At 39.2% G+C, this 110,213-nt stretch overlaps 3 protein-coding genes and 2 pseudogenes across 5 annotated transcripts; 2 read left to right on the top strand and 3 right to left on the bottom strand.

Annotated features, from left to right (window-relative positions):
* Nucleotides 1–11,887: 11,887 nt before the first annotated feature.
* Nucleotides 11,888–39,526, bottom strand: LOC144368638 (autophagy-related protein 16-1-like; annotated as a pseudogene).
* Nucleotides 37,494–60,845, bottom strand: LOC144368639 (uncharacterized). The gene is made up of 9 exons (XM_078027806.1): nucleotides 60,644–60,845; nucleotides 52,229–52,296; nucleotides 51,012–51,255; nucleotides 50,200–50,248; nucleotides 49,194–49,360; nucleotides 47,775–47,885; nucleotides 39,470–40,796; nucleotides 38,334–38,472; nucleotides 37,494–38,045 (listed from the first exon to the last, which is right to left on the bottom strand). The coding sequence occupies exons 1-7, from the start codon at nucleotides 60,843–60,845 to the stop codon at nucleotides 40,465–40,467; spliced, it is 1,173 nt and encodes a 390-aa protein (XP_077883932.1). The 3' UTR covers nucleotides 37,494–38,045; nucleotides 38,334–38,472; nucleotides 39,470–40,464.
* A 4,044-nt stretch (nucleotides 60,846–64,889) lies between these two features.
* On the bottom strand, nucleotides 64,890–78,501 carry LOC144367764 (uncharacterized). 3 transcript variants are annotated; one of them, XM_078024925.1, is made up of 5 exons: nucleotides 78,161–78,501; nucleotides 69,022–69,201; nucleotides 67,876–67,940; nucleotides 66,714–66,798; nucleotides 64,890–65,278 (listed from the first exon to the last, which is right to left on the bottom strand). In XM_078024925.1, exons 3-5 carry the CDS (start codon nucleotides 67,930–67,932, stop codon nucleotides 65,076–65,078), a joined length of 345 nt encoding a protein of 114 aa, XP_077881051.1. In that variant the 5' UTR covers nucleotides 67,933–67,940; nucleotides 69,022–69,201; nucleotides 78,161–78,501; the 3' UTR covers nucleotides 64,890–65,075. The 3 variants fall into 3 exon arrangements, with proteins under 3 accessions (XP_077881051.1, XP_077881050.1, XP_077881049.1); XM_078024924.1 differs by having other exon boundaries at nucleotides 67,735–67,940; XM_078024923.1 differs by lacking the exons at nucleotides 69,022–69,201; nucleotides 78,161–78,501 and having other exon boundaries at nucleotides 67,735–68,031.
* A 17,400-nt stretch (nucleotides 78,502–95,901) lies between these two features.
* LOC144368640 (dual specificity protein phosphatase 4 pseudogene) lies at nucleotides 95,902–96,647 on the top strand (annotated as a pseudogene).
* Nucleotides 96,648–101,544: 4,897 nt separating this feature from the next.
* LOC144368296 (zinc finger protein 639) lies at nucleotides 101,545–103,582 on the top strand. Its single transcript, XM_078027111.1, has one exon. The coding sequence runs from the start codon at nucleotides 102,061–102,063 to the stop codon at nucleotides 103,516–103,518; it is 1,458 nt and encodes a 485-aa protein (XP_077883237.1). The 5' UTR covers nucleotides 101,545–102,060; the 3' UTR covers nucleotides 103,519–103,582.
* The last annotated feature ends 6,631 nt before the right edge of the window (nucleotides 103,583–110,213 follow it).

Consider the following 110,213-nt stretch of genomic DNA (forward strand, 5'->3'; position numbering starts at 1 on the left):
CCTGCCCAAATGTCCTGTCAGGGATGCTCTGTTTTTTTCCCAGGATGTAACAACATCCCCTCCTGAGAGAATCCTTTCCCACCTATCTATACCTCATGACTTTCCACTATGAAACCACTTTTTTCTCATGGATGTCTGCTATGGGTGACCTCTTCATTAGGAACAGATGTCTTGATCCACTTGCCCACACCCTGTGCTGTCACACAAAACCCCATTGGGGGCACTACCATCTATGGTTAAAACTGCTGACATTCTCCCTCCCACTACTTTCCTTTCTTTAGGGAAATACTGAAATCCTAACTCCAAGTCTTTAATAAGAGGGTAAGAACAATAATATGCTTAAGTAATATGTCAGCGATATTATGTTTAAACCTTCCTCTACTGAAAGTGCAGGAAAGTATGAACATCACTAGTTCTGACACAAGATCCTTTTAACTTCTGCTTAAATTAGAGCAGAAATGTTTAAAGTACAAGTGAATACTTCCAACTTCTGCAAGCCTTCTGAATCCCCTTTGAGCTCATGTTTGCTTGGTGGGCATCAACTATGTGGATCAGCTCCAAATTCAAGGCTCTAGATATAGGGCAGGCCCCCATACTTGTATCATCTCCCTCTTAGAATTGATGCTTCCAAGTTACATCATCCTCTCTGAGTCTACCCAGCTCTACTCCTCGGTCAGATGCACAAATTCAGTGCAGAGGATGTTTCTCTCCTAGTGGCCAGTGCTCAGCTCAGGCTGCTCCTTCAGAGGTTGGGTGATGTTAGGCATTCCTGAACTGTACTTATTCTTTTTCCAAACTCTTTGATTTCCACCTGCTTATCTGTTACCTTCTCCATTTTTTATTATTCACAACTTCCAAATATGCTGACATTTTTATTCTACCTGCTCCCTCAGTTCTGGATTCTCAGGGAGTGGACTTAGCTCAGGATCCTGGGAAGGACACATGATTAGTGCCCAAGGAACATCTGAGCTGAAGTCCCTAGGCCACATTTAACACAGTTCTCAGTTCTGATGGAAAATGTCAGTTGAGAAAGAACACAGGGGTCTGTGGGAGGCACACAGTATCTGTGTTCATATAGAGGAACCTCAATCCTCCAAACGCAAGGAAGTGAATTCCGCCAATATCTGTAGAAAACTTGGAAAATAATCTGAACTCTACATGAACTGTAGCCAGATCAAACCTGGGCTTCAGCCTCAGAAGACACTAATCAGAGAATCCACACACTTCATTCCATATTTCCACAATTTTTAAACCTTTTTTTGCTAATTTAGCACTACATACCAAAGGAAAACTAGTATAGATTTCTATCTTTACTTTCCCCTAAGCTTTTATTTCCAGACATACACATGCTAATCATTGTAAGAGAAAAAACATAAATAAAATCAAATAACTACAGTAAAAATTTCTAACCACCTTCATGTGATGGCTCTGGAACTCTAGCAAAAGAGAAACGAAACGAAGGGGTTTGAAGTGACTTGATGGCCATTTAAGTCACCAGCCAAATTTCTGAAGGAATAAAGAGGATAAAATATTTAGCTCCACATCATCTTATCTGCAAATTCATCATCTTCCTCTTCTTCTTATGGCAGAAATTTTTAGCATCTTCTTCATCTAAGATCACCAGAAAAGATTTTACACCAAGTACCTTTAACCAGTGTAGGTAAACAAAATTGAGGACAACAATAAACTGCCAACTTCTATCACATTAAAAATTACAGTGCAAACCTTTGTCTATTTGGTGAATTATGCAATGATCCATTCTATAAAGTCAAAAAAAAAAAGAAAAAAGAATTCAATGATATTAGATATCCAAATATTTTTCTTGCTAGGTCCAGTATTGGTGACCAAAGACAGGGAATAATGACAAATGCACTCAGGAGATTGGGAGGAGGAGACCAATTGGATGCTGCTGATAGTTACATAATTCTTTTTTAAAAAAATTTTATTTAATTATTTTTATATCTGATAATGTATGAATTATAAATTTCCATTGATTCACCTAATATAAATAATTTTTAAAAAGAAAATTCAGATTTTTTTCCTCCAACATAGAAATAGTTTGGATGACATCACTTATTCTCACAATAAGAAAAGTCTAAAACCCTGAACAAACTAAAAATCTCTAGTTCTTATCTTGAATTGAGGTCCCAGGACAGCTTGTCATATCCAAACTAAAAAAAACCTAACACATGGAATCACAGCACACCAGGAATAGAAGCTGCTGGAGCCAGCAACTGGTAGAATATTTAATTGGTAATCCACGTATTGCTAGATTTTGGGACTGCCTCCCTTGAAGTTAATTATTCTCAGGGCTGATATTTGGGAGGACCCCAGGTCTTTGTATATTTACCTACAAAAAACTCTTATTCATCTTTTTGTTAGTTACCATGAGCTAAGAGAAAAAAACTAAGGGTAGGAAAGATTTCTTCTGGACCATGGTATTAGAGGTTTCAGTCCATGGTCAGCTGGCTCCAATGCTTTGATCCTCAGGTGAGACAGAACAGCATGGTGGAAAGGTGTGGTGAAGGAAAACTTCTCAATTCATGGCAGCTGGGAAGGAGAGACAGAGAAAGGTGCAGGGGACAAGAAATACTATTGCAGGCTGGCCCCTAGTCAGCTAATTATGCCTTACATCTTCCACCACCTCCCAGTGATCACCATTCAGCCATCAATGAATTCTCCACTCAGAGCACTCATGATCCAATCCCATCTTAGAAGCCACACCTATGAATATTGCTACATTGAGTATGATGCTTTGTGGGATATTCCAGATAGAAACTATAACATCACCCAACCAGGTTCTCATAATGAAGAACAGAAAAACACTAAGATGACTGACACTACCAACTTTAGAACTTACCATACAGCTAATTTAACCAAAACAGTGTGAAATTGGTGAATAAAGAAAAAAAACAAGAGAATGAACAATGAAAAAGAATACAGAGTTCAGAAAACAGGACTCACTCATATAAGTTGACTGATCTTTGACAAAGTTTAAAAGCAATTTAAAAGATAAATAATAGTATTCAATAAATGGTGCTGGTACCAATAGATATCCACATGAAAAAAGAAAATCTTGACAGAGATCTTACACCTTTCATAATGGATCACTGATGCAAATGTGAGATGTGGAGCTATAAAATTCTTAGCTATGGTGTGGATGTGGTTTGACTATGTCCCCAAAAATTCATGTGGTGGCTCCTTGCTCCCCACTGTAACAGTACTGAGGTGAGGGCGGCTTTAATAGATGATTAGATCAGGGGAACCACACTCAGCAGGAATTTTTGTAGTTTCTCCAAGGATGACAGGACTAGCCCAGTTCCTATGAGATTAGCTTGTTATAAAGAGAGGCGCCTCTTCTGTCTCCTGCTTCTTCTCTCGCTTTATGGTATCTCTAGCACATGCTTCCACTCTGTGCTGCCATCTGCCATGTTGTGATACAGCATAGCCTCTAGTCAGACGTGCTTGCCCATCTCTTATCCAGAACTCTGAACCAAAATAAAACTTTTTCCTTAAAAGTACCCAGACTCAAGTAATTTATTAAAGGACTACACCCCCAAGAGGTAACATGAGAAAATCTTAGCAACCTTTGGTTTTGTGCTGACTTAAATACAAAACCAAAACACAATCCAGAAGAGAAAATTATTGGTAAGCTAAACTTCATTGAAAAAAAAAAACTTCTTGTCTATGAAAAGTAATGTTAAGAAAATGAACAAACCATTCACAGATGTAGAAAAAATGTTGGCAAAATACAGATTTGGTGGAGGATTGGTATCTTAAATATACAAAACTTACTAAAATTCAAAAATATTAATGCAAGCAATCCAATTTAAAATGTGTGAAAGATCTGGACACCTCACCAAATAATATAGATGATGTCAAATAAGCATTTAAAGGATGTTCAAAATTATGTTTCACTTTGGCATTGAAAATTAATGACAATGCCAAATATGTCAAAAAAAAGTGGATCATTAGATCAGTCAGTCATTGCTAGTAGAAATGAAAATGATTGTCACTTTGGAAGTTAATTAAGTAAATTTTTCACACAAAAAAAGTTTTTTCTCAGCAAGAGAAACAGTAAAAGAGGTAAATAGAGAGCCTACATCCTGGGAACAAATTTTTACCCCTCACACCTCAGACAGAGCCCTAATATCCAGAATGTACAAAGAACTCAAAAAATTAAACAATAAGATAACAAATAATCCAATCAACAAATGGGCCAAGGACCTGAACAGACACTTCTCAGAGGAGGACATACAATCAATCCACAAGCACATGAGAAAATGCTCAACATCTCTAGCAATCAGAGAAATGCAAATCAAAACCACCCTAAGATACCATTTCACTCCTGTAAGATTGGCAGCCATTATGAAGTCAAACAACAATAAGTGTTGGCGAGGATGTGGGGAAAAGGGCACACTTGTTCACTGCTGGTGGGACTGCAAAATGGTGAGGCCAATTTGGAAAGCAGTATGGAGATTCCTGGGAAAGCTGGGAATGGATCCACCATTTGACCCAGCTATTGCCCTTCTTGGACTATTCCCTGAGGACCTTAAAAGAGCACACTATACGGATACGGCCACATCAATGATTATAGCAGCACAATTCACAATAGCTAGACTGTGGAACCAACCTAGATGCCCTTCAATAGATGAGTGGATAAAAAAATTGTGGCAGCTATACACAATGGAGTATTATGCAGCACTAAGAAACGACAAAATCATAGAATTTGCAGGGAAATGGATGGCATTAGAGCAGATTATGCTAAGTGAAGCTAGCCAAGCCCTAAAAAACAAATGTCAAATGTCTTCTTTGATATAAAGAGAGCCACTAAGAATAGAACAGGAAGGAAGAGCATGAGGAAAAGACTAACAGTAAACTAAGACGAATGGGGGGAGAGAAAGGAAGAGAGAAGGGAAAACATATGGAAATGGTAGGAGACCTTCAGTGATACACAAAATAATAAGAGGTTATGAGGGGCAAGGGGGTGGGGGGAAAAAAGGGGAGAGAATTGAACAACAGCAGAGGAGGTAGAGAGGGATGTTGGGAGGGGAGGGGAGGGGAGGGGGGATAGTAGGGGATAGGAAAGGTAGCAGAATACAACGGTCACTAATATGCCATTATGTAAAAATGTGAGTATGTAACAGAAGTGAGTCTGTATTATGTATTTTGGGAGTTCAAAACCCAATTGAGTCGAATGTATGAAAGATGATATGTCTTGAGCTCTGTAATGTTTTGAACAACCAATAAAAAAAAAAAAAAAAACCTAAATGTAGTCTTACCATATAATCCAGTAATTGCAGCCCTAGAGACTTATCAAACTAAGGTGAAAACTCATATTTATTTATTTTTGGTATCAAGGATTGAACTCAGGGGCACTTGACCACTGAGCCACATCCTCAGCCCCATTTTGTAGTTTATTTAGGGACAGGGTCTCACTGAGTTGCTTAGCACCTCATTGTTACTGAGGCTGTCTTTGAACCCACAATCCTCCTGCCTCAGCCTCCAGACTGCTGGAAATACAGGCATGCACCAACCCCTCAGCTTGCCACATATTTATTCTTAACTGACAAAAACTAGAAGTACTAAGATGCCCTTCACTATGTGATGGATGATCAAACTGTGGTGAACACCTAGAATAAATGAGTATTAACTAATAAAATGAAGTGAGCTATGGAGCCATGAAAAGACATGGAGGAACTTAAAATATATAATTTGAGAACAAATAATCCAGTCTGAAAATCAACAACTAGAGGACATTCAGGAAAAGCCAAAAGTATAGAAAGAGGAAAAAGATCAGCAGTTGCTAAGGAGAGGCAAGTTGGAGGATGAACTGGTAAAGCACAGGAATGAATGTGTTCAGTGGTGAAACTATTCTGTATGATGTTGTAATGGGGTTAGTGACATCCTACATTTGTCAAAACCCATAGGACTGTATAACACAAAAAAAAATCTAATTGAAACTATAAACTTTAGTTAATAAAGATCAATATTGGTTATCAGTATCAATATTGGTTAATTAATTGTAACAAATGTACTGTATTAAGAAAAGATATTGAGCAAAGGTGCTGCCGTTCCTGCCTGCTGCTGGCTGGGGCTATAAGGGTCTGTGGGGCTGGTGGCAGGTAGCTGGGACAACAAAATTCAGAACTTAATTCAAGTATTTATAGCCACTTGAAATTTTCACAATGTTTTTAAGAACATACATTGGAGAAAGGACAGTGTGTTCAATAAGCATAACTGGGATAAATAGACATACATATGCAAAAGAATTAATCTCCATCTCTGACTCTCACAACATACACACAAAAAATTGAAGGACTAGGGATATAGCCTAATGATAAAATTCTTGAGGCCCTGGATCCCATTCACAAAGCAGGAAAAAAAATATCAACAGGACCAAGGTTGAAAATATAAGACCACAAAATGTGAAATTACTAAAAGATAAAAAAATAAGAAATATTTCAACACACTGGGACACTTTCAGAGACCGCAAAAGCACAGGCAATAAGAACAAAATAGAAAAATCATATTAAACCCTCATTGCTATACAAAATTTCATATAAGAGGTTGTGAGGGGAATGGGAAAATAAACAAGGAGAGAAATGAATTACAGTAGATGGGGTAGAGAGAGAAGATGGGAGGGGAGGGGAGGGGGGATAGTAGGGGATAGGAAAGGTAGCAGAATACAACAATTACTAATTGGGCATTATGTAAAATTGTGGATGTGTAACCGACGTGATTCTGCAATCTGCATTTGGGGTAAAATTGGGAGTTCATAACCCACTTCAATCTAATGTATGAAATATGATATGTCAAGAGCTTTGTAATGTTGTGAACAACCAATAAAAAAAAATCCCAATAGAATTTAGGGAGTGGGATGTTAGGCAGGGAGAATTTGTGAAAAATTAACAACGATTATCAGGCTCATTTGGAAAAAGTTAGATGAAAGTGGATTTTAAAAAATAAGTAAATGCCTTGCCTGGTGAAAATATAAAGCTCATTATTAAGCTATTTAATAATCTTTGCTTTTTGTGCTTTATGTATTTTGCTTTTGTATATATAAGGTAATTTTATAAGACTTTAAGGAAGAAAATAAATCTCACAGTGTAAAAAAAAAAAAACAAAAACAAAGAAGCTTCTGTCCATCAGAGGAAACAATCAACAGAGTAAATATTCTACAGATATGGAGAAAATTTTTGAAACTTCTCATCTGAAAAGGTGTTTACATCCAGAATACATTTAAAAAACTGAAAATTTTCAATGGAGCATAAAACAAAAATTCTGATTTTAAAAATGGTCAAAAGATCCGAAATTTCTCAAATAAAGATATACAAATTGTCACCAAATATTTGCAATAATTAGCATCACTAATCATCAGGGAAAGGCAAATTAAAATTACATAGTTTTACTCCAGTTAGAATGGCTATTGTGAAAAAAGAAAAGCCCAAATATATTAAATATTGGTGAGAATGAGGCTGGGAAACAAAAAGGCAGTCAGTGTAGATAATAAATAATTGGGTCCAATGAGGACTCCTTCAAAAGGAAAGAAAATTAATAACTCCAGAAAATTAATTCTAATACCTTCCCCTTCCTCCTTCAACTGTTGCTAAGGTAACCTGCCCCCCCCCCCAGACTATTCCTCCCTTCCAGGGGCTTTTAATGAATGTCCCCTGGGCCATTCCCTTCCTTTACCACCCAGGATCACACCACCTTTTTGACCCAACTTTTGGTCCTGTAGGCAAGATAAGGGGAGAAGGAGGAAATGAGAACAAAGCCAATCTAAAAAGTATAAAACGGGCAGGATACACCCCCCCACACACACACACTTCTTTGGATACCAGCTCTGGATCCCTATCTCTGCAGAGAAGTCAGCTTCTCTTCTATCCTTTAAGTAAAACTTGTTCTCTAAGCTTGCCTCCATGTTTTTCAGGTGTTCAATTTTCACATCTGAGGAAACAATTCAGCCCTCATTGATTCTCATCACCTGTTGTATCAAGAATGTCAAGAATGTGAATCTTATATACAGTGTTGGTGGGAACAAAAATTATTAGAGTCATTATTGAGACTACTATATGATCCAGCAATCTCACTAAGTTGTATAAATCAAAAGGAAATGAAGCCAGGTATGGTGGAGTACAGATGAAATCCCAGCAGCACCTGAGGCTCAGTCAGGAGGTCCTTGAGTTCACAACCAACCTCAGCAACCTACAAAGGCCCTAAGCAACTTAGCGAGACTGAGTCTCAAAATAAAAAATAAAAAGGATTGGGGACATGGCTCAGTGGTTAAGTGCCCCTGGGTTCAAACCTCAGGAAAAAAAAATAGGAATTTATTATATCAAAGAGATAGCAGAGGGAGGGGGGATAGTAGGGGATAGGAAAGGTAGCAGAATACAACAGTCATTAATATGGTATTATGTAAAAATGTGGATGTGTAACCGATGTGATTCTGCAACTTGTATTTGGGGTAAAAAATGGGAGTTCATAACCTACTTGAATCAAATGTATGGAAGATGATATGTCATGAGCTTTGTAATGTTTTGAACAACCAATAAAAAAAACTAAAAAAAAAAAAGAGATAGCAGAACACTCATGTTTACTGTGGGAGTAGTCACATGAGACAAAAGATGGTATCAACTTAGGTGCTCATCCATCAATGAATTAAGATAAAAATATTGTAAATATACTCAAGAAAATCATATGCAGCCATAAAGGACGAACCCAGCCAAATTCCATCTTAAGATTAGGATCTCTTTCATCACCAAGTCATGAGAAGTTCATTTCTGTTCTACTGTAAATTACTGACATTTCTAAACTTGTTTGGAGTTCCTGCCCATGCTCTGAACTCAACCATACCTGGCTCTCCTTGACCGTTAAATAATAATGCTCTCTAAAACCTTAGTGGCACCTCACAAATTCTGGCTCCCCATGACCAGATAACTACCCTCTCTGAAACCTAAGTGATGCCTCATAAATTCTGATGTTGGGATCTGAATTTACTCCCTACCTTGAAATATCATGCCATGTAGATCATTAATCTTCTATCTGCCCTTGTATTACGTTTTCCACAACACTGTTAGCTGTTAAGTCCCCAAAACATCCCCCTTTGTAACTTTTTGTGCTATATAAACCTTTGCTTCCCTGAGAGCTAGGCTGTTCTGTAGCCTGGCTTTGGGTGAGACAGCCACTGGCCAGCTCTCTTTGCGTAGACAATATAAGCTTGCTTTAATTTGGTTTAAAATTGGAATCAGTGCTGTCTTTTCTTTGCATCATGATTTAACAATAAATGAGGAATAAAATTGTATCATTTGCAGCAATGTTGATGAACTGGAGGACTTTTAGTTAAATAAACCAGGATCTGAGAGATAAATACTGGTTATTTTAAAAGTTGATTCTAGAAGTAAAGAGGTCCAAGCAGCTAGGAAGGATGGAGGAGGAGGGGATAGTGAGAGATCTACAATGAGCACCAGAACACCCAGGAGGAGGGGAAATGGTTCCAATGTTAAGCAGCTTGATTGCTTGCTTGCTTGCTTTTATCTCTTTTCTTAAATAATGAGATCTATATCTGCTAATACACAGGGAAAGACTACAATTTACAAAAATTAAACACTGAAAACATATTTTCTTGTCACCTATTAAGGCACAGAGCTCATTTTCAACATAAAGATAAAATGACAATAGCTTTTAAAACTTTCCTCAAAAGGCATTTTTGGCTGGATCTACTGGATCTCAGACTAAACATCACCTAATTCATCTGTGCTCCTGGTTAGAAAAATTACTTTCTAAGGATTGATATTTGAGTTGTCCAGAAATCACTATTATCAAGTTTCCAACCTGACAGCATAGAGATAAAAAAAAAAATTGCAGGCTGCTACAATTGTCCCATGGCTAGAGCCCCTCACCATTTATTACTTTGTCTTTAAATTCTGCCAGTGAGTTCCTCTGTATTTCAAAGCCAAAGGCATTCTTGCAAATACTTAAAACACCTGAGTGTTTAAGTATTTAAACAAAGGCTGAGGACAATATCTCCCTATTTGGAGTCATTCAGGACTGACCTCTACCTGGAATCTGGAGTTTCTTCTTTTCCTTACCTGGAAGATATCCTTCTCTTTTTTCCCCATCAAATCTGCTCTAGCTGAAACAAAGGCAAGCCCCCTCACCAGCCTCACCCTACCCTCCATCTTCCTTTTGGACAGACTCCCATTGTCCAATAGTTCCTCTTCTGTCCCCAGTTATGGGCACTTCTAGCCACTTGTTAAATTCACTTATTGATTCTGGCACTTCAGGCTTTTCCTATTAGGTATAAAATCACCTGTAGGCTGTTTATAGGACTTTTTATCAGATTGAGGTGTTATCCTTCTAGTCATCATTTGTTTATCACTTAGAACATGTATGGTATTGAATTTTGTGAAGTTCTAGTTTTGCATCTATTTAGAGGGTGAATAATTTTGTGAATGTGATTAACAACAATATTTAAAATTCAATTGTTAGTAATATAGTATTCCTGAGATATCACCTACTTGGTCACAAGGTATTATTCTTTTAATTTTTTTGAAAAGTATATAACAGAATTTTTTTTTAAGTTACATCAAGTTCTATTGGGCCACAATGTAATTAAATAAATAAAAGATGTGCCCTGGCTATGAATTTCCACTCCCTTCAACACAAGTTCTTTAAATGGCAGACCAAAAAAGAAGATGCAAGCAGGGAAAAGATGAAAAATGGAGACGATGTCCCTGCCAGAGTAAAGATGCCTCATCCCTTTCTCATTTTCTGGCACTCATGACCCTCATGTCCAGAGAACAAGTGTGGAAGAAAAAAGTGCAAATGAAAATGTGATAAAAACAGTGTTCTGGACACCCAGACACAGAATTAAAGTCTTACACAGGTCAACTGATAAGGATAAATGTTTCCCCAGCCTTCATCACAGCCCAACAGGGGATCACAACAGCACTATGCTCCTTGACTGGGCTTCTTGCACTGAACTCCAAGGTCGGGGCATGCAGGACTGGAGAGAGTCAGTGGCTGGAATCACCACCACCAGCTCTGGAGAAAATACATCAGAGGCCTCAAATCCTTTATCACCAGTAAGAATGTGGCAAGTACCCACCTTCCAGGCATTTGAAAAGTGATACAGGAGCTATTATCAACTCTGCCACAACCCACCTCACTGGAAAAGGTTGACACATGTCCTTGCATGTCTCAGAAAGATTTTTAACCAAATTGATATTCATTTCTTCACCAAGAAGCAGATATGTAGAAGATCTGGAGGGAGTCAAAGTTCTGAAGACCACTCAAGAGACCTCAAGTTTCAGCAATAATGAGATCATGAGAGCCCTGTGACCACCCCAGGACCTGTGTTTGGAGTTTCCTCTAATCTAATGCTTAGAGCAAGTCCACTGGGCCAAGAACCTTCAGGTGAGGGGCTGTGCATCCATCAGAACAGGATGAGAGCAGCACAGCTGGGGACCTACCCAGACCTGTGGGCGTCACTGGCACTGTCATCCACTGAGGAGACCCAGAGGAGACCCCGTGCTCCCCAATGAGGTATGGAAGATCAGAACTACTAGTGTTTCCCACACCAACTGAGGCAAGAGCCTGAACCTTGGCCAGGTGACTTGCAGGGTCAGGCTGTTTCAGTATTTTTTCCTCCAGGCTCTTAGAGAGCTTAGTCAAAATTCTCAGAAATCCTGTCCAAAGGAAGGCCACCATGTTGCATGACTTGGGCTCTTCTCTGGAAGGACTTGTGTGAATCCCTGCACCTCTCCTAAAGGTCATCAAGTCCATGCCCTCAGCACAGCTTTGCTGCTTTTGTCCACACTGACAATATGCACATTGGAGGGAGACCACACCACAGTGTTGATGGAGGAGCTCCAGAAGAGCACTGGAGTCAAGACTGCAAACCAGACCCAGTGCATTCCAAGTCCAGCTGCACCCACCCAAGCAGGGACTACTTGACAGCAAAAGAATTCTGGAGAACTTCTCCATGCACTATAAGTCTAGCTCCCTTAGCAGTCGGGCCTCACTGAATTCAGCCTAAGGGAGCAGCTGTGCTGTTTTTGAAAGAATCTCTTTCCCCCGTGAACACAATCCAGACATAAGAGGGAGTAGAGAGAGCCCTTGGCCAAGCCTGCTGCCACCATAACTGCCATCTATAGTCAGACCTGCACTTGAATCCAGGCGCACTGAACCTCTGCTTGAGGGCATTTGTCTGAGAATCAATGATTTTCAGCAGGTCATCATGGGAAGCGCTCAGAAATTCAGTCCTTTCTGGGTCTAGATCCAAGGCAAAGATTTTCCCCAACAGCTCCATTTCTCAAGCCACGCTCTCTGATGGAATGTCCCAGAAATGACTTTTCTTGTCAAAATGCCCACTCATCACACATTGCTCTGTGCAAACAACATCATTGCAACTGAATCCTGCAAATGCTGTCTTTATGCTTTCTTGCATAGGTCCCAGAGTTTGAGAGTCAGGTCATGACTTCCTGAGATATCCATGCATTGTCCAGCAGGAAATCAGCAGGGAACACTTTCCCACTATGTCCTGTGAGCATGTGCCATAATCAATAATAATCCACAGTCCAGATTCAGCTTGCAAAATAATTTGAAGTTGTAAGCCCCAGCACTATCAAATGTTATGTATAACTAAAAAGAAGCAGTAAAAAGTAAAAAAAAAAAAAAAAAGTAAAAAATTAAAAATTCAATGCTTGTAATTCCACCATTATTACCAGATAGGTAGGCTTTGAACTCACATTTGTCTCTAAATCCTTCCCATAACTTAGCACTTCCATCCCATGGTCAGTAACCCTGAACCTGGGCTGAACTGCACAGCATTAACTTCCCCACCGTGTGCATCAAAGACACATAGGCAATAGTTGGTACCCTCATATGTTTACCAGAACCAAGATGAGTGCCCACATTGTCTTGGGGGATTGGAAAGGGAGAGACAGAGCATCTCCCAAAGATCTTAGTGATAGAATCCAGAAGGCCTCCAGCAGGCTGTGAGGGTCACTTAGCAGCTGCTCTACTGATAGCTTGCACAGGGGAGATCTCCTCTGTGTGCTCTGTCCCATCCACAATGACTTCAGTGTCATCATCCTATTCAATGGGCAGCGGTTCCTTTGTGGCTTTGGCAAGCTCTTTCTGCAGCCAGGCTTGCTGTCTCCTGGAGTCCTTTTCCTTCTCTGCATTGAGGCAGCTGGCTTCCTGGGCCTTGTTGGCCATCTGCCTAGTGACTGGCTCCTGGTTCTCTGCAGTAGTTGTCCTCAGTTTCTCCTCCATGGCAGTAGAAGTGCCCTGCAGGGCATCATATTTGTCCTTCAGGGTCTGGTTGGACATGTCAACATTCCATGTGCCACTGTGTCCAGGAACTGCAGGATTATCTCCCCAAAGACTCTCTCTGCAGCTGGTCCCAGCGCCTCAGCTCCGCCACAAGGTGGCGCATCAGCTGGAAATGCAGGCAACACTGAGGCCTGAAAAAGTGGCATGCTGCCACAGTGCCTCAGGGACTCCTAGCCCAGTGGAAGTCGGCAACCACAGTCTGTGGCATAAGGTGACCAAAGGACGCGGGAAGGACAGTAGCCCCAGAGATCAGCTCCACACACAGGCGCTCCCCCAATACCATGTCCATTTTGTTATATTTTGAGATTTACTTTCCTAATATTTGGTGGTGTTTATTATGTCTCTGTTCATGAAGGATATTAGTTTTGTCATTTTATTATCTCAAAATGTCCTTGTGATGATTGAGGTCCTTGCTCAGCAGTAGAATCCTTGATTAGGGTTCACAGGCCCTGGGTTTAATCACCAGCACTGAAGAAGTAATACTAGTTTATATATAAGTTTTAATAAAACATTTAAGTGTTGTTTGGGTATTTTGTGACCAGGATCCTTCTGACCTCATAAGATGGGTTTGGCTGTATTGTATATCCAGGGAATGCTATCAGAAAAACTTTGTATAAGATTAGTATTATTTCTTAAATATTTTACATAATCACCAATGAAGTAATATTTTTAGAGTACATTTGATACGTTTTTAAGAATTTAGTTACTATCATACGTATATAGCTGTTCAGATTTTTCACTTTTTGCTGGTATGAATTTTGATTATTTGTTCTTCAAGTTTTTTAAAAAATCTGTGTTGTCATTGTTTTAATCTATGTTGTCTTTGTTTTTTATACAATAGATCCTTACAGAAAGATACACAATACTACGTTATTGTAGTATGTTAGGATCTGTTGAGATGCCTGTTGTATTTGATATTGCTTATTGCACTTCTCTCTCTTGCTTGGTCTTGCTCTCAGCTTTTTGAAGAATCATTTTCTTTTCTTGTTTTTCTTTATGGTGTCATCATTTTCTATTTTATTTTTCCTCCTATCTTTATTATTTCTCTTCATTCATTTACTTTGGCTTAATTCCTTTCTTTATTGTAGCTTCTCAAGGTGGGAGCTCAAGACTTCATTGATTTTATCCCTGTGTCTTTTTCTAATGTAAGCAGGTGGAAGTAGAAATGCTCTTTTAAGAACTTCTTCAACTACCTGCTATTGCTGTCGCTTGGTTGAATCTCAAGCTATCCATCAGCTCAAAATAATTTCCAATTTCCCTTGTAATTATTTTCTTTAACCCACATGTATTTTTAAAAGAAATACATTACTCAATTCCAAAAGGTTTGGTTATCTTTCAGATATTTACATTGTTGACACATAATTCTGTTGTCAAATAATATACTCTGAAAAAAATTCTTAAGAAAATCTTGAGACTCACTTTATGATTGTATGAGTTAAGTTGCCAACACTGTGACAAAATACCTAAGATAAACAACTTAAAAGAAGAAAAGATGTGTTTAAGCAAAATGTTTTGAAATGGATTCTTAGCCCCTTTCCTTTGACCTGTAGTGAAGCCAAACACTTTGGTCCGAGTCATGTGGTGGAGCAAAGGTGTCCACATCATGGTGTGTGGGAAGTGAGAGAGCAGAAGAGGTCCAAATCCTTATTGCCCCCTTCCAGGACATGCCTCCAATGACTTTACTTCCTCAAAATAGGTCCCAGTTCCCAAAGTTTCCACCACTCCTAATAGTGCCATCAGTGAGGGACCAAACATTCAGCACTTAAGTATGTGTGGAAAATACAAGATTAAAACTATAACCACGATGTACCTTACAGTTTACTTTGGTGAATGTTCCATGTAATCCTGAAATGAATAAGTCTTTAATATCTGCTGGATATAATACTCTTTAAATCTTTGTGGTATTTAAATAATTTATAGCCATACACTTTTTTTTTTCTTTTCTTGTACTTGTTCTACCATTTACAGACAACAAATGTTTATAACTCTATATAGTGATGGTAGATTTCCTTTAGTTCTTGTCATTTTTTCTCCATTTTTGAAGCTCTTATGCATGCACATTTATGAATTTCATGCACATTTATGAATTTCATGTTTTCTTAAAATATCAACTCCTGGGCTGGGTTGTGGCTCAGTGGTAGCTGTATGACTAGCATGTGTGAGTCACTGGGTCCACTCCTCAGCACCACATAAAAATAAATAAATAAAATAAATGTCTATCAACAACTAAAGAAAATTTTTTTAACAATATCAATTTATTTATAATTATGAAAGATCACCTTTTGTTCTGGTAATATTCCTTGTCTGGAAATCTATTTTAAAGGATCTTGTATTTTGTGCCCTGTCAACTCAGCTTAATTGGAACTAAGTTCCACAGAATTTCCTTTGTTGTGCACTTCTCAGAATTGGCCCAAAAAGAAATTAGTTAAAAGAGAAATGTACAACTAGAGAAATGAAAAGTTGTGATGCAACTGTGTACAATGAATCAAAGTGCATTCTGATGTCATATATACCTAATTAATTAATTATAAAATAAATGTGTATGAGAGTAAGTCTACATTATAATTTTAGAACTCTTCTGGTTTAATGTGGTGATGAAGAGATGGAGAGGAACTGGTGGGTGACAGCTTTCCCTTGCTCTCCTCCATTTGCATGGAGCTCTTCTTCGTGACTGCTGCCAGCATAGACCTGCAGTGGCAGGAGACCCATACCCAGATATCTGGATGCAGAACCACAAGGAATAAGTCCCTATGTGAGTCCAGCACTTCTTTCTTTGAGGTCACACTTGAGTTAACTGACATATCAGCTCTATGCATTACCTTCATTACCTTTTCAGTGGTTCTTCTGACTCTCCAACTCCACAGTTCAGATCCTCTCTCCCACAATTCTTCCTCTAATTTTTGAAAATTTTATTCTCTGAGAAAGTAAACAATGTTAAATTATAACTGGTATTTATGGAAAAAGAAGGAAAACACACATTAGTATTATCAGGAATGGCAATGGGATATCATTAAAGATCCTAAAAATATCAAGAGCATAATATGGGAATATTGTAACATTATGAACTACCCTATACATATGAATTCAAATGTGATTCATTTCTGGAAAACCCCAAGCTACTAAACTAACTCAGAATGAAACAAAAAACCTGAATAGTGCTCTATTATTAAAACCATATTAATAATAAAAAGTAATCTTGAGGTCCATATTGATTAACTGGGTAATTCTGTTAACAATTAAAGAAAAAAAATTACAAGAGCTACAGAATTTTTTTCAAAAGATGGAAAAGGAGGAAATACTTCATGATTCATTTTGTGAAGCCAGCATGACCTTAATACAAAAGAGATCCCTGCCTTCTAAACAAAACCAAAGAACCCCAAAACCTATTGATCAATAACCCTCATGAACATACATGCAAGTTTGTAATAAAGTATTAACAAATTAATTCCAGCAATGTACAAAATGAGCAATACAATAAAGTGGGTGTGATTTTTTTTTCTAATGTGAATTCAACTGCTTTAAGGTAGACGCCAATAACTGATGAGACAATTTTTTTTTCTGCCTGTGTAAAGATTAGTATTTGACTCAGGACTGGAAAAGAAGATCCATCTTCACTGATGTGGGCACACATTATTCAATTCATTCATGGTCCTATAAAAATAAAGATAGAGGGCTGAGCATGATGGCTCACACCTGTACTCCCAATTCTTGAGAGGCTGAGGCAAAAGAATCTCAAGTTCAAGGCCAGCCTGGAAAACTCAGTGAGACCCTGTCACAAAATAAAATAAAAATGGCTGCAATGTACCTCGGTGGCAGATTGCTTGCCTAGTATGTAAAAGGCTCTGGGGGCAATCTCCAATACTGCAAAGAATAACAACAGCAATAATAATCAAGATGGGGGGAATAACTAATTCTAATAACTAACTTTGAATCTGGGTGTGCAAGCTTGGGACTTCCTGTCCCCAGTGACTCTGAGGGCTCCATGCTTGCTGGCACTGGAGGTCTCCACCTCGTGGCCAGTGAGCCTCATGACCCTGCAAGACCCCCTCTGTCCTCAGGTGACCCTAAGCCGCTGACCACCAAATCCTTCGGCAGGACACCTGCTTCTATTTGGACCTATTGTCCTATTTCCGTACAAGTAGAAAATACTTGAAATAGGAAAAGGTGCTCCTAGGCTCAGAGGTGGGATGATCAGACTCAGTTTCCAGTCCTGGGTTCAAGCGGTTGGGAGCAGTTCAGTCAGTTACTTAGATTCTAAACTGTCACCCACGTTTGACCTGAAGAACCGCGCGCTTCCGAGTGTCTATTGAGGCCAGTAGGGGGCGCAGGTGCCCAGGGTCTTGCGCCTCAGTGTAGGGCATCCCAGCGGAGTTCGTCCTGGGAGAAGGCGAGAGGAGCCTGAGCAGCTCAGGGGCGCCCCCAGCATCGCAGGGTTGCTCCTTGCTTCTGCCAGGCTCTGCTCTGTGGAGGCGCCTTGGAGACCATGAAAAGTTATTGCGATTTCCTCCTCTTCACGGAGAAAGTTAGAAGAGGACTTGAAAGGAGCTTCTTGTCTAGTTAAAATGTTCCCCACCTGGCCCCTAGACAGGCTTTTCTTTGATTTTTTTTTTTTTTTAATTTCCATGGAAAATGGTTGCTTTTTTGAGAGACGCACTTGGGAGCATCTGAAAAGAAAGAGTTGGGAGCCTTGGACGGTCGTGTAGGGAGGGGATAGCAACAGAAAGGAAAAAGAAGAGGGTCTGCCAGCAAGGAGCCAAGAGGGTAGTTTTCAGTTGCTGGGTTTGGTTTTTCTGTTTTTAGTGGGGTCGGGTAGGGAGAGTATTGGGGATTGAACTCAGGGGCACTCGACCACCAAGCCATGTCCTCAGCCCCATTTCGTATTTTATTTAGAGACAGGGTCTCTCTCAGTTGCTGAGGCTGGCTTTGAACTCCTGATCCTTCTGCCTCAGCCTCCCCAGTTGCTGGGATTATAGGCAGGAGCCACCACTCCTGGCAGTTGCTGGGTTTGAAACACCAGATTTGCCCAATATATATGTTTGTCTTGTTTATGGAACATCAAAAAGCTTAAACTGAGCCAAAAATAGAAAATGTACCCCCTCACACAGCTGTGAAGGTAGGAAGCCTGCAGTGTCCTATTCTGCCAACCCAGAGGGTCTCTCCTCTCCATATTGCATCTATTAGTATCCTGTGAAGACACTGCCCTTTGGTTTCATTGTCCAGCTGCCTCCACTATCCACTACCAGCTGTGGTTCCAGGGTTGGAAATTGATCCACAGTTGTCCACTGAGTTGTCTTGCTTGCCTAGGCTAAGTGGACACCCTTCCTGGAATCACATATCCAGTGTCCTCTGGGGGTAGTGAGCCAACCTCAGGACTACTGATTGATCATGACTTCTATCAAAGTACAGGCAGTAATTAGCAGGCTCTTAAGCTTTCTGCAAGAGTGGGACGATGCTGGCAAAGATGCTGACAAAGGAATCACATCCTCAGCAATTTCATTCAAACAGACCAAGGCAAGACTTCCCCTGAATTGAAGCAGGAGTTTTCCCAAGGATCCAGCTTGTTCCTTGTAAGCTTGATCCTACCTAAGAAACAGGTAGCCTTTGCTGAGTGGTGGAAACAATAGAAAATTTCAAAAGAAAAAGAGAACAGCTTTAAGGGAGCTTTTCTCTTGATATTCTCTAATATTTTACAACAGGACATTTGATGGTTAAAAAAAATATGTATATAAAAAAAAATTTTAAAAAAATGTATATCCCCAAAGTCAAGAACTCCACTGACTTCCTATCTTCCCAACCTGTAAGTGTGTCCCCAGTCTGACCTCTGTCTCTTTTTTTCTCCTATCAGAGTTGAAGTTCTTAGGACCAATTCTCATTTGTTCAACATTTGAATCCCTTCCCATCTCCTCAAGGACTTTATTTTTTCTCTCCTGTAGTTTTCCCTTTTGCCTCATCGCCAGCTTTTTTCATCAGTATTTTGTATGCTGGAATCTCTTTTGCCTTAAAATTAAAATTAAAATTAAACCCATGCCTCAAATGTAAATTGCACCAGACCCTTCCCTTCATAGTGAAGCTTGTTGAAAAGGCTATTACTTTCCCTGTCTCCACATCCTCTCCTGGTTCTTCCTCTGCCTACTGCAGTCTAATTCCCATTGCCCCAACTCCACTGATGCTGGTCTTGTCAAGATTACCAATGGTTTTCTAATTGCGGAGCCCAGTGACTACATCCTCATTCCTTATATATGACCCGAGTGGCATTTGTCAATCAAACTTTCCCACTTCTGAAAGCACTCTTCCCTGTGTTTCTGTGATGCCAAGTCTCTTTGTTCCTCATTTTTTTCTTCTTTAAGGGAATACTTTCCCTTAAATGTAGTTGTTCCTTGAGACTCCATCTATTTTACCTCTTCTCTGCTCACACTATCAAATTCTCCCTAAGTGGTCTCATGCGTTTTCATGATAATTTCCTTCTGGAATCTGGGCTCCATATTTATATACCCAGCTACTCTCTCCACTCATGCCTCAGGATGACTCTCATATTTCTGGCTTGGGAAACGAGGTGAATGGGAAGAGAACATAAAAAAGAAGCAAGTTTAGGTGTAGTTAAGTTTGATTTGGGACATGCTGAGTTTGAGGTTCCTGTGTTCAGGAGCCGTGTAGGCAGAGCAGGACTGAAAGCAGATTTGGACATCTTTGAGGTGGTTTGTATTATGGAAAGATCTGGGGATATTCTTGGTCTGCCTGTGGATTCATCTCAGATCATTTCATTTGTTTTGTTTTGTTTGGCAGGACAAAGGATTGAACCCAGGGTCACCGTACCACTGAGATATAACCCAAGTCCTTTGTATTTTTTTTGTTTTGAGAAAAGGTCTCATTAAATTGCCAGAGCTTGCCCTCAGACTTTTAATCCTCCTGCCTCAGTCTTTCTAATAACTGACTTATAGGTGTACACCACTACACCCAAGTCAGACCCTTTTATTATAGAGTTTTCTCCTTGCCTGAACCCCCTCCCCTTCTGAAAACTCCCTCCTTATTTGACTAAGTCCTACTCCCATATTCAGACCTCAATTTAAACATCAGTTTTTAGAAAGCCCTTCACTGAGGCCCAGACTACTTGAGAACCTGAGGTTCCCATTACCTGTACTCACAGCCCTCCCTCTGCCTGATAGTCATAACATTTGATTGTTACTACCTGGTCAATATCTCTTTCACCCCCACTGAGAGACAAGAAGCTGCATCTGTCTCCTTCATTGTTCAGCTCTGCATTTCTATTATCTAGGAGGGCTGGCACTGGTTTGCTGAATAAAGGAGTGAATGAACCAGAGAGTCTGCAGCTGGGCAGGACTGAAGGCTTAATTAAACAGAGCTGTTTTTTTTCTTCCATTTAAGTCACTGATAAAATTATTAAACAGCCTGGTGTGGTGGCACATAACTGTAATCCCAGCTGTGGGTGTGCTGGGGTGGTAAGATCACAAGTTTTGGGCCACCTGGGCAGCTTGGCAGGACCTTGTCTTAAAATGGAAAGTAGGGGCTGCTGGAGATGTGGGGATGGAGCTCTGTGGTAGAATGCTTGCTTGGCAAGCATGAGACCCTGGATTTGATACCCGGCTCCACCATAATAAACTTTTTTAAAAATAAAAAGGGCTGAAGATATAACTCAGTGAGAAAGGGCACCTACTTTTTTAAAAAAGTATTAATCAGATTCAGACCTAGAACACAGACCAAAGGGAATATGTCTCTAGGTTCACCCTAATGTTGTCCTTTGGTGTGCATAAAAGAGGTTTAAAATAAAGGTTGAGGTTGGGGACATAGCTCCATGGTAGAGTGCTTACCTAACATCACGAAACCCTGGGTTTTAATCCGGCCCAGCAAAAAATTTAAAATTACAAGTACAAATTACTAGTCTACCTCCCTACACCCACCCCACCCCTAGGGTTCTGATTTAACAGATTAAGTATAGGGCCCTGACCTTTTTTTCTAACAAGTGCTCCCAATAACTCTGATGCTATGGTTCACAGATCATGCTTTGAGAAATGTCAGTACCTGTCATCTGGCTTCTCAACCCTCAAGTCATGACACTTAAGCTCACCGTGGTTACCAGCAACCTCTGTGCAGCCAAATCTAGACTTCCAGTTTTCTTTTCTTGTCTTAATTAACATTTTCCATTTGAACACAGGGTGAGATATGTGAGGAAGGATCTCAGGTGCAGATTCAGATCCTGTTTTTATGTAAAATGTTGATATTTGGTTCATCATGAATTTTATATTAATTTGATTATTTTAAATGTTGCATTGAAATATGATTTTATTGCTGAGGGTTTTTTTTTTGGTGCCCTTTACAAGGATGATTTACCACTGAGCTATATCTCCACCCCTTTTTTGGGGGGGTCTTGCTGGGTTGCAAGGACAAGCCTCAGGCTTACAGTTCTCCTACCTCAACTGCCCAAGTCACTGGGATTATAGGTATGTGCCATTGTACACAACTTTTGTTCCCCTTTAAATTTTAGATCCAAGGCAAGTGCTGGGCCTCCCTCACCTCATCTAGTCCAGCCTCATGGCCACTGCCCCTTCTCAGCTCTCTTCTTCTTGTCCTTCTTCTATTGCTATTTCTCTGCCTCAGCTGCAGAACTTCCTCCCACTCATTAAATGTTAGTGTTTCCAAGGATTCTGTGTTCAGCCCACTTCCTTTCTTACTCAGTCATTGCACTTGTGCTAGGCATCACCATTCTTCCCCATACCTCAGGCACTAGTAATAGTGCCTTACATTTAGTGGACATTCAGCTAATGCTTATGCAATGACTGGATGAACCAGGCCTTGAATGTACTGTTGTAGATTCCATTTCTATAGCCAGAATTTTATTTTCTAACTTTGGGAGGTGGGGGGAATACTGAGGATTGAGTCCAGGAGGGCCACATTCCCAGCCCTTTGCTTATTTATTTTGTGGTTTGGGACAGGTCTCCTTGGGTTGCAGGGGCCTCCTAGGTTGCTGAAGCTGGCTTTGAACTTGTGGTCCTCCAGCCTCAGCCTCCTAGGCTGTGGTATTGTAGCATGCACCACCATGCCCAACTCATAATTTCCTAACATTTGTGATCCTGTCATATAACAGAAAAAACAGACCAGCTGAATTGATAGTGTTTTGAATTAAAGATCCCATGTCTCCTCCCCAGCCCTGCAGTTATAGTGAATTTTGGAGGGAAACAAATCAATACAGCATCATTAACTTTTGCAAAACTGACTACCAAATGAGCCTAAACCTTTTTTTGTTAATCTTGAACTTCCAGGATAGATCAGTGACAACTAAGGATTTATATATTATAAAAACAAAATTAATAGGGTGGCACATACCTGTGGTCCTGGTGGCTCAGGAGGCTCAGGCAGGAGGATCGAAAATTCAGAGCCAGCTCAGTGGCTTGGTGGGACCCTCAGCAAATTAGGGACATAAATAAATAAATGGATATTAGAAAGGGTTGGGGGTGTTTCTCAGTGATGGAGAACCCCCGAGGTCAATCCTCCTCAGTACTGCCAAAATCAGTAAAAATGAAAAATTACCATTATTAAAAGTTACCATTTATTGAGTTGTTTTTCATTTTTCTAGGCACTGATACAAATATTTATCTCATTTGAGCATAACATCATCCTGGTAGGTGACATTTATTATAGGTAATAAAAAATTAACCTTGGAAAGATTGAGTAATTTACTAGTAAATAGCAGAGATAAGGCTTGGAATGGGTCTGTCTGACCCAAAGCCCATAGGCCATCCATTGTACTCCAGGGTCTCCCACTAGGTAGGCAGTGCAAACCCACAACTCCACCTGCAACACCATACAGGGAGACCACCCACGTCAGCAGCCTCGCCTACTTCCTGTGTCTACAGGGAGAAAGGCCCACCAGGAAGAACCTGGGCTAGCCTGCTCAGGTTCAAATCCCAGTTACACTAGTTCCCTTTGGTAACTTCATGTTACTACTCACGGAGTAAATGGAAATACTGACAGTGCACACTGAAGAGCTATAGTGAGGATTATATGAGACAATGTGAGCAATGCAGTTAGCACAGTGCCTGGTACTTATTATCTACTGCTGATACTGTGGCAACCTTCTAGAACTAAATGATGGAAATAATAGACCCAAAATATGTATAGCAAGTGACTATGAAAAGAAGACCAGTCTAGTACAGAGAGAAAAGATGGTGACAAATGTTGGTTGGCCTAGCTGGTCACTGAAGAAAAGGAGAATGCACTGAGTCAGGAACAGGGCAGAGAGTGGGGGAACAGGGAGGGGATAAGGTAGGGATAAAGAGACTTCCATGTGGCTGATAACCCGTTTGCCAGCTATGGTGGCAACATGCAGGGGAGCCTAGCTCTAGAGCAAATGCTGTTTTTGCAGTAAAGAGCCTTTCCTAATGAACCAATCTGTGTTTACTTCTATTGGCATCCTGGGAACCAGGGTGCAGCAGAGACAATTCCACTCATTCCCCCACCCATCCCCCAAGAAAGCATCATTACCTCCAACTCATTACATGAGCTTTTATCAGTCTTGGAAGCTCTCAGTCATCCTCCATGAGCTGTAATCATTTCAGCTAATTTCTTAAAGTGTTCAAAGAGCCTGTGATATGTTATGAGCCTAGTAATTTTGACTGGTTCCCTTTCTATTGTGGCTTTATTTCATACCTTTTATCCAAGCTGACACATTCTCTGGGTGCTATATGAGACTTTTTGCAAAGGCTGATTTTTAAAAATAAACATTAAATATTAAGGTTGTTTTAAATCAGGTTTAATTTTTCTACCATCTCCTGTTATTCTTATTAGGAAGCCATGCAGTTCTTCATAAGGACAGTAACCTCCAGTGTAAAACTTTGAGCAAGTACACAATTGGGAATTAATGATGAAGTTGAAGTCTAGGAATGGGGCCCAAAACAATGAACTATACTGAGACGCAAGAATGAAATGATCATGGCTTAGAGAGACTTGAGAAATTGACCCTCAGCTTTTTCCATGCACCTTTGATTGATGCAAGCATCCTTGCTCCCTAGGGAACCTGGGAGAAACATGGTGGCTAAACTACCCTGGAGGAACTTCCTGGACAACAAGGAATGACCCAGCACCTATCCTCTGTGTATTGCCCTTTCCCCTTTAGCTGGTGGCTCCTCTCAGAGTAAAGGGTGCACTCCAGCTGCTTTGATATCCTGGGCCTGAGGGGTTACCCATAATCAGGCACAGGATCTATTTCTCTAGGAAAAACCACCCTGAAAAGCATTATTTGACTTGTGGTTCAGCTATATCACTTTACCTATGTTTAGAAAAGTTTTTCAGGTCCATTGGCATCTTCTTATCAGCTGTGGACAAAAAATTCCAGTCTCTCGTGTTATCCCGGGCATTCATACCACATGGGATTCTAGGTATCTGTAGGTGCCCCCTAATCTTCAAGATGGGCCCAGATGTAGTGTCCTCCAGAAGTCTGCTCCAATTGCTCCTCCATCCCATGTTCCTCATTGGCCCTTTACTAGTTAGTATCCTTTTGATTGAGAATTACAGAAAAGTAATTCCTGCTACACTCAGGAAGAAGAGATTTATTGGCTTGCCTGACTGAACCACCCAGAGGTGGAAATACATATTTCAGACCTGAATAGACCCAGGGGTTCAAACACTATCATTAGTGTATTTGGTCCCACCCTCCCTCTTTCCACTTAAGGTCTCCATCTGTCCTCTATATTCAGAAGACTCTGTGAGCTGGGGTTCCCAGGAGCTCCAGACACGCACCTTATAACCCAGCTATGCTGAAAAGAAACCAATCTTTTACATGGGTCCCAAGAACATTCTGGCTTTTGAGCCTCATTGGATCAGCTTAGGTCACATGCCTGACCCCAGACCAATTTCTATAGCCAGAAGGATGACATACCTGTCACCTGTTTACCCCACTAAAATCACATGACCAAGAATGGAGGAAGCATGAGTCCCCAAGGGACAATCAAGGTGCTATTACCAGCAGAAGGGGAAACAGAGGCTGGAAAGCCCCAAATAAAGAGATGTCCACTTCCTGCTAGAAGGAAGAATATCCAAAGTATCATACCACTTTACCTATGGACGTTTCTGGGATAGGAGGCAAAATATGTGAGGAAAGGAACTTAGACTCCCTTAGGAGGTCAGTGTCAAGGAATTTGTCAAATGTTTTATTTCAACTCTTCTACTCCCTGGACAGTAATTGGTATCTGAGAGAATTTCTTGATGTCAGAGGTGTCCTAAAATTGTTAGAAATACTTGTACTGGAGAAAATCAAGGAAGAGGGCAAGAAGGAACCCACCAGCTTCTTCAGCTTATTTCAAACTCAGGAAGTTTGGAAAGCTATGGTGGCTACTGTGTGTGATGAGGTGTCCAGGCTCCCAAGGAGCCTGGGTGGAATGGTGGCAATACCTGCCACTCTATTTTGTGATTTCCAGCCTCTGTTTCCCCTTCTTCTGGTAATAGCACCTTGATTGTCCCTTGGGGACTCATGCTTCCTCCACTCTTGGTCATGTGAATTTAGTGGGGTAAGCAGGTGACAGGTTCATCATAGGACTGATGCACAAGCAAGCATTTCATACATGGCTCAATTAGCTTCTGTCCATATCACCACCAGAAGACCAGACAAGATTTGTTTTCTAGCTGGGCACAGTGGTGCACATCTGCAATCCCAGCAGCTCAGGAGGTTAAGACAGGAGTGATCACTAGTTCAAAGTCGGCCTCAGCAACTAAGCAACACTCTGTCTCTAAATAAAAATACAAAAAAGGGAAACTGAAAGAAAATGTATGTAACTTCCAAAAACTATTTGTGTTTTTAAGAGTTCTGGTTTGAGAAACTTAATAGGTAAATGATCACTGATGATATTGACAAATATTTTTAATTGTAACATTTCTAGTATGAAATTAGTTTTTATGTTTAGCTCAAAATAAATGCATCACACATTGCCAGAATTAAAACTAAAGTTGAACACTTAGAGAAAAGGGTGGAAACATATTGTTTCCATCTCTTGGGAAACCAATAAGGCAAGTGCTGTAATTTGGCTTGTTTTAAAAAAAAATAGGACTAGTCTAAGCAAACAAAACAAACCAAAAACCTCTCCCTCACTTTCCCTCTACTGTCAGATGTATCTGTCAAGACTGTGCCTGGCTAGATAGAACCCTCAAACCCTCCAATGCAACATTAAACATAAAAGGGATTTGAAAAATTGAGAAAAACCTTTTAACCTGTTCATGTAAAAACCCTTTCTAAGGAGATTTAGTAAAGGTAACATCCATTGGCAGCTTAGTTGAGGTTTCTGCTGGGTGTGTTGGTGCATGAGCACACAGTTAATTCAAATTAGAGTCACAGGGTGAAACTCACATCTCTGTTTACCACAGAGATGTCTTAAAGTTGAATTTCAGTTTCAGTAGATACTTCTTATTTATCTAAGCAATATCAAAGACAATGTATTCATTGTATAGCAGGCAGGTGTCGATAACACCTGATGAGATCCCAGTAATTTATACTCTCCAGAGTAATTCTAGCCAAAGGATCAGGGATAGTTTTGCCCAAATCTTTTGACACTCTGCTTGCCCTTAGGTAATTGGTTGATATGTGAAGCATGCTTCAGTTCATACATGTTCCCCAGGACAACTTCTTCCAACAGGATTTAACCTATCTTGTCTCCCTGAGATGTGCGGAAATAGTAGGTACTCTTTGAGACCATATCAGCAAAAAATATCCCTTTGCCAAACATGTAGCCTGTCACAGGTGCTTCAGGCAGGGCTATGCCTAGACAGGGAAACAGAATCCCAGCAAAGTTAGTGGTCCTGCACCTGTGCCACAGCAACCTTTGATTGTGAAGCTTTTTAAAGGGTTTGTACTGTTGGCTCTCCCCTTTGCACTCTACCTTAGAGATATCCAAACTTCCAGGTCATAGGCATTGTGCATGTTTGCCTGTGTCCTAACATACTCTGCTTCTTCACAGTCTTTGTCAACTACCTTAATGTCACTTTTGAGCTTCTTATAGTTGACATCAATGGGGTCCTTGCTACTGTCATCAGATCCACCCCTAAGCCAACTGCAGGCCATCCCAATGTCCAGGAAGTTGTCCAGCATTTGTACTTTGGCCTGCACACTGTCTGCATTGTTCAGAAGCAAGACTTTCTCATCCCATAGTCAAGGGGCATCAGGGTGTAGAAGCAATTTGGTGGGGAGTGGGGGGGGTGTATCTGGGATTGAATTCAGGAGCATTTGACCACTAAGCCACATCTTCAGCCCTATGTTGTATTTTATTTAGAGACAGGGTCTCACTGAGTTGCTTAGTACCTTGCCCTTGCTGAGACTGGCTGGAACTCACCATCCTCCTGCTTCAGCCTCTTGCACTGCTGGGATTACAGACATGTACCACCATACCCAGCCTACACATATAAGCCAAAGAGTTTTAAATTTTCTTTTAAGTAGAGTCCTGTTTGGTGACAAGTTGACACTCCCATTAAATGAAATGAATAGATTTTAAATGGATATTAAAGAAAAGGCTATCCTGTCTCCGAGAAAGTATATAAACTTCTCCAAAAATCATACAATTTAAGACATGTCTCTCAAGTACAACTCACTGGCAGTAAAATCTGATACTTTGTACACCTGCAGAGGTACACATCTGAATGACAATAAGGCTCCAAAATTAAAAGGCTGATGTTTGCTGAGTATCCAAGAAGCCTTCCAACAACACAAAACAATTCCCACTAATTCTGCACAGCTGGGGCAGGATGTGGAGCCAGGTGCTGCAGGCCAGATGCCAAGATTGGCATGCCCATGATCTCATCAGGCATTTGCTGGAGAGACATCACTGATCATCTGGAGTGCAAGAGAGTGTGAAACAGAACTGAGCCCAGGAGAGGAAAGCACCACACTTTTTTTGCATGAATCCCTCTGCTTGGTCATAGCTCTGAGTATCTAGTCCCCCAAGTTCACACTATCAGATACACTGAATTTTTTTTTCATGTTTTACATGAACAATAGCAATCTTTTAATAAAAAAATCCCACAATCCCCATAGCCGACTGTGAAACAGACCCCCTTTGAAATGAAAATCTTCAAATTATTTTTTAATTTTGATCTTTAAACTGATGATGGAGGTTGATAGACTGCCTGGCCCTCTTGGGCACTGCAAAGGGGAACATACACTTTGAGACAGGTTCCTGATTAACACAGTCTAGCTAAATACACACTTGGGCATTTCCTGCCTTTCCCTCACACTGTGTCCTGTTTTTATAAAAGCTTTCCATGCCTCACAGTCATCAAAGATGAAGACTTGTCAAAGAAAATGTTCTTCTCTATCTTACTCAAACCCAGGATGGAAAGAAACCAATTCTCCACTGCCATACTGACTCCTGAGTTTTAATGCTGCAGAACAAACAGCAAAATATGTCCTTCCCTGTGAAACTGTAAAGGCACATCAAGTTTAAGAATCACTTGTTTATCTTAGAAATTCTTGAAAAATGGCAAAGAGGAAAAATTGTCACTTTTTTAAACTTAGACCTCAGAATTAGCCAATAAATTTCTTCATGACAGTTTCATTTTCTATTCTTTTAAAGATTTTTATCATTTTTAATTTTAATTTTTAAATTTATTCTAATTAATTATACATGACAGTATTGTACACAAATGGATCACTTCCTCTGGCTGAACATGGTGGAGTCAACACCAGTAGTGTAGTCACAAATGTATATAGGGTATTAAAGTCCCTCTCATTCCACAATCCTTCACACCTCCACACTCCTCCCTTTACCTCCCTCCCCTCTGTCCAATCCAAAGTTCCTTCATTCCCCCCAACCCGCTTTATAGATCAGCATCTGCTTATCAGAGAAAACATTCAGTCTTTGGTTTTTTGGGTTTGGCTTATTTTATTTTCTATTCTTAACACTTATTCTAGGGACTGGTGTAGAAATGGGAAACAAAGACAAAAAAAATAAAACTATTTATACAAACTTTGCTTTAAAAGAAAAAAAAAAGCCACCGAAAGACCATTACAGTTTCACCCTGCCTGCTATGATTGATGTTGGCCTTCAACCAACATCACAATGGCTACAGCAACATAAATAAACCTCTATCTTACATTTACGCATACCTACTCAGGTCCTAGGAGCACTCTGAAGACACAAAGGAGGCTTCAGTATAATTGGGGCCTGGCCCACACCACTAGGAAACAAGTAGAGGCTGCCATATGCAAGACTTTGCATAGGCTTGGTGTGGACATCAGTCTCATATTCCCCCGAGGGATGTTAGGTTAGCAAAATGGCACAGCATACTTAATGGAAAGGAGGGGGCAGTAAAATTTGGAGAATGAATGAATAAAGGAAGCAGATTGTTCTAGGCTATAAATGAGAGGGCTTCTTAGCAAGTCATCAATTTCCTTCCTCACATGGACTCAAAGAGGTCAGACCTGATGGTGCAGTGCAAAGTCCAGCCTGGCTTGGCCTAGAGGAGCTACCTGGTCAGGTGTGGATCTGTGAAAGGTGCCAGCTGAGTCTCACTGACACTGTCCAGCAGGGCCCTGCTGCTCACTAGGGTGCTTATAGAACTGCCAAGGAGCTCTACATTGGAACCACATGACCCTTGTGTAAGAGGCAACCATTTCCCCAGAGTTGATTTTCTGAGGAGAGCTGCTGAGGTGAGAACTGTGTTGTGACAGGTGCTGTGTCACTGAGGCTGTTCAGAAGCAGTGTCTCGAGGTTTAGCATGCACTCTTAGGTGCACTTTGTCTATTGAGAGGCTTGGTGGTATTTGACTACTGGTGTTCCATCACTGCCAGGAAGTCATTCTGTCTTTCTGCCTACCCTAGTAGTAGACATTTCTGATCACCTCTTCAGACCTGCACCAGATTTGAAGGAATAGGGCCCAGGTGGCTCCTTAGCAGATAGACAGTTGTTCAGATGTGGTGAGGGGGTTAGGCCTAGGCTTCCTCCTGTTTAAGGGACCTGTAGTGGCTTTGCTTCTTTTGTGGCTCCTGGAAGGCAAGGGTCTCAATGCTGGAGCACACAGAAGGACCCTTAACGATTTCACCTGCAAGTAAACAAAAGAATTCTGTTCAGATGGAACTGTTAGACCCCACTTATGATGCCCAGACACTGGAATTAGGGCAAAGCATGCAGGAAGGCATAACATGGTGGGAGGTAGTAAAAAGAATGAGTCAAGGGGATGCACTGGGTCTGGAGGAGATTCCAGGTTCCAGCTTAGAGGATAAGCTTCCCTGTGCACCCAAATCCCTGGTGCCCCAGCCATAGCCCTACTGCATGTCATATGGTCAGATCCTACTACTGTCCTTTTATTACCCAGTTCATACTACGTTATGTGGTCTGAAGAAAAATAAAGGCCTTGTCATATTCCAGGAAAAGAAGGATGAAGCATGAAACACGCACATGTAGAAACAGCCTGTACTGAAGAGGACATATTGGGGCAAGTTCCCCTGTTAAGTGTGTGTCTCATTTTTCATAAGGAGAAGTCAAATTGGCAGGGACCTCAGAGATGATCGAAGTCTAGGTCCACCTTTAACACATGAAGGGTAGTAGCTCACAGAGGCAAAGGGGCCAGCCAATGGCATACAACCAGGTAACATTAAGCCTGGAGGTAGAGACCAGAAATTTGGAACAAAAGAGGGTGGCCTGCACACTGGAGGGAGCCAGCAGGAACTGGAGGCTGTGGGTTAACTTGGCAGGGATAGGAAGAGGCTGTACAGAGCCAATCCTCTAAGTGTTGTGTTATGAGGCTCAGGTAAGAAAGCAATCCTCGAAGAATCAAAGAAAATTAGAAAACAAGAGCTGGTTAATACACATCCCATGCTTGATCACACTATGGGTGTCAAGGCTCTCAGGGTACAACTTAGGAACATTCCTAGAATGCTCAACTGCTCTGATGTTTACCATATAAGTTTAAAGGTTTAATTTCTCATATTTAAAACAATCAGTTACACATCAAGTTTCTCTTAATAGGATTTCTAGGGAATTATTAGCACAGCATTTAAGTGAATGTAGAGAATATCTGCTATATATATATTTTAAAACTTTTCCCTTAAAGTGCAGTTTCCCAGTCTCATCTGAAGTAAGAATTCCAATTGGCATTGATTCTTCAATGAGATGAATTCATGTGAGACAAACCTACATGTGCATATGGGCAATTCAGAGTAGGAGAGGCATGTAGGTAATTTGTGTTCTTTTGAAGTCAGTACATGTCCAGTGGAAGTGCTCTGCGCATCCAGGCGGTAGGGTCCCTTGAAGTTGGGTTCCTGACAGCAAGGTGTTAAGTGGCACAAGTTGTGGGGGCAGTGTCCACTGGAATACTTCTGTGCTGTATTTGCACCTTCCTCCTGGCTCCATTTTTTTCTAGCTGTGCAGAATCCAACTAGAGGTCTCTGTCCTTCATGGAAAATTTATAAATTATGGAAATATCTTGAATATATCCCTTAATGTAATATAACTGCACTATATTATATAATTAATTATATAATTATATGTAATTAATTATATAATTACTGGAGGGAACTCTACTCTCTGCATATAAGACCTGGCTGATGCCTTATTTATAAAGATTGAGTTGATTGACCTAAAAACATGCCATTGTTATGTTAATGAGCTTTGATGAAAAATACAAGAACAACTTTTAGAGGAGAGACTTACTTTGTTTCCCAATTTCAGAGTGTTTAGATTACCACTGGCTGGCTCCAAGGCAGAAATATTATGGGGGAAGGATATGATGGAGGAAATCTGCTCAGCACATGGGAGCTAAGAAGCAGGGAGAGAGAGAGAGAGGATGGGACCAGGACATATATAGCCCAAGGTCATGCTCTCTCTGACCTTCTTCCTCCCATTATGACTCATCTGCTTACAGTTACCAGACAATAGTTGATTCAAATTTTTAATTCATCAAATGGATCAATCCAGCTCTTGTAATCCAACTGTTTCACCTCTGAACATGGTTGCTTTGTTTAATACTTGAGTTCTTTAGGGGACACTTCTATGTTCATACTACAACAATTGACTTGCACATGGTTAATATTCAGCACATTTTTCTATTATTATCACTACTGCTACATATACAGCAACTACCACAAGATGTGAAGGAAGAAAGGATCCATTCATAATAGCAACAACAAACCAAATAATTACAGAAACAATATAAGAGAGATGTGCAAAATCTATTGGAAGGATAATTTAACATACTAAGTTATGCACAAAAAGAGACTTGGATTGATTTTTCTTAGAAAGACTCAATATAATTAAATTTTTTCTTCTGCCTAAAAGATTCATAAAAGACTATAATTTCAAAAGGAATATCAATATGATTTTTTTCAATTTTAGAACAATACAAGCTGATTTTAAAATTTTTTTCATATTTATTTTTTAGATATAGTTGGAAACAATACTGTTAAATTTATTTATTTATTTATATGTGGTGCTGAGGATTGAACCCAGGGCCTCACACATGCTAGGGAAGTGCTCTACTGCTGAGCCACAACCCCAGCCCCAAGAAAGCTGATTTTTAAAAATCGGATTGACAAAGATTCTAAGGAAAAGCAAATTTACATACTAATGAAAATGTAAGAGAAAATCATATTTAAGAGAATTTTTATACAAAAGTGAATGAGAATGAAAAGCACACAATCAAAACTTTTGGTGGACTACCAATTTATAGGAGTACCCCCTAAAATAAGGTTTCATGAGAGACAATTGTGTTTCTTCCTCTTTTTAAACAGCCTTTTAGTTGTTGATGGACACAATAACTTTACTTTATTTATTTATTTTTATGTGTTGCTGAGGATCAAACTAGGGCCTCACACATGTCAGGTAACCTCTCCACCACAGAGTCATGACCCAGCCCCAGAGGACAATTATTTTTAGTCTAGTCAGTATAGAGTGATACTCTTGATAGTGACTGTCACAAATGGTTTATTTAGAATACTAATATTATATATATATATATATATATATATATATATATATATATATATAATTTCTATGTAGATTACACTATTCTTTGCCTAAAGAAAAGAGCAGTCACTGATATTGTCAAGACGTTGAGTAGAGCAAAGGGAAGTATCCTAAAGATGCACTGTTTAGAGTAGAACCTGATGTTACAGAATACATAGGGGTAGCTTTTATATTTTTATATCTCATTGATTTGGTTTTACTTTCACCTTGGGTGTCTTTTTTTAATTTCAGCATGGGACATCTTTTTTGGTTTTCTGATCTTTATTGAAGATATTTTCCCATTCTTACCCTGAAAAATGGAAGATTGCAGACAACAGCAAGAGAAAGAAACCAATAAAAGAATGAAGGGCACATGCTCTTTCTTGGACAGGTCCTCTCATCTCTCCTGCAGGCCCACTGTGGACACTTCCTAAAATGCCTGCTCCCCAGAGAAAGGAGGACACAGTCAATAGAATACTGGCAGTTTTTTTCCTTATTGCAAATGCCTTGGCAGGTGCCCTTCTCAGGCTGACTGTTAATTTAGAGCTCTGACTTTAACTCACCCCCAACACATATCAAGTCTACTACAAGAAGCACCACTCCCCACCTGCCCAAATCTGGAAATCCACAGGCTGTCAAGGACTCGTGATACTCTGCCCCAGCACAGAACAGTTTACTTCTTTCCAGTAATATGACCAGGCATGTCAGGATTGACCTAGACATTGACACACTACATACCTTCATCTAAAGTATTTTCAGTTTTATTCTTAAAAATGCAATTGGCATGGTTTGAATGAACTTTCAGGTAGCAGAACATGGGAAGGTTCCTGGAGAGTGGCATTCCTGGAGAGGGCACGGAAGCTCTGCACCTCTTCTCCCTTACCTGTTCTCTCTTTTCATCTGTCAATCTATTCTGTAATATCTTTTGTTGATAGACCAATAAATTTGCAAACACAGTGTTTCCCTGAGTTCTGTGAGCTGCTCTAGCAAATTAACCAAAAGTGAGGAGGGGATTAGGAACCCCAATTTATAGCCTACTATCTATACATATAATAGATTTATGAAATGTTTATATGATAAAATATAAATACACACACACACACACACCCCCCACAGCCTATGCTTGCTTTTGGAATCCAAAGTGGAGCACAGCCTCATAAGAATCACCCTCAAACTGTGGGATCTAACCCTATTCTCTAAGAAGTGTCAGCATAGAATTGAATTATAGGGCTCCCAGAGGGGATCCACTAGAGAACTGACTGACTGTTAGAGGATCAAATATCCACACACATTTTGGTGAAAAAAAGTCATTCTGCATTAAGTATAAGAAAAGAGAAAATGTACTTTCTTTCTATAATTTAGGGATGTTGGTCTGTAAAAATAGAGCTTCTGCCTCTGCCAACTCAGATCTTAGGGACCAGCCATGAAAATAGTAACATAAATAAACATCAACAGTGAAATGTGCCAGTTGGTGATTTCTCATTTTGACACATGGTGAAAAGAACAGTTGGAGTCTTGGCCAGTTCATATTTCCCTTTTACATGGGTTTGAAATGCTTTCTGGGGTAGTGAAAATTGCCTTGGGTAACACAGTTTTCCTACACAATAATTTGTTACCATTTTCTCCAACATCTTGCAATTTTGTTGGCATTATATGAAACTTATTTAAGAGATTAGTAATAACATGCTTTACCTCATGCTTCTATTTTATTCACCTCTTTTAAAAATTTGCTATCAAGTCCACAGTTATATTATTAGTAATTTTATAATAAGATCTTACTTTGTATTTTTCATTATGTACTACTATTGTGAATTCCTCTGTACTTTTGTGAAGAATCTGTACTTTCTCTTTTTACTCTGGTTATGGAACACTTTAAAATGATAAATTTCCATTGGGGTATGCCTGTGTGTGTGTGTGTGTGTGTGTGTGTGTGTGTGTGTACACATATGTATGTGTGATTTAAACTTTTCTTTAATGCTTTATATGTCTTTGTATCTGAAGACAAGCCAGGACATTTTTCTTATGTTTATGTTATTTTTTCTTCTGTGCTCGCCCAATGTGTCTTTTTATTTTTTGTTCTAGAAGTCAGATTGGGACTCATTTACCTTAGCTTCCCTTTTATTCTTCTTTATCTTCTTGTTATAGATGCTGTTACCCCTGGTGCTCTATTTAGAGAAAGACTTCAGCTTGGTCTCTCAGTGTGCTAATTCATTGTTTTTGCATTAGAAATAAAAGCTACTCTAACCTTGGAGAAGAAAACTAAGGTGAAAAAAATTTCTGGTCTTGAATTTCTACATTGGTAATGATTTCTTATATTTGAGATAAAGAGGACAAATTATTAATGTAAAAAAGAGTTAAATTAAACATTATTTGAATCTTAAATTTCTGCTGTTTGAAATTTTCCATCAAGAAAAAGAAAATGAGGGCTGGGGATGTGGCTCAAGCGGTAGCGCGCTCGCCTAGCATGTGTGCGGCCCGGGTTCGATCCTCAGCAGCACCACATACCAACAAAGATGTTGTGTCCGCCGAGAACTAAGAAAAAATAAATAAATGTTAAAATTAAAAAAAAAAGAAAATGATAAGATAAGCCACATATAATATTTACAATTTTAATAGTATTCAGGTATCTGACAAGATTTATGGTCATTGGAAATCTTCAAATTTGGATAATAGTAAGACAAGCAACTTAAGGAAGGATCAAATATTTCAACAGATACTACACAAAGAAAGGAATGTAAACATCAATGAACACCTGAAAATTTGCTCAAGAGCACGAGTCATCAGGAAAACAAAAATGAAGACCAACTCACATCCATCATAATGTCTAAAATTAAAATGACAATGCCAAGTGTTGGCAGGGATTTAGAACAACTGCAGCTCCATCCTCTGTTGTTGAGAGGGATACATGTTACTGTCACTTTGAAAAACAGTTTGGTGGCTGCTTATGAAGATGAGCATACACTAATCATGTGACCTGTCAATGCAGGGACCTGTGGTGGCTTTGCTTCTTTTGTGGCTCCTGGAAGGCAAGGGTCTCAATGCTGGAGCACACAGAAGGACCCTTAACGATTTCACCTGCAAGTAAACAAAAGAATTCTGTTCAGATGGAACTGTAAGACCCCACTTATGATGCCCAGACACTGGAATTAGGGCAAAGCATGCAGGAAGGCATAAACATGGTGGGAGGTAGTAAAAAGAATGAGTCAAGGGGATGCACTGGGTCTGGAGGAGATTCCAGGTTCCAGCTTAGAGGATAAGCTTCCCTGTGCACCCAAATCCCTGGTGCCCCAGCCATAGCCCTACAGCATGTCATATGGTCAGATCCTACTACTGTCCTTTTATTACCCAGTTCATACTACGTTATGTGGTCTGAAGAAAAATAAAGGCCTTGTCATATTCCAGGAAAAGAAGGATGAAGCATGAAACACGCACATGTAGGAACAGCCTGTACTGAAGAGGACATATTGGGGCAAGTTCCCCTGTTAAGTGTGTGTCTCGTTTTTCATAAGGAGAAGTCAAATTGGCAGGGACCTCAGAGATGATCGAAGTCTAGGTCCACCTTTAACAGATGGAGGGTAGTAGCTCACAGAGGCAAAGGGGCCAGCCAATGGCATACAACCAGTTAACATTAAGCCTGGAGTTAGAGACCAGAAATTTGGAACAAAAGAGGGTGGCCTGCACACTGGAGGGAGCCAGCAGGAACTGGAGGCTGTGGGTTAACTTGGCAGGGATAGGAAGAGGCTATACAGAGCCAATCCTCTGAGTGTTGTGTTAAGAGGCTCAGGAAAGAAAGCAATTCTCGGAGAAGAACCAAAGGGAATTAGAAAACAAGAGCTAGTTAATATACATCCCATTCTTGATCACACTATGTGTGTCAAGGCTCTCAGGGTACAACTTAGGAACATTCCTAGAATGCTCAATTGCTCTGATGTTTACCATATAAATTTAAAGGTTTTATTTCTCATATTTAAAACAGTTACACATCAAGTTTCTCTTAATAGGATTTCTAGGGAATTATTAGCACAGCATTTAAGTGAATGTAGAGAATATCTGCTATATATATATATATATTTTAAAACTTTTCCCTTAAAGAGTATTTTTTTCTTTTATTTTTTTTATTGGTTGTTCAAAACATTACAAAGCTCATGACATATCATCTTTCATACATCTTTTTTTCATTATCAGTTTTTTCTTTTATATCCAGGAGACCAAATGGATCTTCCTTCATATTTTTTAAAGAAAATGAGGTGTTAAAATAAAATGCTGTTCTTAACCTAATTTTGTGCACTAAAGTCAATTTATAAGGTTATGCCTTATTTGGTTTTTCATAAAGTAGTTCAGGAAAGTCCAGAATGCACATATGGCCTCAAGATCTCTTGGTAGACAACTAATTCACAGAGAGACTTTGAAAGTTTCTTCCCTCAGGGACCAACTGAACTGCATTTCTTTGGCTCCTTGCTTGACTGACACCAAGGAGAGAAAATTGGGCTAAAGGAGAGAGATGGTGAGGAGAGGAGAATAATAACAGGGTAGAAAGCTGAGCGGGCAGGAGGGTGAAGGGATGGAATCTTAAGAGGAGGCTATCCAGGAGCTAAGACCTGTGTGGTGAACCTGATATCTCCTAGAAGGTAAAGGAGGTCAGGGTCACTTACAGAGCTGATGTCAGATGGTGATGTATTTGAAGCAGGCTCTGTGACTGTGTAAGATGCAATCGTTGCTTTCGCTCCAAGTTAGTCCTTGCCTTCTTCAAAACATCATGTGTCCTGGTCACTGAAAGAAGAAAAGAGCCCCAGAAAGAAGGAATTTCCAACTGGGCCCTACTTGCTGGGCATGCATTTTCTTCTCACCCCTCAATCATGGCCTCTTTCTGACCCCTTTGTCCCCCCCTCCTTCTGCAACCACAATTGCTCATGTCACAGGAGGGTTGGGCCCAGTGCATCAGACTCTCCCTTCCCAACATTCCCAGTGCCTCTGTGGTCACTGCTTATCTGCAGCACAAGTGGGACATCTGCAAGACCAGCCCTTTCCTCTGCTGCTCCACAGCTCAGGGGCACCTACGCTGGCTGACAATGAACTGCTCCATGTTCTCCTTCTGCTGGTTAGCAGTCTTCAGACGCTCAGCTGTGCTCTCAAGGAGCTTCTCCTGTTTGGATACTTGGGCTCGCAGATCCAGGAGCTCCCTTTCCATTGATTCATCCTGGGGAAGAAGGACAAGCTCTCAGACAACAGTTTGGAGACCGAATGTATCCAGTTCTTTGTGGTTCCTACCAATCAGAAGCAGAAATCTATAATCTTCTCAGCAGACTGAGTTCCCTTCATTATAACTTCTCAAGCCCTCAGTTCAGAACAGTTGAGAAAAAGACCACAGGTAGGAATGTTGAGAACCTGAAAGCCCCCAATCAAGGATCAAGGAGACTGTGACTCCAGACCCACAGCAACTCCCAACTGTGAACAAGACCTCCAAATCAGTCCTTGAAGCAGTTTTGTCTCACCCTTCTCCCATCCATGCAGGACTTGGAATTTCAGAGATACTATGTCTGGGACACAGGGCTACCTGATGACAGTGTTGACATTTCAAAATATCTGTATGAACCTGAAGATGGTAAAGTGCTTCCTTGTAATTAGCATAGTTTTTTTCCCCAAACATACCAGTTACATTAATATGGAAATAAAAACTAGTGAGGGGATCCAGAGACTAGCCCACCCAAAGCAGGACAATTCTTTAGGGGCTCTACCTTTTCCCCAGATTGGAACACAGATAAAAGGTGTGCTGGGATTCTAGGAGCATGACTGAAAGAAGCTGCAGGATCACAGTGACTTCCTTTGATCTTTTCACCAAGAAGCCCTGAGGAATGGAGAAGCTTCAAAGGCCCCTGAATTTTAGTTCAAACTCCAGATTTATTGGAAGCAGATATTTATAGATTACCAGGGCATCTATGTCTGTACTTCTCCATTTCCTTTTCTTCTCTTTGAATTATTATCTTGGGGTTTGGGGTGTGAGGACAAAGTAAGGTAATCAGAGCTTCAATGAAAACATCCACCAGGGGTCTCCCTCCAGGATGCTACATTAAGATCCAGCACATTCTAACAACCTATGTAGCTCCTGACCCTCAGAAAGCCCTGGAACTGAGAATACAGAATCTCATGGGGCAGAAGAGCAGGGCTTATACCAGAAGACAACACTGGCCTCTTACCACTTCGCCAGGCAGCCCAGGGCCGTGGAAGCTTGGAAAAGCTGCTCTCAAGAACATGGTCAGGAGTGAGGCTGACTCATCTAGGGTGTGCTGCAGGGCATGAGCACTGCTTCTTAGCTCATGGAAACATTTGCTGCCTGGTGCCTGTGGAAAGGTGGGAGGGAGCCATGGACATCACTGAAGTTGCGACATCTCAGGGTTCATGACATTGCAGCCCTGCACAAGACTCAAGCTTCCTTTGTTGATGAGGCACAAAGCATGGGCTGCTTGAACCTGGAAACCCTGGCTCATCCCTTTGAGGTCCCAGGACTGAAGTGTGGCTCTTTTTACCTGGAATGACTCATCACCTGGACACCCTATATAAGGCTGTCACAGCTCATTCCCATGTCATGTCCTCTACAGACCTTTTACCTTCCCCGCATGCAATAAAAGACCCCTCTGCACCAGTGAACTCGAGGCACAAGAGGTGACTTCTCACATTGGGCCTGTGGCCCATTAGTTGGTTTATGAATAGGGGTATGTATCTTGCCCTGAAGTGGGGGTTACCTGGATGCAAGGCTCTGTCTATACATCCATGGGTCTCTGGTGGCTCAGACAGCACAGCCATTGGCACTTGTTGTCTCTCAACAGAGATGTACTCTGAGAAGCATTTGCAGATTGCCTCCTCCCATTTCCAGGTTCTTACTCTTTCCACACACAAGGCCTTTATGGATGCAATTCCCTTAGTACCTGTCCATCTGACTGATTTTAATCCACATGGTTCAGCATGAGTATAACAGATAGTGAGCCATGAGACCGTGCTGATTTCAACATCATATGGGCATCAACTCTTAACAAATACTTTACTGAGGATGGTGGCAACACTGCACAGACATCTCTGTGGCTCTGAGGCAGAATATCTAGTTGGTTTCCTATACCACAGAGTAGAACATAGAATGAATCAGGAGATAGGGAAACAAGGGCTTGGCTAGAATAATTGGAAGATGCTTTCTCTGTCATTGGGAGATGCAGGCCACAAAAATAAATAGGGGAGAAGAAACTAGAATTAAGGACGAAGGGCACAAAGAAAGAGTGAAGGCAGGAGCTGCAGGTGTGACTACCTCTGAGCCCTGAGCTTCAAGGCCCAGGAAGTTGCATGTGGGTGTCAGGAGAGACTGGATATTTTCAACCAGCTGTTTCCCCTCTGCAATCTGCTCTCTGAGAGCAGTATAGTCATCAATGTGGCCTATGATGTGGCAGCCATGCTTGTTGGCGAAGGAGCCATCCTTAGTATCACCCTCTAGCTTCAGAGAGTTCTTCATTCCTGAAGCATCATTTGAATCCAGCTCTGAAAAAGAAAACCACAATAATAAAGATCTGCTGTTATTCATGATAATATCCTAGGTTCTCACCATTGCAGAGACAGTGAAAGAGCCCAGGCTCAAGAAAGGCAGCCTTCAGAAATGCAGGGTGGCTCAAGCCCATAGACACCTTTTGGTTTCTTTATTTTTATAATCTTTCTTACATGATTACATGATGATAAACTTTCAGAAAAAAATTTTGATTTCATTGACAAGTGGGCTACTCAGGAAAATATTATAAACATGAAAGTTTTCTGTATAGAAAAGGCACAGACAATTGAATAAGAATGTGTACAGGGCAATGACCCAAACAGAGCAACAGGACAACTGTGGCAAGAAGAAGAATGAGAAGAAAGGCAGCCACAGAAGACTCAAGGAACATGGATGATGCTTTCTCTGTCAGGAAAAAGGATGTCGCACACAGAAAATTTTCTAAATTCACATGACACACTTACAGAGGACCAACAGTTATTTGCATTAATAATTTTCCTTGTGTCCAAGCCCTTTAGTTGTCATATTTATACCATTTGTCCTGGTGACAATGACAGTTATCTGAACCAGGAGAAGAGAAAGAAGAGCTGTGGAGGACCAGAGTCAGAAAATCCATGCCAACACCCCAAAAACAGAGAAAGCACCTGAATCTAGGGAGTAAAAACAACCAGTGTCAAGGACTTCACAAACAGCCTGCACCCCAAATCATGCACAGTCTAGCCTTCACCACACAAGATCTAAGGTGCCAGGATTTCCCTCTCATATCATTAGCCTATATATGTCACATAGAAAAGCAAAAGTCAACAGATTGATATGTTTCTATTATTTGGAAAAAAATGTTTGATGTCTGGATATTCCACATGAATGTAACTTCCAGTAAAAACTTGTTAGGTACAATTTCATAAACCAACTTTGAGTATAATTTTCTTTTCTAGTACAATGCCTTGTAGTGAAACTTAAATATGCACAAAATCACATACATATATAAAATACACATACATATGCATATATTTGAAACATGTATATGTTAAAATATTTATCAAGGGCTAGGGTGCAGAGTTCAGTGGTAGAATGAAAAAAAAAGAAACTACTCTATAGAGTGTGGCAGGTCTGGCACACACAGAAGAACTTGGGTTCAAATTCTCTGTATTACATAATACAATCAATAAAAGGAGTTCCTGGTAAAAGGAGAGTGAGTCACAGCCAGGTTCCAGTTCAGGCCTCTGGAAGCTGGGAACAAGAGGAAGAGCAGGGACTGAGCCATGCTGCTGCATCTCAGCTGGTACATGGGAAAGCAGTGACAGGGAAGCCCTGTCAGGAGAAAGTGAAGTGGAGACTCAACACCACACCCACGATGGCAGCTCCAAAAGGGCAAGACAGCAACCTAATATATGCTGAGCAGTTCTTGCCAGCTGGGTACTGTGCTTAGCAGTTTACAGATATATCTTACTTATAGGCCACAATGAAAAGTCCATGAAATTGTCCACTTTCATCTGACACTTGAGGTAATTATCTGAAAAATGAGTATTCAGTGCAACCAGAGAAAATAAGGATTAACTTGACGCAAGAATATCTGGCATGAGAATTTCAAGGCTCAGACTTAGAGGAATCTGAGCAGAAGTGATTGAGGATATGGCCATGCAGATTATTGGAGAGGGTGAATTAATTGGTGCCCCCCAAAAGACAAACAGAAGACACAGAGTGGAATGTTGTGTCAAGAGGCTGGGGAGAGGGGCCTCTGTTAACACTCAAATTAAAACTAGGGAGGGAAGATAGAGGCTGGATATTGAAGAGAGCCAGAGAAATCTGGTGAACATGCTTATCTGAACAGGCAGAGAAGAGACTGGGGCACAAGTGGATGTGTACCACGTAGAATAAATGTGCCTGCCACCCAGGACTTTTCCACAGCCCTGGTTTCCTTAGGGACAGGAGCATTGTGCCACATACTGAGGTGCCCCCCTAGGTGAAGAAAAGGAAGCCATTCTAGAGAGTGTGGAAGGTCTGTGATACTGAGACGGAGCCTAGTGAGGTGGAAGGAAGGCCAACTAAAAAGCCAAGCACCTGATTAGGTCTCTAAGCCCTGTAAACCCAGCTTGTCTATTAATGTCTCAGTGCCCCTCTTTGCCAGTTGGATCATGTAAAATATAAAAATATAGTAAAACCTGTCCTACTATAAATGACATTGGCAAACACAGGCTCCAGGCCAGTATGTGTCTCCCACCTACAGCCAAACTTCCATAGAAATTTGGTTTTGCCTTTTTAGGTTTCATGATTTTCTTACCTATATTTCTTTTTTAAAATTAGAACTGTGTAGTTATATATAGTAGTGGGTTCATTCGGACAAAATCATACACACATGCAATTTGACTTCAGTTCATGATTGCCCCCTTCCCTCTCTATTTTTTCTCCCATTCCCCCTAACATTTCCCAAATCTCTTTCATCTACTCTACTAGACTTCTTTTTTGCTCATCTATTAATTTATATTTGATTGCTTCTTTCTACCTATGCATAAAGGTGGAGTCCCTGTGGTATATTTATATGTCGACATAACAACTTTTTAAGAATTCATTCTGGGGCTGGGGTTGTGGCTTAGTCGAGAAAACTTGCCTCAAATGCCTGAGTCCCTTTGATCAACCCTAAGCACCAGGTTAAAAATATATATAAATATATTGTGTTCATCTATAAAACAACAAAACAATCATCTGCATTGACTCCCCTTACCCATCTCTGCACTCTGCCTCCCAATCTTCGCCATTACTGCTCTTTCCTTTATCTATATGATATCCTATCCTGCCCTCCCCATTTCCTTTGTTCTACTCTAGTTTCTGCATGAGAGTAAGCATTCAACTTTGAGTTTTTGTGTTTGGCTTATTTCACGTAGCATGATATTCTCATTGCTATCCATTTACCTGAAATGTCATTATTTCATTTTCTTTTATGCCTTTGAAGAACCCCAGTGTGTGTGTGTGTGTGTGTGTGTGTGTGTGTGTTTACACACATATCATATATATGCGTCAGAATTATAAAATTTATTTATCTATTAAGGTGATTCCATAATTTAGCTATTCTGAAATGTGCTGCTATAAACATTGAGGTAGCTATCATTGTAGTATGCTGATTTTAGAAGTTTTGGCAAAATACCAAGGAGTGGGCAGATCCTCATAGGATGTTTACATCTCTAGTTTTTTGATGAATCTCTATAGTGGTATCTGGACTTGTACTAGTCTGCAGTCCCATTAACAATATACAAGTTTACATTTTCCCCACAACCTTGCCTGCACTTTTTTTTATGTATATTCTTGAACATTGCAATTCTGGAGTCAGATAAAATTTTAGTATTGTTTTCATTTGCTTTCCCTAATTGCTAGTGATATTGAACCTTTTCTCATCTATTTGGCTATTTGTAATTTTTTTTGGTTAAGAAGTTTCTATTTCATTTTTTCTATTACCCATTTATTGATTGGGTTATTTGGGATATTTTTGTATGAAGTGCTTTGAGTTACTTATATATTTGGGGTATTAATCCCTTATCAGATGAGTAGCTGGCCAAGATATTTTTCCCATTCTGTAGGCTCTCTCTTCACACTCTTCTTTCTTTCCTTTGCTGGGAAGAAGTTTTGTAGTTTGATGCGTCCCACTTATTTATTCATAGTTTCAGTTCATGTACTTTTGAGGAAGCTGGTGCCAACAATTATATGTAGAATGTTGGCACTACATTCTTTTCTAACAGTTGTTAAGTTTCTGGTCTAATTCCTAAGTGTTTGATCCATTTTCATTTGAGTTTTGTGCAGGGTGAGAAATAAGGTTTTAGTGTTATTTTTCTACATAGTTATTATCCTGCTGTCCCAGAACCATTTATTAAAAAGGCTCATTTCTCCAATGTATATTTTTGCACCTTTGTTAAGTACCAGAGGGCTCTAAGTATTGGATTTGTCTCTGTCTTCTACTCTGTCCTATTGGTCTTTGGGTCTATTTTTGTGACAATATCATGCTGTTTTGTTACTAGAGCTCTGCAGCATTACTTATTGTCTGGTGTTTTGTATTTAACAGTGGTACCAATAATAAAAAACAAACTGAAATAGAAAACTACTTCAAGAATTAGATAGTAGGAGACAACTATGTAGGCTAATATATTAACATCCCAACTTGAAGTGGTGGGAATTACAATATATATATATTTAGGAATACAGTATTTTTCTTCTGGCAGAGCTATTTTTGTTTAATACTTTTACTTTATTTACTTTTACCTGGTGCTGAGGATCCAATCAGTGCCTCACACATGCTAGGCAAGTGCTCCGCCACTGAGCTACAACACCAAATCTAGGAATACAGTATTTTTATTGAAAATTCTTTTTAAAAATATTATTATTTTTACATAATAGCATATTTTGGCATATTATACATACATAGAATAAGTATAACTTGTTGAAAATAGGATCCCCCATTATTGTGGTTGTACATGACGAAGAACTTCATTGTTTGTATATTCATACATGAAGATAGGAAAGATGTGTCTTATTCATTTTCCTGTCTTTCCTATTACATGTTCCCCCCTTCTCTTCATTCCCCTTTGTCTAGTCCAATGAACCTCTAATCTTTCACTCTCTAGTTGTGAGTTAGCATCCACATTCTGCCTTTGGGTTTTGGGACTGCCTTATTTCACAAAGCATGATAGTCTCCAGTTCCATCCATTTACTGGCGAATGATATAATTTCATTCTTCCTTATGGCTGAGTAGTATTCCATTTTGTATGTATACCAAATTCTTTATCTATTCATCTGATGTGGGGCACCTAAGTTGATTCCATAGCTTGACTATTGTGAATTGAGCTGATATTAAATATTGAAGTGGTATGTCACTGCAGTGTGCTGATTTTAAGTTGTTTGGGTATAAAGTGAGTGGGATAATGGGGTCAAATAGCGGTTCCATTCCAAGTTTTGTGAAAAAGCTCCACACTGCTTTCCAGAATGGTTGCACCAATTTGCAATTCCACCAGCAATGTATTAAGTGAATCTCTTTCCCCACATCCTTGTCATCATTTACAATTGCTTTTATTTTTAATATTTACCATTCTGAGTGGGGTGAGTAAATTCTCAGTGTAGTTTTGATTTACATTTCTCTAATTGTTAAGATTTTAAATATTGCAACCTCTAAATCAACCAAGTTCAGGAAGCTTCTCTGATTTCAGGCTTTTCTGTACTCAATCTGTGTTTCTCTGTGTTCTCCCCTCCCTTTGTGGGGAATCTTTGCTGCTTTCGGTACCCATGTGGCAGGTGAGTTGGCGTCTACATATTCTTATTCTTTCTTTTTGAACTCAAATTTCTGATTCCCTAGTCCAACTGAATGTACACTATTATATTTTGTGAAATTACTTTTTTATCAACCTCAGTAAGTGTCTATATTCCTGCTGCTGTGCTCATGAGACAATGTAATGCAGCTTTCCACTATCTCACCATCTTCTGGTCTTGCAATACATCTTTTTATCCAGGATGATTGCCCATCAATTTTAACACTTTTCAAGTTGATGCCATCCCATTTGTGGATGTTTCATTTTATTTCTTGAACTTTAGGAGTCTACTTAAGGAATTCAGTTCCTGAGCCTCAATGTTAGAGTGTTAGGCCTACATGTTCTTCTGGTAGATGCAGGGTTTCTGGTCTACTTTTAAGGTCTTTGGAATGTTTTCAGTTCAGTTTTAAGAGAGAGGGGCTAAATTTCATTTGACTACATAGGGATTTCCAGTTTTTCCAGCCCCATTTGTTGAAGAGGCTATCCTCAGCACACTATAGTGATATAATCACATCAATGTTTTTAGCAGCACAAGTCACAATAGGTAAGATATGGAGTCAACCTAGGTTTTGATATATACACACACACACATACACACACACACATACATGTATTACTTAGCCATAAAAAAGAATAACTTTATGATATTTGCCAGTATATAAATGAATGTGGAGACTACTATGCTAAGTAAATTAAGTCAGTCTCCCCAAATACAAATATCAAATGTTTTCTCTGACATTTGGAAGTTAATCTACACTAATGAGGGAAGAGGGGAAGAATACAAGTTCCAGGTATTAGACAAAGGGAAATGAAGGAAAAAGAGTACCGTAAGGAAAGGAAATGAATGGTAAGAAAAAGAATGAAGCTGACATAATTTTGCTATGTACATATAGGTACACAATGCAGAGAATGTCACCTTTATGTACATCAAAAGCCTTGGGTCCTAATTAGATTAAGATATATCCCATGCCTCTATATGATCTCAAAATGGGCTCTACTCTCATGAATAACTAAAAAGAAGTAATAAAAAACATAATAAAAAACGACACTTTAATTTGCATGACTAAATTAACAATCCAGGGGGCTGGGTTTGTGGCTCAGTGGTAGAGCACTTGCCTCGAATGTACAAAACCCTGGGTTTGATCCTCAGCACCACATAAAAATAAATAAGTGAAATAGAGGCATTATGTCCAACTACAACTAAAAAATAAATATTAAAAAAAGATAACAACCCAGGTTTGAGTTAGACTTGTTCCCTATGAAAACCCCCAGAGAGAGATCCATGTGCTAGTAACTTAGGAAAAACTCATTCCCAGCAGAAAGAGGTAATGAAGTCAAGGAAGTCAGGCACAGAAGGCAAAAAAGTGTAGAAAGTATAGAATTTAAGAGAAGGTAGCATGTGTCTGAAAGATGCTCTTCATAGGGTTGGGACTGGGCTTCCCTGCGGCAGTTATCAAGAATATTTGGAGAGCAGGCATGAGAACAGAGCAGATTTCAGAATGTAAACAGGGAATGTAGATGGAAGGGCAGGTCAGGGCTACAAGGCCATGGGAAATACAGATAAGACCAAATAGAGGCTCCATCTCCTGTTGGAGACAAGCACAGGTGAAGAGAAATCACTGCAGAAGGAGGAGCTACAATCTTATAGAGTTAAAATGAGTCAAGTGCATCCCAGAGCCAATATACCTGAAGCCTGAAGGCCAGGGAATCTGCATGCTAGTTTCCTCTTGCTCATCAGAATTTTTCTTGTAATTATCTTCTCTTTGCTGACACCTGTGGCATCATTGAGGACATGCTCTGTAAGTATGTGCAAATAAGACAGGATTTGTAAAATCCAATAGCACCCAGATATATTTGAAAACACTAGAAAATCAGAGTGGAGGTAGGTTGTGCTTTGGGGAAGGAAGAGATAATAAAAATCAAGCAAAATCAAAGGAGAAACACATTATTAAAGAAAGGAAAACTCATCCTAAGGAATTTGAAAATATGCATAATAATGATACACTGCATGTATACCCATTATATATGATAAAGCACATATATAAACAATGTGTAATACACACAAGAGGGATCTATTTATCTGATGGATAACTGCTCCTTTGGGCTCTTGACTCCACCTGTCATGGGAAACTTGCATCTATGATATGTATGGGCTCACATGTCCACTCAAAGCCCTTGGGCCTTCTCTGAGGAAGTTGAAAGAAGAAGAGGGTTCAGTAACAATCCCAATTCTCCCTTTGCTAACCACTCCTGGAAAACCCATTTCTTAAGTCCCTGCCAATTGACCCAACCTAGCGACCCAGGCCCAGTGATAGAAATCATGTGTCCAATGGACATGTCATCTTTTGTACATGTGCCTAGGTATTCTTGGGTGGGTGGTGCCCATGCAAAAGTTCCTAAAATGATGTAATCCAATTGACAAAGAGGGCTTTGAAGTAACAATGACTTCATGTTTTGTATCCAAATAAAATTAATCTTGGTCACTACTTCTGGAGAGAACATTCTACAGAGACACCAGGGCATGGGACAAAAAAAAGGAATTTATTGATCTTGATCCACAGGCAGAAAAGATCATGAATAGAAATGGTGGACATCATATTTTTCTTTGGGGGGGTGCAGCAGGGATTTAACTCAGAGGACTTGATCACTGAGCTACATCCCAGCCCTAATTTGTGTTTAATTTACAAATTGGGTTTCACTGAGTTTCTTAGCACCCTGCTGCCTCTGAGGCTGGCTTTGAATTCATTATTCTCCCGACTCAGCTTCCTAAGCCCCTGAGATTATAGGCCTGAGCCCCCATGGCAAGCACAGTGGACATACTTTAAAGACAGAATCAGAGTCTCTGAAGTGCTCCCTCTTAATTACAACCTACATGCAAATATATAGCTGACATAGCAAAGGCAACAATGAAATAAACCTGACCAGGCCATGGGAAAACAGCAAAGCTTAAGATCCACCTGACCTCTGTACCTACTCTGAAACAAGATGGGTCTCCTGCCTCTGCATGCATATATCTCAGCCTACACAGCAGAGTTGAGTGCAGAGAATTTTTGCTTTCCCAGAGAGACAAGTTCGATTCATCTGAATTATGATAGGAGTACTCACTGGCTTCATCCACAGCAGAACTGACTGTAGGCTCAGCTGATGGGAAGACAGAGTTTCTGACAAGTTCTTGTGTGTTAGATGAATTAGCATGATCCGAGGGTAGAAAATAACTTTTCCGCAGCAAAAAGTCATCCTCTTTCTTCTCCTGAAGCTCACCATTGGGAATGCTGAGACAAGGAAGAATAACAGATAAAATTAAGGTGGTTTAGAAGCTACAGCCTCCTAGCTGGTTCTGATTTAAAGATGAAGGGTGGAGTCCCCAAACACATTCCACCCCTCAAAAGTGATCCATAAAATGATTTTCAACTCATGGACATAGTTCAGGTGCCATGGTATAAGAGAGAGAGGGAGAGCCACCAGTGTCCAGTGTACTGGGCAGATAACAAGCTGATGAGAAAGGAGGCTCAACTTCATCTATAAAGTACAACTACAGAAGGATCATACAATGAGAAGCAAAGCTGTAGTTGAACCTAGGGCATGACTGATACTGACACTTGCATATAGATGGCCAGCAAATACAGCCTGGTACATGAGAGAGTGCCCAATAAATATGTGCCTTCTAGAACTTTTTCTATCCATTTTTTTGACATAATACTTTTTTTTGGAGGGGGGGAAAGGGGTAGAAAGGGAGCGTATTTCTGTTTTTCTTGCTATGACATACCTGTCTGCGATTATCAGGCCATAGTATAGAAAGATAGTATGCCTCTAATTCTAATTATTCAACTTAAAATAAACAAGTGATTTTGTTAAAAGGAAGAAATGCCCAAGACTGACTGTGCAGTTCTTCTCAGTCACGCCCACTGTACCAGCACCAGGAAAATAAAAGATAACCTTGCTAAAGGGCTCCATCACACTGGGCTTAGTCAACATCACCTCTGCCAACAGTAGTCTTTTTTACATTTGGTCATCAAATGTGTCTACTTTTGACCTCATGGTCTATTCTTTCAGGTTATCCTTAACCCCTTATTTTGCCCTTTCTTACAATCTCCAGATTATTTGTTGTTACCTGGAATTCAGTGAATTTTGGTCTTTTTCATCATCATTCTCATGGTTTTCTACAATCAATTCAAAAACATCCAGGAGTCATTACATAGTGCTATTTCACCCATTTCAACACAGAGCCCATGTGGGTTCTTCAGTCACCTTGGCTAGACAGGAAAAAGAATCTGCAGGAAATCTTGAAAGTTATTACAATTCAGATCAGGAATGAGCAGAAAAAAGGGTCATGGAAAATGGAGTGGGCTAAGGGGTGAAGACAAAATGACTCCAGACCTGTTTGGGTCTGTCACCTACAGCCCAAATAAAGTTCAGTTGTCATAATCTTTCCCATCAGTTTTCACAATTTTTCTTTGTGTGTTGACTTAGTCCTGCTTGCCAAGGAGGGTCCAAGAAGGAGCCATGTGCCAGTGACGTATGAAGGCCATGTTCCCAGAAGAAAGAGGCAGCAGAGTCAAGGAAGCAGGGTAGATCAAAAGCCTAGAAAGTGCGTGATTATAGGGAAGGTGGCATGTGTCTGAAAGATGCTCTTCATGGGATTAGGACCCCCAATTAAGCTGGGCTTTCCTGTGTCAGTTATAGGGAATATCAGGACAGCAGATGTAGGAACAGAGCAGATTTCTGAATGCAAACAGGATGTGGAGATGGAACAGCATCTCAGGGTGGGAGACCATAAAATAGAGACATAAGACCAGACAGTCTCCATCTGCTGTTGGAAAGAACCAATGGTGAAGAGAAATCACAGCAGAAGGAGTTACCTCCTCATAGAGAGCTAAAAAAGGTAAGTGCATCCCAGAGCCACAGAAGCTGTCACCACTCTACCCGAAGCTTGAAGTCCTGGGAATCTGCATGCCATTCTCCACTTGCAGAAGAGTTGTTTTCTTTTCATGATCTTCTGTTTCATGACACTCATGGTATCAGTGAGGACATGCAGCTCACATCCAGGTGTTTTGACAGCCAAGCCTCCAAGGGCATCACCCCCAAGCTTGGGAGGGTTCTGCAGTTCAATGCAAGTATCCAAATTCAGTTCTGAAAATAAAACAGGAACTATTATCCTGTGACACAACTATTGACCCCGAAGAGTCACCTAATCAAGAAAGCAGCCTTGCACAAGAAAGTCTAAGGATTGATGTGTAGCTTATAGAGACTGATACTTTCAGGGCTGGGGTTGTAGCTTGGAGTTAGAGTACTTGCCTCAAATGCATGAGGCCCTGGGTTCTATCCTCAGTACCACATAAAAATAAAGACATTGAGACTGATACTTTCATTTTGTTGATGATTCTGGCATATCCATTATGATAAACTTGACAGGAGGCAAGTGTGCTTCCAATTCTTGAAAATATTCAAGAAATATGGAAGTTATAGACACCTATTTTATTTTTACTGAATTGGTACTATGGAAATTATTTTAACTAATAAACCATGAAAGAGATGAAAGCACCTAAGATATGCACTTGGTAAAGGCCAGCCCAGGACCTGAGAGTGTATTTAACCCTAGACCTCAGGCTCCAGCTCACATCACTATGTCAGAGAATCACAGCTTTAAGTCTGACTGAGAGAACATGGAGAGGCCCACCATCTCTGCCACCCACAATATTCTGACAACGAACATGTGGATCAGAGCTTACCAATTCACTTTCCTTTCCTATCTAGGAAGAGCATCCACTATATTCCAGGGTCAGTGTTGGTTACACAGCTATAGATAGCAGAGGAAAGGCTCAGCCTGGCTCCACCATCACCACAGATTAACTAGTGATCCAACATTGTCCCCTGACAACTACTCATTTGGGCATTTACATCCAGGTGTGCATCTGAGGCTTGCATCTCTGACACACTGGGGCTCACATGCCCACTCAAAGGCCATTGGAGGCAGGCCTTCTTAGTGACACCTAAAAGGAGAAGAGGGTAACTATCCCAGTTCTTTCTTTCTTTAGTACCCCCACCCAAAATGCCCATTTCTTATGTCCCGGTCTTGTTGGGGAAACCAGCTTGTATCTCAGGTACAGTGACAGAGATCATGAGTGTGATGGATATGTCACCTTTGGTTTCTGTGCCTGGATGCTAAGAAGGCCAGAATCAATAAATGGGATGGCAAACTGCAAAGCGTCTTCAGAGTAAAGGAAACAATTAATAATGTGATGAGAGAGCCTACAGAATGGGAAAAGATTTTTACCACATGCACTTCAGACAAGAGCATTCAATCCTCAGGATGTATTAAGAACTCAAAAAACTAAAAACCCAAAAGAAAAAAAAAAGACATTAAATAACCCAATAAATAAATGGGCAAAGCACTGAACATGCACCTCACAGCCAAAAAAATACTAATGGCCAAAAGATACAAGAACAACTCTTTATCATCTCTAGCAATTAGAGAAATGCAAATTAAAACTACACAGAGATTCCATCTCACTTGAATTAGAATGGCAATTATAAAGAACTCAAGTAAAAATAAATGTTGGTGGGGAATGGGGTGAGAAAGGTACTCTTATACATTTTGGGTAGGACTGAAAATCAGAGCAGCCACTATGGAAAGCAGTATGAAGATTCCTTAGAAAACTTGGAATGAAACCACCATTTGACATCATCAACAGATGAATGGATAAAGAAAATGTAATGTATATAGAGAATGGAATATTACTCAGCCATAAAGAAAAATAAAACAATGGCATTTGCAGGAAATGGATGGAACTGGAGATATCATGCTAAGTGAAATAAGCCAATCCCAAACACCAAAGGCTATGTGTTCTGACTTCTAGATGCTAACCGGAAACAAGGGAGAGGTTGAGGAAGGGAATAATAGAAATCTACTGTATTGGACAAAGGAAAATAAAAGGATGGGAGGAGAGGGAGAAACAGGAAAGACAATAGAATTAACTGGACTTAACTAGCCTTGTATTTGAGTACATAACCAGGGTAAATTCACATCATAATCAAAAAGAGCGGGATCATCCACAGGATAAGTTATACTCTACTAATGTGTAATTTGCAAAATACATTCTACTGTCATATGTTACTAAACAAGAACAACAACAACAAAGGCAGGTGTCCAGAAAAGAGTGTCCCTGAAGAAAAATCATCCACTTAAGATGGCTTTGAAGAAAAAAATGAGTTCAAGGCTATTTTCCCAGGATTATTAAACTCCATCACTGTTTGTAGAGAGGACATTCTATTGAGACTCAATGAAGTGACTGAAATAAAAAGAGTTAATGATCTCTCTTCCCAGGGAGGAAAGATCATGGAAAGAATCTAGGATACCATGGAGAGGGGTGTCCAGTGGTTGTATAACATTCCTAGTTATGGAAACCTCTCTGCATTTTGGAAGCCTATGACTCCTTCTGGCCTATATACCACCTACAATCCATACACATATACAGTCTGTTGCCACCTGGAGGCTGTTAGCAGCTATAAGAAATGCAGCAGAGGAGCTGGCTCCTTATTATAAATCAATTGTATGAAACTGTGAAGAGATATCGGGCCCATAATCCTTATATTTTCCACATACTACAGAGGCAAATTGGACATTCCTCCTGATATAATTGAGTTCTATGTCCCTAGGGAAATGAATAGATGTCCTCAGAAATTGAGCTGACTGGAGGTTTCCAGCAGCCTCATGTCTATCCAGGTCAGACTCAGGAAGAACTGGGTACAATAGGGCCTGCTGCCCACTACTGTGTTCTCCACACACTCTCCTTGAAAATCCCTCATTCTCACCATAATCTGCTTCATTTTTCTCAAAATTTCTTCAATCTGACTGTTTGGCTCCATCACCCTGAGAGCACACCTCATCATACTCTCATCACTGGTGTCTAGATTCTTCCACTCTCCTCCTCACTACCTTCTCTTCCTGTGAACTTCCCCAAAGGTCAACTGTCTCATCAGGTTAACGTTTGTTAAGATACAGCTGCACAGTGTTACCCATGCTGGCCTCATGCTCCTGGCCATGAGAGAACCTCCTGCTGGGACCACTGAGCCCAGCCTCACTAACCTCTAACTCAATGTCCTGCTCTTACCATGTTCCCACTCTGCTTGGGAAAACTGCATTCCTACATCCCCCTGAATAATTCCAACTCCCTATCCTGCATTTGAAGTCCTCATTCCTGGCCCCACAAGGTTATCCAACATCACATCCCAACACTCCAATACACCATCCTTCCTTGTCAGGCTGTCTCCTCCCTGACTCTCACTCTGCTTCTCTGTCTTCCAGCATTCATGTCTTTGTCTACAGGTGCTGCTCCCTGCCTGCCATGTACTGTGTTTCCCCAAGTCTCAGTTCACCATTAATCATCTGTCATTGAAAACACTCAGTAACATGCATGAGAGATCCTCTTGACCTGAAGGAGAAAGTATCTTAAACCAATATACCTGTTTGTGAAAGCAATGGTGAAACACAGAAAAAAAGGAGATTAGACCCTGAAGGATTGAAAATGGCCCCTGACACAAGAATCTCTTCATGGACTCTTGGCAACGTGGACAGTTTCTTCACAAAGGTCTTGTACAGCATGCTTTCTACCAGTCACTCTGTCGTTACATAATTTTGGTGGGAAGGAGAACTCCTTTTATATGTCCAACCCCTGAAATCCTGGCCCATTCCTTTTCATGAAAACCTATTTAGTATCATTATATCAAATCAAATTTCCTCCCCTTCAATCTACTTCTTTCAGTTCCTTGAGGCTGGATCCCTCAATCATTGGGTACTATATTTGTTTCCACTGTGTCTAAACCTCCAGCCCCTCCTACATATAGTATCTATTATGAAAAGTGGCCAAAACTGTGAAGACCCTTGGGAAAGTCTCACCTTCCCTCAAGGATATTACATTTAAACTACCTTGAACTCAGACTGAAGGGCTTTGGGGTAGTTTGGTCTCAAAGTGGCTGTAATTCAATGTAGACTCACTCTCTCTACCACTTCCTTGAATGACTACAGAGCTACTACTACCCTCTAGGTCATCTGCAATAAATATTTTAAATTGGGTTAGAATTTTCTCCTGTTTTCGGTTGCCTGCTTTTATCAGGGAGGAACCTTGCTGACATTTTTCAAGGCTCACAGTAGAAGATCCTCTGCAACTATTGGAGCCATTTATCAAACTCTAAAAGTATTGTTGCATGCCATTAGTGGGCAAGATGCAAAAGTCCTCAACAAAATATCAAGTTGTCGCTTAGTTATATTCATGTTGTTTCTGCAGGGCTTTCTATGTACACAGAGGATTGGTCCGAGCAGAGAGGTCAGCACCACTACTGTAGTTACAGCTGTGTCCTGTTCACAATATACACATTAGGGTCAGTGAACCCACACAGGATGAATATTAGTACAATTAGAATGCTCTTTTTCTTCATTTCAGATTCATGTATAAAGGTGAATGTGTCCATATCTATTTGGAGGGAATGGATGAGGCACTGGCTCTTCCCAGGGACAAAGTATACTGATTAATAGCTCAAAACCCATGTGAGAGGCTTTATGAATTCTTTGTTCCAGAGAAGCAATGTCTGTTTCTCTTTGAAATTGTCTCAAAAACATTTGTAACATACAGAATTAGAAATGGGTGAACACCCAACCCAGCCTCCTCTTTGAAAGATCAGGCTGCACAGCAGTAAAAATATGTTGGCTGAGGAGTCAGGCAGACATGGGCCCTGTGTTCCCACCACACACTAGTGGAGATTGGGGGGCAGTGACCATGCTGAATCTCAGTGTCCTCAGCACTACTGTAGAGACACCACCAACTGTGAATAGTGTCTCTTGAGGATTTAATGGAGTAGTCTGTATACAGAGATCCCATGGTAGTGGTTACAGTTCACACATGTATTTTATTTCTGTTTCTGAAATGTTGTGACACTGAGATTAAACTTTTGCATCACTGCACCTCAGTGGAAATGGGAAAAAGAAAAAGATGGTCACACCTGAAAAGGCACTGACTAAAGCAAGGGTTGGAAAATAAATTTAGTCAGTTAATTTTACTATAAAACATTCTGATACAGGGAGACATCAGACTTCTGCTCTTCCTAAAAACTGATTTAATGAGTAAAGACTCCCAAGAATTTCAAACGTTTATCTGAGGAAAAGTTGAACTCTACCTTGAGTGAGAGGCAGGAAGAATATATTTTTTTCTCTACATACTCTATAAAGCTTCTACCACTCATGGCTCTTGTTCAACAAGAGTGACATTCCTGGGAATTGTGGAGAGAAATGCTCTCTGCTGTCTGAATAACTGGGTCAGTTCCCCATCGTGTACACTGGCCATTGACAATTTACATGAGAACATAACTCTCAGATGGAACAGATGATTCAACATGTAATCTATGGAGGAAAGAATCATTTGTGCTCCTTTGGGTTGAAAACTACAGCAATGTATGGTGAAACAGAAACAGGAATGATTAATTGAAGGATAGCCTTCTCAGAGGAAGTTGAGAAAGTGCGTCAACACTCAAGAACCATAAAAGACCTCCACAATGATTTTTGAATATTCTATCTCATGAACAGAGGAAATCATTAGAAAATAAATGCAATTTCCAAGGAAAGGAATGATTTAACCCCTTTAAAGACTGAGGTCTGACCAATCCCTCCTGGAAAAAGTTGTAGTGATGTCTGTGAGATGCTTATAATTTCCTCCTCCTAACTCCAGTCTACCTGCAACTGTGGCTGGCACATTGCAGACCAGAATTAAAAAAAAATGACCTGGCCAGAAAAATAACAAAGCTTCAGATCCATCTGACCTCTACACCTGCTGAGAAACAAAATGGTCTCCTGGCTATTCAGGCATATGTCTCAGCCTAGATAGTGGAGTTGAGTGCAGAGAATTTGTGATTTACCAGGGAGACAAGTTGCATTCATCTGAAATAGGATAAGAGTACTCACTGGTTCCATCCACAGTAGAGCTGACTTTAGGCTCATGTGATGGGAGCACAGAGCTTATGACAAGTTCTTGTGTGTCACATGAATTAGGAAGACCAGAGTACTGAAAATATTTTTCATCCAGCTGGAGGTCATTCTCTTCCTTTTCCTGCAATTCACTGTTGATACTGCTGAGACAGCTGAGGCAGGGAAGAACAAAAGATGAAATCATGGTGATTTAGAAGTTACAGTCTCCCAGCTGGTCCCGATTCAAAGCTGAAGGGTGGAGTCCAAAACAGGAGCCTCCCTTCAAAAATGATCCAGAAAACCATTTTCATCTCAAGGACATAGTTTAGGTGCCACGGTATGAGAGAGACCAAGGGCCACCAGTGCTCAGTGTAGTGATAACAAGATAACAAGCTAATGAGGAAGGAGGCTTAACTCACCTATAAGACACAGTCACAGAAGGATCACACAATGAGAAGCATAGTAGGGGCCAACCTTGTGCATAAAGCATGGTGAATTTTAGACACAAGTGTCTGATCAATAGTCTCCTGAATTGAAGAGTCTCAGAGACATTTTGCCTTCTTTGCACATCCATATTATGACATGATATCATTTATATTCTATCTATTTTTCTTGCTATGGAATGAATACCTGTTGATGAGCTCAGGCTAACAGTACAGAAATGATTTTTGAGTCTCATCCTGAGTTTGACATTTACAAAGGGAACATATGAATTATTTAAGATCTAGAAGTGCCCAAGGCTGCTCAGTTATTCTTGAGAAGACTTACTCTTACAATACTATAAAGAAGACAAGGAATTTTGCTAATGGGTTCCATCATCTTGGGTTGAATCAACAACTTCACTGCAATCAGCACTCCTACTGTGCCTTTAAGAAACTTTGACTACATTTGACCTCATGCTCTGTACTTTTAGGATTCCTGCACCCCTTTTATTTTATCCATTTTTTTCTAGCCCCTGGTCATTCATTGTTACCTGAAATAAAGTGACTCTTCTTTATCATTGTCCTCATTGTCATGGTGTTCTGTAAACATATTCAGAAAGGCAGAAGTCATTAAATAACTCCCCTTCACTCATTTCAATACAGACACCTCCCTCAGAAGAAGACATAATTTATGTATATATAATTCAGGGAGCAACTAAGGGACTTAACCTGGGAGAACTCACATGTTGAGTTTAAAGAAATGGTCTGAAATTCTATGCTGATCCATCATGCACAACGTCTCTGACTGGGTGGATCATTATTATGGAATGCTCTTCATGTAATTGGAGAAAGTCAAAATGCAATTTGGTCTCCTGATCCATGGATACTCATCCAGGTTCTTCTGGATTTCACTAACTGCAGCTTCCTTCCTTCCACAAAGCTCATTCCAACACTTAGTGGCTCTAGGCCCCCTCACAATTCTCAAATAGAACCAGTTTCATTCTCTATAAAGAGGATTAAAAGCCCTGAGCCTCATTTTTCTCAATACTAGGGATTTTTTTTTTTTAAAGATCGCAAAGTTAACTTTGGCAGTGTACTAGAAGGAAATTACTCTTTCAGAACTGTTCTAGTATAAATATTACTACCACCTTATTCTAGAATTTTAATGGAAGCAAAATTAACCATTTCAATGTTCTCTCTCTTTTATGTTTTTGGTACCGGCGATTGAACTTAGCGACACATGACCACTGCACTACATCCCCAGGCCTATTTTGTATTTTATTTAGTGATGGGTCTGAGTTGTTTACTGCCTTGCTTTTTCCTGAGGCTGGCTTTTTAAATTTTAAAATTTATTTTTTAGGTTTAGGTAGACACAGAATATCTTTTTTATTTTTTTATGGTGCCCAGAGTTGAACTCAGTGCCTCATGCATGCTAGGTGACTGTCCTACCACTTGAGCCACATCCCATGCCCTCTGAGATGGCTTTAAACTCAAGATCCTCCTGCCTCAACCTCCTGAGCAGCTGGGATTATAGGCTTGTGCTTGTAATTAAAGAATTAAACATGAGCAAGAACACTTAGGAGAGATAAGTTGTCCTAGGTTGTAAGAATAAGGTCATGCAGAGCCCTGATATGCACACACAGAAATGGTACCTGTGAGTAGGTTACAGTCTCTACAACTTCCCTGATCTTGTTAGTTCTAGGTTTACCATCCTGAATTTGTCACTGGACCCTCAGAAGTATAATTAATAGGACTGCATTTGTGTTTTAATGGGGTAGTCATGAGCTGCAGCTAGAGAAAGGGAAACTTCATGCTCACCCAAGAGATCAGCACTGAAGCAGGTGGGCTGGTGGATATCTGATGATTCAGAGTGACTGGGGCAAGTGTTACAGCCCTCATTCAATACGTCCTGCAGGATTTCTTTCTCCTCCTGTGGGGCTTGTCTCAGACTGGAGGGATAAAGAGTACAATTAAACGAGAGGATTAAATATGAGTCCCAGTTGGTCTAAATAGAGGCCGAAGGGAGTGGTCACAGAAGGGCAAGACGGCACTCCTTTCAAAGAGAAAGAAAATGATCCTCCTAGGATGTGGGCAGGGTGCACATGTCTTTATGACAGGAGATAGGAAGAGGGGCTCAATCTACTGACTAGAAAAGAGCTGAGGACAGAGACTCCACTCTCCCTGTGTGATACAACCATGAGCCACAGCATACACAGAAAATGAACTTTATGTGTGTGTTTGTGCGCACATTTGTATATGTGTGTGTGTGTGTGTGTATGTGTATTCCCCCCACCCAAGGCTATGATATCCCTGCCAAAAAGTCTTATCAACCAGAAAGAAATCGATTTATATCTCATACTCAATGGACCCATACAAGACAGGAGATGTAGATTCTGTGAGGTAAGAAAAAAAAAACATTTAGTTAGTTTGATTATTTCTAGTTGGATACAGACAAGAACCACAGAGAAAAGAAAAACACCTCCTTAAAAGATGGACTTCCTCCATGGTTGAGGAATGCAGTCATACCAGCAGCTTGTGTTTGCCTTTGCATGTGAATAGTGTGGACACTTTGTACCTCTTGGTTTGCTCATCTGGGGACCCTCCTCATATTTAACCCATCCTCTTCCAGGCTCTTAACACTCATTGTTACCTGGGAGCCAGTAATTCCTGTTCTTTTCCACTCTCCTCCTCTGCACCACTCCCTGAAATCAAATTCAGAAATGTCCAGTCAGTCAATGAGTAGTTTCTACATCACTCACTACAAACACAGGGGAAGCCTGAACTCAATGGAGAATCATTAGTCCCAGACCTTTACCAACACGGCCGTTATATGTCTGTGGATCTGATATGGTACAAACTGGATCCTGATATAAAAGATTTGAGCTATTCTTGAGGATGAAAAGGCATTTTCATGTCTCCAGTAGAAATCAGTAACTGGGAATTAACCTATGCCCACCCTACACTTCCCTGTAAACTAGAAGTTGCTATAGTCTTTGTGTTTCATTATTCCATTGTTAGTAAACTGAAGGCAAAATAACAATATCTTTACTTCTAGAAATGATGGATTTCCTTTTGATGAAAGAAAAGAAAAGAAAAAGTTTTGGAGAAGATCTTTTTCTCAGAGGGGAAACAGATAATCATACCTCACTTTAGTGACCATAAACCTATCTGCAACTTACGATATTTCTGGAACTCGTTGGCCAGGGTATACACGGTAGATTGACATAAGATGAATTTTTCTTCCAGATCACGGAAATTCAGTTTGTGTTCTTGTAATTCGGCTTGTAGTCCCCGTATGATTTCTTTCAATTTCATCTGAGGCTCTCCGTCAAGGTTCATTTCAGCCCCTCCATCAGGGGAAGGGCTGAAGAATACTGCCATGTTTGTACAGTAAATGTACAGCCAGGCCCTGCAAAGAGGAAACCCAAACATGTTATGGGTTAAAAACAAGTGAATCCAAGAGCTGGATGCAGTGGCAAACGCCTATAATCTCAGAGGCTCAGAAGGTGAGACAGAAGGATCTAGAGTTAGAAGTCAGCTTGAGCAATGACAAGGTGCTAAGCCACTCAGTGAGACAAGACCCTGTCTCTTAATAAAATACAAAAAAGGGCTGCATATGTGGCTCAGTGTTTGAGTGCTTCTGACCCAAATATTTAAAAAAAAATAAAATAACCCAAGTAGAATTCATTGGGATTAAGGGAAGACAGCAGCTGTCACGATTCACTTACTGTTGAGAACTAAGTACTCAGCAGTCCACAACACTTCAAACTCCTTCACCTTTCAAACAAGGATTCACACACCTGAGTCTATAGCACGGACTCAAGACAGAAATGAGGAGGTAGGGCTGAGTGCGCTAGGTAACAGTCTAACAGAATCAGAAGGTGGGAGATGTCACGGAATGTGGGAGCCTCTGCCTTCCAATGGCCTCATGATGGCTGACCCACTGGTTTCCTCAGAAGGTCACTACAGATGTAGACCACCACTCATTGGGCAGTCTCAGTACTTGTGTACCCTCATGACAACGTTACCAACTTTTCTTTGTTCCCTTCTCCAAACACCATATTTCACATTACTCCTACAGGTATATCTTGAGAATCCTCGAAGTAAAAATGGTTTCCCAACAAGTTAAAATTATCTACAGGACTACCTAGTGGTCACCTCATTATTTCCTTAATAATAAAGTGGATCATAAGGCTTTTCCTCAAGGGAACAATGCAAAACTGTCAATGTAACATAGTCATAATGTTCTTCTCTGAATATGCAGCCATTATTTCAAAATCCACTAAAAATACAGAACAAAGAGTAAACCATGAGTGTTTGAAATTGTGTTCTGCACTCTCGTAATATTATTTTGTTATACTCCATTTTTATTGTGGCCTCTTTTCTCTCACTGGGACATCTGTTGGTGTATAGGACTCTGAAGGAATTCCTCACTTATTACAAAAGTTCCAATTGGCTCAGGCAATAGGAACATGGAAAGGAGAATAGAAACATGTAGGGGAGCCATGCTAAGTCTTTGTGAACCCTCAACTGTGGGACGCTCATTGGAAAGAAAATTTCCAGATCCCTCTTACTAAGTCCAAAGCAGATAATGTCCAGTGCTGACTCTGCTCTTCATGGCAATCTTCCCTTCACTAGGTCAGGCTACTGGTGTCTGCTATCAATGTTCTCACCTACTGAGAACCATGGCTGAATCTGAAGCAGATACGTTAAGCTCTTTTCAGTAAGGATTGGATACCCTTCCTAGCATGCTGCAGGGAAATGAGCCCAGTGCTTTATCTGTAGGACCTCAGCAAATGCATTCATTTGTTTTAACCCACTTATAATGTAAGTTCTCTAGATACATGGAGATTTTACATTTTACACACGTCACAGGGTAAACTGAGGAGCAAAGCAGGGGAGTTAGTTTATTCTGCTTCTATGAACACAAGAGTCATGGACTCTCATCCACTTGAATGTCAGAAAGCCTGGCTTTTAGCCCCACCTTCCTCCCTTTGGACTGCAAACCTGAAAATTACTTCAATTATTTACCTGCATTTGAAATGAAGTTTGAGTAAAAACAAGAGTTGAACTTTGAGGAATGACAATATTAGTTTGTTTTGAAGTGGATAGAAAATGCCGAGGTCTAGAGAAAACATCAGGATAATCTTCGCAAGGAAGAACTTATGTGTCTTACTTATCCTGCCTCTTTCTCCAGCTGGCCAGAACATACTCAGTATCTGTTGATGTCATCAAAATCATCTTCAGATCTTGAGAATATGGATTTCTATGAGCCAAACTGGAGAGCAGGTGTTGGTCTGAGAAGTCATACATCATTATGCTGGGACCTGTTGGAAACAACCAGTAGGGGGATCAACCTGACTACCAACATTTTTTGATACAGCACTGGTTACACTCATCAATTAGCCCACTATCAATTCTTTCACTAGCTGTTCACCAGACTGAAAGTTCTGTAAAAGCTAAGATAATGTTCTACCCATCTCTGTGTTCACAGTTTCCAGTGAAGACCAAGCACTGAGGCACCTGGCAGGATACACTGAATGAGTGCATAAAAGTGGTTGCCTACCACTGTCATTACAATGAAGTCCCTTTACAGTGTCATCTAAAGCCTTCTAGTTAGTGTCCCCTTCAATGAGTCCACAAGTGCCACATACAGAGTCTTGCACATAACTCTGCATGTGAAGAAGAGAAAACTACCCTAAGAGCACTTTGTTTCCCACCTATAATCCACATTGCACTCTAGGGTTTGTAATTGGGGCTCTTGCCAGTTTTAAATTTTTTTATTAAATTTTTAATTTGTATGAAAGTTAAAGGTTGACTGAAGAAAAGGCTTACAGTTGACTTACTCTTATTCTAAAAGATAGGTGTTAGAAAAGCATCCATGTGCCAGTGATTTAGGAAGACCATGCCTCCCAGGAGAAAGAGGCAGTGGAGCTGAGGGAGCTGGGAAGAGAAGGCAAAAACAGCCTACAAAGTGTGATTTCAGGGACAGCATCATGTGTTTAAAGGATAATTTTTATAGTATTTGGACACTGAGTTGGCTCTGCATCAGTGTGGCAGTTACAGAGAAGAGCAGGACAGCAGCTTTGGATACAGAAAAGTGTTCAGAGTGAAAACCACAGGAGTGAGTCAACCTTATGCATAACCAAAGTTGAATTTTACACTCTCCTATCAAGTGAATATAGCTTCCTGCATGTGGAAGGTCCCAGAGAACTTGTGCCTTCTACCTACACAATATTTTGCTATGTTGTTGCTGTGTGTGTAGCTGCTGTTTTTGCTATAGCAGAACTGTCCAGGATCTTGGAATAACACTTCAGAAAGAAGTTACTCATGTCATTCTCATTTTAGTTCTTTCAAAGGAACAAGTGACTCTTTTAAAGGAGAAAGTCCCCAAGAATTCTCAGACAGATGATAAAAATGCTCAACAGAAAACAGGCAATTCAGAGTGGTTTAGCAAGGGAAACCAGTGACACCAGCAGATGGTTTTTACCTTTGCAGCTATTTTGGCCTGTTTATGTGCTCTTTTTGTCTGATAATTACCCTCCCATGATGATTCCCTGGGGGCCAGTGATTCAAGTGATGCTTTTCTTCATCATGATGCTCTTCACTATTTCCTACAACTGAATTTATTAAACCCCCTTTAGATATTAGGCAGTTCTATCTCATCCATTAAAAACTGTAGCCTATCATGGCACAGAGAAAATATCGGTATGAATTTAGAAAGATCTCATGCATTTCTTTAAAGAAATGGCCTGCCCAGGTTTTCTTATCCATGAAACAAAGTGGCCCCCATAAAGTAGATCTCACGAGCAGCATGCTAGTTGTTTAACTGGGCAGAGGGTAAAATGTCCTTTTTTCCCCACATGAACAGAAACTGGAAACAACTGGTGAATGCTGGTAAATTTCAGCTATACCTACCTCCCATTACATGGCTGCTTCCCAGGCACAGTGATTTACTTCCCAATACGCCTTTCATAGAAAACATATTCATTCCTCTTCAGGGAAGAAAGACAACCCTGTCGTACATCTAGGAACTCCATACATCTAGGAACTACACAGGACCCTCCATGCCTGCTCCTATCACTTAACCAGGGAAAATTCTCTCCATGTCACTTCTTAAGTATTAAAGTGTACCCTACATCCCACCCTCAGATTTTACTACTTCAACTCCCTAAAACAAACCCTGAGAGTGACTTTAGAAAGTACACTCATAAACATTCCCTGTTTAGATGCTACAGCTATCATGCCATGTGCATTTTAAGCGATATTTTTGAGAAGAGAAAACATAACCAGAAAAGATAAATCTCCCTTGGCCCACAATTAAATCAGCCTGCAAATTCCTTAAAGTTTTCTTTCTTAGGCCATGCTCTTTTCAATTTCACAAACTTGCACCTGTCAAACTCTCCTTCCTGAAAGTATGCTAGGTATTTGCTGCCTGCCATCTTAAAGGCACATGCCTGGTTCAGGAAGGAACATTTGGGATAGTATGACCTCTGCCTAGTGGGTGAATCTACTGTCCTCCCACTTAGGCAGTCTCCATCATTCAAGACCACACACAAGATGCAGATACCAGGAGAGCAGGTACAAATATCACTTGCCTAATGGAATCTCTCATGAGCTGGGCACCTTGGAACATCTTTCTGTGAGCAGGGCCTCTGGGCACCTTACAAAATGCTCTGCCAACTTGTGCTCTTCAGCCAGTTCCTCTCGATGGCCCTCAGGGTCATGCTGGATGAGGAGGTCCTTGATATGCCTACTGAGGAAGAAAGAAGCATCTTCATCTTCCTGCAGCTTCAGGGGGCCAATTCTGGTGCCTGAAATTCAATCAGGAAATTAAAATCCCTAAGGAAGGATACAACGGGAAATTTATAACTAGAACTCAATGAATGATGGGATAGTAGGATTTGGACACAGATTTCTATGACAATATCCCTTTGAAGCCTTCAAACCAATATTCTGGTACTTTTTGAGCAATTGTTCACAAATTCTTGCACTTGCCAGTTTACCTCCTGCAGACTACTACACACCCAATGTTGGTACTTCATCTACTTTCTTGGTACTTTTCTTTTGATACTATTAAAAAATACATTTGTACATGTGTATATATTTATACATTTAGGCATATAAATGTATATGTATACACATGTACACGTACATATGTATAGATAAAAACATACATAAGTACAGATATATATCTAACTGCATTCCTTGCTTTGAGAGCCCTACTACAAAAGATGAAGTATGTGGAAGGAAGTCTGAATTTAACCCTGCATTTAGACTCTACATGAGAAGGTGGATGGGACCTGGGTACAGGAAATCCCGAGACTGATTCATTCAGAGTAACTCTACAAGTACCAAAAGGAAAACAAACTTATGTGGGGAATGACATTTCTGTTTCGGTGAATGGAATTGGTAGTAATCAGCAGCTTGTGTGTACATGGTCGTGTTTCTCTCTGTCCTTCCACCTTGGTTGAGCTTGGAAACAAAGCGCTGTGCCAGCCTGTTCCTATCAGCAATTTGCTCTCAGAGGACCTTCCCCAGGGGACTGTCAGAGTCTTCCAAGTGAGGAAGTCGTTGAGATGCTGACTGAGAAACAATTAGGCATCTCTCCCTTCTGGGGACTGCTGGGGTAACTGGGTGACAGCTCTCAAGCCTGAGCATGACTTAGAACAAAGAATTTCCTGATGCAGGTAGAAAGGAATGCATCAGAATGGATGCAGTATTGAGAAGCGATAAGGATTTGAGAGAGGTGTTTCTGAAGATATCATGAGGAGTCCCTCAGTGCAATTCTGACTCATTTAATGACAGAAGCCCATGAGCATTCATAGTTTACTTGAACTCTATTTCAGTAAGTTCAGAAATAATAAGTTTTGACATTTAATACAGGAATATTGAAGAAAGCAAGCAATATCCTTTAAAAACACGCTTTGAAACTCTGTGCAATACGTACAAACATACAGAAGACCAATTTTTCCCTGGATCTGGAGGGAAGAATCTATACAATCAACATATCACATTGGTTAGCTCAGCACCCCTGGATGATCAGAATTACCTGGGGGCATTGGCTCCTGTCCTTCATCCTTACCATGTTATTTATTTCCTGCCAATAAAACCAGACTGGACCAGCCACATTAAACTACTCCTGCTTTACACATTGCAAACACGAGCATATAAATGTTCTCTGGGTACACTGGGATGTCCTGAGAAGAATACTAAAGGAGAACTTAAAAGAAGGTACCCTGCACTTACCATAAAAACTGGCCTTGTTTTGGAGACCAGGTGAGTAGGCAGTCCTGTTCTGATAAATTATTGACCCAGATCCTGTCTCTGAACTCTGGAAAAAAGTCAAGCATGCACTTTTTTCCCCCCAAGAGATTCTGGTAAAAGTGCCTAGCTGCCTTCTAAAACACATGGGTAAGTTCCCTCAGCAGACACTTTGTTTTATGTTGGTTCAGATTAGAAAAGACACTGAAAATAGATTTAGATGGAATATGCAAACTCTCACAAAGGAAACATTTATTGGTGTGCCATTGACACAGTATCCTTGGATATTAATGGATTTTGCAGGTGACAGGGTAAAGCTTTATATTCAGGGAAAATGCCATACATAGGCAATGAGAATTTGGGACTGGAGCTTAGAGCCAAGCAAACATGGTACCATCTTTAAACATATAAGCGATTTTGCTGTCCTTCTTGGATAGCCACAAATGTTCAAAAAACACTGCGGAGAACTGATATTTTAACAGGACAAGTAGAGGAGAGATAAGAGGACCCACTGCAAAAGAGTCTTTTGGATAGATGATTAGGCATCTGCATGCTAAAAAACTAAATGAGATTCTTTGAATACCTTCACTCTCCTCATCCCTGCCTGCAATGTTCCATAACTTGCATTTGCCAGTGAGTGCCAGGAGGGACAGGTGGGGCTAAAAGTTGGAAGAGTGCAAGCTACCTGACCCACCCAATGCCTGTACTTCAGACCTGGTCCTAGTGTTTGACTCATACCAATGAGTAATTATGGGACCTGCCTGCAGGGAGATCTCTCTACCCACATAGAGGGTTGAAATTGAAGAATAGGGAGGCTACCTGGGAACCCACCAGGAGCCACCTTTTTCTTTTTAATTTTTTTTAATAATTGTAGATGGACAGTTTTATTTGTTTTGTTTATATGCTCTAATCTCTTTAGTTTTTTATGCAGTGCTAAGGATCAAACTCAGTGCCTCACACACATAGCCAAGCACTCTGCCACCAAGCTACAGCCCCATTCCACCACCTTTTTCATGGAAGCAGTGTATTCACTGGCCCCATCCAGAGTAGAGTAAACCACATGTTCCTCAGAGAGGGAGGCTGGACTCTTGCTTGGGAGGCCAGAAAAGTGAGACAAGTCATGACAGCTGGAATGAGCCAAAAGCACCTCTTTCAATGAGTCCATCAGCACTTCATTCATATCCTCCTCCACTTGCAGCTCCATGCAGAGACCTGTATGATATACAAAACAATTACATGGCTGCATTTTCTTAGTTTCAGAAGAGTATATCACTGCAGTGTTTTGTACAAACACTAGTTTTTCCTATACTTACACACAAAAAGCAACCTTCAGTGACAATAAATATACTCTACGTGAATGGCAGTAGTGATAATGATTTATATGCTACATTCAAAGTTAGCACATGAAACGCAAAAGTACTAAAAGAAATGATCTGAGCAAGTTTGACAGCCAGAATCGAAGATTATTGTCTTATATCATCTTGTTATTCTGAATAATTGTAATATATGTGTGTGAGGTTGTATATTCTGAACTTAGTCCTATCAACAAAATTAATTATTTGACGGAATTAATTATTTTGAGTTTCAACATTCACAGGCAGGGATAGAAACATTTTTATATGCAGATCTAGCTTCCAGGCCACAGGTCAGAACACCCAGCATCACATTTAATTCCCATTAGTAGTCCAGTCATTATTTTATTATGATTATACAGTCTTGTAAAATGTCCTTTTTTATGAAATGCAATCAATTTTCATCTAATAACATTTTAGATGCCAAGTATTTAGAAGTGACTCTGAAGAACAAAGTTATTTCCTGAAAATGTTCATACTAACATACAAATTAGCACCAGACTGAAGACAAGGACAAAACAAAATCAAATATAAAGACTGGATTTTAAATGCCACTACTAATACCAGATTAATTTTGAATATTCCTATTTGTACTGGAGTATTCATTACAAAAAGAACATTTCTAGTTTAACATCTTCAGAATAAAGTTTTAAATAGCAATGCTTAAAATAGTTCATTTGAAAACATATAGAGAAATGTAATAAGCATGCATAAATGTTTTTTCATCAGATTTGATTACATACTTATTGTAGATATTTATAAGTTATTCACCCCTGATTATCAGTAAAGTTTGCTAGATGTCATGAAGTAAAAGATCCGAAAAAAAATTCTAGAATAAACACTGCCACTGGAAAAGACACTGAAAAGCAGCCGTTTGCAACATTTTGAAAATCTGCTTTCATATTTCAGTTTTATAAGAAATAGTTTTAAGTATTACATACATGATGATAAATTTATACTTGTCTCATGTAGTCCTGAATTTGGTACAAAAGAAACTACTTTAAAATCACATCAAGGGCTGGGGATGTGGCTCAAGTGGTAGCGTGCTCGCCTGGCATTTGTGCGGCCCGGGTTCGATCCTCAGCACCACATACAAGCAAGATGTTGTGTTCGCCGAAAAACTAAAAAATAAAAAAATAAATAAATATTAAAAAGATTCTCTGCTCTCTCTTTTTTTTTTTTTTTTAAAAAAATCACATCAAATCTCAAATTGAGAAAAGTAGTCTTGTTTTGTTTTTTCCTTTTGATAAGTGAGCATGTGTTTTGCAATCTCTCAATTCACAGGAGTACAAAGTTAGACCCTGAACATGTCTTGTGGCTGTCTTTGCCTTCCTTCAGAGCTCCCAAATCACAATGAAGTACATTGTAACACAGTACTGAGATTCAATAGTTAAACACCTGCAAAATATGACTGATTAATTGGTTAAAATGTAATCATATTTGTCAATATAATTTAAGATTAAAAATAATTCTCATATCTTACTACTGATTTTCAATATAGCCTATCATTTTGATTCTTTAATACTTGGTATATTTCTCTTAAAAAACATATTGGGAAAGGACAGTTTCATTGAGATAAGGACAAGAACAAAAATTATTGAGCTCTATGGAAACTTTGATGATTAAACAGACAGCAGTTCAAGCACCTCTTACTTTGTTAGCTAAAGGTACTATTGATGAGCACATCAGGTACTAGGAAGGTCAAAGTGCATTGTGCTAACAGACAGGAGAGTTGTATTTAAGGTAGTGTGTTAATAAGCACTGAAGAGATCCATTAGTAACTACAATGAGGTTGTTTTAGTCAAAGGGAGTAATTAATAGAATTATGAATAATGGTTGTTATGCAATTCAACCCTAGAAAATGATATTGAATATGAAAAGACAGACTTGATATTATCCAATAATGTAGTGTTTGGCAAGTGTCAACGTTAGACTGAAAAGGAGTTCATTGTGTATATCTCTAAGTTAAATACTATTGCCTAATTGTTGAGTGACTTCTACAAGTGTTTTGTTTGTAAAAAGGTGTTTTTTTTTTCTTTAAAAGTGGGAAGACACAAATTGCTATTTGCTTACTGTATTTCAAACTTTCACAAATAGTGAGGATGGGGGTTAAGAGCATAATGTTGGATAAAATGTTCAAATGTTCTAATAAAGACCAAAAAAATGTAAATAAATCTACAAGTGCTGCAAGACTACTTATTTCTCAGTTCAGAAACTGATGTTATGACATCAATGACAGCTCATTGTTAAAAAAAAATTGAAGACTAACTCTGATAATAGGAATTTCTTAGAAGATACTGAAATTGATCTTTTCCTTCATTTAATAAAATTGATTCACTTTCTGCATTCCCTTCTGCTTTCTACCTTCCTTTAAATACATTAACATATTAAATATATTAACAGACTTTCCCACAAAATATATTAACAGATTTGTCCATTCTTATTGACTTTCTATTCTCATTTAACATCCCCCAGCCTTCAGTGCCAAAAGGAAGCACTAAAATAACAAAATGCTTGGCTCCAGAAATTACTCTAGGCAACAACCTTCATCTTCTGTCCATTCTTTTTCAGCTCATCTCCCATTGACCATGAGCAGTCTTCCTCCTTTCTTTTGACATCTTAGAGACTTCACTGGCTTTGAATCACCTTCTACCCAGGTGGGAGCTATGAAACTACCCCAGTGATCACAGAGGACTGTGTAAAGGCAAATTCAAAACCTTTTTCATGGTGAGGAAGAGATGAAAGGCTTAGAACCCTCATAAATTAATAAATTCTTCTAATCACAATTCTGAAATAGTATTCTTCCTTTATATTCATATTTGTCTTTCCAGAGCTCAGATCTTCAACAATTATTATAATAGTATAATTATTATTCATTTCCTCCTCAATTCACTTAAATACATATACACACATACAATAAAGGACTCTAATAACTCTATCAATGCAATTTTCACAGAATGTATACCCGATTGCATTATTGTCATTAAAATCATTCAATATCACTCTTTGTTTTTAGAAAAATTCTATTTGGGGGGATTGGTGTTTCATGACTTGGATCCTTTTCACTAATTGGACCTGCTTCTTTGCACTTTAAAACACAAATGCTAATTCTAGTGTTGCAAACCACTTTGGGTTCTCTAGATGGTCAAGCTTGAGTATTTCTGTGCACCTTCAGTCCCTTACTCCTTAATATGGCATTTCCAATGACTTATAATTCCTGCCTCATATCATGTCATTGCCTGACTGATTCCTACCTAGCTTTCTAAAGTGAGTCTATCACTGGGAAGTTCTGATAACTGGTGCTCAGTTGCTCTTTCTAGGTGATTCTATGGCACTCTGTTAATTCCCATCCAACAGATACAGAACGTGCACGAATTCTTTTTCTGCTTGCCACTTTATGCAACTATACCACACACCACCTGAGCGTCTTATATCTTGTATGTTTGAATTCCAAGCACTTTGTCACGGTAAGTGCACAAAAAATGTTTGCCAATTGCGTGCCATAAACTCCAGATACTAAAATATTAAAAATTTCATATATGGAATTTCAAACTTAAATTTGAAAATATGAATATTGATGTTAGGACAAAGTTTCCCTTTTAGAGTCTTTCTATTTGACTAACTGGATTCTAAACTGGATATCAGAGCTCTTGGAACATGAGGCAACAACAAAAGCCAGGGACACTTAATACAGGAACTTTTCTCTACCTACTGGACTTCCAGAATACATCTCTGTGTTCTATAGATCAAACAAAGCTCCCAAATACATAGCAATTCTGGATGTTGAGAAACTTTAAAAAAGGAATGTCCAAAAGAATATCATTTCAACAAAACACAGAAGTCAAGGGGAAGAGAAAAGGACGAATAGCCAATAGTAGTGAGTGACATCTAATATTATGATGATAAGATGGAGAAAAAATAGTCTTTATGCTCATTTATGATATGAAAATACTACAGTTTATATAGCGTAAGGATGAGAGATTAAATAGAATATCAAGCATAACAGACAGAAGAAGCAATTTAAAATCATGACTACACAAGGTATTTGTGACTAAATTATTAAATACATCTTATTCAGTTTTACATGGTTTCCTTTATTTTGGTAATTTAGCTCAATGTCAGTATTTCCCTTCAAATTACTGAAAATAACTTTAAAACACTTTGGAAGATATTAAACAGTTAAAAGCATACACTACTTATAATTCTTACTAATTCCACACTTAAATGTATGACTTGTAAAGTTGTTAGTACGTATTATATTAGAAACAAAAAGTTGTCGCCCACATCTTTCTCTAGCTGGGCCCAGTTTTACCTTAGAAATTGTATTATTTTAGGAAGTCAACTGAGTGGTCCTCCCAATTATGCAACAGTGTGACGAAAAATCACGCTTCTTTGAATGGGGACAGAGATACTTGACCTTCAGTGTTCTGACTGAAGCTTCCCTGACCACTAGTCCCTTCCTGTGTAGAAATGATTGTAGAAAAAGGACAAGGAGGCTGCTGGGAAGAAAAGGAACAGAGTTCAGGAGTCAACATCCAGAGCCCACAGAGACTCTAAATTTCAGAGCTACTTCCAGCAATAGGGCCCAGAAGCATTTGAACATGGAAACTTGTGTGCAGCATACTTTGAGCTCATCAACTTACATTTGTGTATTCTTTAGAATGGAAAAACCTCCAAACTAATAGAATTCTGGAATGTGTGAGGTCCAAAACAGTTGATATTAGACTTCTTGGCAAAAAGGAGAGAACTCATGCCATTAATTGGGCAAGTACAATATTCAACGGTATTTGTACCACCAAACTTGTGAAGCAGTTCATGCAGCTTGTGCTGAAGGGGAAAAATAGCATTTGTAACATTCATTTCCAGATATGAAATATTTTTACTACAAAGACATTTGTCTCTGCATAACAAAGTTATAAATCATCTGGGGAAAAATTATTTCCTGTAACTCTACCTTGTATGGATGCTAAAGCATCAATCATTTTTCTTCTACAAATGCTATTTTGGTTCCAATATTAATAAATATAAACCTATTTCCTCTGTTGACCTCTCAGTCATGTTAAAACAACTGCTGCCTTAGCAATGCTTTTCTCAGACAGCACATACATCCTAGCCAAGCTAGATTAATTTTATCTGCTTTCCTGTTTCTCTTTAACACAGTACAATAAATTAATTCAATATGAAGTAAACTTTAACATATCCAAAATTTTGTACATGTAACAGATACAGTATTTGTAAACTTGTTTTTGAGGGAAAAAGTAGCTTAAATTTTAGGTTTTTCAGTCCACTTAATCTGTATTAATTACTACATTCTTACTTTGAAGCTTAAAAGCAGGCAATATGTACATGAATGATCATGGTTATTCTAACAAAAGTTTATTTACAAAAACACTCATAACAGGTCAGATTTGAACTGTGGGCCCACTTTTTTTTATCCCTGTCATGTATTAAAAAACCGGGAAATAATACATAAAAGAACGTGCAGTAAAGCAAACCATGACTAATACAAGTAACTACAAAAAATTTCTAGGACATAAAGTATATTTACCTCAGATTTGTTATTATTATCTCATAATTAAGTGGCCTACAAATGGTTGAATAATGGAAATACTCTACCAGCATGCAGGTAATTCTAACCTAGGTCAGTGAAAATCATATTGCCTCTCAAAAATTCTTTGTTGGGGCTGGGGATGTGGCTCAAGTGGTAGCGCACTCACCTGGCATGCACAGGGCACTGTGTTCGATCCTCAGCACCACATAAAAATAAAGATGCTGTGTCCACCGAAAACTAAAAAATAAATATTAAAAATTCTCTCTTCCCCCCCCCTCTCTCTCTCTCTCTCCCTCCCTCCCTGCCTCCCTCCCTCCTTAAAAAAATTATTTGTCAAAGCTCTAAAGAATTGCTTTGGCTATTGTTGAATTTTAATAGTATACTTGCAATTTTCAGATTATCTTGTTTTTACTAGTGATCCTTAAGTTGAGGAGGGAAAAAAACTGTATTGAATGTGGGTGTTAATTGAGACACCTTCAGTACACAGTCAAGAGTGTGGTCATGAAGTTTTGATATCCTCTGCACTCACTTCAGGCAGAGTTCATATCCATAGACCCTGTCATACTACCTATCCCTGCATTAAAACTACAGATTACATGAGCTATTCCTCACTGGGCATACAATGTCAAAAATGCAAGATGAATACATTCTAGACATCTGCTGGACAAATTTGTTCTTCTTAACCACACTGTCTTCTATGCCTAAATGTTTGTTAGGGGATACATCTTATGTTAAGTGTTCTTACCACAATAAAATAAAATTTAAAATCACAATAGATTAAATATAACACAGACATTATATTATTATAAAGAGGAAGAAACAGAATTTGAGTTACCTCACTTCTGTCATTCAATGTAACAACTTGAGTTTTATTCTATTTTCTGGAATTTATTGTGAAATAAGCTTTTTATGTATCTTTGAAATTGATTTTTCTTTTTAAAATGTACTCTTTGTTATTCATGTTTGAGAGAACCTGCCCTTTACTAGTGTTCTGCTAGAGCACTCATCACTCCAGTTCACCCTGACATGTCACACCTCCCTGCCTTTGCTTAGGTTCTTCCCCTGCCAGAAATCCATCCACTTGATGAGCTTTTTCTCCTCTGAAAACCACATTCAGAATTATTCTCACTCTCTTTGGATACCCCATAGTACTTTCTCTTTCAAATATTTTGTTTTATTTGTAGTTGGACATAATACCTTTATTTTATTTTTATATAGTGCTGAGAATCAAACCCAGCTGAGCCACAACCCCAGCCCACCCTACAGCATTTTAAAAGTATCCGAATTATTCTGCAGTGATAATTTACTAGATTATAGACTAAGGTTTTGGTTTTACATATTTATTTTACTTTCAAGAACTCTTAAAAAATGATCAAGAAGACCTTGTCTCCTTGCACTGGATTTCCTACAGCCTACTCTTATCTCTCACAGAAGAGAAACATCAGTAAATACTTGTTAAATGAATGAGTTTATTGAAAGATCTATCTATCTTCATTTCTAAGGCGCTATCTATTGTAATACTGTCTTTGAAGTCGACAAAAGTTTTTCAGAAAAGAAAAACTACATTAAACACTTACCAATTTAAAAATATACCTCAATTTAGGGAATATGAAAATGGAAAGGTATTTATATATCTGAATTGATGTAATCCAATAATGTCTAGAAAAGGGACTAAATATATTAAAATAAAGCATGTGCGCAAAACAAATTAATGGAAAACAAAATATTCCAAAATAAAACTGCATCTTCTGTTTTAGAACATACTGCATGGAAAATGTTGCTTTTGTTCAGAAAAAGCTTTTAGTTCCAACCCAGTATGTTTTCTCTCTAAGCAGTTTTTTGCAAAAATACAACTGCTTCCATTTCTCCCTTCTTTCTTGATAATTACTTCACTCCCAAGTAATTATCTCATCTTTTCATCAATTATTCCATTTCCCACCTTTGGTTAATGATGCCTTTGCTTGGTTGCCTATAGGTAGAATTAAGATTAAGGATAAAGGCACATTATTTAAGTGAATTGCAATCATTTGTGTTATTATTAAATGGAGAGCAAAAGACTGTTAAGGTGAAGTTGGAATTTCTGGATTACTACCATCCTGTGGAAGTTATTAATCAGCTACATCACAATGGTCTGATGGACCATAAGAACTCAGAATCCTTCAATTATGTCACAAGGTCTACACTGCTGCAACAACTAACACTCTATGTCTCTAGAAGGTGAAGGAGGAAAGTATGTACCTAGTCTGGTGTTTGAAAATTTATGTCTAATCTGCAGAGGAAAAAAGTAATTTAAGATCTACTGTTTTTAGGTATTAGCTTCATATCATAGCCATGCAAATTAGGAAAAAAGTAAAATTACATTTAATGATAACAAACTAGAAATTGAAATAATTTTATATTTATTTTAAATGCTAAATGTTCACACATACTTAATTTCATTTTGATGAAATTCTAATTCTCCAATTTTCAGATCTTGAAAATATGTTCAAAGTATACTATAAGGAATCACAAAATCATTCTTTTTAACATTAAGATGTTCATTTAGACACAATATAGAATAATATAGCTCATATTAATTATCCTCCAATTCTAGGCACAAAATCAATATGCTATTTTCACTGTGTGGCTAATAAGGGCAACAATTAGTCAACAGTGAATCAGTTACCTATAAGAGTGTCACCAGTCTTATAACAGTACAGAAACTATTATATTTATGCTATAGTACAATAAATTATTTTGTTAGTTTGTAATTCTTTCAAGGATGAGTATATTAGTGGAGATCATTTTATACCTATAAGAACAAGATTAGATACATAGGTCCCTATAGCAATTTAAAAACAAAACCCAAAACAGTGAATCACTATTTTTAAGAAAATGTGCTCCAAGATACATAATTCCTTATTGTGTGTGTCTATTTTCTGGGGGTCTTGCTTCATGACCATTTTGTGCAGCTTGTGTGTGTCCAGTTAGAGATTTTTAAGGTTGTTAAATGTTGAATGGAATTTCAGTGGCTGCTTGACTGCAGAAGAGCATAGATAAAGGGTGTGATTATTTAACAGCTAAAAGAACACAAAGATTATTTAAGCATAAATCAGCACAAAAAATATCAAAAATGAAATTGATGATGTTCAATATTCAATATAACTATACAAGCAAAGACCGTTTACTACAGACTCATATGATTAATATGAAAATAACCTTGTTACACAGGACACTTTTTCAATAGAAATACCTATCATGAGATTCCAAACTTAACATCATTTGACAAATTAAAACAAGGGAAAAAAACTGTTATTGCTTTGTTCTCAATAATGTGGTTCTATCACAAAGATTATTATTTTAAACTTTTTCTGGTTTGCTTAAGTATTAATGTAAAGCATAAGCTTATTAATTGAAGAAAAATTCACTATGGAATAACAATTTCTTGACATAAATTTGCATAAAACAATGCAGAATGATATTAGGATCACATGGTCATGCAAAAGTGCCTTTCTTTTTCTTTTTTTTTTTTTTTTTTGGCAGGGAGGGGGGCGCCAATGGACTTAACTCAGGGGCACTCAACCAGTGAACCACATCCACAGCCCTATTTTGTATTTTACTAGACACAGGGTCTCACTGAGTTGCTTAGGGCCTCTCTAAATTGCTGAGGCTGGCTTTGAATTCCAGACCCTCCTGCCTCCACCTCCAGAGCCACTGGGATTACAGGAGGGCGCCCCCCATGTCTGGCCGAAAGTTCCTTTCTTAATTTTCAGGATTTTTTCTCCTTTTAAAAAATAATTTATCAAAACTACACTGAGTTTTATCTCGCTCCAGTTTGAATGCCAACCATCAAGAGTACAAATAGTAAGAAATGCTGACAAGGATGCAGGGAAAAGGGAACAGGGACCTTCAGTGGAATCCTAAATTGATCAACCACTATGGAAATCAATATGAAGGTTCTTCAATAGTGTAGTCATATTACCACCATATGCCCCAGCTACACCACTCCACAGTATTTATCCAGAAGAACTCTTAGTTAGCACATATAGAGCAAACATAATCATGTTTATAAACATGCAGAACATGCACAATTCATGTTTATAGTAAAACAATTAACTATAGCCAAGTCCTACAAGCAGCCTAGGTGTCTGTCACCAGATGAAAAGACAAAAGAAAATGTGATACATATAGACACAACAGAGTTTTACTGAGCCCTGGAAAACAAAACAAAATTATGTCATTAGTAGGAAAATGAATCTAGAGAATATGGTGTAACGTGAAATAAGCCAGACTCAGAGAGTGAGAGTCATCTGAATCCATTATATGTGGAAGGTAGAGAGAAAAAGGAGGGGGGGGGGATGCAACATCTAATAAAGACAGAAGAGAGAACAGTAGTGTAAAGGATGGGGTCAAGGGGCGGGAGGATGGGAGAGAGAGCGCAAGTACTGGGGGATGAAATTGACCAAATTGTGTTATGTGCAGGTATAAATATCGCAATGAAGAGGAGGAAGGGTCCGCAGAGGCGGCAGCGCTGGGGGAGCGGGGTCTACCTGCGAGCAGAAGTCCGTGCCCTGGACGCCCAGCTTGATGCACGTGGGACGCTGGAGCTTGGTCTCGCTGCTGCAGCCCTCCATCTCGCACACCCGGGTCTCCACCGCTGCTGTGCTGCCCGCCTGCTGCCAGCCTGCTGCCAGCGGAGGAGCGGTTCACCGGGAAGAGGTGGGAGGGAAGGGGGACCGACAGCGCGAAGGGGAGGAGGTGGCAAGGGAGTCTAACAAGGAGTCCCGCCCCCTGCGGGTCCAGAAGCGAAAGTGGGGAAAGCGGAATCCCGGAGGGGACCACGCTGTGCGCTCCGCCCTAGTCCAAGAGCGCAGCTGGCGCCCCGCCTACGCCTTCCCCCGCCTTAGGGACGGAGCACAGGTGGGGGCAGCTGGGGAGTCCAGCCTTTGCGCTGGTTGAAAGCAGTTCACTGTCTGCGCTCAGCTCTCTCAAGCTCTGGGCGGTGAAGGCCAGTGAGAGTCAGCCAGGAGAAGGGGGTACGCCTTAAAGGTCCTAATCTTTTGAACTTTGTTAAAATTTAATTTTATTTCATGATTGCCAATATTATTTGTCCTCTTTTTAATTTATGAAAAGAATTTTAATTAAAACAGCATTTCATTTTGTATGTGTTAATTTGAAATGTAAATATGCTTATTTTCTTTTTCACATATTATCCAAAGGCTGCAAGCTTGGAGTGGAAGAATAAAGAGAATCAGGATACTGATTTTAAATTTCTTTTTACATTGTTTTGAAAGTATTATCTTCCTCATTTATTTCCATCATTTACTAAGTTAACAAATATCTACAAACCTGTACTTGGTAAATACTGTTTGAAGTGTATATAGGCAACATTCATAGGAAAGCTGTACAGTCTCTTTTATAGTGACTTTTTAATATTTTAAAGTAATCAATTTATTCTTATATTAAATGATAACTTTTTTGTGCAAAGTTTAAAGTTTCCTAATAAGTTATTTTAATTACGTATACTAAGATATGCATCATCTCCTAGCAATAATGGGAACCGTGACTCCTATACTCAAAAATAAAATAAAACACATCATGAACTGTCTCACCCTTTGAAGAAAACCTGCATTTTTCCTTGTATTCCTTGCTTTATCCCCAAAGCTTCTTACTCTCAAGATGGCTGGCATTCTTTCTTGATTGTTTTTACTTTATCCCAAGGAATGTCTCTCCCTTGAAACAGCCTGCATTCTCCCTCAAATATATGTGTGCTTTCCTAAATAAATCTTTATCTTTGAAAAAAATCATGATTTTTTTTGTGTGTGTAAATTATGTTTGCCATCTCTTAATGTAAAAATTGCATTCCCAAAGTCTCCTCTTCTGGGTGGTAGGTTGTGGTACCCTAGAACTTGCTCAGTGACCAGACAGGCCAGAGCAGAGCACACAGCTGCCCATAGTATGCCCTTTTATACTGGGTCTTTTATCCAGCAGGTACTACTGACAGTTGCTTATGGAGGACAGATGTTTGGGTGATTGGACAATCTAGGAATAGCAAGTCCCTTATTTGTGGGGGTAGGAAACATAAGGCAATTTCTAATTTAGCACCTAAAGTTTTCCTTCCATAAAAAATGAGGATTCACAGGACAGAAGCATCCCTTAGAGTAGTGAAAGTGGGGGAAGGGGGGACAAATCTTCTTATTATTATCTGAGGCTAAATTAGTTCATGAATATTCAAGATAGCTTTGGAGGAGAAAAGGTCATTAGGAGCATTACTCCAACTAGGGGACATGACCAACTAATTCATTTGTCTTTTCTGTGCATGTTTATCTGTGTACATACACACATATGGTTGCACTTACATGTGCACACACTCAGGCACAGGGAGAGTAGCTGGAGCTTGGTACATTTGGAAAGATATAGAAATGAATTTTAGTCATACTAGGGTTCTATTTTGTTAGCTATGTTATGTGTGGATTTTTAAAAAAAATTTTCTTGATTCTTCAATTTAGTTTATATTCATAGTACATTGTTACTATTACTAGGTTGAAAATTTTTTATTGAAAATATTTTTTCTGCTTCGTTCAGATACTCCAGGAGTACAAAAATTAGTTAAGAGAGAGAGTTGGATTTATGGCAAGTAATATATTAAATCTGGTACCATATGATTTTCATATTGATGAAGGAATTAAAGAATGAGAAATGGACCTCGTTGTTAATTCTTTGGAAGATGTGGTATCTTATATCTCAAAGATGAAATGTTCTGAATTCTTAGACATCAAATATATTATATGGATTCTGTTTCCTTGGATTCATCTAAAGGGAAAAGGGTAGAAAAAACTTAAGTTCAGTAGGTTTAGTCAGTGCTGTGTTGGATATTAAAATACTTAAAAAGATTGTTTTTCTAAAGTGCCTATATACTTTTAACATGTTACAGTCAGAAAATGAGATTAAATTAGGTATGTGACCAGATTGTATTATAGTCCCATATAATTTCTCAAATTTATTAAAAAAGCTATTAGCTTAATTTTTCCATAGCTGTATATAGACAATAACAGTCCCCTCTTCTTGGTCAGATTGCAAGACAGTTAGCAATGAGCCTACGAAAAGGTGCTATTTCTGCATCTTCATTCTTAGTTGCTATACAGATAACTAACCTAATCAATACTCTGTTCTTTTTTTTTTCTGCCAGACATCCCCCATTGAGACCAAAGCCAGTGTACATTACTACAACTCGAGATAATGAAAGCATTTACAGTACAAAAATTCCATACATGGCAGCTCGTGTGGTTTTTATTAAGTGGGTTGTAACATTCTTTTTGGGAAAAAAAGTATCTAACTGCAACACAGAACACTAAAAATGGAGTTGATGTATTGCCGAAAATCATTCAGGTATGCCAATCAAAATACATAACTAAAGTAATTGATTAATAGAATTATAATTCTTGCAGGTTTTTGGATTATTGTCCCACCCTGTCTATAATGTTAGGATTTCCAAGGGAATCAGAAACACTTACTATATGCTATTGAAATTGCCATAACAGGAAATTTCACTGGCAAGGAAAGCATTCTGAGAAGACGGCTGGTTCTCCCTCATTCCTACTCCTTTACTCAAGTTTCTGTAACCTCTGATGAGTATGAGTACAGTGGACCATTCTGCTTTCATCAATCACCAGCACCTAGAAGTCTCTCAGGACATATTCAGATGGCTCATGCTATTAAGTTCCCATTACATATCAGGGGAGGGAATGAATGAGCAGCTTAGGATTCAAGGATGGTTATTGTGCTATAATAGGATCCCTACAAGGGAAGACTACCTCTTCTTGAGGCTTTCTGAAAAGATCTAGTGTCAGGCCTGCTTTTTCTCTTGGTCTTGGTCAGAAACAGATGGGGGCTTTTCCAGGCTGAGTTGGTTAGGGACTATGTGCTGAGGGGGTCATGGTTTTGTGTGTGTTGTTGTTTAGTGTCCCCAAAAACAGGGACAGTAAATGTGGTGCGCTAATTTTAGGTTTGCTGCTGCTATGGAGTTCCCAGAAGTATAACCTGGGCTTCATCTGGGACCATACAAGCTTTACAGGCAAATAAGTGGCTCGTATGCTACTAGGTCATTAGGGCCTTGATGAAAGGACATTAAGTCTAATAGAGCATGTGGCTCCATTGAAGAGGACTCATTGAAATGCTAGAGAGAAGTTCATTGTCAGAAGACTCTGAGGGAGAAGCAGTTACAATAAGAACAGCAAAAGGCTTGCTGAAAGAAAGTTTAAAAACTGAAAAGGTCACAATTTAAAATTTTAGTGAAGAAAATGGAAATGATCACTACCAAGAATAAAATTGGCTTTCTGAAGAAATGTCTTATAACATTGAGTAAAACTTTAGACAGAAATCAGAAATGAATAAATAAAATCCAAGGGAAGGTCCAGATCGACCTTAAAAAATTGTAGCACGAGGGGAAAAGAATGAGGAGTAATAATTGAACAAATACGTATACTTGAGGTGAAAAAAAAAGACATGTCTCCGACATGTCTCTCAGGACCTTTGAGTCCCAGGAAAAATTAACTAAACAGACTTTCATGGATTAAGAAAAATTATACACATTTCCAGATGGAAACCATAGGTTACTTAAAATGAAACTGAGATTAGCGTCTAATATCTAATCAAATGTGCACCCCTGGAAGCTGGAAATATACCCATGTTCCTTCTGCTCTGTCACCGAAAGGATGCTCAGTCAGGATCAAAGAAGATATTTAATAAATATGGTGTTAGTCTAAGTGCTTAGAACCTTGCCTCTTATGACATACCTAAGCAAATGTCAGATTGATTAAACGTATACAATAAAAGCCAAATAACAATCCTCTTAAACCAGGGATTTAAGAGAAAGTCTATGGAAATTTTTAAAATTGGGGACTAATAGACTACCTTAAATAGAAATAAGACTTAGATGCTATAGAAGAAATCAAGTTTGAATTTATTTAAAAAATAGAGAAAGCTTTATATGTCCAAAGATAAAATAAAGTCAAATCCAAGCAATAGACTGTTAAGTGACAACACCCTCTTAAATGAGTCAATATCTCTATGAAGACAAATAGAATTGAGAGTGGACAAAGGAGATGAAAGTGCAGCTTGCAGAAGAGGGAATTCAGTGGCCCTGAATTTCACCAGCAGTCATGGAAATGCCATTAGTTCTGAACCAGGATGAGAAATCTTTATTTACTTATAAGGAAACAAAAATCTGTATGAAGTTATATATTAAAAACTCAGTTGCACTTTTTAGTATGTTTTACATGATGTGATTGTCACTGATTAAAAAATCTCAAAAATCTATTCTCTCCATCTTAAAAAGATTGTAAAGCCATCACCTGTATTTAGTCAAAATAACTTGCTTATTCTTGAAAACTACATGTGTATGTAAGGAGATAGAAAAAACAGCAAATTAAACACTGCTTCAATATTTTTTTTTTCTTGGTTGACTCATTGCAATTGCAAGTCATCTAATTTGTATTATTTAGCTTTTTTAAGTGTCTTAAGAGTTGGACTTCCTGAATCAATTAGATGGTTCCTAATAACAAAAAAAGATATCACCAACCCAACTGTCTTAAACAAAAAAGAAATATTTTAATTCTACTAAAAAGAAGTGCATGGTAAAACTGATAGAATATAGTTAACTCACACTTTCTCACTGGTTCTCTGTGGTTATTCTCTTCTCCATTCTGCTTTGCCCCTCCAGTTGTTTTGTCCATGGCTTCACCCATGATTGTAAGACAGTTGCCAGCACCTGGGACACTACTCTCCTGTTATATTTAGAGGGAGTCTAGGAATATATAGTCTTTCTCTTTTGTCTGGATGGAACATTTTAATTTACCAACCCTGTAACAATAATGCTGATTGGATTAAACACAGCTCAGTAAATGGACCAAGAAATGCCATGATTGGCTTCTATGAAACTAATGCTTTTTGATACTTTGGGCTCAGCTTCCTTTGAGTCTCTGGGCTGCAAGGGAGGAGACACACACAGCCTGGAGGCTCTTTTCTGGAGGTGGGATAGGTGCCAGCAAACACAACCTTGCCACCATCCCTGTTGATAGTTGAGTCACAGGAAGAGACCATCACTCTTCCTTACACTAAGCTGTTATATTAGTTTTCTATTGCCAGTGTAGCAAACTACCACAAGTTTAATGGTTTGGAATAATACAGTTTTATTATTTTATAGTTCTGGAAGTCAGAAATTCAAAATCAGTGCCAGGCATTTTAAGGCCTTTGTTTCTTTTGAAGCTCTTTGGAAGATTTCTGCTTTCCTGCCCTGTCCTTTTTTCTAGAAGCTGCTTCATTTCTTGGCACATAAGGAAAAGTGAATCATATCACTTTTCCTCCCTCCGTTTTTTTTTCAAGAGAGAGTGAGAGAGGAGAGAGAGAGACAGAGAGAGAATTTTTAATATTTATTTTTTTAGTTCTCGGTGGACACAACATCTTTGTTGGTATGTGGTGCTGAGGATTGAACCTGGACCGCACGCATGCCAGGCGAGCACCCTACCACTTGAGCCACATCCCCAGCCCCTTCCTCCCTCCATTTTTATCATCACATTACCTCCTTTGTCTCTGGTCCTCTTGCCTCCCTCTTATAAGGACCTTTGATTCCATCAGGGCAATTTGGAATCCAAAATAATTTCCTAATCCCTACCTTCTTAATTTAGTCACTAGATCCTTTTTACCATATAAGGTCCTACACTCACAGATTCCAAGGATTGAGAAATGGATATCTTTGGGAGGGGGGCAAATGTTATAAAGCCCACATCTGTTGTCTCCTGTATTTCCTTCTCTGCCCTGTAGTTTTGTTTCCCACCTCATCCCACATGTGGGTTGATTTCCACTTTTCATTTACATTGTATAGGAGGAAAAGCAGCAGTTTAAACAATGTAATACTAAACCCTAGAAATAAGGTCGCCGAAGTAAAGCACATTGTACTTATCTCCTGAAGTTTTCGTTTGGAATTTAAAACTTGATATACTTTTACCCATATTTTGAGCATTTTTCTCTGGTTATTGAAAACCTCTTTTCAAACAGTATACTGCTCTTTTAAAAGATCTTCAAAATTTCATGACTGCTTTTTCTATTTCTATGAGGAATATCATTGGGATTTTGAACAGAATTTCATTAAATTTTTATAGTCATTTTGGTAGTATGGTCATTTTGATAATATTAATTCTGCTTATCCAAGAACAAGGTAGATCTTTTTCTCTTTTAAGGTTTTCTTTGATTTCTTTCTTTAAGGTGCTGTAATTTTCATTATATAGATCTTTCATCTCTTTTGTTGAATCCCAAGTATTTTACTTTTTTTGATGCTATTGTAAATGGGGTGGTTTTCCTCGTTTCCATTTCTGAGGATTTGCACTGATTAACAGAAATGCATTTGATTTATGGGTGTTGATTATATATCCTACTTTGCTGAATTCATTTACTAGTTCTAGAAGTTTTCTGGTAGAACTTTTAAGGTCTTCTAGTTATAGAATCATATCATCAGCAAATAGTGCCAATTTGAATTCTTCTTTTCCTCGGTGTATTCCTTTAATTTCTTTCGTCTGTCTAATTGCTCTGGCCAGCGTTTCAAGAACTATGTTAAATAGAAATGGTGAAAAAATACATCCCTGTCTTGTTCCAGTTTTTAGAGGGAATGCCTTCAATTTTTCTACATGTAGAATGATGTTGGCCACGGCTTAGCATAAATAGCCTTTATGATGTTGAGATATGTTCCTGTTTTCCCTAATTTTTCTAGTGTTTTGAACATGAAGGGGTGCTGTATTTTGTCAAATGTTTTTTCTGCGTCTATTGAGCAATCCTTAGCAGGAAAAGAAAAGCAGGTGGCATCACTATACCAGACTTTAAACTACACTACAGGGCAATAGTAACAAAAGCAGCATAGTATTGGCACCAAAACAGACTGGTAGACTAATGGTATAGAATAGAGGACACAGAGACTAACCCACATAATTACAATTATCTTATATTAGACAAAGGTGCCAAAAACTCACATTGTAGAAAAGATAGCCTCTTCAACAAATCGTGCTTGGAAAACTGGAAATCCATAGGCAACAAAATGAAATTAAACCCCTATCTCTCACCATGAACAAAACTCAACTCAAAATGGATCAAGGACCTAGGAATTAAACCAGAGACCCTGCATCTAATACGAGAAAAAGCAGGCCCTAATCTCCATCATGTGAGTGAGGCCCAAGGTTCCTTAGTAAGACTCCTTTGCTGCAAGAATTAAAATCAAGAATCAATAAATTGGATGGACTCAACCTAAAAAGGTTCTTCTCAGCAAAAGAAAAAAAATCTGTGAGGTGAATAGAGAGCAACATATTGGGAGCAAATTTTTACCCCTTACACATCAGATAGAACACTAATCTTTAAGGTATATAAAGAACTCAAAAAGCTAAGCACTAAAAAAACAAATAACCCAGTCAATAAATGGGCCAAAGACCTGACTGAACAGACACTTCTCAGAAGATGATATACAATCAGTTAACAAATATATGAAAAAAATGTTCATCATCTCTAGGAATTAAAGAAATGTAAATGAAAACTAAGCTCTAAGATTTCATCTCCCTCCAGTCAGAATGGCAGCTATTAGGAATACAAACAGCAGTAAGTGTTGGCAAGGATGTGGGGAAAAATGTATACTCATACACCACTGATGGGACTGCAAATTGGTGCAGCCAATATGGAAAGCGGTATGGAGATTTCTTGGAAAATTGGGAATGGAACCACCATTTGACTCAGCTATCCCTCTCCTTGGTCTATACCCAGAGAGAGGACTTAGAAACAGCATACTACAGAGACACAGCCCTATCAATGTTTATAGCAGCACAATTCACAATAGCTAAACTGTAGAACCAACCTAGATGCCCTTCAGTAGTTGAATGGATAAAAAAAAATGTGGCATATATACATTGAATATTACTCAGCAGTAAAAGAGAATAAAATCATGGCATTTGCAGGTAAATGGTTGGAGTTTAGAGAAGACAATGCTAAATGAAGTTAGCCAATCCCCCCCTCAAAAAAATGCTGAATGTTTTCTCTGATATAAGAAGGCTGTTTCATAGTGAGGTAGGGAGGGGGAACATGGGAATAATAGATGAACTCTAGATAGGGAAGAGGGGTGGAGGGGAAGGGAGTGAGCATGGGGTTAGAAATGATGGTGAAATGTGATGGGCATCATTATCCAAAGTACATGTATGAAGACACGAATTGGTGTGAATATACTTTGTATACAACCATAGATATGAAAAATTGTGCTCTATATGTGTAATAAGAATTATAATACATTGTGCTGCCATACATAAATAAAAAAATTACTTAAAATGAATAAATCCTTGCTTTGGAAAAAAAAAAGACCTTCAAAACAGTATTTTTAAGTACCGCTTCAAAATAGTTCATGTTTTTGCCACTTTGTTAGGGGTGATATATGAGGTGTTTTTTTTTTTTCCCAAAGTTATGAGAATACTTTTCTCTTCATCTACAACTAATACATTTGACAGAATTTTTTACCAGGGAGGGAAGGAATCAGTGTACCTTCTAGTCTTCACTAAGTTACTTCTAGGTAAATATGGTTTAACAAATTTTCTTGTTTAGCGGCATCATTCCTGGGAGAGCAAAAATGCAGTCACTAGTAAACTCCTTAATATGTTGTAGCAACAGTAAACCTATTTTTCAAATCTGAATGTTCTTGGTGCATCATTTCAGCTGAGTTTTTTAGTGAAGTATTATTAATTTCTTAGCAATTCATTTTTATTTGAGATAGAATACTGGTGATTTTTTAAAATCACCAAATCAGGCAACATTTCAGCAACAGCTGCTTTGTATCCGTTCTAGATACACAGTAGTTAAACATTAAAGCCTAGAAAGCCTATCAGGGAATAAAAAAGAAAGTTTGATATGGCAAGGCAGTTGATCATATTTACTTATATGAGTTCTTTTCTTTCATTAATAAAATACCACTTTTACTAATTCTGAGCCAGCCCTTCATGATGACCTATGGGCTGTGGATCTCATGAAATTATATTTCATGGAATAAGCAATTGGAAAAAGTGAGTCCCACAAACTGACAAGTCTACAGGAATTTTTACATTTGTTTGTTTACTATTGCTCTAGTATTCTCTGTTGCTGTTAAACTCTACAAAGGCTTCCAATAAGCATTCAGGCAAATCAAGACAGGGATTGAGTGGCATGGGCATTGCCAGCAGAAAGCTTTCTTCATCCCCTTGTTTAATACTTAACTTTGTGTGGGTGTTCTCAGCCTGCCTGGGAGCATAAGCTGTGGTGTTGAAAGGATACCAAGGTATCAGGAGGGTTGAGAGGAAGGAAATAAGTGGTAACCTATATCATGCAGTGTCTGAGCCCTGGCAATGCTGGCCTGACCCAAATAAATGTTTGATTTGCTGATTAAAGTTTTTTCTCATGCCAAACAAGTAAAAGTCATCTTTGTATTGGCCGTGAGAATGAACTAATATGAAATAACTATTGAGAATCCTAGCTTGATTCTAATGGGTAGAAAATGAACTCTCTTTAGCACTAATTCTATTCATATTTATGTTACTCTTTGTAAAAAGGGCAAGAAATGAGTAGTTTTAGATATTCAGTTTGTCTTCAATCTTACCCCTTACTATAATTATGAATGTCAAAACATATAGATGATTTTGGAAAGTAGCTTTTAAAGCAGGACTATGGACCATGAAAGGCTACGGAAAGCAGTTTATTAAGAGAAATAGTTTTTGTCTTATATGATAATGAGAAATCCATCTATGCTATTTCTGTTCCATTTGATAGAGCTTATTTTTAAATGATTTGATACCTTTAAATACAATTCTTTAGGGACATTTAAGAAATTTATCATATTGATATGTTACAAATCATCTCAAATTTAGTAGCTTAAAACAGCAACCATTTTATCCTATTATTTCACAGTTTGAGTCAGGAAGTGGGGCAGTGTATGGTTTCATCTGGAGTTTCATCTAGCATTAACTGGGGTCACTGGGTAGAAATATTTTTTTTCTTTTTTTAAATTTTATTTTACATGAGCTCTATAATTATTATTTGCATTACAATTGTTAATATACCTTTATACCACAGTTTATCATATCTCTGTATACAAAATATGTTGATATCAAATTCATATCTTCATACATGTATTTTGTGTAACGATGAGGGTCTCCTTCCACCATCCATGCAGTTTTCCTTCTCCCTCCATTTCCTTCCCACTCCTCTTCCCTAACTAGAGGTAATCTTCTTCCCATGCTCTTCCTCCCTACCTCATTTTGAGTCAACCCCCTTATATCAGAGAAGACATTCGGCATTTGATTTTTGGGGATTGGCTAACTTCACTTAGCATAATCTGCTCTAACGCCATTCATTTCCTGCAAATGCCATGATCTTTTTTTAGTGCTGAGTAATATTCCATTGTGTATAAATGCCACATTTTTTTTTTCAATCATTCAGTGAAGGGCATCTAGTTTGGCTCCACAGTTTAGCTATTGTGAATTGTGCTGCTATAAACATTGATGTGGCTGTGTCCTTGTAGTATGCTGTTTTTAGGTCCTTTGGGTATAGTCTGAGAAGAGGAATAGCTTAGCTGAGTCAAATTGGTGGTTCCATTCCCAGCTTTCCAAGGAATCTCCATACTGCTTTTCAAATTGGCTGCACCAATTTGCAGTCCCACCAGCAGTGTATGAGTGTACCTTTTTCCCCACATCCTCGCCAGCACTTGTTGTTTGTCTTCATGATGGCTGCCATTCTTACTGAGTGAGATGGTATCTTAGAGTAGTTTTAATTTACATTTCTCTGATTGTAGAGATGATGAGCATTTTTTCGTATATTTGTTGATTGATTTATATCCTGTTTTGAGAAGTGTCTGTTCAGGTCTTTGGCCCATTTATTGATTGGATTATTATTATTTTTTTTGGTGCTTATCTTGTTGAGCTCTTTATATACCCTACAGATTAGTGCTATGATGTGTGGGGGGTAAAAATTTGTTCCAGAATGTAGGCTCCCTATTCACCTCACATATTATTTCTCTTGCTGAGAAAAAGCTTTTTAGTTTGAATCCATCCCATTTGTTGATTTTTGGTTTTAATCTTGTGCTATAGGCGTTTTATTAAGGAAATTGGGGCCTAGCCCCACGTGATGGAGATTAGGGCCCACTTTTTCTTCTATTAGACGCAGAGTCTCTGGTTTAATTCCTAGATCCTTGATCCATTTGAGTCAACTTTTGTGCATGGTGAGAGATAGGGATTCAATTTCATTTTGTTGCATATGGATTTCCAGTTTTCCCAGCACCATTTGTTGAAGATACTATCCTTTCTCCAGTGCATGCTTTTGGCACCTTTGTCTAATATAAGGTAGTTGTCACACATTTTAAAATTGCAATTGTAGAGATAAATTTTATATATGCATAACCAACAATATATATGTGAATATACCATTTGTAATTGAATATCTAAGTTGAAATACACATACACATTCATAGTACTGCACATATATTTATGTAAATAGGTTTAGGTATAAGGGTTTTGTGAGAGTTAGTATTAAATTATGGCTTGGGTTAGGGTTGATGTTTGGGAATGAATAAGTTTTTTGGAAAACATGAATATTAATGAGCATATACTTGTGAAAATATCTATGAAAACATACATAAACACATATGCTTTAAAACAGTGAAAGGTTTAATGTGAGTTGTATGAATATACATTTCTTATTTTGCAAATGCAGAAATAAAAAATATATATTAATACAAAAATATGCAAATATGCCATTGATAATTGAATATATGTATCAAAATACACAAAAACATTCATGTAAGTACATAAGCTTTTATGTAAAATTAGATTTACTTAAAGGGGTATGCATAGGATTAGTATTAAATAATGGCAAGAGTTAGCAATATGGCTATGGAACGAATATGTATATCAAAAAACCTGAATATTTCTAAGAATGCACATGTGAAAATATATAAAAATATATTTTTTTGAAATAGAAAAGAGTTTAATGTGAGACGTATACATACACATTTTTAAATTTGTGAATACACAAATAAATATTCATATATATTATATATGCAAATATATTTTTGATAATTGAATATACATGTCTCATTACACATGTATATTCACAATTTTATGTATGCTTCTATATTAATGTAGATTTAGGTATAAGATTATATTTAGGTTTAGTGTTAAATTTTGTGTAGGGTAATGGTCAGGGTTAGTAAGAAATGCATATGAAAAACCAAGAATACTCATTAGAATAACTCATGAATATAAGTATGAAAATATAAATAAATATATATGTTTTGAACTAGGGAAGACTTTATTTTTTATTTATTATTTTTAAAAATTTAGTTGTTGGTAGACTTTTATTCTACTTATTTATATGCAGTGATGAGAATCAAACCCAGTTACTCACACATGCCAGTAAATTGCACTACCACTGAGCCCCAGCCCCAGCCCTGAACTAAGAAAAGTTTTAACATAACACATATGAATACAGATTTTTTAAAATAGGACTGCACAGATTTATTATATATATGAGTACATACTTATACATATTCTTTTTTTTTTAAGAGAGAGTGAGAGAGAGAGGGGGACAGAGAGAGAGAGAGAGAATTTTAACATTTATTTTTTTTTTCTTAGTTCTCGGCGGACACAACATCTTCCTTTGTATGTGGTGCTGAGGATTGAACTCCAGCCGCACGCCCGCTAGGTGAGCGTGCTACCGCTTGAGCCATATCCCCAGCCCCACTTATACATATTCTAATATAACATTGATACCTGTATACATAGTTATTTACAAATGAATATTAAAATTATTATATATGCTTTTATTTAAAGGTAGGTTTAAGTATACAAGTAAATATAGGGTTATTATCACTTTCAAATTTTGGTTTACATTTACGTTTATCTTTAGGGAATAAATATACTAGTTGGAAAAATGAATACACCTAAGAATGTGCATGGTAACATTTGCATAAAAATTAACATAACTATATGTTTTGAAATAGGGAAGGGTTAATATGAAATATAAATACAAATTTTTAATATGCAAATGCAAAGATAGATTTTATATATGAATATATAGTAACACTTCTGCAAATATAAGTGATAAATGTGTATGTAAATATAAATATATATGAGTATTCATATAAGAATATATGCTTTTATCTGAATGTAGGGTAGTTATAGGGGTAAAACTATGGTTAGTACTAAATTTTGTATATAGTTAGGGTTAGGGAATGAATAAGTATATTGAAAAATATGAATATTTTAAGAATGCACATGTGCAATTTTGATGTTTTGAAATTCTGAAGGGTTCAATGTGAGATTTAGGAAGACACATTTTTAATTTGTAAAAGCAGATATATGTATATATATGTATATAAAAATGTATATATGCAAATATACCAATGATATATGAATGCAAGTCAAATTACACATAAACATTAGCCAATGAATAAGTATATTGAAAAACGAGTAATTATAAAAATGTACATGTAAAAATTGGCATTAAAATACATAGAAATATATGTGTTTTGAGATAGGATAAGGTGTGAGATGTATAAATACACATTTATTAATTTCCAAATGTACAGATAAATTATATGTGAACATATATAAATACTTATGTATACAATTATCAATTGGGTATTTGAATATGTATGCAAGAATATTCATATTGCTATATATGCTTTTATATTAATGTTCGATTAGGAATGGGGTAAATTTAGGATTAATAATAAATATTGTGTAGGGTAAAGGTTAAAGTTAGGGTATTAATATATATATAAAACATGAATATTCAAAAATATGCATGTGAAAATACATATAAAATATATTTGAAAAATGAACATGGACCTAGTAAAAAAGAACATTATATGGAGAAATGTTGACAATAACTAAAGGAAATCCACTGCCATATATAAAGTTGGAAACTTATAAGTTTAATATATAATAATAGAAAATAGAAAAAGTACAAGGGAAAAAAAGTTTATCTCAGGTATTTTGAAGCAGTGAAGGCAAGATAACAAATGCAAGTCATAAAGCAAGACTCAAAATTTCCTCAAGGATTTATTGAGAATAGATGAATTGAACATAGAATTCAATTATGAGTCAACAATAAAAATAAGTGAAAGATCATCAGAAGTTTCAAATAAAGCAAAGACTGTTTATACAAAATACATATGGGGTAAAGAAAAACATTACAAGGAAAATTGGAAATGCTTTTGAGATGACAGATAACAAAGATTCAACAAATCAAAGCAATAGGAGGCTGATGAAGCAGTTCATAATTCCACCTGCTTACATTAGAAAAAGACACAGAGATAAAATCAGTGTTGACTCTGATCATGCAACTTGAGAAGCACTAATAATAATTTATTTCTAATAATAATTAAGAATTTGCTTAGAGTAGATATGTACATGGAGTTCAGGGCCAATGAATGTGGGATCACAAAGAGTGCAGCACCATAGCAGGCAGATGAGCAAGTGGCCAGGTGCAGAATGGTGTCCTGAAGATGTGTGCAGGTCAGCTGAAGATCTTGACTTTGTTGTCCCTGAGAGGCAGGATGGGGTGGAAGAGAAAGGAAGGGAAAGGACTATTTCTTAGTTGTTTGTGCTGCTGGATCCTGGGCACATTGACCACAACCATAGAACTTTTTTTTTTTTTTTTTCTCTCTGATGTGTGCTTTGGTCTTTGGAGCATTTTTCTTCTAGGTCCACTCCCACTCTCTGTGACACAGGCCACATTTCATAAGGTGCTCCTGGAAACTGGTACAATTCAGATTTTTCTTTAGTGAATTATCTGGCAAGATCATGGAGGAAAGCAATTACTTTGGCACAGACCTGAAATGAATCCTTTGTACTTGGAAGCACCATCTTCTCTCTCTGGCAGATTACTGGAAGTATACTAATATAGTCTTGCATAATTAAACTCCTGTTAGGAGACTCTTTTCAAAGGCCCTCTTTGGATTGAAATGGGGACTCCACTGTTCAGGTCTCCTTGAATTCTAGAAGTGCAAGAGAGTTGGGGTTGGGACAGAGTCCTTGCCTGGTGACAGCTCCTGTGAAGAGCATCTGGGGAGCCATGTTAAAGCCTGACTCAGACTAAAGCCATTTTAAGGAGCCATTTCAGAAGGAGCAATGGTTTTGGAGAAAGAAGGATGTACTTCTTTGGGAAAGGCTAGGGGAGCAGGGAAGGAAAAAGTTACTTCATTTGCAGTGTTGTTGAACAGTGTTGTCATTGAGTGCCAGATTAGAGGTCCTTTCAAACTTGGCTAGAAAGGAGGGCATTTTTAAAGCCCTTGAAGAGGCTACGTGGCAACAAACATCTCTGTTCACCCACGAATGACTTCAAGCCTCAATGTCACCATCAGGTCAGAATGCGCTTTCTCACCCAGAATAACAGGCCCAGGTTCACTACGTGTGCTTCCATGAACCATAACCTGCGTTGGCATGGTTCATCCTGTCTGCCTGTCTCAAAGCCCCATGATTGGGTGAGGCTTACTGTTTTCAGAAAAGCCACTTGTGCCCTTGCATGGGTGCCCTGCTTCCCTGGGAGCTGCGTGGCTGAACAGTGGGTTGAAAGAAAAGCATAAAGGGGCTGGGGTTTCTGGGCAGTGGACCCATGTACAGACAGCACTCTTGGACATTCCCACTTTTTCCTTGATTCCTGGAAATCTTAAATGCATCTTCCCTTCTTTTCAATTGTTTATCTCAGGTATTTTGTCACTGTGTTGGCAAGTGACCTAATACAAGCAAAAAGGGAGTCTCAAATTTTCTTAAGGATGTTGTTCAGAGTAGATGATTTGACAACAGAACTAAATGATGAGTCAACAAAGTAAACCTTGTGAAAAATCACCAAAAGTTTTGAAATGAACAAAAGCATTTTAGTAAAGTATACATATGGGGTAAAGATAAAACTTACAAGGAAATTTGGAAATAATTTTGAGCACAAGATAACTGACATTCAACCAATCAACAGCAACAGGATGCGTCTTAAGAAGTTCTTAAAGTACTGCTTCTACTTCAACTTGCTTACATTAGAAAAAGATATATGGATGGATAAAATAAATGTTGACTCTGATCATCCACCTTGATTAGTTACAAAAACAAAACAAAAACAAACAAACAAAAAACAAGAGGGAAGAAATTAGAACAAAGTGGATAGAAAAAGATAATAAGGGCCTACCTTTATTATCTTTTTCCAGGTAAAATAAAGACAGGAGAAAATGATGACACCATAAAGAAAAACAAGAAAACAGAAAAAAAATTCTCAAAAAGTTCACTAAACTTTATGAGGACAAAACCAAGTAAGATAGAAAAGCACAATGAGCAATACCAAATACAAAAGTTATCTGAATTGATCCTATGATGTTACAATGACTTAGTACTATGTATACTCTTGTAATGATGTATGATATGAAAAACAATTATCTCAATGACAACATAGATGACAAGCATCTTGCCAAACCAATTATCAAACTTCCTCCAAGAAAAAGTGGATGCAGTGCCCAGAACTCTGGCGAGTGCTAGGGGAAGAGCAGCAATGAGCAGGCTGCAACCCAAGGTGCAGGAGCAGCAAAACACGTTTGAGGCAATGACAGGAAGGAGCCAGCGCTACTCTCCCTTCAACACACACACTTCTGCTGCCACCCCCTAGTGAGTGCAAGCTCATGCAAAGCACCTGAGGCTGCTAGAACTGCTATGTAACCTAAACATGCAGGAGGAAGGTGACCCTATACAGGTCTGGCTGCCCAAGCCTCAGGGGACCAAGTTGGTGGTCACTTCTGAAGGCTCCTTCTCTTAACACTTGTTCGCCCATTCCTGTTACCTGGCTGGCCTGGATGACTATCTATCGCCCCAGTTCCTACACTCCATGGTGACGATGGATTAACTGGGAGAGATGGGTGGCAATGTGCCCAAAGGCTGATGAAGCTAAGCGAGAACCACCAAGGCAGAGGTTGGGAGCTGGTGGTTGCCAAGGGTTGAGGAGCGGGGTGGATGGTGCAGTGAGTGGCGGCAGCTGGGCTGACAGCAGGGGCAGCCTCCAACCCTGGGGCTGGGCAGCACCAGTAAACGCTTGCTGCTCGATTTTTTGCACACCTTTCCTATTGGAGGTTCGGTCCACCTCCTTTGATACAACACCCAGGACAATAGGCGGAACAAAGGCTCCATGAGTCTGGAGTCCAATCTGCACGCCCAAGAGGAAGCCTCTTGTACTCTAGCCTCTACTTGGCTGTCATCCTCTACTTTGAATGGAGCTCGCATGCCAAGGGCTCAGGGAGGACTGCACCATGACCCTAGTAGTGCAGGCACTCCATCCTAAGACCCAGTGAGCAGACATCTGCTTGCTCAAACGTGACTGTGAGAAGTTTTCCTCTGCTTACCCAGAATTCTGTTCCAAAACCAAGGACCCGGCAGACATCCCACCAGTGCCACTGAGTCCTGTCACCTGGGCTGCAGCTCCAGTGGAACTGCTCTGCGCATCCAGGCAGAGGGGTCCCTTGGAGATTCTTTGGTTCTTCTACTTCTAGGGTGCCTACAATGCTTCCTGGATAGACATGCTGAATGCCTTAGGGACCACAGCCCTGTTGAATATCTCCTCCAAATGCCCAAACCACATGGAAGGATGCTACCAGTAGAAACGCATCTGGTGGAAGACAACCACAAGTCCAACATGGGCTCCTGGTTCATGGAAGCTATGGAGTAGGACTGTGCGGTAAAGGACTACCAAAGTCCAGGGATGGTGCACTGGTAGGAGGGCATCCTGTGCTCTGCTACCATCGGCTTGGCTTAGCAGGAATGAGGAATGAGCAGCTGAGGCTGGAGAAGGCCTTGAGCTGCATGGAGCAGCTGTCCCAGGTGCTGGCCACATCCTGCCCCTCCAGGCCCGCCAGCCCTTCAAGCCCCTTAGGGGTGCTGCAAGCCCACTCCCACCCTTACCTCACAATTTGTCTTCAGCTTTCCTATCTTCCTGGGTGTGCACTCGGCCCTCAGCTGACTGCTGGACCTTCTTGGCCTCAGCACTACCTCCCCGAGCACTCAGAGCCACTCACCTAACCCCTAAAACCAAGGTTGCTGCCAGCAAGGGATGCAAGATCCTCGTGGGGACTGAACAATATAAAATTTGTTTCAAGAGTACATAATGAGTCTAATGTCTACTATGGCAGATGTCTTTTTCTCCATTTATCATGCCTTCTACTACTGCATAGACAAGTGCAGTTTCCCAGTCTCATCTGAAGTAAGAGTTCCAATTGGCATTGATTCTTCAATGAGATGAATTCATGTGAGACAAACCTACATGTGCATATGGGCAATTCGGGGTAGGAGAGGCATGTAGGTAATTTGTGTTCTTTTGAAGTCAGTACATGTCCAGTGGAAGTGCTCTGCGCATCCAGGCGGTAGGGTCCCTTGAAGTTGGGTTCCTGACAGCAAGGTGTTAAGTGGCACAAGTTTTGGGGGCAGTGTCCACTGGAATACTTCTGTGCTGTATTTGCACCTTCCTCCTGGCTCCATTTTTTTCTAGCTGTGCAGAATCCAACTAGAGGTCTCTGTCCTTCGTGGAAAATTTATAAATTATGGAAATATCTTGAATATATCCCTTAATGTAATATAACTGCACTATATTATATAATTAATTATATAATTATATGTAATTAATTATATAATATAATTACTGGAGGGAACTCCACTCTCTGCATATAAGACCTGGCTGATGCCTTATTTGTAAAGATTGAGTTGATTGACCTAAAAACATGCCATTGTTATGTTAATGAGCTTTGATGAAAAATACAAGAACAACTTTTAGAGGAGAGACTTACTTTGTTTCCCAATTTCAGTGTGTTTAGACTACCACTGGCTGGCTCCAAGGCAGAAATATTATGGGGGAAGGATATGATGGAAGAAATCTGCTCAGCACATGGGAGGTAAGAAGCAGGGAGAGAGAGAGAGAGGATGGGACCAGGACATATATAGCCCAAGCTCATGCTCTCTCTGACCTTCTTCCTCCCATTATGACTCATCTGCTTACAGTTACCAAACAATAGTTGATTCAAATTTTTAATTCATCAAATGGACCAACCCAGCTCTTGTAATCCAACTGTTTCACCTCTGAACATGGTTGCTTTGTTTAATACTTAGTTCTTTAGGGGACACTTCTATGTCCATACTATAACAATTGACTTGCACATGGTTAATATTCAGTACATTTTTCTATTATTATCACTACTGCTACATATACAGCAACTACCACAAGATGTGAAGGAAGAAAGGATCCATTCATAATAGCAACAACAAACCAAATAATTACAGAAACAATATAAGAGAGATGTGCAAAATCAATTGGAAGGATAATTTAACATACTAAGTTATGCACAAAAAGAGACTTGAATTGATTTTTCTTAGAAAGACTCAATATAATTAAATTTTTCTTCTGTCTAAAAGATTCATAAAAGACTATAATTTCAAAAGGAATATCAATATGATTTTTTCAATTTTAGAACAATACAAGCTGATTTTTAAAATTTTTTAATATTTATTTTTTAGATATAGTTGGAAAGAATACTGTTAAATTTATTTATTTATTTATCTGTGGTGCTGAGGATTGAACCCAGGGCCTCACACATGCTAGGCAATTGCTCTACTGCTGAGCCACAACCCCAGCCCCAAGAAAGCTGATTTTTAAAAATTGGATTGACAAAGATTCTAAGGAAAAGCAAATTTACATACTAATTAAAATGTAAGAGAAAATCACATTTAAGAGAATTGTTATACAAAAGTGAATGAGAATGAAAAGCACACAATCAAAACTTTTGGTGGACTGCCAATTTATAGGAGTACCCCCTAAAATAAGATTTCATGAGAGACAATTGTGTTTCTTCCTCTTTTTAAACAGCCTTTTAGTTGTTGATGGACACAATAACTTTATTTTATTTCTTTATTTTTATGTGTTGCTGAGGATCAAACTAGGGCCTCACACATGTCAGGTAACCTCTCCACCAGAGTCATGACCCAGCCCCAAGGACATTTATTTTTAGTCTAGTCAGTATAGAGTGATACTCTTGATAGTGACTGTCACAAAGGGTTTATTTAGAATACTATTATATATATATATATATATAATAATTATATATAATTTCTATGTAGATTATACTATTCTTTGCCTAAAGAAAAGAGCAGTCACTGATATTGTCAAGACGTTGAGTAGAGCAAAGAGAAGTATCCTAAAGATGCACTGTTTAGAGTAGAACCTGATGTTACAGAATACATAGGGGTAGCTTTTATATTTTTATATCTCTTTGATTTGGTTTTACTTTCACCTTGGGTGTCTTTTTTAATTTCAGCATGGGACATCTTTTTTGGTTTTCTGATCTTTCTTTATTGAAGATATTTTCCCATTCTTACCCTGAAAAATGGAAGATTGCAGACAACAGCAAGAGAAAGAAACCAATAAAAGAATGAAGGGCACATGCTCTTTCTTGGACAGATCCTCTCATCTCTCCTGCAGGCCCACTGTGGACACTTCCTAAAATGCCTGCTCCCCAGAGAAAGGAGGACACAGTCAATAGAATACTGGCAGTTTTTTTTTCTTATTGCAAATGCCTTGGCAGGTGCCCTTCTCAGGCTGACAGTTAATTTAGAGCTCTGACTTTAACTCACCCCCAACACATATCAAGTCTACTACAAGAAGCACCACTCCCCACCTGCCCAAATCTGGAAATCCACAGGCTGTCAAGGACTCGTGATACTCTGCCCCAGCACAGAACAGTTTACTTCTTTCCAGTAATATGACCAGGCATGTCAGGATTGACCTAGACATTGACACACTACATACTTTCATCTAAAGTATTTTCAGTTTTATTCTTAAAAATGCAATTGGCATGGTTTGAATGAACTTTCAGGTAGCAGAACATGGGAAGGTTCCTGGAGAGTGGCATTCCTGGAGAGGGCACGGAAACTCTGCACCTCTTCTCCCTTACCTGTTCTCTCTTTTCATCTGTCAATCTATTCTGTAATATCTTTTGTTGATAGACCAATAAATTTGCAAACACAGTGTTTCCCTGAGTTCTGTGAGCTGCTCTAGCAAATTAACCAAAAGTGAGGAGGGGATTAGGAACCCCAATTTATAGCCTACCATCTATACATATAATAGATTTATGAAATGATTATATGATAAAATATAAATACACACACACACACACTCCACAGCCTATGCTTGCTTTTGGAATCCAAAGTGGAGCACAGCCTCATAAGAATCACCCTCAAACTGTGGGATCTAACCCTATTCTCTAAGAAGTGTCAGCATAGAATTGAATTACAGGGCTCCCAGAGGGGATCCACTAGAGAACTGACTGACTGTTAGAGGATCAAATATCCACACACATTTTGATGAAAAAAAGTCATTCTGCATTAAGTGTAAGAAAAGAGAAAATGTACTTTTTTTCTATAATTTAGGGATGTTGGTCTGTAAAAATAGAGCTTCTGCCTCTGCCAACTCAGATCTTAGGGACCAGCCATGAAAATAGTAACATAAATAAACATCAACAGTGAAATGTGCCAGTTGGTGATTTCTCATTTTGACACATGGTGAAAAGAACAGTTGGAGTCTTGGCCAGTTCATATTTCCCTTTTACATGGGTTTGAAATGCTTTCTGGGGTAGTGAAAATTGCCTTGGGTAACACAGTTTTCCTACACAATAATTTGTTACCATTTTCTCAAACATCATGCAATTTTGTTGGCATTATATGAAACTTATTTAAGAGATTAGTAATAACATGCTTTACCTCATGCTTCTATTTTCTGCACCTCTTTTAAAAATTTGCTATCAAGTCCACAGTTATATTATTAGTAATTTTATAATAAGATCTTACTTTGTATTTTTTATTATGTACTACTATTGTGAATTCCTCTGTACTTTTGTGAAGAATCTGTACTTTCTCTTTTTACTCTGGTTATGGAACAATTTAAAATGATAAATTTCCATTGGGGTATGCCTGTGTGTGTGTGTGTGTATGTGTACACATATGTATGTGTGATTTAAACTTTTCTTTAATATTTTATATGTCTTTGTATCTGAAGACAAGCCAGGACATTTTTCTTATGTTTATGTTATTTTTTCTTATCTGTGCTCGCCCAATGTGTCTTTTTATTTTTTTGTTCTAGAAGTCAGATTGGGACTCATTTACCTTAGCTTCCCTTTTATACTTCTTTATCTTCTTGTTATAGATGCTGTTACCCCTTGTGCTCTATTTAGAGACAGACTTCAGCTTGGTCTCTCAGTGTGCTAATTCATTGTTTTTGCATTAGAAATAAAAGCTACTCTAACCTTGGAGAAGAAAACTAAGGTGAAAAAAATTTCTGGTCTTGAATTTCTACATTGGCAATGATTTCTTATATTTGAGATAAAGAGGACAAATTCTTAATGTAAAAAAGAGTTAAATTAAACATTATTTGAATCTTAAATTTCTGCTGTTTGAAATTTTCCATCAAGAAAAAGAAAATGATAAGATAAGCCACATATAATATTTACAATTTTAATAGTATTCAGGTATCTGACAAGATTTATGGTCATTGGAAATCTTCAAATTTGGATAATAGTAAGACAAGCAACTTAAGGAAGGATAAAATATTTCAACAGATACTACACAAAGAAACGAATGTAAACATCAATGAACACCTGAAAATTTGCTCAAGAGCACGAGTCATCAGGAAAACAAAAATGAAGACCAACTCACATCCATTATATGTCTAAAATTAAAATGACAATGCCAAGTGTTGGCAGGGATTTAGAACAACTGCAGCTCCATCCTCTGTTGTTGAGAGGGATACATGTTACTATCATTTTGAAAAACAGTTTGGTGGCTGCTTATAAAGATGAGCAGGAGGTGAGCAGCGCAGGCGCGGAGCGAGGCTGTGAGTCTGGCCGCGCAGCCTGGGCCTGGGGCCTAGCGGGCTGGGCTTGGGGCACGCGGGAGGGAGAGGGCCGGTCCTGACAGAGCGCCCTGGAGCGCGAGGGCCTGAGCGGCGTCGCCCGCGGCCCTCTCCGCCCGCGCTCGGCCGCAGCCACCTCAGCTGTGCCTGGGCCGCCTGGGGCCCCGGGGAAACGTTTTTCTTAGGTGATGGTCTTCCCCTCCTTACAATTGTTGGCCGAGAAAGAACTGGAAACAAGATGTAACTTGGTGGTGGCAGTGCTTAGCCATGAAGATGTACCCACATACAGTTAGAGTTATTCAATGTCCAGGAATCAGAAGACATGTATTTGCATCTCTGGTTTTGCCATTTCTTAGTTGACTTGACTTTCACTGAATATGTTTCTTCATCAGTAAAATTGAGGTATTTTTTTTACCACCTGTGGAAACTTTGTAATTCATTTTTCCTCACTGAAATATTAAGAATTATACCAAATTGAAAAGATATGAATGAGTATCCTAAAAAAAGAAAAAGGAAGACTTTACACCCTTCTCGTTATTCAGATTCCTCTGGAATAAGCAGAATTGCAGATGGATTCAATGGGATTTTTTCTGATCATTGTTACAGTGTCTGCTCTATGAGACAGCCAGACTTAAAATATTTTGACAACAAAGATGATGATTCTGATACCGAGACATCAAATGACTTGCCAAAATTTGCAGATGGAATCAAGGCCAGAAACAGAAATCAGAACTATCTGGTTCCCAGTCCTGTGCTTAGAATTATAGATCACACTGCCTTTTCTGCAGAAAAATCTGCTGATGTAGAAATTTGTGATGAAGAGTGTGACTCACCCGAATCAATCAACCAGCAAACTCAAGAGGAGAGTCCTATAGAAGTTCACACCGCTGAAGATGTCCCCATTGCTGTAGAAGTGCATGCCATTTCTGAGGATTATGACATAGAGACAGAAAACAATTCCTCCGAGAGCCTCCAAGACCAAACTGATGAAGAACCACCAGCTAAACTTTGTAAAATTCTTGATAAGAGCCAAGCTTTGAATGTGACTGCTCAGCAGAAATGGCCTTTACTGAGAGCTAATAGCAGTGGCCTCTATAAATGTGAACTTTGTGAATTCAATAGTAAATATTTTTCTGATTTAAAACAGCATATGATCCTGAAGCATAAACGTACCGATTCAAATGTGTGTCGAGTATGTAAGGAAAGCTTCTCTACCAATATGCTTCTGATTGAACATGCCAAACTACACGAAGAAGATCCCTACATTTGTAAATACTGCGATTATAGGACAGTAATTTTTGAGAACCTCAGCCAGCACATTGCAGACACCCACTTCAGCGATCACCTGTATTGGTGTGAGCAGTGTGACGTGCAGTTCTCCTCAAGCAGTGAACTCTACCTGCATTTCCAGGAGCACAGCTGTGATGAACAGTACTTGTGTCAGTTCTGTGAACATGAAACAAATGATCCAGAAGACTTGCATAGCCATGTTGTAAATGAGCATGCATGTAAATTAATAGAACTAAGCGATAAGTATAACAATGGAGAACACGGACAATACAGCCTCTTAAGCAAAATTACCTTTGACAAATGTAAGAACTTCTTTGTGTGTCAAGTATGTGGTTTTCGGAGTAGACTTCATACAAATGTTAACAGGCATGTTGCTATTGAACATACTAAAATATTTCCTCATGTTTGTGATGACTGTGGGAAAGGCTTTTCAAGTATGCTAGAATATTGCAAGCATTTAAATTCACACCTATCTGAAGGGATTTATTTATGTCAATATTGCGAATATTCAACAGGACAGATCGAAGATCTTAAAATTCATCTAGATTTCAAGCATTCGGCTGACTTGCCTCATAAATGTAGTGACTGCTTGATGAGGTTTGGAAATGAAAGGGAATTAATAAGTCACCTTCCAGTCCATGAAACAACTTGATTATTCTCTTTATTTTGATTTACATAATGTTTTTGTGAAATAATAAATTCAACCTTTTTTTTGAGATGTTAAAAAAAAAAAAAAAAAAAAAATAAAGATGAGCATACACTAATCATGTGACCTGTCAATGCAGGGACCTATGGTGGCTTTGCTTCTTTTGTGGCTCCTGGAAGGCAAAGGTCTCAATGCTGGAGCACACAGAAGGACCCTTAACGATTTCACCTGCAAGTAAACAAAAGAATTCTGTTCAGATGGAACTGTTAGACCCCACTTATGATGCCCAGACACTGGAATTAGGGCAAAGCATGCAGGAAGGCATAAACATGGTGGGAGGTAGTAAAAAAAATGAGTCAAGGGGATGCACTGGGTCTGGAGGAGATTCCAGGTTCCAGCTTAGAGGATAAGCTTCCCTGTGCACCCAAATCCCTGGTGCCCCAGCCATAGCCCTACAGCATGTCATATGGTCAGATCCTACTACTGTCCTTTTATTACCCAGTTCATACTACATGTTATGTGGTCTGAAGAAAAATAAAGGCCTTGTCATATTCCAGGAAAAGAAGGATGAAGCATGAAACACGCACATGTAGAAACAGCCTGTACTGAAGAGGACATATTGGGGCAAGTTCCCCTGTTAAGTGTGTGTCTCATTTTTCATAAGGAGAAGTCAAATTGGCAGGGACCTCAGAGATGATAGAAGTCTAGGTCCACCTTTAACAGATGGAGGGTAGTAGCTCACAGAGGCAAAGGGGCCAACCAATGGCATACAACCAGTTAACATTTAGCCTGGAGTTAGAGACCAGAAATTTGGAACAAAAGAGGGTGGCCTGCACACTGGAGGGAGCCAGCAGGAACTGGAGGCTGTGGGTTAACTTGGCAGGGATAGGAAGGGGCTGTACAGAGCCAATCCTCTAAGTGTTGTGTTAAGAGGCTCAGGAAAGAAAGCAATTCTCGGAGAAGAACCAAAGGGAATTAATTAGAAAACAAGAGCTAGTTAATATACATCCCATGCTTGATCACACTATGGGTGTCAAGGCTCTCAGGGTACAACTTAGGAACATTCCTAGAATGCTCAACTGCTCTGATGTTTACCCTCTAAGTTTAAAGGTTTAATTTCTCATATTTAAAACAATCAGTTATACATGAATTTTCTCTTAATAGGATTTCTAGGGAATTATTAGCACAGCATTTAAGTGAATGTAGAGAATACCTGCTATATATATATATATATATATATATATATATATATATATATATATATATATATATATATATATATTTTAAAACTTTTCCCTTAAAGTGTATTTTTTTCTATTCTTTTATTTTTTTTATTGGTTGTTCAAAACATTCCAAAGCTCATGACATATCATCTTTCATATATCTTTTTTTCATTATCAGTTTTTTCTTTTATATCCAGGAGACCAAATGGATCTTCCTTCATGTTTTTTAAAGAAAATGAGATGTTAAAATAAAATGCTGTTCTTAACCTAATTTTGTGCACTAAAGTCAATTCATAAGGTTATGCCTTATTTGGTTTTTTATAAAGTAGTTCAGGAAAGTCCAGAATGCACTTATGGCCTCAAGATCTCTTGGTAGACAACTAATTCACAGAGAGACTTTGAAAGTTTCTTCCCTCAGGGACCAACTGAACTGCATTTCTCTGGCTCCTTGCTTGACTGACATCAAGGAGAGAAAATTGGGCTAAAGGGGAGAGATGGTGAGGAGAGGAGAATAATAACAGGGTAGAAAGCTGAGCGGGCAGGAGGGTGAAGGGATGGAATCTTAAGAGGAGGCTATCCAGGAGCTAAGACCTGTGTGGTGAACCTGATATCTCCTAGAAGGTAAAGGAGGTCAGGGTCACTTACAGAGCTGATGTCAGATGGTGATGTATTTGAAGCAGGCTCTGTGACTGTGTAAGATGGAATCGTTGCTTTCGCTCCAAGTTAGTCCTTGCCTTCTTCAAAATATCATGTGTCCTGGTCACTGAAAGAAGAAAAGAGCCCCAGAAAGAAGGAATTTCCAGCTGGGCCCTACTTGCTGGGCATGCATTTTCTTCTCACCCCTCAATCATGGCCTCTTGCTGACCCCTTTGTCTCCCCCTCCTTCTGCAACCACAACTGCTCATGTAACAGGAGGGTTGGGCCCAGTGCATCAGACTCTCCCTTCCCAACATTCCCAGTGCCTCTGTGGTCACTGTTTATCTGCAGCACAAGTGGGATATCTGCAAGACCATCCCTTTCCTCTGCTGTTCCACAGCTCAGGGGCACCTACGCTGGCTGACAATGAACTGCTCCATGTTCTCCTTCTGCTGGTTAGCAGTCTTCAGACGCTCAGCTGTGCTCTCAAGGAGCTTCTCCTGTTTAGATACTTGGGCTCGCAGATCCAGGAGCTCCCTTTCCATTGATTCATCCTGGGGAAGAAGGACAAGCTCTCAGACAACAGTTTGGAGACCGAATGTATCCAGTTCTTTGTGGTTCCTACCAATCAGAAGCAGAACTCTATAATCTTCTCAGCAGACTGAGTTCCCTTCATTATAACTTCTCAATCCCTCAGTTCAGAACAGTTGAGAAAAAGACCACAGGTAGGAATGTTGAGAACCTGAAAGCCCCCAATCAAGGATCAAGGAGACTGTGACTCCAGACCCACAGCAACTCCCAACTGTGAACAAGACCTCCAAATCAGTCCTTGAAGTAGTTTTGTCTCACCCTTCTCCCATCCATGCAGGACTTGGAATTTCAGACATACTATGTCTGGGACACAGGGCTACCTGATGACAGTGTTCACATTTCAAAATGTCTGTACGAACCTGAAGATGGTAAAGTGCTTCCTTGTAATTAGCATAGTTTTTTTTCCCCAAACATACCAGTTACATTAATATGGAAATAAAAACTAGTGAGGGGATCCAGGGACTAGCCCACCCAAAGCAGGACAATTCTTTAGGGGCTCTACCTTTTCCCCAGATTGGAACACAGATAAAAGGTGTGTTGGGATTCTAGGAGCATGACTGAAAGAAGATGCAGGATCACAGTGACTTCCTTTGATCTTTTGACCAAGAAGCCCTGAGAAATGGAGAAGCTTCAAAGGCCCCTGAATTTTAGTTCAAACTTCAGATTTATTGGAAGCAGATATTTATAGATTACCAGGGCCTCTATGTCTGTGCTTCTCCATTTCCTTTTCTTCTCTTTGAATTATTATCTTGGGGTTTGGGGTGTGAGGACAAAGTAAGGTAATCAGAGCTTCAATGAAAACATCCACCAGGGGTCTCCCTCCAGGATGCTACATTAAGATCCAGCACATTCTAACAACCTTGTAGCTCCTGACCCTCAGAAAGCCCTGGAACTGAGAATACAGAATCTCAAGGGGCAGAAGAGCAGGGCTTATACCAGAAGACAACACTGGCCTCTTACCACTTTGCCAGGCAGCCCAGGGCCGTGGAAGCTTGGTAAAGCTGCTCTCCAGAACATGGTCAGGAGTGAGGCTGACTCATCTAGGGTGCGCTGCAGGGCATGAGCACTGCTTCTTAGCTCATGGAAACATTTGCTGCCTGGTGCCTGTGGAAAGGTGGGAGGGAGCCATGGACATCACTGAAGTTGAGACATCTTAAGGTTCACGACATTGCAGCCCTGCACAAGACTCAAGCTTCCTTTGTTGATGAGGCACAAAGCATGGGCTGCTTGAACCTGGAAACCCTGGCTCATCCCTTTGAGGTCCCAGGACTGAAGTGTGGCTCCTTTTACCTGGAATGACTCCTCACCTGGACATCCTATATAAGGCTGTCACAGCTCATTCCCATGTCATGTCCTCTACAGACCTTTTACCTTCCCTGCATGCAATAAAAGACCCCTCTGCACCAGTGAACGAGAGGCACAGATATGACTTCTCACATTGGGCCTGTGGCCCATTAGTTGGTTTATGAATAGGGGTATGTATCTTGCCCTGAATTGGGGGTTACCTGGATGCAAGGCTCTGTCTATACATCCATGGGTCTCTGGTGGCTCAGACAGCACAGCCATTGGCCCTTGTTGTCTCTCAACAGAGATGTACTCTGAGAAGCATTTGCAGATTGCTTCCCTCCCATTTCCAGGTTCTTACTCTTTCCACACACAAGGCCTTTATGGATGCAAATCCCTTAGTACCTGTCCATCTGATTGATTTTAATCCACATGGGTCAGCATGAGTATAACAGATAATGAGCCATGAGACCGTGCTGATTTCAACATCATATGGGCATCAACTCTTAACAAATACTTTACTGAGGATGGTGGCAACACTGCACAGACATCTCTGTGGCTCTGAGGCAGAATATCTAGTTGGTTTCCTATACCACAGAGTAGAACATAGAATGAATCAGGAGATAGGGAAACAAGGGCTTGGCTAGAATAATTGGAAGATGCTTTCTCTGTCATTGGGAGATGCAGGCCACAAAAATAAATAGGGGAGAAGAAACTAGAATTAAGGACGAAGGGCACAAAGAAAGAGTGAAGGCAGGAGCTGCAAGTGTGACTACCTCTGAGCCCTGAGCTTCAAGGCCCAGGAAGTTGCATGTGGGTGTCAGGAGAGACTGGATCTGTGCAACCAGCTGTTTCCCCTCTGCAATCTGCTCTCTGAGAGCAGTATAGTCATCAATGTGGCCTATGATGTGGCGGCCACGCATGTTGGCGAAGGAGCCATCCATAGAATCACCCTCTAGCTTCAGAGAGTTCTTCATTCCTGAAGGATCATTTGAATCCAGCTCTGAAAAAGAAAACCACAGTAATAAAGATCTGCTGTTATTCATGATAATATCCTAGGTTCTCACCATTGCAGAGACAGTGAAAGAGCCCAGGCTCAAGAAAGGCAGCCTTCAGAAATGCAGGGTGGCTCAAGCCCATAGACACCTTTTGGTTTCTTTATTTTTATAATCTTTCTTACATCATTACATGATGATAAACTTTCCAGAAAAAAATTTTGATTTCACTGACAAGTGGGCTATTCAGGAAAATATTATAAACATGAAAGTTTTCTGTATAGAAAAATCACAGACAATTGAATAAGAATGTGTACAGGGCAATGACCCAAACAGAGCAACAGGACAACTGTGGCAAGAAGAAGAATGAGAAGAAAGGCAGCCACAGAAGACTCAAGGAACATGGATGATGCTTTCTCTGTCAGGAAAAAGGATGTCGCACACAGAAAATTTTCTAAATTCACATGACACACTTACAGAGGACCAACAGTTATTTGCATTCATAATTTTCCTTCATTGGGTCCAAGCCCTTTAGTTCTCATATTTATACCATTTGTCCTGGTGACAATGACAGTTATCTGAACCAGGAGAAGAGAAAGAAGAGCTGTGGAGGACCAGAGTTAGAAAATCCATGCCAACACCCCAAATACAGAGGAAACACCTGAATCTAGGGAGTAAAAACAACCAGTGTCAAGGACATCACAAACAGCCTGCACCCCAAATCATGCACAGTCTAGCCTTCACCACACAAGATCTAAGGTGCCAGGATTTCCCTCTCATATCATTAGCCTATATATGTCACATAGAAAAGCAAAAGTCAGCAGATTGATATGTTTCTATTATTTGGAAAAAAAATGTTTGATGTCTGGATATTCCACATGAATGTAACTTCCAGTAAAAACTTGTTAGGTACAATTTCATTAACCAACTTTGAGTATAATTTTCTTTTCTAGTACAATGCCTTGTAGTGAAACTTAAATATGCACAAAATCACATACATATATAAAATACACATACATATGCATATATGTGAAACATGTATATGTTAAAATATTTATCAAGGGCCGGGGTGCAGAGTTCAGTGGTAGAATGAAGAAAAAGAAACCATTCTATAAAGTGTGGCAGGTCTAGCACACACAGAAGAACTTGGGTTCAAATTCTCTGTATTACAAAAGTAGATCAAAATGTAAACTATCAATAAAAGGAGTTCCTGCTAAGAGGAGAGTGGGTCAGAGCCAGGTTCCAGTTCAGGCCTCTGGAAGCTGGGAACAAGAGGAAGAGCAGGGACTGAGCCATGCTGCTGCATCTCAGCTGGTACATGGGAACACAGTGACAGGGAAGCCCTGTCAGGAGGAAGTGAAGAGGAAACTCAACACCACACCCACCATGGCAGCTCCAAAAGGGCAAGGCAGCAACCTAATGTATGCTGAGCACTTCCTGCCAGCTGGGTACTGTGCTTAGCTGTTTACAGATATATCTTACTTACAGGCCACAATAAAAAGTCCATGAAATAGTCCACTTTCATCTGACATTTGAGGACATTAACTGAAAAATGAGTATTCAGCGCAACCAGAGAAAATAAGGATTAATATGACCCAAGAATATCTGGCATGAGAATGTCAAGGCTCAGACTTAGAGAAACCAGAGCAGAAGTGATTGAGGATATGGCCATGCAGGTGATGGGAGAGGGTAAATTAATTGGTACCCCCAAAAGGCAAAACAGAATACACAGAGTGGAATGTTGTGTCAAGAGGCTTGGGAGTGGGGCCTCTGTTAAAACTCAAATTAAAACTAGGGAGGCAAGATAGAGGCTGGATATGGAAGAGAGCCAGAGAAATCTGGTGAACATGCTTATCTGAACAGGCAGGCAAGAGACTGGGGCAGGACTGAATGTCAACCACGTGAAATAAGTGTGCCATCCACCCAGCACTTTTCCACAGCCCTGGTTTCCTTAGGGACACGAGCATTGTGC

The sequence above is a fragment of the Ictidomys tridecemlineatus genome, chromosome 11 (assembly GCF_052094955.1).
Source record: "Ictidomys tridecemlineatus isolate mIctTri1 chromosome 11, mIctTri1.hap1, whole genome shotgun sequence".
Classification (NCBI taxonomy): domain Eukaryota; kingdom Metazoa; phylum Chordata; class Mammalia; order Rodentia; family Sciuridae; genus Ictidomys; species Ictidomys tridecemlineatus.

Bases quoted from the DNA above. Each gene is read 5' to 3' on its own strand.
- LOC144367764 (XM_078024923.1), bottom strand. From the start codon at position 67,974: ATGCAGCCATGTAATTGTTTTGTATATCATACAGGTCTCTGCATGGAG. The intron at 66,799-67,734 runs GTGGTGGAATGG...ACTTTTTTCCAG, and splicing joins ACACTGCTTCCATGAAAAAG to AGTTCAGAGACAGGATCTGG. The intron at 65,279-66,713 runs GTAAGTGCAGGG...ATTGAATTTCAG, and splicing joins AAACAAGGCCAGTTTTTATG to GCACCAGAATTGGCCCCCTG.
- LOC144368639 (XM_078027806.1), bottom strand. From the start codon at position 60,845: ATGGCAGTATTCTTCAGCCCTTCCCCTGATGGAGGGGCTGAAATGAAC. The intron at 52,297-60,643 runs GTAAGTTGCAGA...TTTACTCTGAAG, and splicing joins CAACGAGTTCCAGAAATATC to ACGCTTTGCAGTTTGCCATC. The intron at 40,797-47,774 runs GTATATTGGCTC...TTTCTTTTTCAG, and splicing joins CCCTGGCCTTCAGGCTTCAG to AGCTGGATTCAAATGATGCT.
- LOC144368296 (XM_078027111.1), top strand. From the start codon at position 102,061: ATGAATGAGTATCCTAAAAAAAGAAAAAGGAAGACTTTACACCCTTCT.